Here is a 142,967-nt window from a genome sequence, read left to right as displayed (position 1 = left end):
AGCTCATTGTTCTTAGGGTTTTATACACCGTTAGTGTTCCCAAGCATCGCTTTTGGTACTAAACTGAATCTGAATCACTGAACTTTACAAGATGGACTTTAGCCTGGAAGCGGCTGAATGGAGTTCTCTTAATTCTGTCAGTCTGGGGTTTTAAATGGAAAGAATTAATTTCATCCTTTTTGCCACTTAAGCTTCAAACAGTGACAATTTGGGACATATGGTTCTAAGTGTAAGGCTCCAGGCTGTGCTGTAGAGAGAATTGTATTAAGGTAAATACAAGGGTGAATCATACAAAGCAAGCTAGATCTTGGGGTTCAATAATTGCCTAGGAGAATATTGGATCTTCAAAATCATGACTATAAAGGAAAAGATAATTTGAAGTCTGTGATCTCAAAGCAGAGGAAGCCCAATCATGGTGCCATTCAAAGCATTCATTGTCATTCCTGGTCAGTAAAATCCACAGTGAGAGATTTGCTCTATTAGCAGTAAGTCCATTCCAGTATCTGTAAGTATAGTTTGAAGCATCAGAAAAGGGAAGGAAATAAATGCCACCAATGCCACTCACCACATCAGTCTGCTGGCTGCTCTTTTCATAAAGCAATTTATCTTCTAAAAGGTGCAGTTTTAGGACTAGGAGATCTTAATGTTTAAGACTTCTTTGTAACTCAGTGATACAAACCTCAGCATTTATATAGTGACTGTTAACATATTTGCTAGTTTGCCATCTTTGATTCTCCTGTAAATGGGAGAGCAGCAGTTAAATTTGGGGTTGTCTTAAATACTGCTGCTGTGGCTGTCAGAACACTGAGCAATGAAAAACCAGGGAGGACCTGTAAGAAAAAGAATTGAAATTACCTTTTGAAATCCTGTTTTCGATGTTTCAAAATGGGGTTTCTAACATCATTCTGGGGGGGGGGGGGGGGGGGGGGGGGGAGAAGGTCTGTTTTCCACAAAGCAAGAATAGCCATCATTAAGAATTTTAACTCCAAAATGCAGCGAAAAGAAGTCTTTTTTTCCCCCACAGAGTTAAGTGCTGCATTCTGTGGCTTTGGGATTTAAGGGTACCATAGGATCATGCTGCTCTTTATGGACAGTGAAACTAGACGCTTTTTTAAAGTGGAAGCTGGAACTTTTTGATGATCACAAGACTGGTGGCTGATCCCAAGCTCCAAAATGGAATCATGAGATGTGCAATGCTCTCAAGGCAGACCTCCTTTTTGCTTCCTTTGACAGTGAAGAAGTGTTTGTTCTGCACCCATATGAGAACAATGGCTTTCCAGAATGTAACATAGCTATGTATGATTCATAGTCCATGTTAAAGATCCCAGTTTGTTGTAAGGGGAGAAATGATAAATAACTGAATGAGTCTTCCTTATGGTGACAGTGCTCTAAATTCAAAAGGCAGTATGTGAAACACTCGGGTTGTGCCAACGTTATTCTACATATATCAGTCTTCTCTCACAGTTGTGTGCAGTGTTTTATCTTGACATAATGCCAAGGATGATGCCAAAAACCTTGTGTTAATATGCTGATGTCTAATAAATGTAAGACTTACAGTATTCGTAAGTCAGTCCCTGAGCTTTATGATTTATGGCAACCCAAGAAGAGGTTTAAGTATTACTGGTAATGATTTCCCTGAGCGAAGTGGATATGAATACAAGGTAGTGTTCTTCTGATGGGAGCAGTTTAGAGGAGAGGAAGGAGATACTACTCCTAGTATAGAGAGGTGTGTGTCACTGCAGTCTCTTAATGCCATTTACTTCCCTGATAATGATGCTGCCTGACAAATCAACAGTTATGGGAAGAAACTGGACATAAAGAAGCTCTGAGCAGGGACAATTGTGTCTGCCATCAAGCGGGTCATATTCCAGCCTCTCTTGTGTTGTCTGTATTGAAAATGGTAAATGTATGTCCTTTTGTTTCCTTAAGCAGTTTTTCTCCGTAGCAAAAGCCTCTATACAAAAGAAACTCGCCCGCTTTGTTTTAAATGGAGCTCAGAAGCTGTGTGTTGTAGGATTTCACTGTTTTCTTTCTCAATGCAATTCTTCATTTTGTTCTAACCATCCTCTGAGAAAAGGAGAAATGAGATCTCTCCATCCAGAGTTAAGATGTTATTGTTGCAGTGAGTTTTGAAATGTTTTCCACTGGGGGGGGAGGAAATCCTGGTTTCTGTCAAAAAAGGAAAAGTTATTACTTATTTGCCTTGGATCCAGAAGCTTCCTTCAAAAAAGAGTAAGTTTTAATGAGCAACTCTTTAACACAAAAGTTGATTTAGAGACCTTGTTTCTCAGCAAAAGCAGCTGGGAGAAGGATGAGGCAGCTTGCCTCAATTACGTGATGAGCAAGGTCATAATGAAATATCGAATTCCATTGTTAAAAATAAAGCAGCAGAACAGAAACGGAACCAACTGCAATAGTTTAAGAAGGAAACTTTTGACATATAGAAGAATTTTCACCATTCTTAGAGATGCAAAAATGTGCACACTCTTCCTAGCACAGTTTTGGACAGATGCCTTGTGGTATTAAGAGCAAACAGAGATAGAAATCCATTCCTAGGGGACACCCGAGTCTGCTCAGCAGACACTAGTGCCAGTGTTCATACATGGCTTGCAAAATGTTCTGTAAGGCACAGTTGTAGTGATTGTTTTGATTTGTAGTTTCCTCATTCCCAGAGTTATCGAGTTATGAATAACTTTTCTAAATCTGACTTTTACGTTTAAACCCACTGATATGATTGACTGTAACAGCTTATCCTATCGATCACTGTGGAGGAAGATTGATAGTATAGAAACTGCACTTTGCAAGGGAAACGTGGCCTTCTGAGGTGCAAAATAAATGCTGAGAAACAATGAGGTGGTTTACTCTTTCAAAACTGGGGGATTCTGGGGGCTTTTCAAATATATCTATATTCATATGTTATTATATGTATTCATTATATTCATTTATTAATATATATATTAATATGTCTGCCTAAGTTTGAGTTGCTTGTAGATCTATTTCCAGAGGAGTCCTGCATGTTTTGTGATCCTCTACACAATGAATAGTCTCCAAATAGAAGTAACCCTTCATACTTTCATCTCATTTTGAGTATTGGTATATGATACTTAAACTGACAGTGACTTCTAAGTCTCAAAGACCTCCCAAAGTAAATGAGTGATTAGTTAAAAATCCCCCAAATGGACAACAGCCACTTCCCCACTCCCTCACATCAAATTATTAAGAGCTATTATCTTGGAATCACTGGGGTAGATGGAGCCTGACTTTGAGTCTCTTCTTGGACTGATTTCAGTGGCTTTAAGTGAAAATTTCAAGGTATATTGAGAGGGGAACATAGAAGAATACAGGGAGTGGAGGAGAAGATACAATTCAGCCTGAATACCTATAAATGCCAGTTCAAGTCCAACCACTGTGTTTGAGAACACACAGTTCAGCATGCCAGCCTACAAATAGTTTGTCATTTTGGCTTGTGCCTTGGCTATTCTGTAGCCAGAAGGGGAATACAGAAAACTAGCTACAAAGCAGGAACAACTAGAAAATTAGTTCCATAAGAAATAAGAGAAATCAGAGGCTAAAAAGCTTTCAAACAACTTGAAAACAGAAAGTCAATAGCGGTTGTTGAGTAAATGCTGTAATCACTGCTGACAGAAACAAGGAGCCTTAATGATAAAGAAATACCTTGTTCTTAATGCTTGCAGGCAGTTTCTTTGACTCCACTGATTTTTGCCTTTTCAGCCTAGTCGCTAATCTGGCAGACAGTTATTTAGTTGTTGTTTGGTTTTATGATTTCCAGTTATTCTGTCATTGAGTTCATTTGGTCCCGCTTGTGTAGGTGCGTATACATATGTGTGTGTGTGTGTATGTATAAATTTCACCTGCAAAGAAAAATCACTTGCTGATAGTTCTACACCCAGATTTAATCTGGAAGATGCTTGCATACAAAAACTCTCTGGTTCAGTCTTCAGTGAAGCTGACTCTTAGTAGCAAGAGTCAAAATGATGACCATGTGCTGTTGTACTTTTGATTATTACAGTACAAGCTTAATGCTTTGTTTCACTATCTAGCCAAGTCTATCTTGCTCCTTGAGCGTAGGAGTCACTGCCTTGGGTAGATATTCAAAATGAAGACTTTAGCCACATTACATTGAAATAAAAGTTGGATCCTTTCCAGTTTTTTGGGGGTAAAAAAAAGCTTATGAATCAAATCTGTTTGTGTTCACTCTCCCATTTTCAATGGGCAGCAGTTTGAACCAGTTCTTTGTTTATTGGAAAATATTTGTGTGCTTTCAGAGGCCCCTGAGTCAGAAAGCCGTAAGGAGCAATTGAAACTACAAGCAAATATTTTCCTCTTTCATGCATTTAAGTGCCTAATACATCCCTATAAACATGAGCTTTGCTAAATGAGACAGCATAAACAGGCTTTATTAAGCCCAGACTTAATTTTGCTACACAGCCACATTGAGAACATCTGGCAGTGAGGAGCAGCCTTAAAGAGACTGTGAAAGTTGCTAGTGCTGACTTTGAGGTCATATGCGTATAAATGCACCTCACTATGAACATGAGCTGGGCTGATGGTCTCATGTCCGGCAATAGGGCTGACTGCTGGTTTCAGTGATAGGTGGTTCAGGAGCTGCATGGAGCACACATCACTTCTTTGCCTAAACCAAAGGAAAAACTACAACACGTTGCTGCAAATAGTCCACCTCCTCCTGTCTCCACAGTTGGGGGGCTGAAGAATGGTAGATAGGTTAGTGCCTCTGCCACCCAATTCCTCCACACCTTGAAGGTATCAGTCTGTACCTACGCTCCATGATACTCTGTTATCTACTTCTTGATGCCTCTTCTTTCCCATTCCAGCAACTTAGCAGGTCCAGACTGGGAGCTGATGATGGGAAGTATGTGGAGATGCATGGGAGAATGTGTAGAGGCAAATAGAATTAATCTATCTCTCTTGAGAAAGCTGTATGCTGGCAGTGGGAGCTGGATTCTGATTTTAGTTGCTGTTCTCTGAATGCCAAATAGCTGTCTGGTGTATCTTTTGGTGCTTCAAAGTATAGTTGAACCATGCTGTGGTGTACAGGGACGGGTGATACTAAGGCATGAAGACATCCTTCCCCTTCCACCACTGCTTTTTGTACTCCATCTGGTGCACTCATAGCTGTGTGAGTGTGGATTTTCCCCTTGCTTCATTCAGATTGAGAGCTGTGCCTAGGGTCTTTACAGCCCACGCTCATAAATATGGACCAAGACTGACAAGCAACAAACCTGTTTATGTGGGAGCAGGACCTCGTGAGGTTTTAATTTCTCTTGAAAGAAGACCAAAGAGGCAGACAGAGAACTGCTTTATTTCTTTCAGTGCTGGGATACTCAGTGGGTTGGGACCTAGAATGTATTGAAGCGATAACAGTAAAAGATGGCAGGAAGAAGGACTTTGATGCTGGACAGATACAGTGTGCCCTGAATCTTCTGCTGTGTTTTCTATCTGCTTTTCATTAGTTTATTTTAATTAAATTGTCTTTATCTCGCCATAAAGAAAATGTCCAAGTTGATTAAAACTAGCTGTCACTGCTGAAGCTTTCTGTGTGGAAGGAAAGTTTCCTTTTCTTGCTTCTCAGAAAGGTGTTTCCTACAGCTGAGAGCCAAGGCGTGCTGGATTCAAAAATGCATGCATTTCTACACCCATTTCCAAGCAAAATATTATTAAATCTGTGGAGGTTCTTTACGTCAGTTGGCATTTTTGTCACAATTACAGAATGTACTTTTAGACTGCCTGAAATGTGCACTTCAGAAACAAAACGCAAAAGAAAACCCAAGAAGAACCCAAACCCAAACCCGTGCTCCTTAATATGCAGACATGTAGGGAAAGAGCGTGGTAATGGATCTGGCTTTGCTTGTTGAGTCAGGTCCAAATTCTGATCTCAGTTGTGCTGGCCTCAGCTGAGCTGCTCCAGATTTTCACCAGTCTGACAGAAGCCAAACTGTGTTCTTTTGTCCTTCAGCATTTGACTGTTGGTATTAATAGTTTCGGGCAGGAAGGAGGGGGGATAAGTTAAGTGCAAGGATTTCCTGGAGTCCTGTTCTAATACATAGTTTGAGAATACTTTATATGATGCATACTTTTCAGTCACTGGTTACCTGATGTCACAGGTGAGGGCTTCCAAGGCTTTCTACATAGCCTACATTTGTATAGGTATCACCTTTTCCATGGAAGTGCAAAAGCTGGCTCCAGCATCAGTGTATCTGTATCAGCTGAATCCTATGTAAGCTGTGAAAGCTCTTCCTGAACACCGTCAGTAGCTGCCTTATTATAGACGGTGGATTAACACATCACTGGGCAATGTATGCTTCTGTATATTCAACAGCTCTAATCTTCCTGCCATGTACCACTCTGACTTTGTTTTTGAACAGCTTTGTCTTTAAAATACAGCATTTGTAATAAACCTATCAAATGCAACATATGAGTCTGCAGCACTTAAGACTTTATAAGGCAGAGAATCTATAATGTTCCTTGTGTATGTTGTATACCCCCACCCATACTGTTCATGAAAGCAGTGACTAAGCTGTTAGTCCAGAGGGGATATTATCTCTCTGTTATTTTGCATGGGTACTTACACAGTGGTAGCAGGATAAAATCACTTAAGTCCTTAAGCCTGTGTCTATGCTAAAGCATGTTACAAATGTACTCAGAGAGGGGAACTCAGTCATCTCTACTTTTATATTATTAGCATTGTCCCTGGCATCCTGTTGGACATCTAGCACTGTCCCGAACAATTCCTCAGCGTGACTCAGGGGTTAGCACTGTTTGGCAGCAGTCTGCATAGGTGCAACCAGCCTGTTCCAAAAGTGAGTGAGTTAATAGTATGACTACGGATGGCTCCCATGCCAGTGGTCTTCATTGTTAAAGAACTATGCCATATGAGAAGCAATTCAGGCCTTATTTTTATTTCTTTGGTTTTATACTAGTAAATCAAGAGCAACTCTTGTGAAGTCAGTGGTAATTTTGTATTAAACCAGTGCAGGGTTAAAAAACAAGTGAAACAAACCCAAAAACTGCAACAACTAAAAGAAAATCTAAATCCATGCTCTTTCAGTTTGCCTTTCTCCATAATACTTTGCCAGAACTTTGGCATATTTAAGTCCCTCTTGCAGCATCCTGTGTTGGAGAGTCCTGACACAGCCTTTTAGAGGCAGGTGAGGCTTCAGTGAGGGTGCCCACTACAGATGCGGATACTGCAGATGAGAGCAAAATTGCAAGCCTTTCTAGGCATCAGTGTAGATTCCTAGCTCTATCTAGAATACACTGGAATTCAGCCCATTCTACGTTGACTTTAAGGTATCAGGACAAAGATAAAGCTTGTGTTTCTTTTATATTAGTCATGACTCCATGCCCCTCTTGTGGACATCCTCATTCAGATGTGCTCAAGCTCCATCTGTGGTGCCAGAGGACAGCTACATAGCTTGCGTATTTGCTGCAGACCTGTTATTTACTCTGGCTATTGACATAACCTACGGGGCTGGTCACAAACTGTGATTGCAGTTACACTGGAATAAACCCGGAATGATACTGGTGGAGCAGTTGCTTTTCCTCAGCCGTCCAAGTCAGAAAGGGCCCCTTCATCTGCAGACTAGTACAAAAGTGAAGACAGAAGACAAGGAATTGCTTTCTTCAGTTGAATTCCTGAGGACACTACAGAGCCTCTTAGAGGGAGGTCAGCCAATGGAGAGGGAAATTCATATGCCCATTATAACAAAGCAGAAGGATGGTGTTTTGTGTAAAAAGGTCTCCAAATGAACCTCAGACCTGAGTAGTGTCTCCTTGTCCAGACTGATCTAACTTGTACGGTTCCACAAAGGAATAATCTTGCAGCCCACATTCTGATCCCACACTTGTATTGCTTTGGACACAAAGCTCGATTGCTGCAGATTCCACTGGTACAAATGAAACCAGCGTCAGGCCAGGTGCTTGAGAAGAACACCTGCAGAAGGAATAGACTCTCTCAGCATCCTTTTCTGCCTTTTCTTTCTCCCACATTAACAGCTGCGATAGTATTTACATTCCAGGCTCTTAGAGGAAGATACTCTTCACTCATGGATACACATACAAGTGCATGAAAATCATGCTGATCTTGCCTATCTGAAGAAAACAGGGGCTTATTTTTCTCTTGATGCTGACCTTTCCTTCTTCTTGAGTCTACCATATGAGAGGTCCTCAGAAATAAGCCAAAACCAAAGGAGAATACATATAAATAGTGTAGCACAAACCTCGGACTGCTGGCTGTGTGTTTGTATGGAAAACTCCCTGGTTAAAGTTATTGCTGACTAGGCATGGGATAGTTAAAGGATGTTAATTACGAAACAGTGGAGGCCTCCAGCAAAACTAATGCCTCACAAGGCTTGAGGCTGAACTTAATTAAAGCTGAACTAACAAACAAGATGTAACCCTGTTGTCTAATTGGTTTGAATTTGTTCTCTGTGTCTGCATGTGATTATTTCTGTGTGTTTTAGCACCAGTAGCTGAGACTGTGCAAGTATTTCATTGACCTCAGCTTAAAATATTTCTGCAGCGTCCAGGGTCTCTTCTCACCAGTTCATGATGAAGCAGGTGCATCTATAAGGAGAGAGCATTTCCCCATCACAAAACTGTTATCATCTTACCAGTATTTTCGCTTATGAGGTTACCAGAGGCACCCAGGTGAAATGCCCTGATTTATTTCACAGGCAATGGTGTTTTCCTCATGAGGTAGCATTGCAGGCAGCTCGGATGGTCGTGGAGAACTAATTCCCACAACCTGGAGAGGTGGGGTGTGTTGGATGGGTGAGAACTAAAGCCATCTCCCACATCAGACCTAATTCCCAGCTTGGGGTGGAGAAAGTTCATAGCTTTCATTGCAGCTGGTTTTCATTGCATGCCCGCTGCTGAGGACACGGTTTAGTTGTGTAATAACACGAGGAAGAAACTTCCATCTGAATGACAGGCGTCTGGATGTGAAAGACCCAATCTCTATACTTCTATGGAGTACCCAAGAGCTACCAGTTCTGAATACCCCCTGCGACCTTTTGCCACCAGCTGTGTGTCCAAATGCTGCCTACTCGTAACAGCTTCGTGCTGATGAGAAGGAAAATCATCTAGGAACAGGCTGTGTTAGATTTTATATTAAGGACTGTGCTCTGGTCTCTGGTCTCTTTCTCTGGATATCTCCTGTTATTGAGCTTGCTTGCACTTACAGTAGAGGAGCTAAAGTCCAGAGTAGTTCAGGAAATGCACGCTGGAGCTGGAACTGACCCCAGGGTTTATGGATTTGTTGCTTTGTTTGCCATACTAACTGAATGTTATCCACTGTGATTTCCATGCAACATTTTCGGTAGTCAGTGGACTTTGTGCATATAGAGAAGTCAAGACAAATGTTACCATTGAGGCTTATCTGACCTTTACAGGTAGATCTTCAATGGCAAAGTTTAAGGACCCTGGTAAGATTTGTCTTGTAGCTACTCCCTGTATTCCCACAGGACATCAGACTCCACTCAAGAGCTGCAAAGTTCCCCCATTGCTAGTTGCTTCTATCCTTTGGCATCACCTTCACCAGCTTAGATGGGTTGAGGTGCTTTTATTCTGGGTTTAGTACTTTGGATATTCAGTGTCAACTTAACAGCAGGCAGGGTTTTCCCCCTCTGTTATCTGTAGCTGGTAGCATGTAACTTAGCAGAATTTCCCTCTGTATCATGATGGACTGCAGTGCATGAAGTGACATTTGTAGTTCTGGCTCTCTTATCTCTTGCTGCCTATCTGCTCTGTGAATTTTGAACTTCATCTCTTTTCCTCCTTCTCTGTTTTATCCTTTGCTGGCCTTGTTAATTTAGATTGAAATACCTTAGGGCATGGATGATCTGGGAAAAATCCTGCCTCTGCTGATATGAGTAACAAAACTGTAATTCACCTGATTCTGGAGTCCAGATCTCACCCTGCATGTCCATATAGTGCTTAACAAAATGAAACCTTGGTCTTCGTTGGAGCCTTATGGTACTACCGAATTAATAATAAGAGAAGACAAAAGAAATGTATGGAAAAGCAATTTCCTTTTTGATTTATGTTGTGCTAGATGCCTGTCTGTTTCTGTTGTATTATGGATCTGCCTCACCCTTCTGCTCAGTATTTCCTCTTGAGCCCTTTCCAAAGGCACTGATTTGAGCTTTTGACTGTGCCAGCATAAATGCAGGGATGAGTGAAGTAATTCCCAGGTTATGCCTATCTCGCTGAGTCTGCATCTGTGAGCTGAGCCTTATCTATGGGGTACCAGTTCAGGCTGATGGCAATCATGCTGTTATCCTGTGACATCCATTGCCTGGAGGAATCAGAGCTGCTTCTACAGCATAACACAACTGTACCCATCAGATACTAAGTACTGGACCAAGGGCATACTGTCAAGGCCCTAACTTTGATGGGAACATGACTAGGATAGCTTTACCTTTCTGCTGCTCCCCTTGCCATGCATGCTCAAAATCTTACTGTTCTCATAGTAAGAGAGCTATCATGGGTCTAATTCTCAAGAGTACTTCAGTGTATCCTCAGTCTTTGCTGAGCCTTGGGTTTGATAATCATCACTCCTGTGAGAACCAGAGTTATCCTGATCAACCTCATAGACTAACTGGTGTCAGAAAGAATGTTGGCAGTCTTGGGCAGTGCTACATACACGGTAGATCACAATGACATTAATGGCGATACATTTTTGCAATCGCTAGTGTTGAATTACAGATGTTTTCCTCTTGGGCTCTTTCTGGAAGCCCTGCCTTAGTTGAATTTGCAGCAATACACATACTGGAAAAGACAAGTTCTCTGGGTGCTGGCCCCAGGGTATCGCTGCCTGGCTAGTCTTATAAATAAACAGCACTGTCTCTGGGATTCCTTGGAATGGAAAGTTTGGTGCCCAGGGTATTTCTGCTCTGGCTGAGCTACATTCCTCTAAATGCCCTCTCACTGCACCAGCTGATGTACGATGTTTCTGCCAAACGCGTTTATTCTCCAGAACATCTCCCAGATTCTTTTCTATTGGCTTTCATCTGGAGTTGTTCTTGAGCTACCACCACAGTGACTCGCACAGACAAACACTCGTGGCATTTGTTTCCATAAAGAAAATACATAAAAGGCACTTAGAAGAGACCAAAAGGGCAGAGCTGGCCTAGAGGGTGGAATCCCGTCTATGCCGTTCCTGTTGTTTACTCATCAGTGCCCAGATTAGTAACAGGAGCTCTCAGGCTGTGACTTCAATCTCTGACATGGCTTTTATGAAGCGGTTCTTCTGACTGCTTCACCTGGCATTTCCCTTTCATTCACTGGGGCTTTCGCTACAAATACCTGTTTGCCACATCTGGGTATCTTTCAAATCCCATTTTTAGCATATCACCGTCTTACAAGTAAATATTCCAAGCTGATGTACACGATGTTTCACCCGTAACCCCACCTAAATTTCTCATGTCTGTTCATTAGTCCAGTAATTTCGGTGATGACACTGAAAACATTGTTGCTGGGTGGCTGGGTTTGACATCAGTGAGGTTTCCATGGAGCCATTCCAAACTTTCCCAACGTTAAAACGCTCATGTTTGATAGAATACTGACAGCAGGTGCCCTGTTTTTGCCAGCAGTGGCCTCAGACTGGCTGCCAGCATGCAGTGTTTGCCAGCATGCCACGAATGCTCTGCTGGGCTATTTTAAGCCTATATTCTGTAAAAGAGCTGAGATGCTTTTAAAATACCTATGCGCATCTAATGGAAGCTGCATGTGACTGGAATATGTGAAGCTGTGAGGCATGGTTGGTGTAGTCTTTGGTATAAGTTGCATCCTACTCCTTTTTAGGGCAAAATACAAGTATTTCCACCCTTTTGAGCATGATTTGATGAGCCAGGTGCTCCACCCAGAGCTTTCCCAGATGCTTCAGAGCAAGGTGTAAAGTCCTATTAAATAATTGGATGGTATCATTACTTAGAGATAATTTCCTCTGAATTCCTGGTGGTTAATGCTTGGCTGGCATCCCAGAGCCTGAAGGTAGATAGCTCATATCCTATTCAGTGTCACTGCGAATGTTTTCTGGATGACCATTGAATCTTCCCATCCTCCAGTGTGCTTTATTCTATCTCCTAGTGCTTGTTTTATCTTGTACTGTGTGTTGGGGGGAGTACCTCACCAGTTGGAAGGAGGGGATGTGTTTTGGATAGGCAAAAATAATCTCTGCCAGTGTAGATCTCCTGACTCGTGGTCTTGCTTTGCATCTTACCCATCTGTAACAATGGAATGAAGCTAAAAGTGACCAGATGGGAACTGGCTAGTTCACATATTTGGGGAAAAAGCCACCACTGGGAATATTCATAATATAGAGCTGACTGTAAAAGGCTTCTTTAGATCTTTAATGGGTTTCAGAAAATCACGTTGTCTAAGGGGAAACTATCCCTTTGTATGGGTTGCTGTAGGAAAAACTGGGAAGCAGATACATCTGCTTTCTAGTAAAGATGGGAAGAGTCCTGTAACCTTTTTAGCAATAGCTCATTTCCATAGAAAGGAAAGAACTTAAAATTATGGCAGATTTTTTTCCCTACCAAGATATTTCAGCACAGTGTTGGTCACAATCAGGATATGAAAGGGATCCTCAACGAGAACAGGTGTATAATATGTAATTGTTTTAATACATGTTTCTGAAGCAGGTTTTATCACCTTTTGAACTGATATTTTCCCCATGACACATGGTGCAACTCTTCTCAAACTGTCACCTTTCCTGTCCTCCCTATCTTCTATAATTCACCCACAGCAAGTACGGCTGAAGAGATGTGCCTTTGGTGGTGGAGGAGGGAAAAGAACTCTGAAAGCTGTGTTTAGAATCACAGTTTCCTGGTGAGGTTGGAAGCTCTGAAGTACTTCTAGATGTGAACTTGCATCCGTGAAGCAAACTGGAGAATCCGTTCATTTTGGCCCTGAGAGCCTGGAAAAAAGCAGCGTTTCTGTGTTTTGAGAAGGTTTTATAGGTCAGGCTTTCACTAATGCCATTAAGATTTCTAATCTCATTTCAGCTGAGTGTTTATGCTGCAAAGTGGAGCAATGCCAGAGGGTTGGCCAAGCTGGGGTTAGCGCTGCAGCCTACGGGCATTAACTTCTTCAGTGCCAATGAGGCTTTGAGCACCCTGCTCTAGTGGAAGGTGTCCCTGCCCATGGCAGGGGCTGGAACTGGATGAGCTTTAAGGTCCCTTCCAACCCAAACCAGTCTGGGGTTCTATGAATAGGAGAAATACCACTGTGTGCCTGGCTTAAGCTCACACAGAGCAATGGATGTGCAGAGCTCTGTGGTGCTTCAGAAATGCCAGTGTGCTGCTCCACAGAGAACATTAAATCTAAATCTGGAAAGAAGCATCTTTGTGCTTATTTGTGACTCCTAGCTGGTTGATTTATTTGTTATAGATCATTTTTGTACTATTCTCAGACTGGCTTCTCAGCATTTGAATAAATCTTGTCATATCACTTGTAATATAAGAATATAACTCAGCTTCAGAAGATGGAAAAGTAAACTGCTTATTCCTCTCAACCCAGCCCCATTGGTTGTCCGCAGAGGAGTCTTCTAAAGAAACCGGGCACATGTTTGTTTTCAAGTAGCTCAAATAGTAACAGCACCGTGGGTTATTGTTAGAATTACAATGACAGAGGCTAATTAAAAAGAATGCTATTGCCTTTTAGGAAGAAAAACAAGTTTAATTGGTAACATCCCAGCCGTGTTCTGCCAGCGTCTTCCTCTCATCTTTTCCTAACTGGTTTAGATTAATTGGAACCATAATTCCTCTGTGTAACTTGGCTTTGAAGGTTCTTTTCTGCCAAAGCGCATTATTGTTCTCCGCTTGATGGAACTGTTTACAAGCATCATTTTCAGGATGCTGTTGTGGGAAGGCACCGTACTATTGCTGCTACTTAGTGCTCGTCCCTAGCAAGCAGATAAACCAGGAATGAAGGGGACTGAGGTAAGGCGAAGAAACCCCATTTTGTGTGCATCCTGCAGCCGTTTAGGCTGTTGGGAACAAGCAGTTACATAGTAACTGTGTGCTCTTTGTGCTTGCTTTGGTTAAACCCACTAATCCTCAGTTCAAAGCCAGACGTTGTAACTATGTAGCAAGGTGGATGCAGGCATGTGGTGAGAGTTTGCCTTCGCTTTTTGTCTCCCTGCCATTAGCTGCATGGTTCTGATGCTGCAGAAAGCCAAGTTCCTCTGGTCCATCCTTCCCTCTGTCCTTTATTTCATGAGGATTATTGGAGATGTGGCTCTTTAGCACCTGGACAAACAGAATGGGTTTCTGTAGTGCATGAAAACGTGCTGGTACCTTGTACTATTTATAGGAAATAAAGAGTAGTGGTATTTTGGCATCCCGTATTTGATTTCTAGGGTTAAAAGGGTCTTACCTCTGCTCCAGAAACTGCTGTTTTCTCTCTGTAACCTTTGTTTTATCACTGTGACCTTGTCTTCAGCTTCAGGAGCATATAATCACTTGACTGTGGTTAAAACATGATTCGTACTTAGTCTTAATCTACCACAACAGCATCTTCAGTGCACTTTAAGTAACTTGCTTTCCAGATGTCCAATGCATAGAGGGTATGATTCCTTGACACATTAACAGGGCAGTACTCAAGTGAATCAAGCCTTCCCCTGTGTTGTGGCTGTGATAGTGACCTTCACCTATGCAATTCCCACCACATGACATCCTGAAAATGATGGGATTTAATGTATAACAAGTTTCTGGTAGGTCTGCACTCTGATGGTGGTAATGAGAGAAGCTGCATCAGGTGATGGAGGTGTTGTGCTTACTAAAAGCACTGAGAGCTTTGGCAGTGAGCAACAGTGCTTTGGAGATGTCTGTCAGATGAAACAGTGCCCAGATGAACTTGGCTGCTGTGGGTTGAGGGAGCTCAAAGAGGTCTTTAGGTGATATGGTGCCTCCTGGAGCTACCACAAAGGCCAGAGGATTGCAGCTCTGCATTAGCCTTCACTGAGACTCTGCTGCGTGTTCTCTCCACAGCTGGTTATATTGTGAGGAGGGTCCAGATAGGGCCAAAGGTTGTCATTGTCCCTGTCCTTTTAGCTATGTCATTAACTCTGAAGGGGTTCCTGGTGCTTTTCCTTGCTTTTGAGTGTCCAGTGGGAGCTGGGCTCCAAGCCTCAGATGTTGGTTCTGAAACCTCCTGGATGAAGCGCGTATGTGTGTGTTCTGAGGCATCCAACTTCTTGTTTTGAAGCCTTCCTCGGCAGAGGGAAGGTCTGTGTTTCCAGTAATGAAACCTGTCATAGCTCCAAATGAGTCCCTTGTGTAGCTGACAGATGGGTGCAGAGCAGAGCTTGATTCAGCCTCTGAAAAGTAATAATAAGCCTAATAAATAAATAAAGCCCTCATATTCCCAACCATTGCAAGCTCAAAATGAAGTACTGATTAACCACAAGCCTGCTCATGTATCTGAAACTCTGTCTGACAGCTGCAGCAGAATTGCTTTTCCTAGTAGAATCATTCCTTTGCCTCAGCTTAATTCCCTTACCAATGGAGATTAACTTTCTGTGGACAGTGTATGCATTTCTGTTGGCAGCCTGGGAGATAATGTTAGACCTTTCCTAACCTGAGTTCCCAACTGAACCAAGTCCGTACATCCAAACTCTTCTGAACTTGAGGGGTAGGGGGAAAGCAATCACGTGCAAACACAGACTTTTCTGGCTCATGTATACCACTAAAGATTACTGGGAACAAAACCTTGCCTTCATGTATGGAAATAGTATTTATATTCCATTTTGGGCCTGTTGTGCTGTAGCATAAGTGCCCAGTTTCAGTGGGGCTCCACCAGCTAGGAATTTGGCATGTTTTACCTTAGAGAGTGTTGGGTTTAATTATCTTCTCTATGGCTCCAAGCAGTTGGAGCAGGGCATTAGAAGATCTGGGGCATGTGGGTTCTATTCCCAGCAGCACGGTGGGGAGTGTGCATGTCCAGGCACTACTCAGCACTCACATCTTCTCTGTTGGTAAGCTTTCTCTGTATTACTTCAGTGAGGACCAAGGTGGAGGAGCAGGAAGAGTTATTACCATGTTGACACAGTTGCCTTGCTCTCTTGAGAACACTGTATGGGTGCACAGCTGGAAGGGGTCGTGTGCATGGATGGCACCAAATATGCAGGATAATGGTGTAGCCCATTGCTTGATAATGGAGGAAGTGGCACTGCCACATGGTTTTGTGTCCACGCCTCCAACTTATATCATTCTTGTTCACCTACAGTCATCTAGGACCTTCTCTAAGAGACCTTCTCCCATGTGTTTCAGCACTACTCGGGGCAGCAGAGATTGGGCTGAGAAAGACCTTCTGAGCTCACTGGGGATGTTTTTAGCTTCTCCTCCCCATGCCTCTAAAAGCAGAGAGCCAAAACCAACACTGACTCACTCCAAGCTTGCTCTTCCCCAAAGCACAAGCATGTTCCCCACCCACATCCAGAGATGTATTGCTGCAAAGAGCTGTGAGAAGGGCTGTGGGCTGGATGCTGGGCCCGTTTCTAGTGATTCTTGTGTATGGTTTTGGTAGCTGCCTTTTGCAGGGTTCTTTTCAGCTGCGGCACAATGTTTGTGCCGGTGCTCCATCAGGCATTGCCAAAAGAAGGCATGGAAAGGGAAGGGGTTGTAAAGATTTGGTGTTTAAGCTGATTTGGCTCATTTTTGCCTGGATTGAGGAGAGCTCGGGTGTTATGAGCAAACGTGGTACATTCAAGGCTACGTTACAGCTCCAGAAGGATGTTGCTGTGCCTTGTTGAGTAGAACTGGGCTGTTTGCCGACTCTTTGCCTTCCCATAACTACGGGCTTAGGGGAAAACTGAAAGAAACCTTCATGTCACTGAAAGGAAAAGTTGCAGCCCCAGAACTCTGAATGCTTTACAAACCGGATTATAGGGATACGGTGGAAAAGTTGCATTGTCTCGTTCAGATACATGGCATGGGAATAGATATGGGCTTGAGAAGGGCCAAGGAGAAGGAGCAGCAGCTTGGCTGAGGCTCCTTATCAAGGGATATTTACTGCTGAGCACAACTGTGCTTGTGCCTCTCGTGATGTCTCCAGGGGATGCCCTGAGCTCCCCTAAGGTCCTGCAGCTCCTACCAAGTGGAGTCACTGGGTGTTTTAGTTTGAGTCTGTGTTCAGTGGCACATGATTTATGAGCTGTGCTTTCTGATTTATGATCTGCATGGTTGGCAAAGAAAGCAGGATCAGGCACTTGCCTATTGTGCAAACAGGGATGACACATAATACCCAAAGAAGAACACAGGAAAGATAAAATTACACGGATTGTTGAAATACTCTCCTCAGCTGCGTTGCTCATGCAGATGAGTAAAATCAGAATAAGGGTTGCTGGGGTTTGTGTGCAAGTTATGTTTTTAACTCGGTTTTCCCCCTCCATTTGTGCCTAGTTCAGCCCAGCCAGCAACGCTGGACTCCTCAGTGTAATTTGCAACTCTGAATGTGGGTATTAACATAAAACTGTTCTTTGGGCTTCTCCCAGCTGATGGAATCGGTTTAGATTTTCCTTTCCCAAGCTCCAAATACAATTTGCTTTTCTGTCACACCACAAAACTTGTGCTCCTGACTTACTGGATATTTTATTACCCTCTTAACGTTTTCCTCAATGTGTATTTGAAGAATTGCCTTCCTCATTCAGTACTTGTTAAAACTCAGCAGTGGAGAATCAGCCCTGAAGTACATGAGAGGAACTAAAGCAGGGAGGGGAAGAATTAAAGACTTGGGGCTGTGCTGTCCTGTGACAGCAGCACTGATTCAAAGTGTTGTCACTAAAATCTGTGGTGTCATTGAGAGTAGAATCCAACCTTTCTAATTCCATCCAAGTGATGATGATCAATATCCTCCTGGGCAGAGTTCAATCACGTTAGCTCAGTGTCTTTGCTGTGCAGTGTGGCAATCACTGCTTTTTGTCTAATATTTGGTTTGAATAATAAGTTCCTTTCATTTAATTTCATTTCTAAGTAGGGATTTCTGCTGAAGCAAAGCACTTTTCTTTATAATGCAGCTACCCCGTTGCTGAAGTGCTTTCCTTTAAATACCAGAGTGTGCGTTTATGGGCAAGTGAGGATTAACTTGGAGGTCTTTATTCTGAGGTGAGAGATGCAGAGAGCAGTTAGTGCTCTGGTGTAGTGACACAGCTCAAACTGAAAGTCTTCTTTTCTGTGCACTTTCATATTGTAGCTGGAGGAAGGACAGCAGTTTAGAGTGCCTTATAGGACTGAAGGAAGGGAGACCCGAGGGCATAATACTGGTCTAGAAAGACGTTGAGCCTGGGGGAGTCCCAGAAGAGCTACTACATCCAAAGGTCCAAGGTGCAAACAAGGATCTGAGATATTCAAGCCCAGATTTCCCACCTTACCAGCTCACCTCAAGTTTTAAGGAAGGTTAAATATACCCGAGTATCCCTGAGGCTGTGGGCAGATGTGGCACAACACTTCCTAGGCCATGGATGAGGTTGGAAATCAGTGCCGAAACAGGGTCAGACTGCTCTTGCAATGAGGAAGATATGAGGAACATGTGGAGTTGAGACAGCAGACCTGAGGCTGAGGGCATTCACTGCTGTTCTGCAAGAAGATCACAAAACAACCCTTGTGGGACTCCCCTCAACTCCCCCTGAGTGCCAGGGACCTTTGCTGAGGCCCCCACCTCCACACATGCAAAGTAGAAAGAGTGCAAGCGAAAGCAGTAGAATAGAGCCTGCGCTTAACAGTAAAGGTAAACCCCCCTATGTACTACTTGTTCTCTGTGCTAACATCTGGTGTCACCATGATGCACAGTGTGGCCTGAACCAAACCACAGAAACACACACAAACTGGAAGAAAAAGTCTTTTTAACATGAAAAACTCTGCTGTGTGAAGGATGCTCTGCAATTGCCTACAAAGAAACGGTAGAGAATGTAATTCAGTGACTGCTTACAACGTAGACTGTGTTATATGGCAGTGGACAGAGTAGCAGCAGAAGGGCTGGAGCAGGGCTGGGAAATCAGATGAGTCCTAGACCCTGTTGAGATCTAAAAGCAGCAGGAACTGGCAGTTGCCACCTTGAAAGAGGCGAGTTGCTGAAGGTAATGCATTGCCTCCATGACAGGCTGAAACATCCAGGTCTGGGATGCTGCCTGCCAGCGTGCCTGTGTTGTCTATCGGCATCCTCACCCTCCCAGTCTGGAAAGAAGACTGGATTTGTTCTTGGCGCCCATGGAGGGTCACTGACCTGAGGTTTGAGTCTCTGCTGTGTCATCCCCTGCCATTTGGCTGGTAAAATTCCTTCTGTTAGTGTATTAAGGACATAGTTAAGAAAAGTGTAGTGTAAGTGGATCAAATACTTTAAGACGGCCGCTTCACATTTTCCATTTGCCCTTCTCCTCAGCACAAGAAAGCATTGAACTAAAAAAAACCCCAAAGATGTGAAAATACCCACTTTGCTTAAAGCCCTATATTTTTACCCTAGTTCACTATTTCTTGCTCGGTAGAAGGGAACTGAAGTTTTTTCCCCCCATGTTTAAAAAATCTTAAATCCTAATTTTGGAGCGACTGCTCTAAACCATGTGATTTATGGAACATGAAAGAGAATTAACTCTTTTAGAACCTTTTTCTCTCCCATAGGCTTCCAGCCCTGTGGGGATACCGAGAGCAGTGTGTGCACTGTAGCTAAGGTCTGTGGCGACAGTGCTTTAGACTTGTGCAATTATCTTGCCAGAGGCAAAGGATATTCTGGGAAATCAGCCAGGGGAAACTTACAATAAGCAGGGCAAGTGGTGCAAGCCTAAGAATAGGGTGGGATGCTTGGATGTGGAAACAGTTGGCCTGGGGTTGTGTTCGAACTGCATGGCAGCCTCCGAAAAGGCAACTTGAGTGAAGGCATTTATAAATGGTAGGGCTTTGTATAGACCCATCCTATCAGTATAAAGAAGCTTGAGGGGACAAGGAAAGATAAACGTGTTGCTCCTGGGCCATAGAGACAGCTGGATCAACAGTCAGGTACACACACCATCTCTTTCCAAGTGAAAAGGATCTGGCTTTCTTTGGTACTGCTCACGTGATGGTGAATAGAAAGCCAAAGCACTATAAAGCAAATGAGGACGGAACACACATAGCAAAGCAGCCAGGATGTTCAATTCCCTTATTAGTGTCCCTTTATTTCTGCGCTAGAATAGAATGGAAGGGCAGAAGCTTGGTCCCAGTGTCTTCTCTTCACTGAACTTAAGCTTTATTATGTTCTAATGCATGCACAGGAGATCCAGTTCCAGCATGGATGAGCTGATCTCTGATTCAAGCATGTAAGTGCATCAAGCAGTATGTGAGTGCAACAAGAAAAGGTTAGAAGAGAAATAGGTTTAACTGTTTTAACATATGGGTGTCAGAAGGAGCATGAATCTCTGCTAAGCAGGATGCCAGAAGATATGTTGATTCACATAGAAAACAAGGCACAGACAAAGGAAGTTGTGCAAAGTCCTCTGGTGGAGAAAGCAGCTGAGGGAATAAAATCCAAAGGAATAGAAAAGAGAAGAAAACAGAATCATGGAATCTGTACATTCCAGTCATAACATCCCCAAAAGGAAGTTTGCTATGATAGAAAAAGAAAGGTATTTGGTGAAAGAAGGCCTTATGTGTTTCTCCAAAACCACCAAACGCCTTCAACTCCGGTTCCTACTCATGCCAAGTATGTTGGGGTAACCACATTGTGCTGTTTGAAAGCAAGCTTTCTCATGTACACTGCTGAGGCTGCATGTCTGCTCAAGCCCAGTGCTTGCTGGTTGAGTAGACGCCCTTCTACACAGAGCTCCAGATGGAGCTGGGAATGTTCTGCAGCCCAGAGAATAGTCCCCAGCTCAGGCAAGGCGTTAGTCTACAGGTTGAGTTTGTATACTTAGCACTCCACCCAGTGTGACCTCTAGGCTCTGCATCCGGCTAGTTAAATCCACACAAGTGTACACGTCAAGCCCACCTTCCCGTGCAATGCGTAAGGACTCCTTGTCACACCTTCACCACTTTGCATTCCAGCTTCTCCCTTCCATCATGGCCTGCACTGGAGAAGTACCCATCCGATGGTCACAACTTTACCCTCACCAAAGGCAAATGCCACCAAGAAATGTCAGTGCTAACTCCTGCTTAAGCAGCTCTCTAGGGTGTTGTTGGCAGTATGTTGGGTCTGGCCATGCCTGTATCTGATCAGCTACAGAGTGATCTCTCTGCTGTTGTTCAGCTCCTTTTTACTTGCTGATACTGGTGCCAGCCTCTAGATGCGAAGCTAATGCTCAGAGCTGGGTTTTCAGGGGTTGCAGCCCCCTCTGTGGTTGCTGGTGCTCAGATGCAGTACTGGTGAAAGGGGTCCCTTTCCTTACCTCTGTTCTCTTATCCTTCTTGAGAGCTGTGTTTCTCCCACTCTTCAGTTTGGGGTATGAAATGTATTAGATCTGTGAACCTTAAGGGTTGTGCTATGGTAGGAGTATTTGCCATCCTTTAAAAGTGTTCCTTTTTATTGCTTTACCCTAAATGCTTCTCCAATAGAGGGAGGGCTGTGTCTGCTCACCCATGCTGTGACGTATACAAGTCTTCGGCTATACTGTAGCCTGGAACATAGGTTTCAGCTGGTGAGTAGATTCTTTCCCAATCCACGTCCTTCCAGCCTTGAGTGCAGCTGACATCTAGTGTAGGTTAATGTAGGAAAGGTTTCCTCCTTTTGGTAGCACAGACAGATGCGAGTTAAATGTCTAAGTTAAATAACATTTCTGCTATTTCCTTTGCTTCTGACTCCAGTTCTATGTTTTCATTCTTCAGAGAACAGATCACTCCCTTCAACAGTTGCCTATTATATACAGCACATAGCAGTGTAAGAAGGATGTTTAAGCAGTCAAGATGTTGTGTAGCTGCCCATGCTAATGTTGTGTGTATGCCTTGGACAGGCTGGATTAATTTCTCCCCATTTGTTTTTCATTCTTTTGCATATAGTGGCTGATTGTGCATGTGGAAATGCTTGTGGATGGGTGCAGGGAACTGTTACCTCCTTTTTGTTGCATGTGAAGGTGAAATAGCCTTGAGAATCTGGATGAGGAAGTGAAAACACTAGAACTACATCCTCTACTCATGACAGACAATGTGTTCCTCTTCGTTTTGACCCACATTATGTCTTTGCTAATATGAAGTAGGTCATCAAAATAATAGCAGATGCAACTGGAACACTTCTGAATTCCTCAAATCCTCCTTAGCTGGGCATAGCAGTTATGTTGCTGGTGATAACCACATCATCTGATTTCTCCTGGGAAATAGAAAAGATAATGCTTCTGCTCTTTTTATTTCATCTGTTAGTCAGCTTTGATATGTTGACTACAAAGGGCTCTGCAGGACCTCATGGTAGAAATGAAGTTGTGTTTGGGAGCTCATTGTTCTTAGTGAGCTCTTCAATGTCAGTTCTCTGCTGAGCTCCCCAACCCCCTGAAGGCATTGCTGGGAGATGTTGTCTTAGCACAGGAAAGTGCATAAAAGCTTTGAACCTTATTATGCAAAGACAACAAGTGCAGTGGAAGGACAACTGGTATCTTTCCACCACGTGGTTAATGGTTCCAGGCTTATGCTTCATCTAGGTAGAGTCAACGCAGTCTGGTGGACTTGGAAGAGGCAAGTAGAACATCAAGGAGGATGATCTCTCTGCTCCAGACAAAGGGAGTGCATTGGATTTCAGTTGCTTTCAGGAGGTCTCAACAGCTGGCTCTTGGCATCTGGCCCAGATTTTTCTCTCTGCTGGGGATCTCCTCCTCTTACCCACGTCTCTCTTTTCATTAATGATTTGAATGGGAAGGGATGCAAAGCACTTGGAAAACAACAAAACCTCAAAAGCTGCTCTCACTTTGGAGCTTTCCAGGAGTATTTCCAGTCTTAACTTAAAAATGCTTTAGATTCTTTCTCTCCTTGTTGCACATTTTAATAAGTGTTATCATCCATGCCGAGGAACCTTGCATACAACCTCCCATTTAGGGCTTTTAACCAAGGTTTCTGAAGCAATATGGCTTGGGCATTTCATATCAGGCTTCATCCTCCTTCTAGGACCTCTTGGTTGATTTCAGCTATGCTGGGCAGAGAGGTAGTCATCATTCATTGTCTTTCTACCTGCTTCAGAGAAAAGCAAGTGAGCTATATAAGAAAGACAAAACTTGAGGCACCTCTGAAAAGATGTCAAAGAGGTTACATGAGAAGCTCTTATGAGACATACCAGAGAAACCGTGTGTCATAAAAGATTTTTCAGTGACACCAAGTGAACCACCATCAGGACTGAATGATATGGAAAGCTGTGCATGACTTGTTCTAGAGGTTATGGCAGTGCTTGCCAGACTCCTAAAAACATTTGCTTTCTTGGATAGCCTGATCTTAGATTTGGTTGCATTCTGCACGTGCTACCTTTCTTCACAGATGCTGAATTTTGGGCAATGCAATGGAAGACAGATGGACAACTTAGGCTGACAAGTTAGAGAGTTTTTGTGTTCCGTAAGTGTTGTTCTATTGTGACTTGGATAGATTTCTGTATAAGATGAATAATACTTAGGACATTTTTGTTTTGTCGTTTTATTCAACCTCTAGCTCCTAGTTAATAGATCCTCGGAGAGGTACTTAATAAGCTGGAAAAACCATCAGAATGAAAGAAATGAAGAAGTGGAAAGGTTGCATGCATCCTTGATGTATAATGGAATAATATTTCAATTGCAATACAAATGATTTATTTGCCATGGAGTCATTCTGTACTGATAATAAAAGCACATTTCCTCTTGGAACAGCCCGTTGCTGTTTGCAGATCAAACCCGTTCATTCATGGAGTTGTTCTTCTTGCCCTTCTCTCATGTGTAAGCATCACCAGGTGCCAAATGCAATCAACACAAATCCTGCTCTTGATCACGCTGGTATCAGCCTCGCCCAGAGGAGAACTTGGCTTTTAGACCTTGTGTCCCATTTGAAGGCAAATAATATTGGCTCGTGTTATTTCAAAATCATTGTTTAAAGCCAGCAAATGTTAAATCAGCCAGGCACGTTTTCCTTTTACACTCATTGCTAAATCAGCTGTGGAAAAGGTTTCTGTTTGCAGAACTGCCCTTTTATCCCCCCAATATTATTACGTTTCATGTGTTCTAGTTCATCCCAAGATCATACTATTGTTCTCTTCAAAGTTTCCTACGCCATTAATCTCTCTCTATTGTTTCCATTTGGCCTCAGGATAGGTCAGCTGGAAATTGCATTGCGGGAGAATATCTTGGTCTTGAGAACACAGAAAAAGAGCAAAGAGAGACCCCAAATACCGTCACTTCATTCAGAGTGTACAATCAAGTAAACCCATAAGGGCTGTGTTACTAAATCCTTTATCTCCTCAAGGCTAGCAGAGTACACTGGGCATCAGGCACCACGTTCAATAACAGCTCCTATTCTCTTGTTTAAAACGTGGCTCTTTTCACATCGTATTTCCATGCTGCTCTATTTTTCTCCTTTGTCTTTAACTATCCACCAGGGTCCACTATATTGGATATGACAGTTCAAAATGTGTATTTAAGGCTCGGTGACACACAGCTAACGCAGAGGCCACAAAGGAACAGTTATGGCAATTGAACCGTGTGAGCGGCTGTAGTGTTGCAGATCCATCAGTCTTTCCATCGTGACTCCTCCTTGTTCCCGGAGGATTTACAGGCGCGTTTTTGAGAGGACTCCAGTAACTAAAATAAAGATGTATTTGTCTCTGCAGTAATGTTGCAGCCGCATGTGTGGCTATTTGGAGAAACAAAAAAAAAACCCTGAAGCTCCATCAGACTCTTGCTGTAGTGGCTTTACTGATGGATCCTCAAAGCCTTGTCTTACAGCAGATGACTCTACCTATTTTTATCTGTGTTTACTGTTTCTGACTGACATAGGGGAGAAATTAGTGTTTCAAAGCAAGGCCATGTACTCCTTAGGACAGTAAAGGTTAATTTGGCTACTTTCTGAACAAGTAGGTAATGCAGGTTTTCATAGTTCAGTTTTCTTTCTTTACATCTCCTAAGACCTCTGCTTCATCTAAGGCACAAGGTGGCTATACTCTGGGGCAGAATTTGTATTGGGCAGAGAGGCAGGAGCATGTTGTGAGCTGGAGCAAGGCTAAGGGGTACATGCGATACAGGAGACTGCCTTTATGAAGGCGGCTGAAAAGCACCATGCTGTGCTGGAGTCCATGCCAGCCTCTACCCCCAGAAATCTCGCTTGTCATTAGGGAAGCTATTTGAGCCAAACTTCTTTTGAATGGCCATTAATGGTGTGTTCCTTTCTTCATGGGTTGGTCAGTTCAAGGCGCTGGCCTGGCAGCTGCAGCCCCAGAGACCAGAGGAGCTGTAATTTTTACATAGCTATTTGGATGCTCCATCCAGAAGATGTTTGGCTGAAAGCTGAGTGAGCTGTGCCCACATCCTGAGCTGGCTTCATGATGCATTGCCATGTTACAACAGGACTGAGCCTGTGCTCATAAACCCTGTCTCTCCGCAGGGGCTGTGGCTTGTTAGCAGATAGATTTTGGTTGTCAGGGAATGAAGGGGCCCTATGGAAAGGACATTGGCTGAAGGCAAACGCTTCCACTTTCCTGTTTACTAGGGAGAAGGGACATGGGCTGCTCATGGGGTGCATGAGAGGCTCCCTGTGTAAGGAAGCTGTTAGTGGGGGAAATTCCCTAGATATTGAGTGCCCAAGAAGTGCTGGGTTCCAGCCATCCCCCTGCATACAGGCCTTCAGAGAAAAGGTTCATAGACCACATGATGACAAACTTATTTCTTTTATATCCATGCGAGTTTGATTTGCACATGCATTTTTGCTGTGTCAGCATCATACAGTTTGGTATTATTGAGGGGAAAACCCCTCCAACCTATTTATTGGTGAATTATCCCCCATCTTCCTGTTCACAGCCTTTCATAAAGCTGGCACAATCTGAAGGTTAACTCCAAATGTTACTCCAGGCCTTAAATCAGAAACCCCTTATCTTAGAAGAGGCATAACGGAATACTTAGGCAGACGTTCCACATCTGCTCTGCTCTTCTGCAAACCCTTTCCACTGCCAAGTTTGATTTATGATCAATGCAGAAATCCTCATTTGAATCCTAATCTAGCATTTACCCATGCAGTACTTGCTTGTTTGTAGCTCTTTCTAGGAAGAAAGTCTCATTGAGCCTCCAACAATCTGTCTTTGTTAGCAGAATCATCTGGATTTCAGCTGTTGCTCTGGGGCTTTGTGTTTGGGTTTTTTCCCCTCAAATTATTGGAGACATGGCTATCTCCAGAAAAACAGAACACATTGGCTCTACAGAGAGCCCATTGTACTGCCCCATCAAAGAGAAGCTGCCTCCATGTGAAATGATACATGGCCTGGGGAAAGCACCGGTCTGGTGTACACTGGTGTTTGCAGACTTGATCTTCTGGAAGAGATGCAGTCTGTAAATCAGCTAATGATGAGTTCGGGTCAGCTCATTAACACATTCTGAAGTGAGATAAAGGTATTCTGGAAGGAAAATGTGATTTGATTTGTCACAAACAGCGCAGGTATGCCTTTACTGATGTTTTTGTAGGGGGGTTTTGTTGTTTTATTGTTTTTCTACTGGAATTTTCGCTTTAAGTAGCACACATCTGTGGGTTTATAACAGGTCACTGTGTACTTAGAGCTCAAAGGAAGTCAGGAAAACATAAAACAATAGATAAGATAAGCGGCATTCGGCATTGCTTGTGTACAGTAACTGAGTTAAATAGCTGGGAAGAAGAAACTTCTGATCTTTACTCCTGGTAAAGTTAGTTTGCCTAAATTGAAAAGCAAGAAATGAAACACTAAACTGTTTTATAACCTTGTCGAGGATAGGAAGGGGGTAGTGCAGTGGGTCCAGCTCTTGGTGAGGCCGACCCAGTGATACATCCTCTCAAACCCACCAGAAAAGCCTGTGCTCACACACCCTCTGAGTGCAAACAGGGCAGGCTGGAGGCGGTGTTCATGGTGCAAGGGGGAGATTGTAGCAGAAGAAAGAGTAAAACCTGAGTGATGGCGGGGGGGGGGGTGTCTGTGTCCATGTATTGATCTAAGCACTCTGTACCATTGGGGGAAAGGATTAATGCTTCGGTTGAGGTAGAAGTCTGATTTTGAGACAAATTATTCTTCCCATGTGCCAAAGGGTGAGAGACCGTATGGCTACCACACTTATGGGTCCATAGTGCTCATGTGCTCAAGGATGGTGGACACAGCAGTGCACAGGGCCCTTTCTAACAGCAAGGCACAGAAAGCATGGTGTGTTGTCTAGGAGGGTCACTTGAAGGGTCTGTAATAGGTCTGATGCACCATTTGGTTTCTCTTGAATACAACCTCTGAGAAGCAAATGTTAAGTGTAGAAGAAAGCTCCTATGATGGGCATGGCTGCTGAAGGTTACAGTGAGGTGGCTGACTCAGTGCGGTTGAGTAGGAAAAAAGCAAGAAGCAAGATTTGACTTCATTTAGCAAAAATCTCTTGTCCTGTGAAATATGGTGGACATGGATGGTTCAAAATGGAACAGGAGAGGAACCACTTGAGTGTTTGGAGTTTCCTCATGGAGCTCTGAGCTGCGTGTCTTCTGGTGTGCCACTGCTTTCCCGTGGAATAGGCTTTCTTTTGGGGCCCCTTCAGTTAATTAATGGCATTCAGAACCAAATCTGCAAATAAGCTACAGCCAACAGACTACATCTGTTCAGCCTCTTTTCCTGGAATGTCCCTAAACAAAAGCTAATTCCCTGGAGGGAAATGCCTTAGTGTCCTTTTGCTCGGAAATCATCAGATTTCAGTGCGTTCTGAAAACCCGTAATTGTAATAAAGTGATTCTTTCCAAAAGATACTTGGGTTGTTTTCCACCCTGCTCAATGAGATCCATATTCCATGGCGCTGACTGTAAGTGAATGGTTTGAAGATAAATGCATGTCATGTCATGAATGTGCTTTTACTTTGTCATGGGGAGACATGAGACAATTAAATTCTGAGAGCAAGGAGTTGTTAGTTGATTTTCTTAGGCAAAATAAATGAATTAAATCTGTTAATCCTATGGAAAAAAAATGTAGGTTTAGCCCTCCTTTGGTTATTACTATAGAAGTCTGAGGTAGGAAAGGAAGTTAGGGGCAGAACTTCAGTTTTATTTCCAATTGCAACTTTCTAGAGTCTAAGTTTTGGTTTAACTCATAATTTAGCAGCAATTTGGATTCATTTAATAAGACGTTTAATTTCCTTACAGAGATGTGTGGCTATTTCTTTAAACAGGATGGTATAGTGTGAGCAGGGGTGCATGCATGAATATCTCATTTCTCATCTGTGCATCCCACCCCAGCCTCTGGAACTGGGATGGAGGTTCAGGGCTGTTGCTCGCAATGCTCCTTGTCAGTGTACTGAAAGGCCACTTCACAAGATGCTGTCCCTGTTGTCTGAAAGAGAGAAAATAGAGAGCAGAGGTAGAACCCGTTCAGAGCCAACTAAATATCACTATAAAATATGCTTTGAGTCCCACGCTTCCTGTGGGCACTGGATGGAGAGTGTTGAAAGAGCTGGCTTTGTTCAAGAGTGCTGATATGTGGGAAACATTAGATTAAAGGGGAACAAGAGAACAAAACCACTTGAGAAATGTGTTTGCTGCACAAGGACGAAAAAGTCCCCAAGGCAGGTTATGGGCTTGTTCTCAGTGCTCGTCTAGATGCGATGGGCATCCATATAACTTGCTGAGACAAGTCAACTGACTGGTGGTAGCAGCAGCTGCACTGGGAGCTGGAGGGAGACTGAAAAGCCACATAGCTGCTAGCACATCACATGGCAGAGACTGATGTGCTTATCAGTGGGTAAGGGCTTGGGAGTGAGCTGTGTTCCCCCGCAGGATTCCCTCCCCTATACCTGGCCCGACCCAGTTTCCTTTCTGCTCTGAGCTGTGGCACAGAGGGGAAGAGCAGAGAGGAAGAGGAGACCTTGCCCCTCCTCTCTGAACTCCAGGATATGTAGAACCACGGCTTTGTAGAATCCAAACAGTATTTAAGCCGAACTGCAAGAGACCTTTCTCCTTTACCCACAACGGTTTGCTGTGGGACGTGAGTAATGCAAACCCCTGCATAGACGTGATCAGCAGTGATTCCGAGATGTTAATCCAGAGGTGCAAGGATATAAACTGGAGGCAACTTTAAACAATAACATTAAATCCCCTGTTCCTCTCTGAAAAGTGGAACTTTTATGGTTTTGGCTTTCCTATCCCCCTCTGCCCTCACAGATCCCTCAGGATGAGGACAATTCCCTAGTCTCAGTTCAGTTCGGCTCAAAGTACAAGTCCCAAATGAGGTGGCTTTTTGTTCTGTTTCTTCTAACCTGAACCAGTCATGAATACTCGGAGTGACCACATAATCAGAGGCTCCTTTGTGGTTTCAAAGGATCATCTTCCAGACTTAGCGTGTTTCCAAATCGTCTCCTACTCTTTTGTTCTTGGTGCCGGGCTCCTCTGCCAGCTTTGTCAGCCAGGATGAGATGTGGACAGTGGACTCCAGGCGTTCTTCATCCAGAACTTTCAGATAATTACAAAGTAATAAGTAGATAATTTCCACCATCCTTGGAGATTCAAGTTTTTACAGTTGCTGGCCAGGCTTTTTGACGCAACCAATACAGAGAAGAAAGACAAGTTTCCTCATGCTGAGGAAGGAAAATCTCTCTCAAAACCAGCCTTGAATAAGAACCGTGTCTGACAAGCACTCGGATATAGAACAGTCATGTACAAGCTACATGTTGTTCAGTTTGTAACTCTACAAATCAGGACTCGGAAGAAACTGCTAACAGCTGCCCGGATTTTATTCGGCAGCAAAATTGGAAGATGAGGAGGTAATTTAATGGTAAACTCTTTTCTTAGCAGCTTGAGGGCTCCCTTTTGAATTGGATCCTGGAAATTGTTATTCTGGCCCCAGTAATGCTTAAAGATAGATGAAAATATAAGGAAATAAAAAAGGATGGATTGAATTGAACTCAAAGCTTAGATCCAAGCTCCCTGAATTTGGGGATTGTGTGGGTCTGGATCTAAACTGTGTGTCTTGAATCCATTGGTGATGGAAAAAAAAAAGGAAAAAGCTCCTGACAGCCACTAGTTACAAGTAACAGAGAAATCCCTGTTTGTTAAATGTCTGAGATCTCAGTACACCGAGAAACCATCACTTTACATGAATTTATCCAAGTTATTCAAGCATAGTTTGGGGTATTCTGCACTGACCTTTGAAGCAACACACTTCAATTTACCTGTTAATATGGTGATTCAAGACCTACTTTAATAGTTGGGGGTTTTATTACTTATGCTTTATTCTTGAGTTATGATCTGAAAGTGTTAAATCCATGAAGCAAGTGGAGAGAGCTCCACAGTGGTCCACCAGCATGAGTCCTAGGATAACTGTGATCTTTCCAAGGTCTACAGGTGTGGTAGCAATGGGAATGTGGAAAATAAAAGGAAGCCCATTTTCTTGTGCCCCATCCTCCTTCACATGCTGGGATGGCCTGTGTATATGTATTGCATTCAAAGCGTGCTCTGGCAGAGAATCACACAGGTCAGTTACCTGCTGTGTGAGGAGCCACATTCCCCACTGTGCTGAGTGGGTCTGTCTTCCTCAGACATAACGGATCTCTGTTGTGTCAGGGCAGTTGTATTGTGGGAGATACCATTAGGAAAGCAGTCCGAAAGGAAAGGATACCATTAGGACAGGAGTCACTTCCTCACTGACTCCATTTTTACTTGTGAAGGAAAGATGTGATACAGCTCCACACTCAAAAGCACTCTCAGTTCAGGGGGCTTACCCCAGTGGGCTCACTTGCAGCTTGTATGAGAAGTGACTCTTTTGGACATAATGGATGTTCTGGAGAGTGAAATGAATTGAAGGGGGTGGGTTTTGGCAAGACAGAACGTTTGCATCAGGTTTTTAATTGCTTTCCTTGTGGTTTCCAACCCTTTCTCCATTTCTATTCAGAAGCCTCCTTCAAAATGAAATCATGAATGTTCCACTTGCCACAGCCAGTCTCAGACGTGTGCCATGGCACTGGAGACTGGACCCAGATCTACTGGTAGATAATTAGATGCCAATAAGAAAGTGATATTTACCAACCTTGGCAGCTTCATTTGTATAATTGCTGTTTGGAGCTGCTGACACAGCACAGTTTGGAAAACAATAACCCATGTGTCCTCTTAGCAGGAAGGAGTGCTCCTATTTTTATAGTGCCTCTGAAATGGCCAATTTTAATTTCCTACAAGGCTTAGGAGGGAGACCAGGATAGGAATAACTGAGACTGGGGAAAACTAAAGCCAAGAGGAGATGTCTGAGAGAGCCATAGGTGATGCGTGCAAGGACTTAGCTTGTGAAATTAAGCACAGGTAGATTTACATGAGATGTTTTGAAAAGCATTTTAACCCTGTGATCAATTAGGCAACAACTGAACAATTGCCAAGGAGGTCACGGGGGGCATGTCAGAGAAGCATTTAGGTAGAAAAGAGTAAGAAACACCTAAAAGTTTCATGCTACCTCAAGCAGATGAATGGCATTGTGTAAAACCACTTCTCATGTGCATCCTCTGGTCTGTCTTGTTATGGCTAAGGAGATACTTGCTGCAAGTAAGCAAGTGGAGACCTCATAGCAGCCTTCCAGTATCTGAAGGGGGCCTATAAGGATCCTGGGGAGGGACTCTTCATTAGGGACTGGAGTGACAGGACAAGGGGTAACGGGTTCAAATTTAAACAGGGGAAGTTTAGATTGGATGTAAGGAAGAAGTTCTTTACTGTTAGGTGGTGAGGCATTAGAATGGGTTGCCCAAGGAAGTTGTGAATGCTCCATCCCTGGTGGTGTTGAAGGCCAGGTTGGACAGAGCCTTGGGTGACATGGTATAGTGTGAGGTGTCCCTGCCCATGGCAAGGGGGTTGGAAGTGGATGATCTTAAGGTCCTTTCCAAACCTAACTATTCTGTGATTCTATGATTCTAAGTAAAAGACAATATAAGGAATACAAAAAACAGGACATTATAAGAAGCACCTATAAGCTAGCTGGGGAATACCCTGCCACCTTATCCCATTTAGGGCTCATTCAAAGAAAGGACTAGGATCTGTTTGTCATCACTGACAACGCTGGTAGAAAAGGATGCACAAACTACTTGGCAAGAGTGTGTGCTCTCAATGTTGGGTACCGATGTCCATACAGAAGCTGGCGTGTTGTTATTCTTGAAGTTCATGATCTTAGCTGTAGAAGGTGTCTATCATCCCCAGGGACTCACAGGTTCACGCTTCCCTAAGTGCTCTAAGTGCACAAATAAGCACATTTAGGTCCATCCTGGACATTTTTCAAGCTTTGGGCTGGAATCACTTCTGATGTAAATTGTCAGTGTTCAACAAAGCCAGGAGGATTTACAGCAGCTGCAGATTTGACACTTGTCCCCTGCGACTGCCTTGAGGTTCAGTTCTGAGCTTGATGGATTAAGTGGTTACTCTTGTGCTCTTGGGCCCTTCAGCGAAGAGGTATTTTAATATTCTCCAATTCATCATTTCCCCTGGAGCTAGACGAGAACTCAAAGGCTGACTTCCAGCCAGGAGGCTGACTGAAGATATGGCACTTGGAAGCCAGGAATAAAAAGGAATAACAAGAACAATCAAAACAGACTCCTGGTTAATGTAGAGGATGAATAATTATTAACACTGAAAACTTGTGCATTAAAACATGTTTGCACATGGAACTGTTTTCACCTGCGTGTTTAAGAGCGCACAGCTGTTCACATCCATGAGAAGATGTGGAAACCAGAAGGGCTCCAGTCGACAGTTGCCATATGTAGATGTAAATAACAATGCACAGTGGAAAGCAGAGAAGAATCAGGCCTTTTCAGTTCAAATATCTCCCTGGCTGAGATCATAGGAGTTGCCAGCAAAGGACTCGGTGCCAAATTCAGTAAGCCTCTCTAAGAATGTGATGACTGTACTCTTCAACCACTTGCACTCCTGTAAATCAGCAACATCTGATTTAAAGACAACGAAGTTGCTGCAGTATCAGCTTAGCTGAAATAAGAACATCAGAACGTTTTCAGTTTTCACCAGTATCATTTCTGCAAAGAAAACTCTGAAATAGATGGTGCAGAGGAGGAGGAAACTGTTGCAAACAAGAGAAGAGCTGATTGCAATTTCTTTATTATTATTATTATTATTAATAGCATCTTATCCAGCCTGAATGCAGTTTTAATTCATTGGCCTCAGTCAATCTTCAAGCACATTTTTATTATTAGAATGCAGCTCTGAACTGTCCTGTATGTGATTTTGTGCGTTGGGTTTGAGTCAGCAGTTTACAGTTTGTACAGAAGTAACATTTGCAATACCAAGTCCTAGAGGAATTCGTCAAGACAACAAGGTTATTTCATACGAGCAAAAAAATTACAAACATCTGTCTTTTCCCAAGGGAGACATAGATTATTGCTTACAATGGTGTGGGCTGGAATGTGCCTCTTTCAGCTGCTTGAATCCATGTGCCCTTGCCAAGAAAGTTTTACATTTCCCATTTTTCCTCAGCTGCTGTATCCAGCCTTGGCACTGTGTCCGCTTATTATATTTATTTCTTGGATGTGCTGGTTCCAGCTTTGGCATTTAGTGCATTTCTCTGTTTGTTTCCCTACTCCCCCTGTCTGACATCATTCAAGTGAGATCAGGGTGGGAAAAAACCCCACAGCTTGGAGAGTCTAGTCAGGTATAATAGTAAAAATAAGAGCTGACGTAGTGAGAAAAGTGATAGGCAGTTGGCTAGCCAGGAGCAGATTGTTCTCCAGTTTTGCTGTTGTTTTCAATGAGATCAGGACTGGGCACTTGGCTGCAAGAAGTGGACCTGGGCCATGTGCTTTTGTGTCCAGACTTTCCCAAAACTCAGGAGTGTTTAAATCTGGCCTCCCCTTCGTGAGAATGTGAAGTGTTTGGATGTACATGCGCATGAGTTGATTCGGAATGGGCCATGTAGGCAGAACCCTGGCCTTGACATTCCCAAGCAGAAGTTTGCAGAGGGATTGCAATCGTCTTTGGACTTTGAACAAGGTGCAAAATGGTGCCATCTCCTTGAGTCTTCCTTTTTCCTAGCCATACTTGTCCCATGCAAGGGCTAGAGACAGTGGGGCTCATTGTAGTGTCTTTCCAAAGCTGTAACTATCCAGCTGTTTTAACAAAATTGGTGCTTAATATGTTCTCAGAAAGACAATTCTGCATTTGTGCTCACTTCTTGAACCCTGCTCCTGTATAGCTTGCCTTCAAATTAAAAAGTCAAGACACAAGGCTATTCTGTTAGTTGCTCCAGATTCAGAACAATGTTCTTGAATGCAATAGTAGGTCTTGGCCCTTTATATTCTTGATTTGATTTATTTAAACCACTGTGGAAAACCTGTGGGGTTGGCAAATTTGATTTCCTAATTCCATGATTCATTTTCTTTAGTTTTTTAATAGTGAAAATGAAAAGAAAACAAAGCTGAGAATTGATATATGGTGTATACCACAGCCTCTTTGGACGGGTAACATGAATCCTGTCACACACGTCTCCGATATAAATCACTCTGCACCATGGGGACATTGAGACTCCTAGCATGAATGTACGTGTTGGGAAATTGTTCTGCAAATGTTACATGTACGTGTGCAGTAGCTAATTTGCAAATCTGAAAAACTTGGCTGGTTTATACCCTCTCTGAAGGAACCCAGGGTGCCTGGTCCATGCTGGGAAAGGGGCTGCTTTGCTAAGTGAAGCTTTAATGGGATTGTAGCACAAAATGTCCCAACCTGGTAAACTTCTGATTTAATTTTCAGTTTATTTTTAGCACTCATGAATTAATGAGACATCGTTTTCTCTCTGAGGATGGAGCAGGAGATTCTCTATGGGCAAGAGGGGGCGAGCACTGGCACCGCTTCAGTCCACAGCACAGGGCATAGGGGAGCATGTGTCATCTGCTGAGCATGCAGTATAGAGATCTCACTTCAGTCTCCAGGGACTATTACTGGCCCAGCTCAAAGAAACTGGACTTCCAGCCTGAGTTATAGTGATGAATGACTTAAACTCTAAAGATCTTGCTTTGATCCCTCATACGTTGGTCAAACTGAACGTTTTACCAGTTGTTTCACCTAAGATCTATGTTGAAGTGCCTGCTTCTGTGCAGCTCGAATCTGCCTCTAGCCTGAAGCCTTGAATGTTAAGCTTCATTTTGATGTGACTAATTTTTTTTCCACATAGAATGAGGATTGAATCAGGTAGTTAAGGAAAAAATAGGAGGAGAGTGATTTTTGTGAGGGTCTCCTTGCCCTGAGGTGCCAGTAACTGGTAACCTGTAAATTATGGTGCCTGTGGACCTGCTGAAACTCTGGTTTCTTGTATCTGAGGGAACCACTAAAGCCAAAGGCTGTCTCTCTGATAGACTTTCTGGGATATGAATTTATCCTTATTTGACGTGTAGACAACATGCTATTTGCAAAGAAGGATAGCCTATGTAATAACATGTCCAGGAACAGAGTCCAAATTCAAGGATGCGATGAGTGAATCAGTGGTTAATTAAAGTGCTGCTGAAGTATTTAGATGATATAATGACAGAATAGTTTTGAAATGCTTTTGTTTAGTCATTGTTATCTACTTATTTACCTGGAAAGCAAATACATACCAAACAGCAGAAGCAACATGATTGCCTATACAGTACCTTCATGTTCAGCTAAGACATCTATAGGTTGAATTGTTCAGCACACCCCAGATCTGAGGGAAGTCAGAGAGTTTAAATGAATGTTTTCAGTTTAACCTCTTGTGTGATTGCAGGCAAGGACAAGGAAGCCAAATTGCAATGTGAGTACCAAAGGTGTTATGTGGGTTTCAAATGCAGTCCAAAGCCATATTTTCTGGTTTATGGCTAAGGGAGGGCTACGTTTGTGACCCAGAGGTTTTGAATATTGATAAAATCATCCAGCTAACAAAGCTTTACATGTGGAAAGCCCTCTTGTGTGGTCATAGATGTTCATAAATAGATCAGGGTTTTACTTGGCATGGCGTAAAGTTCAGACCTAACATGTCTGTAAGCTAAACCAGTATGTAATGTGATATTAGGAGGGGGAAAAAAGGGTTTCGAAAGAGATTAGGTTTCCATGAAATTTAAAACACTTCTTCCCATGATTTTAAGTGATTTAGGCACCAGAGGCTTTCAAATACTCTTCAGCACGCTTTAACCATGAGTGATGTGTAGAGACCATAGTGTTTGCATAAGAAACTATTGTGTGGGATTGAAATAGTTCCCATTTCAGATGTGTAGTCAAAGATTTACTCTGTTTGATAATGGACGCTTAATGATATCCAAGCATGAATAACATGCAATTATGCTTCTGCTGGATTATTTGCATCAAGGGGCTATCATAAAATCACAATTGAGTACCTGTCGTCACAAAGAGTAGGGATGAACTGATGTTGTAGTAATGAAAACGCAATAAAGATCTTGGTTTCAGCAGAAATGTGACACATTCTGGCAGGCAGTGTGGTCTGTAGAAGATGGACATGTCATGAGAGGCTGGTGTCCTTTGTCTGAGTAAGAGCTGCCTATCTCTATCAATCTACCCAAATGCCTATGTGTTAAACAAAAGCATATCCATTCCTGCCTGTGACTGTAAGTATGCAGATGGCATTGAGATCATGGTGTTTAAAGCCACCTAAAATGCCCCAGTGGGTACCTGTGCAGGGAACTGGACTTTAAACCAACAGGAAAGGTTGAAGATGAGGGAGAACCATGCTGCTTTTGAGTAAAGTAGGAAGAGGAAAGGAACCCGCACAAGGTTCAAGGTTTCCCGATGTCCTTGCCCGCAGAGGTGATCCCTGGCTCTCTCTGTATAGTCGCTGTTTCTGCATAACCCAGCCCTTGTCTGCACACAGCCACAGTGACTCCAAGCTGCTAATGATGTTTTTCACACCCAGTAAAACGCGGCTGAGCTCCCCTCCGTCCCCCCTCGTGCCGCAGAGCCGGTCTCTCATCCTCCGTGCTCCCCACACCACCTCACCCTGGTTACACAAGTCAGCCAGTGAGCCAAGAGAAACCTCTGAGCTCCCTGGCTGTAACAGCAGCTGGCGGGAGCCAGGTTTTTGCTGTATCATCCCTCCGAGGGATTGGGCAGGCAGGAGAAAGGGCCAGGGTTGGGGCTCACAGGGGCTGCTCAGTTCCCGGAGCTGAGAGGGACGCCCTCTCCCCAAACCCTCCTGTTGGAGAAGGCTGCGTTGGCCGGCACTGCAAGCACAAGGCCATGGGAATGTGGTCCGAGGAGGAGCCTTCATCTGGGACCTCGGTGTGGGCGATCGTGGTATGGGAAAGGGGAGTACTGAGGTTTTTGGACGCGTTTGTGATACCTGTTCATCCATTCGGGACTGGTCTGTTTGGTTTTAGCTGGTTTCTAAGCCCAGGTTTTCCGTCATGCTCCAAGTCTCCCTTAGCAAGTGTTTGTTTGTGTAGTACTTGCTCTAGGCCACTGTCCACCTAGCAAAGCATAATACACAACAGCTAAACAAAGAGAGTAATGTGGGCTAATTAATTCCTGATCCAGGGAAACAGAAGAGAAGTTCCTAAGTAAACTAAGCTTTCCTGAAGCTAAATAACTCTTCCCACCTGCTTTCTTCCCTCTGGCACTCCTCCTTGTGTACAATAAATTGGTCACCCATGAAACATGCAGCTCAATTGAGAACATGATGGGCTCAGGGTTTGGAGGAGCACCAAGAGGTGACCTTCAGGCTGTGCTGAGGATGACTGGATACTATATGAGCATCATCTCTACATGGGAACACTCTATTGACACAGGCCAACTTGGGCACTGTCCACTGGGAGATGGTGCTTTGCTTGTCCTGCTTGCTGAGCTGGGGCATTTGGGTTGGTTTGTTCTCAGAGGTGAGCTTGAGCCCTAGGACTCAGGTCCCTCTGGTCTCTCTAGCCTTCTGCACTCAGTGGATGGAGAGGCTCCTTCAGTGAATAACTCAGACTGTATCAATCACTGTCCTCTATTGACTTTCCCATCAGAGGGGCATATGGAAAGCAGCTTCCTTAGCTACCTCAGTGAATATCTTCCCTCCTTCAGGATCAGTCTTTGTTAACCCCAGGACAGGGGATGCAATCAGTTCTAGAATGTGTTATGTGTCGGATGTCTCTGGCTACCTGTGTCCACACTGTATAAAGAAATGCCTATAATTCTACCCTCTTCTTTCAGCAGCAGCTAGCCCCATAGGGTTATTTTACTGGTGACTGTAAACGAACTTGGTAGAGCTGGGGCCTCCTGGGCAAATCCTGAAGGCTATTCTTCCAGTTTCAAGTCAGTCCCCATAACTGGGATTTTTCTTTCTTGGATTTGCTAATATCACTGTTGCTGGAGGATATTCATTAGCTGAACATAAGATACTGGGGCTGGTCAAGGGACGGCTGGGTGAAGTTATATGGGGTGTTTCATACTGGGGCTCAGAGAAGATGGTTTGTGTTTTAAACCTTGAATTCAGTGGGAGTATCACCTGTCAGCATCTGGCAGTGTAAATTGCCGTGTCAGTTTGTTGGCAGAAACTAGGAATGGGACTAAAAGTGCCCCTGATTCACACCACTCAAAGCTGGTCCTGTGTTTTTTGCATCACAGCATACACAGGCACAGCTCAAAAGTCATTCTGGGAAAGCCAAAAAAAAGGGTTGAAGTTAGGTATTTTCATCCTACTCATGGGAGCTGAAAACTCCAGCTTACTGTAAACAGCCTTGGAAAACATTCTGTGTTTCCAGAGCCCTGAATCCAAACATTTCCATGAAGCAGTTTGAGAGTAACGCACTCCTTTTCATTCGGACACTCTTTGGTAATGTTTGTCCCTAAGAGCGAGGTACAACTATCTCTTTCTCAGAGCAGATTTCGGTCAGAGGTGGGGAAAGGGAAATATGTACTTCCTTAACTACCTGTATGTGAGCTTAGTAGTTTGGGGTATTTTATTTTTCAAGCAGAAACTTGCCTCTTGTTTTTAGAACCATCTTTTATTCCTATGGCAAATGTGCGGTGCTGGTTTGGCTGGAGGGAGCAAAGCAGCGGGTTAAATTTTAGCACATTTAGTAGCACAGAGATCTCTCTTCTGTGAAAGACAGGGCTGTATTATGTAACAGTCCGGCTGCCAAATTCTTCTGCTGGCAGCAGTCAGCCTTCTATGCACCATTGACATCAAAACCCAATGAGGTTTGATCCAGGGAAGGGATTTGAAAGGACGTCTTGTTTTTCTTCAATCTTTACAAACTGAACTTGTTTAGAAAGGGGGAGGAAAGAAAAAAAAAAGATACAGAGTCTTGTTTGATAAATCAGGGAAAATAGTGGTTGGTTTTTTTTTTTTTTTGCTCCAAAGTTTTGGATGTTTATTGGTTTAACAGCTATTGCTCGGAACAAGCCGTTTCTATTTACGGTGTTTATCATATCAGCTAACCTTGTGTGATGGATCATGGGGGCTGGAGGTCAGGCCTAACTGTGCTCTCTCCACAGGAGCTTTCTGACAGCTTACTTTAGTATTCCTGTGTTTAATGTTTATATGTAGTCATGTCAGAGGGCTGGAGCACCTCTCCTATGAACACAGGCTGAGAGAGCTGGGCTGGGTCAGCCTGGAGAAGAGAAGGCTCCTTAAGAGGAGACCTTAGAGCAGCTCCAGTGCCTAAAGGGGGTACAGGAAACCTGGAGAGGGGCTTTGGACATGGGCCTGTAGGGACAGGCCAAGGGGAATGGCTTTAACCTGCCAGAGGGGAGACTGAGATGAGCTCTTAGGCAGAAGCTCTTCCGTGTGAGGGTGCTGAGGCGCTGGCACAGGGTGCCCAGAGAAGCTGTGGCTGCCCCATCCCTGGCAGTGTTCAAGGCCAGGTTGGACACAGGGGCTTGGAGCAAGCTGCCCTAGTGGAAGGTGTCCCTGCCCATGGCAGGGGTTGGAGCTGGAGGAGCTTTAAGGTCCCTTCAATCCAAACCATTCTATGATCTATGATATTGACTAGTCAATAAACATAGGACCAAACAAGTGCCCCACTCCCTATAACGTACATGCTAAATAAATGTGTTAGCAAGTAAGTGGGGACAAGACACACGGGAACATAACACGACAGTACCGAACTCCATGAAGATGGTCACAGTGCTAGAAGCAATATAGTGTGATATTGAGCCAGAGCTAATAAGCTCTTGTTGAAGACCAGGTCTTACTAGTTTGACTGTAAACGTAATGGATATGCTATTGGATGAGAGCAAAGGTTTATCTAGACTGACATCCTCTCTGATAATGACTGGTATGAAAGCTGTAAGGAAGAGACGAGGGAGCAGGGCATGTGTTGAGTGGTCTGTCCCCTGATGCAGCACCAACCGGCAGATTAGCCGTAGCCTGAGTTGCAGATTTAATAGATTATGACTCTGAATGTGTTTAATCCCATTTTGAACTCCTGTGGTCTCCATAGTTTGTGTTGTGTGGAAAACTTTTCCCTCTGTTTTGCTCACTTGGACACAGGCTACTTTCTCCAGGTTGCCGTGTACAGGAACTTGGGATCACACAAGCTCGTGTGGATGTGGAGCAGCGTTAGACATCCCTCTTTCATGTTTGTGTCACAGTGCAAACATAGACAGTATTGGCATACTATGAGAAGGTTTCATTTTATAAGCTTACCTCATGAAGCTTCTTATTGAAATAAATAGCAGAGCTGCTGGCACTAGCAAAATGGAAGCAGGAGTGAACATAAGGGCAGCATATTGAATATTGTATGCAAGTACAGTGCTTGCTTTGGAAACGCATGGCAGAACACATCCATTTACCTCTGCCTCACCCAGGAAGTTCAACATCCTTTTGTCCCTTTGCCAGTGGGGAAGGTGGTATAACTACAGTTTAAATACCCCAAATGACATCATAGAACAAGGCAGTGGCAGAGCTGGGGTTGCAGTCCAAGAGCTACATCTTTCAATTACGTATTTAGTCTCCTGCCTGTGTGTCTATGGAAGAGTGTTTCTGGTTGCAAAGCTGTCAGAAACTCAAATGAAGTTTGACACTTATGCTTGTATTTCTGCTTCCATCTCGACAGCTTTCTTGCATGTTCAACAAGTCTTGTCAAAGCTCTTTAAGAAAAAACTATGGTACCCAGGGTTATCATTAGTTTTTCCTTGTTCAGCTATTGCCAGAGCACTCTGATGATGGCCACGTGTAGGAACAGAAACGTGCTGATGAAGTCCAACTTTAGTGTCTCTGTGTGTTACCAGTGGTACAGGAGTGGAATGTGAATGATAAACAGCACTACCATGTGACAGGCAGCATTTTGCATGCAGGTCTCAACATCTACTTCTCTCCCTGTCTGCCAGGATCCTGGGCAGCTACAGGAAGCTGGCTGTTCACAAGGTAACCTGTTAGAGGAATGAGGTTGTTTTCCCTTCTCTTTTCCTCTGCCCCTAGATTTACTTCCAAAGTCCCAGAATGCTTCAGATCAGTATTGTGCCAACAAACCCATACGTTAGAATGCATTAGAAGTGGCATAGGGGAAAGGTAGTCTGGTATTGCAACATTGGAGATCTCGACTTTTAGGAGGGAGTGATTGAGCTCTAATGTACGGAGATGTTGAGACATACACTCAAAACAAAGACCCTCAAACCTTGGTGTGGTTTGGATGCTTTGAAGTGCACAGGTTCATGTGGCTTTCAGGGAGCTGTAAGTCTCAGCCTCCATGAAGACAATGTACAGTAATGAAATGGTCTTCAGACAGCCCCTCAGAGGAGGGATTCTAATGGTGGGCCCTGGAGCAGTGACTGATGGGACAAGAAACTACTGAGTCCTTGGAAAAGGCAGGATGTGCAATTGGATCCATTTTACTATTACATTATCTACTTTGTGATCCTGATTAAGATAGGGATACATGGAGGAATTAGCAGGTTGCACTTGTATATCCTGAAAATTTTGGGCTTAGCCAGTGCACGCTTATACCAGCTCCTGCATTTGTAGGATGGGGTTGTTTTAACAACACATAGGACTGAAGACCCAACCCAATCAGGAGATCAGATCTTAACGTTTTCTCGTCTCTTGAGAAACTTCACTGGGGACACAGTTCTTAACTCCTCGTTTTCAGGTTGCATTCACAGCAGCAGATCTCAGGGTACAAATGTATGCTAACGCCCATGCCCTGATGGTGGTTTGCTTGGGTTTTGTGTCTGGGTTTAGTACAGTCTCAAGCAATACACAGTTGGATTGGGAGTTTTACAGATAAACATCATGGCATGGAATAATTTTGTTGTTCAGTCTTGTATTACTGAAAGATTGCTTAGAGGATGGACTAGTAAATAGTGTTGCCTAAAGCCTGTTTAGCACCCATTTTGGTGTGACTCTTGATAGTGTAGGAGTTGTATGTAGTGACAACAGAATGAATCACATTCGGTATTTTTTAATGCAGAAAACAAACCCATGCCATTAAAGCTGGAGTGACTTATAATATGATCCTATTCCATCAAGGGCACATTGGGAGAAATAAGGATGTCCTCTTGTTTACAACGCATAGGCCAAAACCAGAAAGCATAGTGTCCAAATTGTTTCTCTCAAACCTGGCATGACACCCTATTTTTGATGCTGCTTGACAGCTCGTCCCTGCTAATTGGTTGTATGAACATATTTATAGTAAAGCAAGAACATTGCTGGCTTTTGCTTGGTAATTAACCCCAAAATGTTGATGTCTGTAAAATCTTTACAAGAGGTTATTTCAATACATGTATTGTGGCTGAACAGAAGGGAGGATATTTGCATAACACCTTGGATGTGCTCAGGCTTTTCTCAAATGCATGTGTTGATGTGGCAACCACGGGCTTGGGAAAGTGAAGGAAAAGCACCAGTCTTGGCAAAGGCCTGAAGACAGCTTTGGCTTCCAATATCTGCAAACTAGCTTTAGACAGTGCCCAACTTTCAAGCCAGCCAGACCTGCTACATAGGCCCCAGTATTTTGTTCTGTCCTTGTCTGGGGAATATGGTCCCAGAAGCCAAGGCAAATATGGGATTTGCTTTTGCTGGGTTATGTTTGGCTGACATTTCCTGAAGGAAAGAACTCAGGAAAATAAAAGAATTTTATTGGGCATCATAATAAGAATAATGGCAGCTCATGAAACAGAGCAGTTGTATTTCACCCCTTCACTTCTGAGAGGCTAAGGGGAGAAAAAGGCAATGTGCTTTGTAGTGGAGAGCAGAGATTTAAGTATCCATCTATCATATAGAGCCATAGAATCCCAGACCGGTTTGGATTGAAGGGACCTTAAAGCTCATCCAATCCCAACCCCTGCCATGGGCAGGGACCCCTTCCACTAGAGCAGCTTGCTCCAAGCCCCTGTGTCCAACCTGGCCTTGAGCACTGCCAGGGATGGGGCAGCCACAGCTTCTCTGGGCACCCTGTGCCAGCGCCTCAGCACCCTCACAGGGAAGAGCTTCTGCCTAAGAGCTCATCTCAGTCTCCCCTCTGGCAGGTTAAAGCCATTCCCCTTGGCCTGTCACTTCATGCCCTTCAACCAGCCACTTTGTAGCAGCTGGCTTCCTCAGGGAACCAAATCCAAGCAGGGTTTCCAGTACCCATGGAATTCAATGGTAGGGCACCATTTGTTTTTTATTCGGGCCTCAGACAAAGCATCTGAAGGGGGTAAATTGTGTGGCACCAAGATTTCATGGCGATTTGCTTATTGTAAATCCTACAGAATGAAAAGAACATAACTGCAGATGGATTCTGTGACATCTGTAAATTCACTTCTTTCAACAGCATGGATACAGTAGAGCAGCTGGAAAGGACCATATGTTCCACCAGCACGACCTGTCTACCTAAATCTAGGATGCAGTACATCTGTCAGCCTACATCTCACCAGTTCAATCCTCAAGATCACTTTAGCAGCTATAATTATCTGTCTGTTCTCCCGGATGTGCTCTGTGTTTGCTTGTGCAGTGCTATCCTTGTACTTAGGTACCACCAGGTTTTACACAAAAGGCTTACCTGAGCTCTTTGTGCTGACTATGTGAGGAACCCTGGGTGAAAAACAAAAGCATCCCAATTATCCAAGCCAAAACTAACACACAGACAAGGAATAAAAAAAAGGGGTCTTGGATAATCAGTGGCTATTTTGAGATATTTATTGCTATAGTGTCTCTGGAAGTGTTTGCACAGAAAAGGGACCAGAAGCTTAAATCCAGTATTAAATGCAGTAAAAGATGGAAACACCTTTGTATGGTGTAGTTGTCCTTGTAGCTATTTAAATTCATTGTTAACAGCTCCCTAAGGGGCAGAAATTAAGTAGTTATGATTTCCTATGAGCTAACTCTGCCCTGGGCACAGTGGCTTTCATGAATCTTACTTTTGTTCTTGCACCCATCTAACATTTATCTACAAGGTCCTCAAAGGTAGGCACTAAAGGGGAAACAAAAGGTAAAATCCCTATGTTTAGCAGATCTAGAAGCAGGCAGGATACTGGAACAGCATTCTGGCAGCGTGTGTCCTGAAAGGAATCACAAATTGATTAGGGAAGCTGGTTTTATATTAGTATTCTGGGGCTCTGCCTTTAGCAATACTACACATTTCTTCTTGGAAGGGTTGCCCTGTTATGATGTTTCAGGTTGGATGCACTGAAATTAAGTCATGCTTTCCTCAGCCATATCTTCTGATTTCAAATGAAATTTTGATGTATTTACAGATGGGAGGGGAAAACCCAAACCCAGCAGCGACAAATTGTTCACTTCATGATACAACAAAGGATCAACTTTTATTGGTTTAGGGGTTCGCTTCCCCCTTGTCACTTGGCTGTGTCTCAGAGTCATAATCAGTACCTTTTAACACCGGAGTGAAGCAGATTTGCTCCATATGTTTCATACTGTATATTGCTACACTATCTGCTCTAGCTGTGCCCATAGCCCAGTGACTCCCATGTCAATGCTGCAAGAGCCAGTAAATTGCAAGCTCTTGGCAATAGAGGCAACTATTCCTCTTGAAAATATTGCATTAATATTCCCTGGCAAAAGAGAACACGTAATGGAGTACAGATGTTGTGAATTAATCTTTGAATAAGCATTCATTTGTTGGCCAAGATCTGGTTGCCCTTTTTTTAATGTAGTATTCTCATAATGAACATAAAAAGATTACAAGATTTGTGAATGTAGTCAGGCCTCTGGAAGCTCTGGCAGCTGGCTCAGCTTTGCCTGCATTTTTTAACCTTAGTAATTAAAAACACTTCTACAAACTCGGAACCCCACCATCACTAAAGGCACTTCCAGAGCAAGATGTGAGATTCAGAACTCCATCACCTCACTTGGCCCCTTCCAGCCAGAGATGCTGAAGAAAAGTATCCTGCTGAGAATTCATTTCAAATATGTGTTTCTTGCACAGGTCATTAGAACTGAACAGGTTGGCTTGTCTACAAACACACGGATTAAAAGTATTGCTACACAGGACACTTAGATTAATCCCTCCTCTTGGGTAAACCCCGCTTCCCATTAAGCTCAACAAAGAGCACACTGCAATGACCTGTGATAAATCTCATCCCCAAACCATTTCCAGACTGATGTACAGGATGGCAGAGAACAGATGCTGGTAATTATATAAAGCTTGGGTTAAAAATACGTGGAATATATTTGAATATTTACAAACTCATCAGCAGAAGATGAGAGGAAGACCCTGTGGCTTTCCGGACAATGGAAGGGTCTTGCACCAGCAGTGCGTTTGCGTCATGACAGAGAATAACTGGGAATAGAGAAATGACAGATAGAGGAGTAGAAAATCCAAAGGGATGATTTTGAACTGGATCCCAGAAACAATGGGGTATAGATAAGATGTTGCAGGCAAGGCTTGTCTCGGATCAAAGACTTACTGGTGAAACTGGGGCTCTGTGGGACCTGGCCTGGATCCCACTGGCACTGCTCTGTGACTCCATCCCATGACACATGGGATCTCACATTCCTGATGCAGTTGAATCCGCAAGGCCACATGTCTGTTCTGATTGGGATGGGGCTACTCCTCACCTTGCCCTTCTGCATGGGCAAGAAGGTGGGAAATTACACACTGCAGCTCAGGGAGTTGGTGTTATGAACAGTTGGGGAGGGTCTATGAGAGAAGGAGAGTTTGCTGTTATCCATGGCCAGCAGCAATCATGGCCTGAAGGAACAGGGATGCAATCCAGGCCTTGGCATTTAAAACAGGAGGTGGTGACAGGAAGATTTGCAGGCAACAGATGAGGAAGGAGAAGGAGAGTTCAGGGACAAGGAAGATGGTGCAGTTGGTTCAGGTGCAAAAAGGAGGTGTCTGGAGACAGGGTGGCAGGCACTGGGCCACACTTGTAAGGGTGCTTCTCAAATGGCTGTGGGGTTTATTGTTTTAATGTTAGCACACGTGGCATGTTGGCATAGTCCAGAGATGCATTTCTAGCTGGAGGCTCTTGGTTACAGAGTAAGATTGCTTTAGGAGGTGGAAAAATATGGGCTATAATATTGGCTAAAGACAAGGAGTGGAGCAAAGATAGCGGGGTTTAGTTTCTGATTCTAAGGCAGGTGTAGAGTTTGTAGCAGTCCTTTAACCTTACATTTCCCTTAATGTAAAATGGAATAATTGCTACCCCTCATCTAAAATATTTTAAGGCTCAATTCGTTAATAAAGTACTTCTGAAGTAAAAGCTGCTGGTCAGAGATAGAACACGCTGACAGAGTGTCCTTGCATCCGAGAGTTCTGACTTTGACTTTTAACTCTACCCCAAAGGACGTCCACGTTCTGGCATCTGAACTCCCATTTTACAGTGTTTGTGCAAGTGCTGTTTGCTGTTTTCCTGGCCAAACTCACATGACAAGGTCAGATGGCTTCTTGTCTCATCCAGAAATGTCAGACTGACAGCACGGACCAGCCGCGGACATCGGGTGCCTTGGTATACAGATTTCCCTGCTTTGTAGCCCAGAGTGCTCATGTATGACACATCTTGGTCTGGATTCAGGGCTGTTCAGCTGACAGGTAGCTGAAAGCATTGAGGAAAAGGGAAACAAAGCAACTCCTTTCAGTGGTGAGGGTAATGATTTACCCGTTCCCTCTGCGAATCTCTTAGGTCTTACGCTTATGCTGCGTGATTGTCAAGGATGCTGTGCTCTCATGTTTCCTTTTGTTTCCAGAGCAGAACCAAGCCATTACTTTGTTTACTAACTCATAGCAAGAAATGACAAGGAGGAGAAATGCAGATGGACACGATGAGGGAAATCTTCAACCTGTTGAAGAGCACTTTTTCTGTTAAAATTAGCATTTTCCGTGTTCACTGGGGTTGTTTTTGTTCTGCAGCATTAGGGGGAGGGAAAAGTAAGGTCAATCCAGTTTAGGTTATGTACTTCGTGTACCTTGCAGTGTTATGCTCACCATGTCAAGGACTCTCCCAGATGATTACCCTCTCCTAGATATGAAAACGGCTTCAAGTACCACCAAGCACTGTCCTCCTGAGCTGGTAACCTCAGTAGATAAAAGCAAACCAAACCAGAAGCAAGCACTTCTGTTCCTGTTATATAAATGGGGGAGAGAGGCCCCAGACTGATGTGACTTGCTTGGGCTTGTGCTGGATGTGTGTGGCAGAGCTGTACTATAACCCAGACCACTGAGACCGAGGGCTTTAACTCAGCCCCTGAGGCCTCAGCAGTGGCTGACAGTTTTAAACCATTACTCAAAGGAGTTGATGAAATTCCAGCTATCAGCATCTATTTCGCTATTAGCAGAGGTGCTGAATGTTTCTCTGGGATTCCTCTCCTCTGTCCACCCCTCTGGGTTTGCTGTGCGCAGTTATGTATCCCTTAAGTTTTCCTTGGAAACTCGGATTCTTTCAGTTCCATGAATGCACGGTTCACAGCGGAGCTGACACATTTCATTAAGCTCAGCACATTGCGTAGAGGCTTGGCAAAGGGTGCCTGGGCTTTATTCAACCCAGACACACCGTGCGAGCAGCTGTCACAGACTGTGTTGTAAAATTAGACTAAAACCATAAAACACAGTTGAGGCAAGGGGAAAAAATTGCCCCTCCCCGGGGACAGCACTTTGAGCTGCGACAAAAGATGCACTGAGCACATCAGACACACACAAAAACTCTGTGCCAAGCTTGGCTGGTTTCGTTCTTCATGCTTGAACATCACACCATGGGTAGGTGCCATTGTACGAAGGGTTCACCTGGTTCTAGTTTTAGCACAAAGTTCTGCTCTTACCTTTGCTGCCCAGAGCACCCGCTGCTTTAGTGGAACGGTGTATCTATCCGTTTAAATGGGCTACAGCATTAAAAACAACCTGTAAAAACACTGTTAGAGAACAGGGTAAGAATGGAGAGTTGTACTGCCCTCTTCCATGAAGGAACTACAGCCTGTTTGCATCCATTAGATATGCCAGAGCCTATGCAAGGTAGACACACACACACTGGTTGTCCCTGTTTTGCAGGGCTCTTTATTCCCCCCTTGGCACAAGGCAGCATGTTGTGGGATTCTTCATCACACAGAAGCGTCTGGGTACGGGTTTTGGGGCTGCCCCTGGCCTCAGAGCTGTTAAGTGGCCCAACAAAGCAGTGCAAAGCTCTGACCTCTCCTCTTGACTCTGCATAAGAAACACAGCTGGGCAGCTATCACAGTGCATTTAGTGCATGGGGTGTTGCATCAGTAGGGAGGGGTCTGCACTGCAGCTGTTCCAGGCACCCCTTTAGGGTACATCAGGCAGGAATCAGCTGGTGCATGAATCTTCTTTTGTGATTAAAAAGCTAAAGAATCATCACAGAGTTGAACTCTAGGATTCTCTACTGCATCTGAGGCACTGAGGGATTGATTTGTGGAGTATCTGTATTTTCTCTTGGTGTCAGATGGAGATCTTGATAGTCTGCAACAGGGCTCCCCATGTTAGTGGGCATGAGGAAACGTGGCCTCAGTGAATTGGCCACAAACAGCAAGTGAGTAACAGAGCTGGGACAAAACTCCTATTTCCTCACTTTCACCATTGCAGTGTAACCACCAGGTGTCATTTTTATTGTCGCTGTTAGGTGATGTTTAAATAGACCATAACTTTGGTAAGGAAATAATTGGAGATGTCAAGGTTCTGATCGATGCCTCCTGTTGATGCTAGCAAAACTAGTTAATCAACAGTGATGAAATGATATCATCATCCAGTAAGTGAAGCATGCAACACAACGACTGGAATCTGTTCAATGCCTGCTGTTTACCTTGATTCATGCCAATTTATAATATGGGTTAAGCTATTTCCATTTCAGCATTATGTTCTCCGTGTGGGAGAAGGCTTGCCTAATGAAATGCTTCCAAGTGAAAAATCCTGTTCTGAGGCTCATTAATCTCTTTCCTCTGTGATAAGGAGGTGCAGTTCTACACTCATGTTGAATCCTGACCCCTCTGGAGAGGCGATGGTAGCAAAAATGTGTGCAATGTGGAAACTAAATACATGTTAGGTTCTTATTTGCTTATGTTTAAGAGCCACTCATAACCTTGGATACAAGAACAGCTCCCTGAGGGTGTTAACAGGCATCTGCAATGACTTTTCCATTCAGTGCTATCAGTTGCATTCATCTCTTAAAATCAGGTCAGTATGTTGAAATGGCAGTAAGAGGAGGCTGCTGAGGGGTGGCAGCACAGCAAGTGAAGTGAATTCATGATAGCAGTGCTTCTGCTCCGGGATGGATGCATGGATGGATGGATGCAAGGATGGATTTGGGCCTGGAAAAGGCCAGGCAGCTTGGTTTCTGTATGTATCCTGCATTTTGTCCTTCCTAAGCATGGCACAGATGTTCTGAGTTTGATTTACAGCAGAGCTTATTAGGCTGATCCTGCATGATGCCCTGTGTGGGAACAGATGTGGCTTTTTGCAATATATAGAGATCCCACTTGCAGCATTATTTGGTTGCTTTTTCTTTTCATTAATGTGCAAAAAAAAAACCAAACCCAATCTACCTCTTATATTGGGAAGCTGTAGGCTGGTACCTGGATCCAAAGGTGAGGAAAACTAAATTATGATCTTGGTGTTTTAACTGCCTTATCCGTAGGGAGGTGGCAATGTTCAGTATCTCACAGGGTTTAACGCAGGGTGGGTTATCTGGCATTTCCCCTTATTTCTACTGTGCTTCTATAAATCCTCAACATATTATTTTTATCTATCTAATAAAGGCAATTTTAATGGCTTTTATAAGAATAGATAGCAGGTACAGCCCTTCTGCAAGTCACAAGGCAAACGGACCCATACACAGAGCCACTGTTCCATGAGAAGCTATGGGATTTCACAGCCTTTTTTCTTTTTCCCCTTCTTTTTCTTCTTTTCCCTCCTTATTCCAGCCGGGATCCGAGGAACAAGGCTGTTTGTCAGCCAGTGGTTTTGTCTCAAGTGGAATGTGACCAGCCTTCCCAATGAAAGGCTTTCAAAAGGGCTGCCTGGGGAATCTTACAGCAAACTCGCCCTCATGCCATAGTAAATGAGCAGCTCTGATATAGGCAGATACTCCAGAGTGAAGGTCTCTCGAGGGAGCAGAGCCAGCTGGAGTGTCCTCTTGACTGAGCAAATCGTAAAGGGAGTCCTTCTTCTGCTGGGAAGAAGTTGTGGGATTGGGATTGCTGCCAGCCTCTGGCAACAGGGATGCGGCCATGGCAGAGGGAAGGTTTTGTCCCCAAACACTATGATATAGCTATGGACTGTCCTCAGGGTAGGGTTATCTTGCCCTGTAAAGGGACTCAGGGAGACATACTTGAAGTGGGAGCAGTCCTAAAATGCTTCAGTGCAATGTGAGCTCAACCAGGCCCTAAATCTGAGGAGGATGCATTTACCTTTATGCTCCTTTTCCTTCTCTCCTTTGCTTGTTCTTTGCTTTCCCAGCATTTTGCAGAGAAGCCCTTTCTTTGCATCTTGATGTCCATTTGCAGCTCTTGTACTTTCCCAGGCAGGTGTTTCTATTGATTCAGATATGATCAAGTGGTTGTTGTCATCCTCAGACCTGCTATTAGGTGGTTTTAAGTGCACAGAACTGCCTGCCAGATGTGTGCAGTATCACATTGCATGTAGATTCAGGCATTTGGTTTGCAGCTTCTGAAGCATATTCCCCAAATAGGTAATAGATGCACTTTTCCTTACAGAAAAAAAGGGAAAAGGCCAGTGCTGCTCTTCCCTTGGGTTTTGATATGCTGAAGTGCCCCTCACCAAGTATACTAGTACCAGGCTGGGCAGGAAGGTTGGTTCTTCAGCAGTGCCATGGTTTAGGCCTTTTTAATGCAAATCCGTGTTTCCGGAATCTCATTTAACAGAAAGAGCTCGTATGAAAGCAGCATCTTCAAGTGCAGGCAGTCTTGAAAACCTGATAACTTGAAGGGTAGTTTAGCTTTGGCAATTGGCCGTTGATTTGTGCTGATTTCTAATGGGGTTTAGAAATGGACTGCTTTCTGAAGTGAGAATTACCATCAGCATTAAAAGGTGCTTAAGATGAGATGCTGCTCTTAGTAAATTCAAAGTTTGAATATAAAGCGTGACAGGTAGCATTTGACTTACCAATTGCTGTCTAGGCAATAATCCCACTGGGGAAAAAACATAGATACAAAAGTATTTGCACAGCTCTGCTGTGGGAATAAGGTATTCCTAGGTATGCAAACACCTCTGTAGCCCCTTAAGGCAAGGACACAAACTAAGGCAGGGCAAAAGCCTCATGGGAAACCATGAGCTACATCCATCATTTCACTTACTCTTCCTGTAACTCATCCACAACCTGGGAACTCTGTGCTTCTCAAAACTGGTGTGAAACTTGATGGATGAGAGTTTATAGACTGATTTGAGTTCTGCTGGTAGTGGGGTGGCACATTCTTAGAGTCAGAACTGAGCCAGACACTGAGTTCATGCATGGACCCTGGGGACCATAGCTTGATTCGGATGCTGTAGGTAAATTTAAATCCATGCCACAGTTGCTACATCTGCAGAGAATGGCTGTTTTCCTTTTAATCTGCTGTTCTTCAATGGGTTTCCAGCCTTTGCTAGCCTGGCTTTGTGAAACGAATTTTCCCCATTTAAAAGCAGCAGTGTTTTATTTTTGTTTTAGCTGTGCTTGGGAATGCAGAGCAATTCAATCGAGAGGAAAATACACCATGAAAAGCTCTGAAAGCCCTGAGGTCAAGGATCTGAAGTTACCCACAATATTAATGACAAACCAGTGGCTGCACCATGGCAACGGGCAGGAGAATATGTGGCGTGGAAACCATAAGTAGTGTGGGGCTTTGAAAGAGCACAACCGGGAGAAAAATGGAAATTACATGATGTTCCCTCTGTTCTGTGCTAGGACAGCCATGTACAGTCTAATCCCTAATGCTGGCAAGCCCAGGACTTCCAAGGGGGCCCCGTAAGAGATGGAGAAAGGAGTTGGAGCTGGAATTAGGCTATTTATTAGAATAAAAGTCCCATTTCAAGGGGGAAAGGTTTGGGTGGGAGCACATTAGATGAAATTACTCAAAAGAAAAATAAGCATGCTGATGTTATGGGATCTCCATGCCTGGATCCTCCTCTGGGATTCCCTGCTGGGTCTAAGTGAGTCACTGAAAAACCAAATATTGGTGGTGGAATTGATTAGAATTATGAACCTGAGCTCCTTTGCCAGAGCTGGGAATTAGTGGCAATAGCTTGGGCTGTTGACTTCAGAGGGTGTTGAGTTTCCTGATTAAGAAGTGAAGGGCTTGCCTCCAAACCCGCCTCTAGATAGAAATAGCTTATTATTATCTACTTTTACTGAAAGGGTTTGTTTCTGTGACCATTTCTGCTGGCTTGTGGAGCATGAGACAAGAAACAGCTGAAGATATGGAGGGCTGAACTGTCCAGCTCTTGCACCACATAGCAGCGTTAGGGAATGAAGCGAGGAGACAAAGCTTTCTTCTGTAGGGCCTGGAGGAAACTGCAGTTCCTGTGCTTGGAAATGTGGGAATTACATCGGGAAAAATAAGCCAAATAATCTCTCTAACTGCAATAGTCCAACTGTCACCTTCATTCCTCCTAGCAGATGAAGCACTGATAGAAGGGCTGCATCTCAAACATGGGATGATGTTTTACTTCGCAGAAACCTGCTTGTGCTGACTGAGCCCTACTCGTACTTATCAGAACATCAGTGATACAGATAGTGACGGGTCATGGTAAACTGGATCACCAATTCTATAGCATTTTCTGTGTATACTTGCAATCAGATGACCTAATTCTCTTTGTGTGAACAGGGAGTGCACTTGAGTAGGGAGAGAGCTGACATCCCCAGCGTAGGAATCTGTTCATTGAATCTAGTTGGCCAGAGGAACTCGATTGCAGCAACTGAATGGGAAGAGAGAAAAGAAGCTTAGAAGGCTTGGAGGGGGGGAAAGAAGGGTAACTTCACTTGGAAAAGGAAATTAGCAACAGAGGATGGCAGCATGACTGTGGAAGAACAGCAATGAGGAAGTGGATAAGGGAAGGAAAACCAGCTGAAATAATGGAAGGCAGCGAACTTGTTGCCCCGAATGCTGCAAAGGATTACTTGGCCCCTAAACTATGCCCATAAGGCCCTTTAAATGGTATGAAAGGCTCAGGAGGCATTGAACTTGGAACAGGAGTGCTGTGCAGCTCCTGGGTGCTCTGGTGAGCAGTTTCCTTTGAAGCACTCTGATCACTTGGGAAAAACTGGGATTAGATAACAGGAGGGAACAGAAAGTTCAGCTGGGACACGAGGCTGGGAAACGCGACTGTGTTTTCCTCATCTGGGTGGCATTTCTTGGGTACCTTTTAATTTCTGGTTCAGTGGCTATGCAGCTGACCTTGAGTGTTTTACCTCTGAACATATGCGAGTTGCATCTTTCCACACCTTCAAATGCTTGTGTGCTGTACCTCCAACCATACAGCAAACAGAAATGAGATGGAACTGGCTAGCTGTTAACACTGTTATTTCCTAAGGGCATTCTGCTTTCCAAACTAATGTTAACTGTACTGATTTCATTTTAAGTGCCTCCTTTGTGTGGATCCTTTTCTCCTCATAATGAGTTAAAACATCTAACATGGTGGTCAATAGATAGAAATGATGATAAAGAAGTTTTGGGCCTTTGCTGCTTCCAAAAGATTTTAACAAATGGGATCTTCTAGAGCTTGTCCCCATGCATAAGAGCTGGTGGCAGAGGTAGGTGGAGAGGAGCAGCTGGGTCTGTTCGTATAAGACTTGGTCTTTGTGCCTTTGAATGTGACCAGTGTGATGGATGTCCTTATCCTTTGGACACCCTTAAGATAGTCTGAAGCTCTTTGAGAGGTATTTGGACATTCCTGCAAAGCTGGGTGTTGTACACGTAGCTGGCTGTGTTGAGGACTAAATGCAATGCTGATGTGATGGAGGGAGGGAGGTAGAAACGGGCACCCCATCTTGTGTGCCCCTCTAGGCAGTTCGTAGCAGGGAAAGTAGGGAGGAGGTTTGTGTAGCATCATTTTCCTCTTATGCTGCTGCTTTCCCCAAGGGCTATTTTGGTGCTCAAACTAGATATTGGAAACTTAGAGCTACTTCTCCCCCCAAAATAGCCCAGATATTGCACTTGGACTGAGGAGCTACCAATCTGCTTCTCTCTGGCTGCTTTCTTGCCTCCCCTCATTAATGCCTTGATGTCTCTCAAGGTGGTTGTGTGGATCTGGAGCCACAGCTGCCTCAGTCAGTGCATGAGGAATTGTACTTCTATGTCACATAACCAGCAGTGGGGACCTGTGGGGCTCCAGACGGATATGGTATGTCTTGTGGGTTTCAGTACGCAAAGGAAGGTTGGCCACTGCTCCTCCAGCTGTTCATAAAGCGATACGTGTCAGTGGTAACCCTGCGTGTAATATCAGAAACAGCAGCCACAGATGGAAAATCACCCAAGCGCAAGTCGTCCTGACATGCTCCATGCTTGACATCAGATTCCTCAGAAAAGATCCTGAGGAATCTGGAAACCGTGGCACATGATGGATTATTTCTGGTTTGGCCTGTCTCTTCCATGCAGCTTATTTCTGTCAGTCTCTGCTCCTCCTGACAGCTGGAGGGTTGTGGCAATGCAGCTTGTCTCTCGCTGCCTTTACTATTCCTGCTCTGCTAACAGGCTGATGTAAGTCCGAATGTGACACATGTGAATGTTGATCATATGTCCTAAGGTGACAGAGTCCTGCAGTACAGTTTGCTCTGTTCTTTCCAGCAAGGATGCAAAAAATAAGTGTGTGTGTTTGCTTGGAAGCCAAAGACGTGCTCAAACTCCTGTTATGTTCCGTCAGAGCTGGTAAGAGATTGTGCACCAAGAAAAACAGCTCATTATGGGTTACAGGGAAGAGGCACATTTAAAGCCCATTGGTATCTTCTGATCCCTGCCACTAAAACCTGCAGAGGCTCCTTCCAGCTTATCCTTCCAGCATATCCTAAGCTCTTTCATCACAGTTCTTCCACTGACTCTGTTGTTGCAGGATTGGATGTTAGCAGTGCCCAGGCAGCATTGGGCAGGATGAATTATGGAGTATATTGCTCTGGATGCCAAGCCAAGGCTCTCAGCGCTGTGCAAGTGTGGGGTGAGACATAGGGAGATGCTCTGTGTAACAGAAGCTTATGGCCCAGACTGTCAAATGTGCAGCAGTATGCTGTTGAGCAGCTATTTTGCATAGTTAATGCTCATGTCAATATTAACTGAACAGTTCTCTTTAATGACTTTGAACCACCTATTTGGGTTTGGGTTGGAAGGGACCTTAAAGCTCATCCAGTTCCAATCCCCTGCCATGGGCAGGGACACCTTCCACTAGAGCAGGTTGTCCAAAGTCCTGTCCAGCCTGGCCTTGCACTCTCATTTTCCTCTGCCTAGTCGTTTATTTCAAGGTGTAGGGCTCAGTGAAGGAGTCAGCTCATCTTTGGACTCATTCTCTACAGGATGGTGCTTTTCTAGTAGACATGCTAGGGAAATAATGGCACCTGTGGGAAGGGTGATTTCACCCCGAGGATTGTTTGAATCCCACTGACACAGGTAGAATGAGCAGAGCAAAGGCTTTGGAGGCTTCTTGCTTTGGGAAAGGATGGGAGCTCAGTGCAAAGACTGCTATTTTCTGGACACCAGCCCCGGATCTATTCTGTTTAGTGAATCTCCATGCACAAGACCTTCTAGGCATGTAAAGGGGGCAAGATGAGCCATGAGCTTGTGCAAGAGCTCCAAACCCCATCCCGTGCTGCTCGTTCACAGCCTTCCCGGTGTTTGCACAAGGGAAGTCTAATGCCATTCCCCTGCCATATTGTTTCCCATGAGGATCTTGGCAAAGAATGCCTGCTGCAAAAAATAACCCGTGGCAAATGCCGCCTGTTTCCATTACTGTATGGGAACGACTGCCTTATGTAAGTGCAGCGTGAAACCACTGCAGCAATCAGATATAGGCACTGCTCTGCTGGGGAACGTCCTGGGAGCATAGCGGACATTCTTGTGGCCGATGAAGAATCAAACCTCATTATTGCTCTGAGGTTTGCCCTCTCTGAGAGTGTTTGTGTGCTGGGCTCTCTCTTTCTGTGTATTAAAGGCGCTGGGTCGAATCCTGATAATTCTGGGTCTATTTTTACCCAGTTGCTACTCAGGCAAACCTTTCATTGACAGGGGCTGGAAAGCTGCCCAAGTAAAGGGCGCTGAGGGAATTGAGAAGCTGGCTGTCACTCAGCTCTATTTTGATTTCTGAGATTCCCTTTCTGGAGGTTTTTCTCTATATCGTATATACTTGCTAACGCAGGCTTAAAGCCGGTGCAAATTTACACTACATTGATTTTATGCAACTGGGATCTTTTCTTGCTCTGTGTTCGGATAGGTGTCCTGTGGGTGTGCTCTTGGTTGGATTTCCCCATGGAAGGGGCAGGGTCTGAGGCAGAGAAGCTGGCTTGCACTGGCTGTTTATTTAGCATGAAGAATACTGATCATCCTTCCTTTCTTCCCCAGCACCGGATGCATTTGGGGGTTGATGACAGGGATTCCAATGAGTCCCCTCCAATCTTGGAGCTTTCCCTGCTTTTTTAACTTCTAACCCACTGCTTCCAAGCTTGTTCTCACTGAACGGCTGCCACTCTATCACATAAAGGTGACAGGTTTTCACTGGAGACCACATGTGAAAGACACCTGAGGAAGACCTGGCTTGTAGAAATCCAGCAGATGAAACAATCCTCTGGCAGTCATAAATGCCTGCTAGGTGGGAACTCAGAGCCGGGGCAGGCAGAAATGAAGATCTATTTCTTTTGCTCATTAGCTTGAGCTTTGATTTTAGACTTGCTTAAAATCATGCACTTGCTCCTCAGGAAGAGTTTAGGTTGAGGTGAAACCAGACAAGTCCATCCTGGACAGATGGTGCCACAAAAAACAGCGGCAGAGAGATGTCGTGAGAGGAAATGGAGGAGTGAGTAGGAAATGAGGATGGAGAAAGGGAATAAGTCTGAGCAGGAAGGATGTGAACCAGTCCTGTGAACAGGGGCCTGGTGGTACATGAAAATCCTGTCAACAAGAAGAAACCTGTTAAGTGCACAGGGGCTTTCTGTTTCCTTCAGTGGCACTAATGAGAGTTGTCAAGCTCCAGCTACTTATGGAACACAATCAAAGGCTTTGTTCTCTTCTTTCTCTCCACATCCTGAGCTCCACTTTCCTGGTGCTACCACTCGAGCAAGTTGGGGTTTGGGAACTTGGGAGCAACCCGTCCAATTCTTTTCTTACCACTCTATGGTCCAGCCTGTGTTTTAACTAAGTAGGTCCTTTTCTAGCTATCCCTGGAGAGTGTGGGTGAGACCAGGCTTTGGGCCACAACTTTGGCAATGAAAAATAAGCTGTGTTCTGGTTAATGAAGTTTTGCCATTACGAAGGCAGTAGAGGGGGAGTTGCTGAGGGACTGAGATTCCCAAAGAGTCTGAATCAGAGAACAGATTCCCAAATTGCACTGTGACACATGGTGGAAACCACAGTCCTTCTTTGCTGGTGTCAGGCCTCTGGATCTCTCCAGAAAAGGGGTCTATCCACATCATGCTCCCATATCTACTAATGGTGGGTACATAGAAGTGACATCCTGCCAGTACAGGCTTCAGAGGAGGTGGTGAATAGGAGAGGAAGTAAACAGCTTGGTGGTTCTCAGTGGTACATGAGGCTCTCCGAGGACAGCGGAAGGGGGACTGCTATACCGAGACATGCCCCTGATGAATATGAATCAGCACTAACTTAATGTTCTATACACCTTCAGTAACTTAGATGTAGTTTGACACTCATTATCTTGCCAGTTTGCCCCAAGAAATATGTTGAATCGATGGCTATTCATTTCAAAGCTCATCAAGTTTAATGTAAGCTTAAAATGCGCACCCTGTTTAAACCTCAGCTTACAGTGATGATGGGAGTAGAACAAGAAACTTCCTTTGTGTTTCTTACCCTCTGATATGACAGGTTATCCCAGCTACAGGGCCCAGACAGCTGATTCGGCTGCAAAATGATAAACTGGGCTTCAAATGCAGCACTGAACTTGTGGGGGAAGCGTGCTGCCTTCCTTGGCATCTATCTACATCTATCATCATCTACATCTATCTACAGAAGCAATAAAATGCAGAAATCCCTTGTATTAAAAGCCTTTTTCATGAGGTTTCATGACTGACTGTTTAGGAAACCAAAAGGACAGAGTAATTTGGATAATTCTGCGTATGAGGCCTCTCCTTTTTCTCAGCTTCATTCATTACTGTACTTACTATGTAATTACAGTTAGGTAAAATACCATTAGCTATTAATTCCCCGTTACTGATGAGGATGGAAATGAGTTACCACTTGTAAGCGTCTTATTTCATGCTGCTTAGTGCCTGAGCCTCCAGAGGAGCATCTCTGAACTAGGTCTGTAGAGTAGAATCTGAACAATCAATATGCAGGAGTTTGGTTCAAACTGACACTCAAGATGAGTAAATTCACTTCATCCAGTGCAGGAAGAAAATCACCAATTGTCTTCAGATAATGGGGTGTACTTGGTAACTTCGCTTAGTGCTGAAGATGTTTTCTCCTAAGATTCGGATTGTCTCATTTGCTGCCCTTTAAAATTCAGTGTTTGAAGCAGATTCCTTCTATAGTCAGCAGAGAGGAAAAGCATTTAACAGGGATCCAACTGAAGTGTTTAAGATGGGTGGTGAATTTCCCCCTGACTCTCTTACCTTCCTCATGTTGAATGGGTTTGACCCAGCCTCTTTCAACTCATCAATATTTATCATAGTTGGTAAATTGTAGAGTAGAAAGGGAACTCTAAAAGCCTGTAGCTTTTGTGTGTAGATGCTTATGCCTTCAAAGAACTCCATCGCTGAAGCATGGTGGCCTAACGCATCACTAACTCTGTATCTGAAATCTCTTCCCAAGCTGGAATCCAGTTTACTGTGTCTTCCTAGATGCCTGTTAGCATTTCAACACAGACAATTAAACAAACGTATCAATGGACAGCAATTAATACACTTAATTCCCAATTAATACACAAAAATTCCCAAAGATTGTTTAAGCGGGCAAAGAAGGAGAAGGGATGCTTACAGTGCATCTGCAGACATAGCTCGATTTTGGCAGTGACAAGATAGTGGCTGTCTGCAGTACTAAAGAGATGTTTTAGGAGGTGCTCTCTTTGTGGAATTGAAGCATTTCCTATTTTCTTTTAAGCTATTTTGCTTCAAAAATGGCAAAGGACTTCTGAAGGGCTCTCCCAGCTCCAGTTAATGAAATAGGTTTGATTATATAGAGATTCGAAAAGTAAGGGGAACTTCAGCAAGATCCTTTTTGCACCTGTACAAGAGTCTCTCTGGTGCTGTTTTTAGCCTTGTGACCTGGTATTTGTTCAGTGAGAGCACCGGTCCCTGGTGTTCCAGATGGGAAGAGAGCTCTTTCAGTGCTCATTCACAGCCAGAGTTCTCTGGGAGGGTGCAAATTCTTCCAAAGCCCATTAAATGATTACCTTCATTGCAGACTGCACACTGCAATACATTTCCCACCTCCAGCCTTAATGTCAGTGTCCATTCAGGCTTATTATTACAGAGCAGATCACAAGATGTAATGCACTGCTGCCATGGGCTCCGCTCACAGATATGGAAAGCTCAGGACCTACATACCTATTATGGCTCTTGTTACTCTGAACCACTTTGCTGCCAGCTCAGAGTTTCCACATGGAGCAGGGCAGGCTCCATTCACCCCAGTGCTTCTCTTTGGTGGCACAGGGAAGTATTAAACACCCGGTGCTCAGCAGTTTGGTGCTCTATTAGCCTGCATGTCCAAACCTGTCTGTCCATCATTTCAAGGACTCTGCTTTTTGCTTAGCGCAGAGATACATAAATAGATCTCGCCTTGAGATATCAAAGCTGGTTTGGGTCCTATTTGTGGCAGAAGTTAACTACTAATGGAGTAAAAACCCATAAATGCAATCTCAGATGTGTCTGCAGGTTTTCTCACTTTGATGTTCAAGAAAGCTTTACCACACTCAGTTGTTAACTGTGATTATCCTGGTATCGTAAGTGAGAAAACACAGACGACCAAACTGCTGCTCCAATGAGCAGCACATGTCAGTGTAGGCTCTGCCTGATCTCTTCCAAGCTGTCTTTTCCAATAGCTGGACCATGCTGCCTCTTCAGTGTGCAGTGGTGCCAGTATCCTTCAGGGTCATATCGAAGCTTTCGGTAAACACTTTAAATAGCTACTTAGCATATAACATGTGCTCCGACTTCTCCTTGTTTCTGAATCAGAAGGGCTTTGAGTCTAATATGAACCACTCACTGCTGATAAAGGGAAGCAGTAGTTCTGCTTGTGGCCAGAGGCACGGAGAGGTTTAGGTAATATTGAGGGTGGAGATTCCTGAAAAGCCGAGGCATGTGATGGCTGCTCTCAGTATACTGGTGTGAGATTCAGGGGCAGCACGTGGACTGTGTACCCACGGGCAGGCTCTTGATCCACTCCTGCAGCCTTGGCACATGCACTTCTTACATTCAGGAACCCAGTGTTTCCATGCACCAAATGAGTGGTGGCATGCCAACCAGAACATGCTGTCTTTTCCCCTTGTCCAGACTGCAAGGGAAGGAACAAGATTTCCTAGAACGATATTGGTCTCGGGTGTTGTAATCTTACATATATATACTTGCATGTAATCGGATTTCTAAGCTACTTGGATGCGTCAAGCCCAGATACTCTGTCAGGATGAGATCTCCAGGTTAGAGTCTGAGCCTGGAGAGTTGTTCCTTATTATGAGGGAGAAGGAACTGGACAAGAAGAGATCAGGGACCAACAGAAGGAGATAGAATCTAGAGGTTACAGACTTTAAACAAGGAAAATGCTTTTACTGCTTGCAGTCTTCTGCTGGTACATCTGCAGCTTTGCATGAGTTAGAACTCCTTGCTTCTCAGCTTCCTTAAATGTACCACAAGGGGAACACAACCCAAGTTGTAGAGGGAGATCTGTGGATGTGTTTTAGCCAAGTACCCCCAAAGTCTTTCACAAATAGAAAGTGAGGTTCAAAACAAGCTCAGCTGGTCCAGGCAGAAGGAAACACACAGAAATAGTGTCCCCTGCTGCTGCAATGTACCCGTGTCTGGGACTGAATGTTACAGCAACTCACGGCAGGGCAGGGAGATCAGCACTGCAAACCTTTGGAGAAGAAACGGTGATGCAAAGCTGAAGCATGCAACTCACCCAGGCTGGGGCTGGGAGATTGTCACAGCTTTATTCCTTCCATCTGCACCCGTGTTTGACAGCCCTCCTCTCACAGTGCCTTGTGCCTTTGCGTTGTGGTTGCAGAAGGCTGACCCCAGGGATGCTGCATTGAGTTGGCACCAGCAGCAGCTACGAGCAAAGCATCTGCCTGCATCCAGCTGTGGTCTGCAGATGTGCATGGCAGCTACTGCATCACCTGGCTGCAGGTATCCAGTGACTTCCCAGCTATGAGAAATACTTAGACAAACCTACTTCAAAGCATGCATCCCCCCAGATGATCTGGTACCGTGTTTCTGTACCAGAAACAAGCAAGTTATCCTTGCTGTTTAGATGGGAATGTGCCCTTGGATTTGGCTTCAAGAGGCAGAAGATACCTATAGTGTCATAGGACAGGGGGTCAAGCGGTACCTATGGCTGCAGCCCACAGCATCAAAAATGTGTTCAAATACTAGTTTTCTTTCTTCAAAATTAAAACAAGACTCAGCAAAACCTTGGAAGTTCCTGTCTCCCATTCCTCCAGACTTTACCTTTCTAAGTCTGGATCTTCTGAGGGCTTGAGCATAGATTAGCCCCTCTCTAAGCAGTCAATGGCTGTGCTATTAGAACCTGGATCCACGAATGGTAAGTGTAATAGCTCATACTCAGTAAAGAACCCAACAGGTCCCTGAGCCCAATACTTTTAGGGTTAATAAGCTCAGAGCACCTCCTATTAAATATAGAAACCAGTTTTCCATCCACAAGCCTGTTATAAATAAATACCTTTTTTTCTCAGGAGAGCCTGGCATAGCCCCAGATGAACCTGATCAGCCTCTGTTGCAGAGCTGTAACAGGCTGCTGCAAACCTACCTAACACATAGAAAGGCTGATGAGCTGCAGAGCAGGGACACACCATTTCCCCCTTGATTCTCTCTTCCTGTAGGTGAGATGCTCTGAGCAGGGCTGCAGAGGCTAAGGATGAACTCAGGGCTGTAGTGCTTGTCCCCTTCTCTTGCCTGTGGAGGAGAACACACTGGTGGGGAAAAGAAATTAGAAGAAATTTGGTGCTTTGCTTGGTGTGTGGGAGAGAAAAGAGAAAAGTCGTGACTGAAACAGAACTGGAGATGCTGAACAAGTTGTTGCTGGTGGTTTTCACTGAGGAGAGGTTGAGATTTGGGCTTGCACAAATAAATGGGAAGGTGAGCAAGAGTTTATGGGTGTGCAGGCCTACAGCTGGGAAGGAGCACGGGAATGTGTTCTAATGGATGGGGAGAAGTAAAAACTCACTATTTGCACTGTCCTGCAGTCTGATGGAGACTGAGTCTGGATGTGTAACCTGCCTTTTTGGGCTTAATAGTAACAGAATCAGGACATTTATGTAACATTTATCTTCTTTTCAATATACTACTTGCAAATAATCTGCTTAAGGAAGCCTGTAAATTGCCCGAGGGTCCTTGAATAGAAAGCACTACTGAGGGAGAAAACATGTCTCTGTTATTCTCATGCTACTAATACATCTTCACAGCTACACAACCGACAAACAGATTCTGCATGTGAAAGGTAACCTGTACCAGCTCTGTGTGTCTGATCTACAGCAATGGTAATATGATGTTTCCCAGGTGACTGAGAGTTGGCTGGGTAAAGAGGGTGTTGTCAGAGATGTATTGGTGTGTGCCTCATGTTCAGACACGGGGTGGAGAGGAGAAAGGCTGAGTTGGGTTGAGCTTGGTGTCTCCCATGGTTTCCAAGAGGCCTAAGTGCTGTGTTTATGGGAGTTTTGTGTTGGGATGTTTGAGGATTAAAGTGCATTCGCATGATAACTATGTGCAGTTTGCATATGGATTGGGCAAGCCTTGTGGCAGGCTACACAAACTACACCTGCCTTGTTAGAAAACGGCTTTGAAAAGATGCTCCTGAAAGTCTATAGCTATAAATATGCTTTAAAAAGCCTCTTTTGGGTAATGAATGTGTCTGTGCTCAGTCTTCCTATAGCATGAAGACTGAGCTTTGAGCCTGTGTTGCCTGCTACCACTTGTAGACTTGGGCCAAGCTTGAGGCCATTTCTCATGGTGATCTCTGGGACACCTGTCAAACAGGAGCTGGACTGAGACCAGCAACTCATTCCAGATGCCACCAAGCAATCCTTAGCTTCTAATGACTCCTAGCCACTATTGCCCTGCATGCAACTATAATTGGTAACTTGGAAGTAAAGGGGTTTCTTCTTCCCTTGGCTAATTCCCTCTGCTATTTAGACCTGCCCAAACCACTTTGACTGTGTTCCTTGTTTTGCTAAACTATAACGTTTGGGCTTCCCAGATCCCTTCTCCAGAAAGATTCAGCTTTTCTGGAAGGACCTCAGACAGGAATGTTTGCTGTTATTTGCAGCAGCAAACAGCTAAGTAATCCAATGTAAAGACTCATAATACACATCAGCAAAAGGCAAGAAGGAAACAGTGGCTTGAGGAAATATCCCAACAAACCAGAAAGGTGCTTCAAAATGCTCATTTGTAAGTCATTTAATAAAATCACTTCAGCACAGCTGTGCCCTAAGGAATAACCGTCTAGATTTAATTCCTCTTAAATAAGAGGCATTTCTCTGTGGGGAAAGGATGCTGCATGAGAGTTTTGTTCCTTTTCCTTGGGGGCAATGATATAGCTTCAAATATAGTCAATAGTGCCCAACATTCTGCAAAACTGAGTGGTTTTGAAAGATGGTTTATTTTAACAGCTACAAAAAAACACGCAGTAAAAGGATTGCCACCTTACTTCAAGATATCATTTAGATACCAACTGAATGGCAGAAATGATGCTCCTGTTACCTACTCCTTCATCCCATGAGAAAGGCTTCCAACTGCTGCCTCTGTCATATCGAAGCACCTAAAAACCCAGAGATGAGAGTTACCAGTCACAAGACCGTGTCCTGGATCAAGATATTCCAGCTGTAACATATTCCTGAATGGTTCTGCAAGTTATCTTGAAGTGTTCACTACAGACTGGGAGCCAGAGAAACACTGAGTACTGCCAGCTTTTACTCATGTTCTGATGTGCACTACAGGGAACTAATTTCAGTGCTTGGCACAAACAGAGTCATCTTGTTCCTTAGCAAAGGTGCAGTTATGCTAAATTAAGCATGCTGAGATGACTAAGAGTAATCATTCATCGTGATATCTTATTGAATTTTCAGGGGTCAGGAAGATGAGTCCATTTTTAATGCTGAAAATGACATTACCTGAATAGAGCCTATTTGGTGTTGCCATCAGTAAAGCTGGGAGATGAAGCCGAATGAATAGCTGCTTCTTGGTAGCTAGGAGAACTCTATTATTATTGTTATTTTCTCTCTCTCTGACTCAGTAGCCTTAGCTGTCAGTGATGGAGAGATGTGGACCCTGCAAGGGCAGCAAAGAATAGGGCTGTTTCAGGAGAGCAGGAGAAAGGCTTGTGCTGTGTGTCACTAAGGGAGCTGAATGTGCTGTTAGTCAAAGTAATGGAAGAGTTTAGATGTGACTCATCAATGAAAATAACTTGGGAATTAGCAGCAGTGAACATTTCTTTAAGAAAAAACTAGGAAAGCCATGAAGTGTTTGGCTGCTTCCTGGGCTCAGGTGGTAGCTGACACCTTGGAGATGAGATGGAACACGAAACAATTCCTGTTTTCAAGCATTCCTTGTTGGGATACCAGATACATCTTTCCAGCAGCACAGGGCTTGGTGAGGAAGGACAGATTCCCTAATGCATGGCTGTTTCCTGTACTATATTGGTTATGATACCTGAGAAAGCCCAGCGATGTAAACATGCCTAGAGGTAGAAAACATGCCCTTGGTCTCATTTGCCATCCTGCTCCGGGACTGCTGTGAAGCATTCCCATTCCATGCTACCAACTTCCATGGGAAGGGGGCTGTTTGTAAGAAAAACAACCATGTATGCAGAGGTCTTGGGTGCACGTCCTTGGAATGAGACGGCTGGATCCCATTCCTGGCTCAGATGGGCATTTTCTGTTGCGTGGCGGCATTGGCACCACGAAATGTCAGGTCTCAAAATGGAAATAGCCCAGCATTGTTTAGGACCGATTCCAGGAAATGCCTTTCGGATAGAAGCACTCTCTCTTGCTGCCCCTTCTCCATGACCGCGTGAGGAGAAGGATCTAAAATAGGTCATTGTTATGCATGGAGAGAACCCTGTTCCCTAAGCTCCTTTGGTTTCCAAGTAAACGAGCTTTGGAGGTAAGTTAGCAAAAGAGGCTGATTCATTAGCAGCAAGGGAAATCTGTGCTTTGGAGGGGTGCCCAGCTGCCCAAAGGGATTTACGTAGTGACATGCTCTTCATGTCTGAACAGAGCAAGCTGAGCGATACACATTTGGGCTTGAACTATATCACAGTCACGTGCTTGCTAGGCTCATGTCTTATCTCATGGGTTTCTCTGGAGAGTATCAGTTGCTCCAGTCCCTCTTAGGGTTTTGAATTTGTAAGGGAAGGAGTCACAATGAGGTATCTCCTAACGTGAGAAAACTCTATCTGTTCTCTTTTCCAAATTAGGTCACCTTGTAAGGCAGTGCTGGATGGGGTTTGTCCCTGCAGCTCGGGAGGCTGTAAATAACATAGGTGTTACAACATGTTCGATGGGATTTCATGGCGCCGTCACTCGTCTGTCTGAATATCATAGCCCAAATTAATAACAAATTAATTCTATCTGCTGAAAAGACCCCAACTGTCACCCTCCTGTCAGGGATGAGATCATTTTGGGCAGTTATTTGCTTACAGGAGGAACGGAGCCAACACATTCTTCTGGCATCATTACCGAGGGCAGGCTTGTGCACAGAGAGGAGTGCTCCCCTTGGTCGAATCATCTGGAGTGCAGGGAGGAGAATTCAGTCTTTTCTGGAGCATCTTCCTCCTCTTTGTTGCTGTATCAAGAGGGTACCCATTAGTGCCAGAGGTGGGATGGGCACCCATCCACAAGATCGGATATTGCAGGCTGCCCTCGCTCAGACCGCTGAGCAGCTGCCGGGTTATGAAGATCTCTGGCCCCTCCTGACCTGAGCCAGATTTGAACCATTGACCTAGAAGTGAAAAGCTTGAAATCCCTGCTCAAGCCACGGGATAAATCGGGCTCCAGAGCTGCGTTTGTCTTTATTCGCGTTCAGTTGCTGCCATCTAATGGCAGATGGGGAGTGGAAAAGCAGCATCTTGTCCTTGGCAGCCTAGTATGTGTGTGTACAAGTAGTTCTCATCAGCCCTTAAGAGTGCTTGGAAAGCACGGTGATTTAGGCTGGCTTTATTCCTCTATGGGGTAGTTTGACAAAGGCCTGTTGTGCTGCAGATCAAGTAAGATCTGCAAAAAGCAGATCTTCATACTGGTTTTGCTCTCCTATGCTGGGTGATTTCCATATAGGAAACCTGGGTGAAAGTCTGTGATTGTAACTTGGCTTAACAACTGCCCCAGGGGTAACTGAGTAGTGGGTGGCTGTGGCAAGGGGAGGTGCTGAGAGAAGGTAGGTAGGTAGGTAGATGGCACTTCTAATCTTTTGGAGTACCACTGGCGCACACAAACATCTGCACCTTCAAGAACTTTGTTACAGAAAGAGAAGGAGGTGGAGACCAGAACAAAATTAACTCACTACTGCAATGGCTTTAAGATAGCAGAGAGGAGACTGAGATGAGCTCTTAGGCAGAAGCTCTTCCCTGTGAGGGTGCTGAGGCACTGGCACAGGGTGCCCAGAGAAGCTGTGGCTGCCCCATCCCTGGCAGTGTTCAAGGCCAGGTTGGACACAGGAGCTTGGAGCAAGCTGCTCTAGTGGAAGGGGTCCCTGCCCGTGGCAGGGGTTGGAATTGGAGGAGCTTTAAGGTCCCTTCCAGCCCAAACCAGTCTGGGGTTCTATGAACTAACTGTAAATTATTTGGTCCAAAAGCTAACAGAATAAAATCCACTTTCCTTCAAAAAAAGACATAAAGGAGAAAAGCCTTTGCCCAACTCTGGGAAGTTCCTGCTGTGTTTTCTGTGATTAAGCCCTCATATTTATAAGCTAGTAAGTATTCATCATACATGATGTTTGCATTGCCTGTTTCTATTTACACACAGATCTCCAAATCATCCTTTCAAGCCCTACTAGCTAACACTGTCTCACAGAGGAGAAAGGTTATAAACTGTATATTTCCTTATGCATCACTGCAGTGCAGCCATTGGGTGCCCAGAGATGTGTCCTGTGATGGGACCACAGTCCAGTGAGCCATGGAGCAGCCTTAGAACAGTCCCAGCACTGACTGCTGGGCCATGCAAGCTCCCATGTCAGACACAGGCTGTCACCAGGGTTGGCTGTAATCATAAATCAGGTTTCAGGTTTGAGGAATGTAGTTCTTAGTCACCAAAGAAATGCTGTTTTATACCAGGAAAATGGGAAGAAAAATGTGGTGCCTCTGGACAGAATACTGGAAAAAGCTGTAAAATTCCCCTGGGCTTGGCTGGAGGAATAGATTGTATGTAAGGAGGAAGTTCTTTACTGTAAGGGTGCTGAGGCACTGGAATGGGTTGCCCAGGGAAGTTGTGAATGCTCCATCCCTGGTGGTGCTCAAGGCCAGGTTGGACAGAGCCTTGGGTGACATGGTTTAGTGTGAGGTGTCCCTGCCCATGGCAGGGGAGTTGAAACTGGATGATCTTAAGGTCCTTTCCAACCCTAACGATTCTACCATTCTATGAATAGCTGCTGGAAAGGAAGTCCAGGAATGAAGCAACATGGATGAGAAGAAGGGAATACCAAACTACTTCTTATTTTCCTACTGGAGGAAACAGTCTTTCAAAGCACTGTGGAGAGCAACAGAATTGAGTGCAGTGAGTCCTCAGACACCCTTGTAACTGCTGCTTTCACCTGCACGTGTGTGAGAGAGCAGAGGAGAGCAGCACACATGGATTCTCAGTGGGGAGTGAGAACATTTTAGCATGAGGCTGCTCAGTGTCAGGCCACAGACAGTTCCCAGACTGCAGGGAGCAGCTGCGTTATCCTATCTAGAGAGTCCCAGCAGCTCCTTTTGCAATCAAGGTCCAGCCACTGCTCCCTTACGTCAAAGCCGGGATCTGCCTTCTGAGAAAGAGCAGCTTTGTGCCTCTGGTGATACCCACTAGTGAGACACCAGTGATTGCGGGATGAAGACAACAGTGATGTCTTCTGCACACAGAAGCAGATCTGTCAAGATGCTGGGAGCCCTTGGTGTAACTGCTGGTTAGATGCAGATTAGATCCTTTGCAGAATGGTGATGCTCCTCAGATGGAACCATTACTGAAATGCCCCTGTCAAGCAAGTGCCCCCAGGAGCCTTTCTGCTTGCTCTGTAGGTGCTTCTCTTTGAAGCTCAGTGGTAAAGTGATAGCAGAACGCATTTAACAGCTCTAAAACTGTCTTGGCAAGAGTGCTATTTTCTTAATCCACATCCCTTGCCCTCTCATTTCCCATAGGCAAACACCATCTTCGGACCTCTCTTGGGGAAGCATCAGTTGCGAAGTGAGGACATAAAATTACACCAAGCGAGCTGAAATTCAAGCCTCACCGTTCCAGCAGTGACATTTAGCGGTTAATGTGCACCCTCCACACGCAGCAGCTGCAGGGTTTTGTTACTGTCACTTACCAAAACCTTTGGTGTGCTCAGCTTTGAGCCAGAGAACTCGCAGGCCCAGAGGCACCACTGTGTCACCAAGAGCCCTTTAGTGTAGCTTGACATCTGAGAGACTTCAGCAGGATAGAGGAGTGCTCTGGTACCGAGGTATGGTTCAATACCCTCAATTCTCCTGGGAATTAAGCTGCATGTGTCAGGACACTTGCATGAGTGCGGTTAGCTCAGTGCTTAATGCGATTTGTGTGCTTAAATATGATGATCAAGTTTCTAACCTGCTGATTCAACACGGGAAGGGGAATACATCAAATCAACACGAGTTTTGCTGCGACTGTGGGTTTTGCAGGGCTTTGCACAGGAAGCTTGACACAAGAGCTCTTGCAAATGCCAAGATAAGCAGAAAAAGAGCCCAAATCAAACACCCCCTAGAAGAAACATCCTTCCTGAGCTCATCATTTCAGCCTCCTGCTCGCTCTGCCCTGCTGAACGTTGCCCCCCTTCCCGATCAACGCGGGCTCTCGGAGCGGCAGCAGCTCCGGGGGTTTGGGCACATCCCCTTTCCGGTACCCGGAGCTTCCTTCCAGGGGCTGTTTCCCAGCAGGAGCCGTCGCCACTGGAGCGCTCCAGCGCCCCACACAAGCCCCCGCTCCCCCTATGGCAGCGGGTGTGCCCGAAGGGGTATTATAGCGGTACCGTGGCGAGCCGTGCGGCGCTGCCGGGCTGCAGAGCGCGGCCGGGGCCGACCCTCCCGCTGCCACTCACGGCACCGCACCGCCTCCTCCGCCGAGCGGCCGGGGGCCGGGCTCGAACCCGCGGCCACCGCGCAGGGCGGGCTCCGAGCCGCGCCGCCGCGCTCCAGATGTGGCGGGCGCTTCCCGCGTTGGCATCGTTCCGGCCGCGGCCCTGCGGGCGCAGCCCCGCGCAGGGCACTGCCACGGGCAGGGCGAGGAGCCGGTAAGCGATGGGGTGGGGATGCATCGGGGGGGCAGGTTTCCTCCTCCCGCAGGGGGGACTTCGTTTTGTCCATCCCTTCTCCCTCCTTTCCCTCTCAGCCGTCACTGGGGCCTCCTAGCAGTTTCCTCTGCTCCCCAGATGTTGGGCAAGAAGAGGATTGGTTGTGCAGGGGTTCAGGGCGCTAGGGGCCCGTCCTGAAATCGAGAGCATCAGGGAACATCTGTCAGTGGTTAACCCGGATGAGCGCTGGCAGGAGGTGATGGGGAAGGATTTGGTGCGCTGCCTGACCCAGCTGGAGGGCAGGCAGGATGAATGACGGTTATATCAAGAAATGAGATGTGATGGGGGGAAAAGGGTGGCTGGTAACAGTTGTGCATGTTTGGTTTTTCCTTATAAGATACTGCGGGGTCGTGGCATCTTCTCTGTAGATAGATGAGTCACGTAGTGCATGCGTGTCAGCTAAGGCACGAGAGGAAAAAGTATCCAGATGAGAAAGAAGATCAAAGAATCATGTTATCAAGCAGTGATGGACAGCTAGCTGTGCTATGGTAGGTGCTACTTACTACACGTGGTACACACCTGTACTGTGCTAGGTATGTCCGTCCTTTGCTGGACTGCAGGATGCCCCATCCCTGGCAGTGTTCAAGACCAGGCTGGACAGGGCTTGGAGCAAGCTGCTCTAGTGGAAGGTGTCCCTGCCTGTGGCAGGGGGTTGGAACTGGATGAACTTCAAGGTGCCTTCCAACCCAAACCAGTCTGTGATTCTGTGCTAGGATGTGACCTGCTTCCATTTCACAGCTATGACTTGAGCCCTAAAACGGGTTGGATGTGCTCCTCAGTTCTCATGATTCCCTGTGCTGGGTCCAGAATTCAGGCTGTGTGCAGTGTCTTCTGCATCCTTCTGGGTGCTCTCACGATGAGGTCCATGATGCACAGCAGCACTCCAGTGTGAACACAAGCTTAGGAGGAGATGCAGTTACAGAAAGGGACTTGATACAATGCAAAGTTGAAGGTAGACTAAGTACCTCTGTCTGGGTCAGCAGAGCATCTAGAGCTTGGGAAGTAGGTGGTAGTTTGCCTGCAGGTTAGTGGAGTGGGCAAAATACCAAAGAGTTTCCTACCTCTGACCCATTTGGTGCCTTTTCTCATTATCTCATTGTGTCTGACTTTGTTTTTCAGAGAAACTCTGTGATTCACAAAAGCCACCATGAAAGGTGAGGAGGTTCGGCAGAGGAGAAAAGAGGGCAGGACTAGGAATGGAGAGCGATCCAGGCACAAAGCAAAGAGCAAGGGTAAACACAGAGAGAGCCGACTTGGCAGCCAGGAGGCAGAGGATGTCTCTCTGCACGCACAGCAGAAGCTGTTGGCCGAGGAGAAAGTGGTCATGTCAAAGGCACGGGAAGAGTCAGCCATCACAATTTGCCTGCAGGTGCTCCTGCCATACCTCCTGGCTGGGCTTGGCATGGTCTTGGCAGGCATGGTTTTGGATTATGTTCAGGTAAGGGAAAGACCGGAGCTACCTAGCATTGGGATAGGTGGGGGACTTCTCTTCAGAGGCAGGGGATTTGCACTGGGGATGGCAATGTAAAGGACATTTTGCAGCACTTCCACGTGCCAACATGTCCTTCAAAGTCAGCTGTTGTGTGCTTTTGTGCAGGAGGCAGCATGTGGTGGTGTTCTGGCCCTTTCTCTTTGGAGATAAAAGACAATAATGGACTAAAGAGCACGTGGATGATCTGAGGCATCTGTGTTGGAAGGTGCATCCCAGTGCAAAGGTCTCACCTTGCTCCTGGGTAGAGGGTGTCTGGGCTGCAGCCCCAAGGGCTGTGGTGGTGCAGCACTTTCCCGCTGTATCACTTCTGGGTGTAGCTCTGGCTGTTCCTGCATCCCCTGCTTCATTGCGCAAGGAGCCACCCAGGCCAGCACTCTTCATGCTTCACACAGCCAGCCCGGCCCTGCTTGTGCACCACATCCTTTTCCAAGGCTTTATAGCAGACGACTCAAATCCTTGAGTCTTCTTCCAGTGCGATTTCTAATCCCGTTACAGTCAGGACCGGACCTTTCCTCCTGTGGTGCAGCAGTACAGAGCTCTAAGGTAGTGGTAGGCACCTAATCTTAGTTTAAAGCTGCAGTTAATTGCCAGGTTATAAATTGCTATCTCACTGCTGTGTGCGTTTTTGATAACTCTTGTTATTTGTCTGGCTAGCTGTTGGGTCAGGCTGCCCTGACCTATCTGATACAGTGGCACTGAGACTACTGTGCTTGCACTGACTGCTTGCACAAATCTGGAGCTGTGTTCTTCTGCTATTAGCCCTGGGCTGATCTCCCTGAGCTAGAAAGGCTTACGGGTGACACAGTATCCTTAACTGACCTTAGCACGTACACAGTACCCAACAGCACGCCTACTCAATCAGAAAACACCAAGGCAAGTCCAGAACCCAGCGACAAACTGCTTTTTGTCTCCTTAGATGCCATTCTGAGCGTCCTGAGCCTTGAGCAGCCACTTTCTTTTTTCAGCCTGTTCAGACCTGCCCATTCCTAAGGATCTCGGGCATTAAATGTGTGTTACCACCTATTGTGAGATATTAAAGCACGAAATAGGTTGCAGATGGGTTTATGATGTTGGAGGAGTGTGGTTTGGGTTTCTTTTTGATTTCTATGAAGGACTGGACCACTAATACAAACAGAATGTGAAGCAAGCATCATACTCCTCTGAAACCACAAAAGTCTGGTTTCTGTTTTACGCAAAGAGCTCACGAACAGCTTTCATGTTAATGCTTAGAGCCTGGGAAACCAACGCATGCAGCATCTCATAGGAAAAGCAGCCCTTTGACAGTTAGCACAGTGACTTTTCAGGCATGATCATGGACTGCTTGTGGACTCAGTGCTGTTAGGAGCTGCCTTTCCTTTCTAAGCTAATCCTGGCCTCTGCTGCTGTTTCTGTGGGACGACAGGAGATGCTGCAAGTCTTTGGGTCCCAGGCACCCTCCATCTTGCTCTCAGTCTCTCCACATGAGCTCTCTTCTCAGCCCTTGCCTAAAGTGGGGAAGAGAAGAGCAAGGTAAGAAACAAACCCACACAAACTGAGCTGTAATGGAGCCACCAGAGTCAGGAGTGACAGTTCTCCAACAACTGGGGCATACGGTCCCTGAACAGCATCGTCCACCCATGGGTCTCGGGTATCAGGAGAGCCCTTTCTGTTGCTAACAGTGCCATGCTGTTAAGAGCATTCCCTCGTATCCCTTTCCCTTCTCTGCAGGGATGATAAGGTCCATCTGAAACTGTGCTCTGTGGCACTTTGTCATCTTCCTGTTCTTTTTCTGTGCTTTGGAATTGGTCAGGGCCCACCAAAGAGCCTGTTTCTGCTTTCTCCAGGGCAATGCAACCTGTTTGCTAGTTTACAAGCATGGGGACACAGCGTTCCTCCCCAGGTTTTGCCACGATGTACCACGCTGTGCAGCCATGAAGTGGTTTGTTTGTTCTTTTCCCCACTAGTTCTGATCTTTATCCCGCTGTTCAGCTGTGTTCTCCTCAAACCTGATGCATCTCTTTGCGGACAAATATGGTCTCTCTCTGTGCCAGGAAAATATGATGCATCTCTATGCTGACAAATACGGTGCGGATCTTTATCAGACGCTCTTTAAACACGCAATAAAATGACCCAGTGTACACACACAGGTCACCTCTACCCATTACCTTCCCTGCATACTGATTCATTGATTGAAGGCTTTTTACGGTGCTTGCTTGGAAACAGAGGGAGCCGAAGCGTGATAAACTCATAAACCCTGCCTAGTACAGGATGTGTTGCTGCTGGCATGTTTCAATGGCATTTGAGTCATTCAGGCTCATTACTGTTTCCTTTATGTTAATGTTTCTGCCTGTCAGGGATCCAGTTGGCAGATAGAGTGGCATACAGGACTAGGGATGCACAGAAAGTGTCCTTTATCTCCTTGAGGCCTCTGTGAGTTTTTAACCAGAATTAGGGCTTCATGCTGCACTTCTTAGTTCCTGGCTGGTGTAAAGAGGTTGGGTCATGTGTGGTTATTACAGGGTTTTCATTAGCCTCCCTCTTCCAGCTATTGTGGGCTTTTTTTCCCAGTTAGATTAGCCAAAATATATTCCTTTGTTAGCTTTCAGCTTGGAGCAGACACACGTCCACACCAGCAAAGCTGGGAGTGGAGAAGGCTGCACCAGCACACCAGCCTAGGAAGCAGCAAAGGACAGATAGAGTCTCCCATTGCCCTATTTACCTGCGAGGCAAATGCATGTTCTATTTTGTCTAACCCTGCCAATGCATTCAGCTCCAAGCTGGGGACCCTGTCACAAGGACAGAGTCCACAGGCCATTAATCTTTAGGTCTCTCTGCAGAGGGTGTCAGGGAAGGGGTTGATTAGTGCAAGAAGTGTAAATAAGACAATGCAGTTTAGACGTTGGATTTGAACTGGTCTGAGAAACCTGTATCTGTTGTGCCCACCGCTGAATACTTGCTTTCACCATTTGCCTTCCCTGGGGCATGGCTGGGTTTGAACCTGTGGTTGGATAGGGAAAAAGCTCAGTTGACAATGTACTAAACCAACCCTATACCCTTCTATCCTAAATGGTGCTTTTAAATCACCTCGGATCCAATTAGTTTGCCCAAATTCATTATTAGAAAGGAGCCCCCACAAAAGACCCCAATTCTTTTCCTTGTGTGTGTGACTTTGAGCTTAAGTCTTCACTGACCAGGACACTTAACTCTTCAGCTGTACGCAGCCATGGTGCTTGACCTTGTGTTGGCTGTTTGACCATGGAAACGCTGGGGTGAGACCCCCTCGCTTAAAGGCAGTACCATGCAGCAGCAGCGTGTTTCCCTTTAGGACAGGAAGGGAGCCCAGTTCACAGCATGCCGTGGAAACATTCACGCTTTCTCTCCGTTGCCTGCTGTGCAGTGAGATTACAGAGCTACCTTAAATAAGCTCCAGCCATGAATCTTATCTTGGCCGTTGCAAACTAGCAGAAAGTTGAAGTGATGACAGCAGATAAGGGTGTTCGCTTTTCAACCTTATTGGTTGGTTCTCTGGCTTATTTTTCCCCCCTCCCCTGAAAGCCAGTCATTCAGAGGTAAGGCTGTCATTCCACTCCCATGGAAACCATGGAAGGGACAACAAGGACCAGGTTCTAGAAGAGCAGATCTTCTCTCGCCACCCGGCTTAGCTGTGTCACTGGCCAGGGCTCCAGACCTGCGTAAGGTTGTCAGCTGCGAGGAACGTGAACTCATGTTGTCTTTGACCTTTCTTCGCCTTGAAGGAGAGCAAAACGGATCCTGGTTGTTAACTCCCCACCTCCTCGGCCTTGGGACAGTGAGAAAAGTTCAGTGTTGCTTCTGGTGGGAGTGAGGGAGCCGGGGCTGGTTTGCAGCAGGCTTACACATTAAACCATCGTAGCAAAGGCGAGCTGCGGGCTGACAAGAAGTGTAACCTGAGCAGAAAGGACACTAGTGCGTTTGAGCACGCTGAGGGATTCTGGCATGACCTGTCTGTCACTCTTTCAGTGCTGTAGCCTGAGCAGGTCTTACTGGTTTTTACCGAGGTGGTGGGAGCTGGATGGGGTGTGGGCTCGTTTCTATTCGTTCACAGACGTCTCCGCAATCTTCTTTTCTCCTTTTTAATTCCCCCCGGATATAAATCAGAGAGATTGGGTCCGTCCCGTTTGCTGTCACCTGGGCTCAACCCAGCTGAATCCATTTTGGAGGATACCCTTGCTGCAGCCCTCTGGACGTGCTCCTCGGAGGACAAGAAGCTAAAGCAATTTGGCATCGTTGCTGTAGTCAGAAGCGAAGAGACCTACCAGGAGGATCTGTGGGATGTCCTGATCTCCCCCCATTTGCCCTGCTGAGCATAGGGTAACAGTATTTGACCATGGTGATCACCCAGTTACAATTGGAACTGTGCTTCCATGGTGAGAAGCTGAGAGGTTTCACCTGCAAGTGGATAAGGTCAGCCAGTGGATTTCTCCCAGAGACTTCGTTCTCCATTGCCTCCCAGGTTTTCATGCCGTTCCTTCTGGCTGGCTTGGGCATGGTAGCTACTGGCATCTTGATGGATATTTTTCAAGTAGGTACATGTGGTTAGACTGCTTTGTAGTGAGAGGGTGGGCTAATTCACTGACCTTGAGTATCTGTATGGGTTTGTTTTGAGTATGTGTGGTCCTATCACCAGTCAGCAGGAGGGCTCTAGACTTTTCCTGTGCTAGAGAGACACTGTCCATCTCCTTTAGATCGGTACATGGGCTCCTTTTAAAGTGGGACAGTGGCTTTCAGACCCTTGTAGCGCTGGACTGGGTGTTCCCTTTACTGTATCTGGCTGAACACTTGGGTGATGACTGCTATGAAGCAACTGGGACCAGACTGCAGCATATTCCCCTGTTGCATGGTATTATTTCTTTCAGAAAATGCTGATAAGGAGATCTGGGTCAGGGCTGTTATTGACTACCTGTCTTACTGAGAGGCAAGTTTATGCTTTTGGTTCTTTGCAAGCAACCTAATGTAATCTTTGGTCTAGAAGGCATTTAGATCCTGTGCTAAGAGGCATGCCAGCAGAAAAACATTGCCATTGCCTCCCAGCTGAGTGCTCCCTGGCCAGATTCTGAGGCGGGTGTAAGTATGGAATATGGAAGTGTACTTGTACACTTCCATTGACTTCCAAGCAGTGCTGCTGGATTTACACTGTTGTGCCCACAACCAGAATCTGTCCCATCAAGTGGCACAAATAGAAATGCAAAATTTGAGCTAGTTTGGGCATCTCATGCCAGCGGATTTACAAATCAAAAGGCTGGCAGAGCTTCCCAAGGATATATTGTGCGCTCTGATCTCACTGGAGTACATTGGCTTCTCTGGCATTAGTACCACAGCAGGAGCTAAATATGGATACTTGAGTGTTTGGAAAGACAATACCTTGCTGTTTTTGTCTTGCACTGGAAGAAACAAAGGAAGCAGAGAAGGTGAATGAAAGGGAATATGAGGACTATAAAGAAGGGTTAACCGGAGTGGCACACGCTGTGTTTGTCGTCTCCACCTTGCGCTGTGTTTAGGCAAAGACCTGTCTTGCAGCATTACAGAGGTTCTCAGACTACCCAAGATGTTGTGCTAACAGTGAGCAGTTATCTCAAAGAAGGATACAGACATAGGACATACGCAAACCTTGGCAGGTGAATAGGGCTTTGTCTAAAAGAAGTCGGATGCGCTTGCCAAGAACTGGGCTCTGTGACTGTATCTGAACTGATGGAAAACACGAGCTGTGTGTAGCTATGTTGCATGTGTCCTTTAAATACCAGAGAGCAGTCTACTTTGTGTATTTCTTCACTAGACTCTTAAAAATGGGGTCATGCACGAAGCACAATCATAGGAAGTGTGTATTTTGGTGACTGTATTTCCAGCTATACTGAAATAGAAACCATCAGTCAGTGAGTTCAGCTCCCAGAGGAGGGAGTTAGTGCATTGAGAGTCCCAACTGGCATAGGAGAGATGTTAGCGAGGGAAGCTGCCATGGTGTCAAACAACCCCATATTTAAAACCAGTCCCATAGCTGGGAATACCCATGGGTATTGGCCTTTAAAGGCTTGAATTATTTTTCTGTGCCTTTTTGCCTTTGAGCTGCCTGCTTTCAGCTTTTCTTTCTGTGAGAGCCAGAAACTCACTGTTCTGCCCAACTAAAACCTGAGACTTAAGTTTGTTTGCTGAGGCTGGGTACCATAAGGCTCATATTGATAATCGTGAGGGTTCATGTGCTGAAACTACAGGTTATTCTAGTCCAGAAGTCTGTGATTTGCCCATTTTCCAGGGGATGGTCTGGCTGAGGAATGCTTTCCTTATTTGCAATCACTGCAAAACATTCTTAGGAGGCTCCATGTCTGCCTTTGGCAGGGAGATATATGGGCAAGCTCAGGATGGCATCTAGAGCTTATGTGTGAGTTTAATGGTGCTGCCCCTGTTTTGTTACATACCAGATATCTTGAAATAACACAGTACAAGGCTGATGTTGTAAAGTGAAGAGCAAAGTGGAAATTGTCTGCGTCCTATCAAACTACCAGGGTTTTAGCAGTTTCTAAGCAGTCCTGCAATGAAACCAAGAATCATTCCTCTTAGTGTGTAAAAACACCCCAACCAAAATCACAAGAGAGATTTGTGTGGCCCAGCTGACTCCAAGGTTCAAACCTTGGTGTCTCCTACTGTGATAAAAGGATGCCCAAAGATATAGCCTTTGCCATTGTCTCTCTGGTTGTGCAGATGATGCAGTTTCTCTGCAGGGCTGGTAGCATGGCATGGGTCTGGATTCCGCTTCTGCTCCAGTGATCCTTGGCCAGCTGGTCCATCCGGATTCCAGGCTGGCTGGCGTTGCTGGAGACCTCGCAGAGCTCTGCCAGTGTTTGGCCCAGTCTTTTACAGTAAGGTGAAGAATCAGATTGAAGCTGGACGATCAGATTTCAACCCAGAGGATTCAGGAGGAAAGCTTCCCTCTCATTCTCCTCTTCCACATAGTCCACATTTGGGACATGGTCCAAATAAAAGTCACAGATAGAAGATATCCCTGCCTTTTGATAAAAGCCCATGGGATGATTAGCATTGAAAAGCATTTTGAATTGCTTGTTTTCTAGTCCAGGATCTTGTGATCTTTATGTTGTTCAGGGCAATGGAAAACCTGTGAGCTTTCTTAGCTGCTGGCATGGATGGATGGATGCACTGGAGAGGTAACAGGACATGGTTGGGACTGTGAGGGCAGTGTAAAGAGGGACAGCAGGGCTAGGCTGCAGCTGGAGAGCCTGTCCCAGTGCATCACAGCCTCTCTTCCTCTGTGGGACCCCATGAGCAGATCCATCTTGCATGGTACCAACTACAGTGGGTTATGGGGTAACTAGGTTTCTTCAGTTTCTTTAGCCCGTTATGGGGACATGAAGTGGGAAAGGTTTTCACTGTCCCTGTGTGGGTTTGCAATGCTGCAGGGAATGTTTCCGTGCCTCCTAGGCCACTTTTCATCTCAAAGGACAGAGATGCAGCCTAGGCTTAACCCAACTGTCATCACTGAGGCAGATGCGCAGCTCTGACCTGCCTCATTCACCTGCTCCTCCAGCTGACAGTGCTGCAAAGGGATGGCACAGGGATCATCTGCTTATCCTGTACTTCTGCAGTCTCTAAGACAGTGGAGTCCTGGCTACTGGGGTATAAATCATTATGAATCTGTCCTTAGGCTCTTGATGAGTCACTGATGAGACTCAAATGGAGGCACTTAACTCAGCTGTTTTTATTAGTACAGTTGTGTGATTCTGTATTAGTCATTCAAAGCTTTTCAGTGTAATTACATGTAAGGCAGAGTCCCCCAGAAACACACCTCATAAGCTGAAACTTCTGTTATGATGGCTTTGAGACCTGCTGAATTCATCTTGAACACAAGGATTGGAGCTGACATTGATACAACCGAGTCCTATTTCCCAAAGGCAACAGATAATACAAGCAGTTGAGTTTTTCTGTTGCTTTTTATTTGTGCATCTTTTTATGTGCAAAATGCAAGGTTTTAAATAGAAATATCTGCACATGTGCCTGTATGAAATGATTTGAAATGATTCTGTGACTATGAAGTCTGGTCTTAATCCTCTCTTTCCCAGGTGTCAAAGATGTATTTGGATCTTTACTCTTAATTAAGGAGGGAGGAGAGGGGGGATCTGGATCTCTAAAGGAGATGCCTGCCCCTAGCTTTTCCCAGGTATTTAAGTGTCTGTTATTTACTCAACACTACCTTCCCTTTAACACTTGAAACCTGCCTGTTTCCAGGTCGCCACTACCAGGAAATGTGCCTTTTTCTATTGATAACCATGTTTTGCCCCGTATCTGCATCTCTGAGGGGTGTCTTGTACCACGCACTTGGGGCTCAGCCCCACTTTCATTCATCCTGACTCTGGAGGAAGCTGTGAGGTTCCCCGCCGCACCATGAACTTCCCACAGCTTTCCATGGCACAGCCAGAGCAAAACAGGGGCCTGTTGCACTCTGCTTGTGTTTCCCAACAGCTGAACGTGTTGACATTTAGACTGCCCAACCCCCTGGATTTTTAAGGTTATAGAATCCCAATGCACGTGGAGAAGGTGGGCAGGGATCTGTCATTCATTTTCCCACCAGGATTTCCAACCATCAGATGATAGTAGCCAGTGACAGAATGAATGAACACCTTGATCCTTCCCGTATCCTGCAGCTAAACTATGGAAGTGTTTGCCCCAGGAGGGCACGGGGGTTGGAGGGGGGAGATTGGAATTGTACCTGAAAGAGAAATCCTTTAAACAGTGGTAAGTGGGCAGAAAACCCCACTGGCTCAGTAGAGAATGATCCGGTCTACTTGTCATACATGTGGATTCTTGCTTTATACACCTGAATTTAACTGCTGGTGGAGATAAGGATAGGTTGGATGTATCTCTGGTCTGGCTATGAGACCTGCTCCTTTCTTCTTGTATTCTGCTCTTAGATGCCGGGCTAGTTGGTTTTACTGTGATTTCACCCTGATGTGAACCTCTCTGGCTACAGTGGGACATGAATGCATAAGGGGTGAATAAATAATGTTCCAAGGCACTATATGGTAGATCAATGAGGGAGGACATGTGTTAATCAACGTTGTTTCTTTAAGGTTTCAGATCATTTCTAGGGCTGCAGCTGGTTCCACAGCTTTGTGCAGCTCGGCTTCAGAGGAGCGATGATAATGAAGATATTTTCCCAGCACTTCAAGCTTATGGGATATCTTAATTCAAAATCCTTTTTCCAGCTGTGCTGGGAGCGTGCTCGGTAACAGGAAGATTTGGAAACTGCGTGTGGAGAAGAGATGGGAGAAATCCCCTTCCCTCCCACTACCCGTCATAGCTGCTTAGTTAGAAGTTTGGTAAGGAAAGACAGACACAATTTCTTGTTGTTAGATGGTTTCCAGATCTTTGTGTTTATGGGTCTGGATAGCAATAGGTGTTCCTGTATCTACTGTCCGTCCAAAGGATGGAGAACATGCTGTATTTCGTGTGGCTTATGGACCCTAATGCCTTTTTGTGGTGTTCTTGGTTGATGCTAAAGGTACATTTTAATGTGGGGCTTTCCAAAATCATCTGCTGCCTTTAGGAAGCAAGCTCCTGCCGTTAGGATGGGGCTTTGCTGTGCAAGAGATCAGAAAGACTATTGCAAGCTAAGAATTCCTTCCTTCACTCCCCAAATGCAGCATCTGCCCCGTGTGCACAGCAGACACTGGTAGAGGAGGTGGTGAGATAGGAACCCGCTCCCCTTTGAAGCAGCAGCACTGGACTGGTCAGCATCACAAACTGAGGTCAATCCCTTCTTTTCTTCCAGCACTGGGCTGTGTTTCAGACAATTACAGAACTTTTTATCCTGGTTCCTGCCTTGCTTGGCCTGAAGGGTAACCTTGAGATGACGCTGGCATCCAGGCTCTCTACTGCTGTGAGTGTTAACAGGGTGATGGTGGTGTGTGTGGTGGGGGGGATTAGCAGGGGACATGGGGGGATGCTGCTTCTCTATAAGCACACTGTGTAGATGAGATGTGCCCATTTCTGCTAGGCAGAAACCTGTGGGGTGTGAGGGTTAAAATAATGTGTGTGCCCTCATTTTGGAAGTGGAACAGAGAATTCCCATCTGTGCTCTGAAGGTGAATTCATCCCTGGGGCCCTGTGACACACGAAAGAGACAAAGCAAGGGCTCCATTACTGTCAGCTCCAGTACTGGATTGCTTCTCTGTGGGTATTGAGCCTTGAGAGACCCAGGGCTTCCCAGCATTCCTGCCTTGGGGGATCAGAACAAGGCTTCTTGGGACCTGCAGTAGCTTTTGCTACCCTGGATTTGATCTCTCTTCTCTTCCATAGCGGTTTTGTTGACTTTGGGGTGTTTGTATTGCATGTCTTGGGAGAAATGGGAGCTTAACAGAGCAATTCAGTGGGAATGGAAGAGGGAAAATGGTTTAATTTGTTCAGTTTTTGGCCTGTGTGGGATGTGGTGGATGTGCCCACTCGTAGCTGGGTGCCCTGCAGTGCCTCTGCACCTCTATGCGAGCCTCTGATGCCCCCAGGACACTGGGCTGGAGCATGATGGAGATGTGTCAAGAAGGACGTGCTGGGAAATGCTGGCCTGCACTCACCTATCTGGCTTTAGCAGCCCCTTTCCCACAGGGATAGGGGGAAACTGCCTTCAGCAGAGACCTGACCACAGGAACAGGTTTTCAGTGTCTCTCTTGGCTCCTAGGCTAACACCGGACAGATGGATGATGCTGATAACAAATGGAAAATGGCCACCTGCAATCTAGCCCTTATCCAGGTGAGTCCTTTCAGGCTCTTTCCTCTTGCTACACTGCAGCCCAACAGCTGGATCCAGAGCTGTTTGGGGCAGGTATCCTCAACGGAGCCAAGCAGAGCCTAGGACCTGACCTCAAAGCTTGCAGTTTAGCTGCAAAACACATCCAGAAAGCCACAGAAATTCACTTTGTGGACAAAGTGAAATGGTGAAAAGCCCTCCTTTTGCAGGGGCAGCTGTGGCACAATCCCTGTTTCACAACAGCCCCTAGATAAAGCCTGTCATTTACTGGCAGTGTTTGGGAATCAGCCTTGAGGGGGGGGGGAAGAGATTGGAGAAGTGTGCCTCTTGCAGCTCTTTCTGTGTGTTAAACCCCAGCAACCAGCCTAGAGGTTACAGGGCTTGCAACACGTGTCTGTGTGCTTTCCCTTATCTCCTTCCACAGCTTTCAGCTTGCTTGGAGTGCTCTGTTGATGGGGAGCCCATTTCTGCTTTGACCAGGGCTATTCCTTTGCTGATGGCCTCAGTGTCCTTTGCTGAAGTGTTATCTGCCCTTCACAGGCATCCAGAGCTTTCCTCCAAACTTTTGTCAGGATTTTAGTTTTCATCTAGTGGAGCCTTGCAGGGATGCTGCTACATACAGAAGCAATCAGCATCTCTGCAAGGCTTTGTCTGCCTTGCCCTGTGGCAACGATGAGCCAGGACTGCCTGGGAGCAGATCACAGAACCCCAGCCTGGTTTGTGTTGGAAGGGCCCTTAAAGCTCATCCAGCTCCAACCCCTGCCATGGGCAGGGACCCCTTCCACTGGAGCAGCTTGCTCCAAGCCCCTGTGTCCAACCTGGCCTTGAACACTGCCAGGGATGGGGCAGCCACAGCTTCTCTGGGCACCCTGTGCCAGCGCCTCAGCACCCTCACAGGGAAGAGCTTCTGCCTAAGAGCTCATCTCAGCCTCCCCTCTGGCAGGTTCAAGCCATTCCTCTTGTCCTGTCCCTGCAGGCCCTTGTAAGATGCAGATGGTTCCTTACCAGCTGTCTTTTGGTCTCCAGCTCCAGGCCACTGTGGTGGGACTTCTGGCTGCTGTTGCTGCTGTGATCCTGGGAGCCATCTCCAAGGGCTCTCTGGATGTGAGCCAGGCTGCTGTGCTGTGTGCCAGCAGTGTCATCACGGCCTTCATAGCTGCACTTTGTCTTGGTGAGTCCTTCTGGTTGCTCAGATCACTCGGGTATTGCTGTCCCCTCTGCCAGGGACGCCTTTGTTCCAGCACAGGGAGGAGGGATGCTGGGATCACTGGTCCTAGGTCCGCTGCTTTCACCCCCTCAGCATCCTGCCTTTGTTTGTCTTCTTATTGGTCTCTCGGCATCCACAGCAGCAATCAGAATATCCCACTTCACCTGACACACAGAGAAATGCCACATACAATGTGTGGGTGCACATACACATGCACACACTTCCTCTGTATGTCTTGGGTGACACGTTAGCCATCTGTCCCTTTGTGGCGAGAGTGAGCTAATGATATGCAGAAAGCAGAGTATTGAGAGTCTTTTAGGCAGCTCCAGAGAGATGGAGATGGGTCATCCATCTTGAGATGGCCTTGGGTCACCCAGTGCCATGCAGAGGACTGTGACCAGCCCTGTGGCTTATCTGATGATCTCTGGGCCATCCATTCCTCTGGCTATTCCCCTTGGAAGCGGACGGGGTGGCTGGTTGGGAGCTGCTGTGTCTCCTGAGGAAGATCAGTTTGTAGGTCTGCCATACGAGGGCAGCATGATACCTTGAATAGAGGGAGCTGGGAGATACGGCTACAGCCAAGTCTGAATGACGGGGACAAGTTAGAGCCAAGTGCATATCCTGAAGCTGGAGTCAAAGGGCGATTGTAGATGCCTTTGATGCAAAACATGGGATGAGGCTGTTGTGAAAAACCAGCAGCTCAGCTTTCATTAAACCCTTCCCTTCGGTCTCCCTGCTTGGTGCGATGCACAGAGGCTTTGCTGCCGCACCAGCCCGGCCTTTCAGCCAGCGTTGGTTGCTTCCCTGATGCATGTGTGCATGATGGGAAGCTGTTGTTTTTATGGCCAAGGAGGGAAGCAGCGTGAACTGTGCTACGGGGAGGCTTCTGGGAAGGCTTCTGTGGATAATACCATGTTGTGTGAGGATGTGCTTCTGTGTGGGACTGTTGTAGCAGGAGGGTGCCTAAGTGGCATTCGTTATGGGAGAGCTGGTGCCCCTGTGCATGCTCAGCTTTGGTGTGCCCGTGAGAAGGCAGCACAGGAGGGTGTGAGCTGGAGGAACCACCACCTATGATTCCATGATTCTGTTTCTCAGGCTGCCTTTGGTGCATCCTGCCAGGCACAAAAAGGACACTGAGGAGTTGTCACGTGTCTCATTTCCAGGCTGCCCTTGCCAGTCACACAGCAGTGGGCAATGGCCAGGAAGGGTTTATTCCAGGTGGCTGGCTGGGGAATTCCCACAGGTTCATCAGGGTTTGGGGTTTGTGCTCCTTAACTTACCTGGGCAAGCAAAGCTTCCCTCCGCTCCAACAGAGCAGTGGAGTTTTCCAGGTGCAGCTCAGGACAGGGAAAAAGAAGTGATGGGACACCTCCATCAGCCCTTGACTCTGGAGCTGCTCAGAGGACAGCGAAAAAGAAGTGATGTGGGACACCTCCATAAGCCCTTGACTCTGGAGCTGCTCAGAGGACAGCGAAAAAGAAGTGATGTGGGACACCTCCATAAGCCCTTGACTCTGGAGCTGCTCATAGCATCAACATCCACCCAATGCAAATTAAAGCAGCCCCAAAGACGTGAGTCTGGGTCTGATGGCTGGGCTCTAAGGCTGAGTCAAGCAACTCTAAGGGAGATCATTGCTCCTTGGTGGTTCAAACTGAGAGAAACTTTGGTCTAATATGGAGAACATCCTTATGCTGTGGAATCCAGAGCAGGGGATGGCACCGGAGGGTTTTGCGTGCTTGCTGTATGCTTATCTATGAGTGTGCTTCGTTTCTGCTCCTGCTTCAAGACAGCAAAGATTAAGCTGCTCAGGAGGGGAGCGTCTCCATTTGGGCTGCCTGCTGGCATCTCCTTTGATCCCTGGAATTTGCTTGCGTGCCCCTGGGCCGCTGAGGCAGAGCCATGCTCTGCAGGTTGGTGAAAGCAGGAGGACGAGTTCTTGGGGATGTTCAGTCTCTTGCTGTGTGGTACTGCTATGGGCAATGTGCTGCTTGCTTTCCCCACACCCTGCATCCTTCTGGGAAGCAGAAGAGCAGCTCTGGGGTGAAACGCAGTGGGATGTGTTCGCTGATGCCTGCTCTGTGTCTTCCCTAGGTCTGTTGATGATTGGTGTGATCATTGGAGCCAGGAAAGCTGGGATCAATCCAGACAATGTTGCCACACCCATTGCAGCAAGCCTTGGAGACTTTATAACCCTTTCCCTGCTGGCGGCATTCAGCAGTGGGCTCTTCAAATACATAGGTACAGTGTTTAGCAGCAGTTTGCAGCTTAAGGGAGGGGTGAATCCATGTGAAATTACCGCAGGGAATTTCTGGGATGTTTCAGGATGGAGGCTGCCACTGGGGTAGAAAAATGTCCACAGATGCTTTTCCAGGCTCTCTTTTAGGAGCAGGTGGGAAGGCAGAGCCTAAGAAACACAACTGGGATGTGTCAAAGAAATGGCCAACATATATCGCATAGCTTTGGAACAGAAGGTTGACCTCTGCTCCTGCATCTCTTGCTAGCCAGGCTGTGCATGGGTAACAGCAGGACCTTCCTCACAACGCAATGTCAGGGGGTTGGCATTTGTCTTCTTGTGTCTTCTCATGTGGAGAGTCATGGATGACATGATGTGATCAAACTGGAGGGAGGAGGCAGTGCTGTGTTGGTTTACGCTCACAGGATGCTGAGTTGTGGCTGTGTGGTTAGCTCTGCTGCTGGTTGGCAAAGACTTAGGTACCCACTGACACCGAAAAGCTCAAAGCATCTTGCAGCTTGGTGGTGTGTGCCTGACTGCTGCTTGTACAGCGCTGAGCTATTCACTGTGAGCCTAACCTAGAACAGAAACAGGAAACTAAGAAGATGCAGCAAACTCAATCCCATTTGAAACCCAAACTGTTGCTTCAGCCTATGAGCAGAAGCAGCCAGGCAGCTGGTCCCTGTGTAACTCCTTCCATATGCCAGCAAGGGAGCAGGGAGAGGCCCATGAGTCTCTTCCATCCTCCTGGAGCTTCAGAGGTGCATTGGAACAGGCTTTTTCCATGATGCCATCACCCCTGTGTCGGTAACGCTGGTTTGTCTTTCAATCACTGTTCCTCTGATAGCATCTCCCAGGGAGCATATGGCAGAACAAGGTGATAACATCTACGGCTGTGATCAGAGAACATTCGTGATGTTTTCAGAGTAGTTTAAATAGCCTCATGGGCTGGAAAATATTCAGCACATAGACACCACGTCATTGGGAGCATGAAGTGAAGCAGGTAGGAGGAAGGCACTCTTGGTGGTGCTTGAATAAATCCAGTTCCCTCCCCAGTGTGCAGTAAGGGACAGGTCATGCTGTGACAAATCTGGGTCCTATGAAAATATGCCCTTCAGAAATCCCAGTGAGTCTGTAAAGTTTGGAATGCTGTGTGTCCAGACGCAGCATCCTATGGAATACCCTTTTTCCCAACGAGGATTTTCAGGTTTTCAAAGGCCAACCCTGGTCCTCCCCAGTCCTGCTTAATGGAAATGCAAACTGTGCCGAAGGGTTTCGGTTTGCTCACGGGCTGTGCATGAGAGAATGTGGCAGAACTGGAATGTGGAGACTGACGTCCATTCATCCTCCCAGGAGTCTTCCTATGGGCTCTGATAAGGTTTGATCCTCCAGTGCTCCGTGTCTGCGTTATTTAGGAAGGAATTAATTGCCCGAAACAAGGTGTGGGGTAGGAGATCGAGTGCAGCAGCTAAGTCTATTATACAACCATCTGTCCTAGTTTAGTCCAGGTGGTAAAGTTGCACTGACACAACAGCAGCTTTTACACCCCAGAAGTGGCCGCGTTTTAGTGTCCCTTAAGCCACAAGTCAAGAGCACACCTCTGTGTAAGAGCCTTTGATTGATGCAAGGTGTCATCACATCAGTGCTATCCCAGCCCAAGGCCCTGGCAGTGTCATGGATGAATGCACGCTCTGGACCCTGCTGCACCTTCCAGCTTACCTGCAAATTCTGTGTTACACCCCACTGCCTCTGGCCCCAGCACAGAGACCAGATGGAGAGCTTGCTGAAAGATGGATTTTTATATCAAAAGGGTTGGCATCATCCCCATTGCTCGCAGGTGTTTCTCGTGCTTCTGGGTCATGTTTGTTTGCTTTTAGTGCTGCACATCTACTTATGAATTCCTTTGTTTCTAAGGGTCACGTCAAGGTTGTGCCCCCACTGAAGAAAAGGCACCTCATGGAAACACAAGCTAGGACAGAAGAAAGCCTGGATCTTAACTGGCTTCTACGTGCAAGAGAGCATTAGTTCCTATAGAGCAGACCAGCTGCTCAGCAATTCTGCTAGCTTGCCACCAAAAGCACCTATTACCCCTCGTTTTAGGTGAAGGTGTGAGGTGTCCATGGTGTGATACAGCTTCCACACTGGAGTTTCCCCCTTGCCCTGCTGTTTGATTTGTACCTTGAAGCCAGGCGTTTTGTAACTTCTTGGCTGGAAATAGAATTGGAGACTTGTAATCTTCAAATACAATTCGCTTTGACTCCTGCTGCTTTTCAAACAACATCCTTCAGCAGTGAGGTTCAGGGCTTCATTATGGATCTCTGTGGTGGAGGGAGGTGGTTTGGGGGGAATATCTTGGTTCATGTGATTTTGATGCTAACATAACTCAGTCTGACTTCCTTCCACACCTTGTGCAGCAGGATTTGGGCAACCTGTGAAGCTTTTAATGGGTATCTGATCCAAGCTGTCTTTCTTACCAGATATTAAATGCCTTTCTCCTCTGATCTGTACTTTCTTCATCGTCATGATCCCTCTCTGGGTTTCTGTCGCCAAGCAAAGTCCTTCCGTTGCCGAAGTCCTGAAATCTGGATGGCTGCCGGTCATTGTTGCTATGATCATTAGCAGGTAACCCGAGGAGCTGCTCCTGAGCTCTGTGCACACAGCAGAGACCCTGTGCTCCTTTAGAAAGCCATCAAAGTGAAACTGGAAGGGGTAGCACAAGGGTATTTGTGAAGTGGGCCTCAGCCATGGACAGCATCCAACAGGCTGTGAGGTAGACAGGGAGTCCCCACATGACTGGAAAAAGCAAGTCATCATTCTCAGTCTCACTCACACATCCATGCACCATGTGGGTGCAAGCCAGGAATTCGAAAAGGGGAGATGGTGACTGTCACAAACAGACTTCCACCTCATTTCTATCCAGCTGTAATGACAGAAGGCTGGTGAATGTGGAGCCAGGTAGTTCATTCCCCTGTGCTACATCTTTCAGACCCAGCTGAGGTCTGGGAGAGAATGTAAAGAAAGTGGTAAGAGCAGGATAGACGTGTAGCAAAACTGGTGGAAGGATGCTAAAGCTTCCCTGGCTACTGTCAGTTTTGCTCAAGGGATGAGCCAAGGTCTTCCTGATCTCAATGTGCCATTAACAAAAGCTGTAAGGCTATTTACTGGTGAAAAGTGAGCTGTAAAGGAGTAAATGGTGACTAGTCCAGCCCTGGCAACAGGAAAGAAGCAATAACTCATCTCAGTGTTCTGTTTTCACAGCGTAGCAATTGCACTGGGATGGGGGATTGATCCATCCTCACTGCCTGTCCTTTTTTGACAGCATTGGTGGGCTTATCTTGGACAAAACTGTAACTGACCCACACTTTGAAGGCATGGCAGTTTTCACACCCGTGATTAATGGTACGTTGGGCAGGGGGGGTTATATGCATGCTTTCATTTATACCTTCCCCTCCTCCCCAAGGCTTCTGTTATCCACTGTTGCCCCAGCACAAAGGTCTGTGTTCAAATCCCTGCTCCCATCACAGTGGAACTGAAGCTGCTCATCCCCATTACATCCCTACTTATTGATATCTCCAAGTGTCTCTGGAGCAAAATAGCAGGCAGGGCTGAAAAATACTGGCAGAGCTGTGGGAAAGGTTAACAGCATCTGATAGTTGTGTCTGAGAGCTACGCTGACACCTTTCATAACATCAAACCTACCAAGGATGTCACAATAAATCCATTTTCCCCATCTCTCTCCACTCAGTAATTTGAGTTATGCAATCATCCCCTATACAGATTGTTGACAAAGACTAACATATCAAGATCATATATGTGTATATATTATAAAGATTTTTATATATGGATTATATATATATACATATATCAGCATCTTTTGTGTGTATATTTATATATTTGAAGCCTCACAGTACTGTTGTACACACACATACCTCTACAAACTGCTGGGGATCCACTGTGTTATTGTCGTGCTGTTGGTACCCCCTTTAGGCACTGGAGCTGCTCTAAGGTCTCCCCTTCAGGAGCCTTCTCTTCCCCAGGCTGCCCCAGCCCAGCTCTCTCAGCCTGGCTCCAGAGCAGAGCTGCTCCAGCCCTCGCAGCATCTCCATGGCATCCTCTGGACTCACTCGGACAGCTCCACATCCCTCTGGTGCTGTTGCCCCAGAGCTGGATCAGGACTGCAGGGGGGGTCTCCCCAGAGCACAGCAGAAGGGGAGAATCCCCTCCCTCGACCTGCTGATGATGATGCAGCCCAGCACATGGGTGCCAAATTTCACATTTAGTGACGGAACATTTCCTTCTTCAAGGAAGGTAAAACAGGAGAAGAAGCCAGCGGGGTCTGGCTGTTATCTTTTCTGTGTCATTTCTGCCCTGCGAATGCTGAGGGTGATGGAGGTTTGCTCCATAGATCATTATCCCTCTATTTTCTGCTAGAAAGCATAGCTGCTTTTTCATGTTTGCTAGAATTAATCAGTCGGGGAGGAATTAATTTCCTTTTAATTACCTAACATATTTGGTCTCTAATTCATTCTCATATGATTCCTTCTCATTTAACAAAGTCTGTTAGCTGCCTTCAGACAGACATATAATCACTCACTGTGATTTTCACTGCTGCTCGCAGTGAACTTGTACGTGAATGCAGACCCACTCCCCTTGGGCTAAGTTTTAGACTGATGTTTCCAGCTGCAGGGAAGGTGCTTTAGAGGTTTACTGCATTTTGTCCTTACAGGTGTTGGAGGGAGCCTGGTTGCCATCCAGGCCAGCCGTATTTCCACATTCCTGCACTTCTGGAGCGAGCCTGGAGTTTTGCCATACAGGATGAAGCAGAATTGGCCCAACCCATGCACCATATTCTTCTCATCAGGTAGACCTTGAACCCTAAGTGTCCATGCCTCGAGGCCTGTCATCACAAATAGCTCCTTTATCAAGCCTGGTTGATGAAGGACTAGGTGGGTTTCAAAGGCAGAACTCCTTTTCCCCCTTACAGGGAAGATTCTCACATTGGAGAGTGAACGTATTTGCAGTTGGAAAATGCTTGCAGTACACTTGCTTGCTGGTGTGCAGAGAAATTGGCCTTTAGGGAGCACTAAGGAAAGCAATTGAAAAAGAATCTCAGATTTGATCTCATAGAAAGTAATTTTAGCCACGGCCAGCCATCGCCTGGACGGGAGGGATGAACAGAGCATAACCTTGCTGAAAACAAGCAGTGCCTCCATCCATCTTCACCAGGGGATAAACCAAAGCATCAGCACAAGTAGATTTGGGTCTGTTGGTTTTCTTGGATTGCAGGCTCCTCTCGATTTTCCCTGCCAGGTTGGAAGTTACTGCTCAAACACACTGAAAACTGGGAAAGTGGGTTACAGCAAGGCAGAGCGGAAGCAGTGGGAGGCAGAGAGCAGCTGGGTGTTGAGAAGTGAGTGGATCAGGATGGTGCACGTCTGTGGCACATAGCTTCAGTGACAGACAAAGCTGCTGGGCTCATACTGCAGGTGCTCCAGATTGCTGTGTGATCGAGAGAAGGCGTTAGCAATGTGGTTGGTGGGAGGGAACAGCCCCAAGTCTATGCATTAAAACAGGCAGCTGCTATCATCGCTGTTTCTGTCTCTGTCCTCTGCAGAAGTGAATTCCAAGTCGGCCCGAGTCCTGTTCTTCCTGGCTATCCCAGGGCACCTCGTGTTCCTCCACACTATTCGTCTGCTGCAAGGAGGCCACGTATCTCTGTCCTTCACCTTTGTGATGTTCTATCTGATGGCTGCTCTGCTGCAGGTAAACCCCAAACGCTCACTCAAAAGGAACCTCTCAGATATGGTGAAAACAAAGCAGTCTCCAGGCTAAACAGGACTCACTGTCAAACTTCCAACAGAAAACCCACATTTCCAACCATTTCAGGTGTGCTTCCATCATGTGTCTTATGTGGGTCCAGTAATACTCCAGGGTCTGGTTTTCTGCATGAGCATGACTGTTCCTTTAGTGTGAGCAAGGGGTCAGACATGAGATGAGGAACAAGTTGTCATCATCCCCTGAGCTGCAGTAAGGGTCCAGAGGCTTACTCAGCAACGAAGTTCCTCTTGCTGTAGGTCGTACTTTGTTTTACCATGGTCACTCTCTAAGTCCCAATCTAAGTCTAGATTGTCCCTGCTCATACAATAAGGGGCAAGTGAGAGGCTTTGAACCTCTCACCAGTAGCAATAACGTGTGTATTTTATATTGTTTTAATGTTTTAGTCACTGCTTTCCCAGTCATTTTGGAAACAGTTTCACACATCACAGTGAAGACCTTGGGGATCTCTCTGGCCAGGGCTGTATGGGTCAAAAGCAAAGGGAAAACCCAGGCCTGAGCAGCTTATCTTCAAAAGTAGAAGTCCTGAGCAGGCAAGGGGCACTTCATCCACTGTGATCTGCCCATTCCCTCTTGCTCTTTGGCCTGCCCTATAAACTTCATCACCTCACTCAGAAACGCATGTGGCTGTTGGGTGAACCCGCAGAGGCTCTGACTTCACTTGCCCTTTTACAGCAGGGATTCATTAGCTTGCAGGGTGAGGTAGGTGCCTCCTCGTTGTGCCTTACGAGCAGCCTCGTGTCTGTGGGTGAATTCCTTGTGCGTGTGAACAACCCGTTTTGCTTGACCTCTGCACAACACACAGCCGCAGTTGTCAAGGCAAATATTTATCCTTCTCTTTATGCATCGAGGTAACTCCTCCACCAGAGCCAAGCGTGAAAATACACAGGATAAGTGACAGGGGAAAGAGCAGAATCCCAGCAACGCCACTGACCCCGAAAGATTCCCATGGAGGAGAATAGGGCTAGCCTGGTTCTGTCTTCCCCTCCATTGTACTTTGTGAAGGAAGACAGAAAGAAGGAGAGGGGGGAAGTTTGGGTCAGCTGGAGGGACCCCAAAGGGAAAGATTAGAGGCCTAGAAAACACAGCCTCAGAGGAGCAATTGAATGGGCTGGGGTTAGCTAGTGTAAAGGAAACAGGCTTGAGAAAAATCTGGTTAACAGCCTTGAAACTCCCAAGTTTCTGTAGGGAGAGACACAATAACATTTTCTCTGTGGTCACCAGGGCTGAAACATGAAATCATGGGTTTTAAATGGGGAAAAAAAGGCAGATTTATGTTAGACCTTGGGGAAAAAAAACAAGAATGGGAAAAAAAGCCTTGGGACTGATTGCTTAGAGTGTGGCATCCCCATCTGTGGGGGTTGTTTAGCATAGGTTAAACAAACGACCGCCAGGAAAGACGTGGGCATATTGGATCCTGTATTGAGGCAGGGGAATGGTCAATATAACACTCCTGAGTTTCCATCCAGCTTTAGTTTCTGCGATTCTGTTATTCACCATCTCTCCTCCTCCCTCTCCCCCTTCCCAGTTTGCAGTTTTCACCTCTAGCAATGCTGCCTCTGGCTTTGGTTCCTGTTGTGCTGTGGTCTCCCACGGAGGGACCACAGATGTGGGGTGCAAACTCTCTCCCTTCCTAATTCAATTAACGAGACAGTCTTTAATCTTTAACCAAAGTATTTTGTTTGCCTCCATCTGTTTATCAGGATTGGGGATGAAATAGGAATTTAAAGAAATCACAACAGAGATTTAAAAACTGTTGAGATGAAAAATAAGTAATGGGTTTCTTTTTCTAAGTCAATGCTGCTTGGGATAACTTTGATGTAAAATCTGCCTCAAACTCCAGTTGTCCACTGAGACTTGTAGGAAAAGCAAAGTAGACACAATCTGAATTTCTAATGGAAAAAAAGGATGAAAGGAAAAAAATCTGGCTAAAAACTCACCCTTTGGGGCTGCATATTCACAGCAGCCCTGTTTCTGGTGTTGTGAATGGAAGCACTCCCATTCATGGTGTGGGAAGTGTGAACTGTACCTTTAGGAGATGCTTTTGGTGTGGGCACACTCCTGTTTTGGGTCATGTGATGCTGGTGAGCGGTTCAGGTGTGGTCCCTGTGCTTGTGGCCGCTGTGGCACTATGAGTGATGCCAGGCAACGCAGTGCCCAAGGCTTTGAGCCAATTACCCCATCCCAGTGCGGCTCCGTCCCAAAGAGAAACAGCAGTTGTCCAGGGAAGGTGTTAACTCTCAGTGAGCCCCGTTAGCTCTGGTACCTTGGCCATGGCCACCTCATTTTGTCTGTGAGCTGAGGGAGGCTGGCTGTTACCTTGCTGCCTGTCTTGCTTCTCCTTAGGTGGGAATCCTGCTCTACGTGGCTGAAGTCATTGTGCGCCTGATGTGGAGGAAGGCGCTGGATCCGGATAACTTCTCCATCCCCTACCTCACTGCCCTGGGGGATTTCCTGGGCACGGGACTCCTGGCTGTCTGTTTCCACCTGGTTCGGCTTGTCCACGGCTTGTAGATGAACCAAGGGCACTGAGAGACCAGTTTGGGGCCCCCCTGTCACCCCATCTCTCCTCCCCATTGTGCCTTACAGCTGGGCTCACCCCCCCCTAAGGAAGCAGCACCCACAGACTTGTGCCCAAGCCCACTGCCCACGTGTCCACCCACCAGACAATAAAGACCGTTGGACCATGTGTAATGAAGGAGCTTTGTGGTTGGTTTCAGTCCTAGCACGGACACAGCCCCTGAGGCTGCTCCAAAGCCTGCCAAGGGCACTGCATCTGATCCTGCAAGCGGATGTCGCAGCCTCTCCATCGGACTGACTTTCCACCAAGGGAAATACTGTATTCACCCTCCTTTCCTCTCCTGTCACATCCCTGGAGGAGGAGAGGAACCAGGTCTTGAAACTCGTCTCATCTCCATCACGCGGATCCTGAGGATCTGATGCAGTGTGCTCCTTGCTGGCTCAGGTCCAGCGGGATATTGCCTACCTCCTGTTGTCTGACTGACGAGCTGGATCGAGTGCATTTTGGGGATAGGAGGGTTTTTTTTTACGGTGTATGAATTGTCCAGTAGTTTAAAATGGACACACGTGAATAAAGTGGTTAAAAAAAAGGGTAATGCTGTGGATTTGGGGGTTGGTTTTCCTTGCCATGGCTCTGCCTGTTCCTAGTTCAAACTTGACAGGTAGAGCTTCCTGCTTGCTTGTTTCTTTCTCGTCCATTCAGGCTTGGACCACACGATTTTAACAGGGCTTCAGGAAAATCAGTGTTTCCTAACAAAAAGCAGCTTTCTGCAACTCACATCTTTCAGGTCGGAATTAAGGTCGGATGAGGCTTGGATATTCAGTATTCACTGGAATTGAAGAAGCAGTGGAGTCCTTCAGATGCCTAAGACTGAGGAGTTGAGGTTGTGGACCAACTGCCACTAGATCTCAACTTCTATAATCATCTACTTTGTATGTGTTGGAGGAGGGAAATGGGGAGGTCAGATCCCCATCCTGCTGCCTTGTCCAAGGACCAGCTCCTGAACAGGTATATTCGAGCTGTGTTGGGTACCTCCTGGCCTTGGGTGGTTCTCTGCTGCTTGAGCTGCTGCAATCTCCCAGAGCTGCTGCAAAGCCAAGTCCCCTGCATGGGATCAGTATGTGGCTGAAGGTCCCCAACTGCAAAAGGCTGCCAGGTGTGGGGGAAAGCACTGCCTGGAACAACATAAGGTAAGCCCCTCTTCCTTGTTTTGTTACAAAGGATGAATTACCCCACACGCCAGCTCCATGGTGGGGGAGATGTCAGCATTCAAGGCACATGTTCTCCCCATCTCAAGCTTCAGGGCTTTATCTCTGGCTGCAGCCCGTTGCTGTCAGCTCTGCTCTGACACTCACGTGTGATAATGACAGCAGCAACTGAGGGGGGGCCTGCAGGGAAAGCAAAGCTTTCTGATTGCCAGTCCCAGTTTGAGGGGGCTGCACGAGGAGATAGGTACATCTATATTACAAGAACTTGAGCTTAGGGTTTTATTTTGTAAACCTTTATTAGCTCTTTGGCACTGGCCTCAGCAGTTCTGTCAAATAACTCCTGCCCCAACATGGTCTTTTCTCCTCCTTGCTGCATGTCCCCACTGCCTTGGAGACTTCTCTGGACTATGATGCTTTTGCTGCTGGCATCGATCAGGTAAAGCTGGTCCTAAGGTGAGGATGCTGAGGACATCCCGGCCCTCTGCAGGGACCCAGGTATGTGAAATGGTTTCTTTTAATAGCATAGATTTGTGCTATTAAATCCTCCCAAAGCCTCAGACTGGATTCTGTGGCTGGTGCAGACTACAAGCGACCCAGCCACCCTCCTCCAGCACCAATTCCTGATGTCCAGAACACGGGTGCTCCTCTGCCATGTGATTGCAACAAAGCCCTGGCACCGGTGCACCCCTTCACCAGGGCAGAGCTTGGTTTGTTCTGGCTGTCACTGTTGACATAGGACATGGATGGGAACACGTAATAGATGCCATCTGTGTCCTACTTGTGGGACCCAGCTGGACTAGGGTGACCTGTGCTGCACCCTGCCCATGCTGGGCTTGGGGTTCCCCCATTGCAGGAGGTGTTGGGGCTACGAGCTGATGTGGGGAGATCACCAAGGGCCTGGCAAGATGTGCTGTTCTCCCGGGTACCCCTTGGTGAGCAGCCAAGCATCGGCCTCAGGCACTTAGTGCAGGGAGCACGCTTAAGACTGAAAATTGCTTCCAGCCTCCAAAGAAAAGATGTAAGCAAAGGAAATGGTTTCAATAAAAAGGGAATTTTATCCCTTTGCTGTTTCTAAGGGCAGTGAAAGGGTAATTATTTGGCTGTTCAGCCTGTTGACTCTTTCCTCCTTCCTTTCCCCGTGCAAATGAGAAAGAGTGTTTGCTAACAAAGGTTATACATAACCCTGGAGCATGCTGGGATCAGCATTCCTGTAACTCCATCGGGACCTGCTCCTCTGAGGAAGCACCCCCATCCCTCCCAGTGATTGTAAGCACTGCTCCTGCCCCTGATACCAAGCACAGCCAGGCAAGAAGCCACTGCATTGTCCAGGCATCATCCCCTTTCCTTCCTCTGAAAAGCAGAGATTTGATGCTTAAATGCCTGCAGGATCCTCAGCTGGGGGTTGGAATTAGATGATCTTTAAGGTCTTTTCGAACCCAAGCCATTCTGTGGTTCAGAACACCACAGGAGTCCCTACCTGGTTTTATTGTGCCCTGTGGTGTTGTATTGGAGTGCTTTCCTGCCTTTTCCTTTACAAAACTCACAGGGCAGCAGAGCCCAGGCTGGGTATGGATGTTTCGCAGTGATTTCTGTCTTTCACCTAACACAGCAAGGAAGCCACTGTAGGTGGTGGGTATTGCTCCTGTGCTGCTGTGTCTGTGTCACTGCTGTGCCCAGCTCCTCACTGGGCTGTTGCCACCCCACTACCATCACCAGCACCCCCCTTTGAGCTGACAGGGCTTTGTGTTTAATCCTCACAGCTCCCAAATAGGCAACATCCTTAAAAAGGAAGAGATGGGAGAAAGCTCCTTTTCTTGCTGCTCTTCAGTCCCCGGCTGCTGCCCTTCCTGTGTGGGCTCAGCACTTGCCCTGGGCTGAGAAACCCATCAAAGGCTATGGGATCCCAGTCAAAGGTTTACCTTGTTTTAATCTCTAGGGGGAATAAAGGTAGATGTGGAGTGTGAGCAGCAGAATGAGACTGGCTGGTTTTGTACAGAGCAGAAATAGAAAGAAAAGTGCTTTGTGCAGCTCATTCAGGCTGCAGGAGGAGGCAGGGAAACAATGGAGATGTATTTGTATCTATGTATCTGTCTATATATCTATATATCTATTTATCTATATCTATCTCCCTCCCTCCCTTGTTTTGGCTTCCCACTGGATCAGCAGAGCAGTTTAGGCTCACTCCTGAGATCAACCACTACTTGTCCTCCAATGAACTAAATCTCAGGTTCATGTCAGCGGATGGGACTGAGGAAGGGCATTGGAGTTTGGGGGGGGGGGGGGGGGGGGGAAATGGGTGCCTGCCTTGCATCCCTTTCGGGCTGGTGTGTTTGGGTGCATCGGGGATAGAGGGGCTCCCTGTTCCTGGGTACAGAAGGGTTTCTCTTTGCAAAGAAGGAGCTGTCAGTAGCCATAGAGAGAGATGGGAGCAGCTACCAGAGTAGCTGTTTTCAGGGCTACTCAAAGCATTCCTCTTTCTCCCCATCAGCTTCCACTCACTGCCTCCATCCTAATGCAGTATTTTTCCAGAAACCACTCTGTGTGAGATGCAGCATCCTTCCCAAGGACAAGTGAAATGCCAGCCAGCAAACACAAGCAAGCCTGAAAAGCCTCCTCCAAGCGAGACACCGCTTCCAAGACATACTTGAAAGCACTTACATACTTTTTTCCCTTCAATGGAAGTCTATTTAATCCTCCAGCTGGTAAACAACCCAATCTGCAGTGCACAGCAAGTGCTGGAAGGAAAGCTCCCTATTGCTGAAGCTCAGTTTGGTTCCATTGGAAGGAGAAACTCAACAGCTTCCAACAGCTCCATAGCAGGATGGAACAGGCAAGGTGGGGAAGGTCCTTGCTCTTTTATGTTGGGGGGATATGTAGTAAATATGATGTTGTACACACAGGCATATGTACACATACATAAACAAAATGGCTAGTAAATATTATAAATCCTAAGCAAATATATAATTACCCAATATATAATTATTCTTGTAATACATACTATACACATATTAAATATAATGTATTCTCACCTATAAACATTTCAATTATTTGCAATCATTCTATTATATATTAGAATTGTTATTTACATTATATGTATGTGCACATATGGACATAGAATCAGAGAATCATGGAAGGTTTGTGTTGGAAGGGACCTTAAAGCTCATCCCGTTCCAACCCCTGCCATGGGCAGGGACACCTTCCACTAAAGCAGCTTGCTTCAAGCCCCTGTGTCCAACCTGGTCTTAAACACTGGTTGGAACTGGGTGAGCTTTAAGGTCCCTTCCAACCCAGCATCATGATTCTGTGATCCTGGAGGTGCATTTATACCCTTCATCCCTGGACCACAGCATTCCTCCTGGAAACTCCCTGCTCCCAGTGGGATGCTGTGCAGGGCCAAGGGGGTGATGTCCTGCTCCTTGTGTTCCATGTTCTTGCTGCACATCAGGCACTGTCACATTCCCAGCCCCAAATAGAGCAGAAAACCAATGCCAATTACACTCCAGAGGCTGCCTAGGTTACCTTGATGATTCCTCCTCCAGCAAAGAAAAGGGATGCAGTGAAACAGCTGAAAAAGCCACAAACAACTTAGGAGGCCCTCAGAGAAACGGTTCCCTGCAGCCGAAGTGGGACAGGAAATGAAAATGCTTGCAGTTGGGGTCAGCAGTCACACGGTGTCCTCCTAACTCCGTTTTGCTCCAGCCCTGCAGCGTTTTTAGGTGCTTGGTGCTGGTCTCCGGCGGGGGGAAGCGTTTTCAGACCCGGACTGAAGGTGATTGCTTCACAAAGCGAGCATTTTCTGTTTGCATGGGCAGGTTTTGCATTGGAAAGCAGTGTTTAGTCAGGGGGAAAGCCAAGGGTGTGACCTAAATGGGTTGGATTGTGGCTGGTGGCTGGGGGTGTTTTAGAAAAGCCTAGAGGTGGGTATTTCTGAAGGTCCTACATGACCCAAAATGCCTGTTACAGATCAAATCTCAGCAGGGCATTGCCCTCAGCACTCCACGGCTGAGGCTGGAGGGCTGCATTCACTCCATACATGTGGTTTTGCTGCTGTCCGGGGCAATGAGTCAGGTCTGGTGGGGATGCTGGGAGACAGGCAATCAAACAGCACTTCATAACTGGGACCTTCTTCAAATCACCACCCAGTGCAGCAAGGTTAGAAACCAGCTGCCTCAAAGACAAAGCCCAGAGCATTCCCTTCCTTCCCTTCCAGGCTAAAGAGCCCAAATGGGCTCCTAGCCAGCCAGATACTGCCTGAAGAGCCACAGACAGCCCAAAGGGGAGAGCATCCATCTGTCCTTGCCCCTCACTGAGCCACCAGCTTTTAAGAGCAGGGAACAGTACTTAGGAAAAAGGAAAAGAATCCAAAACTCCAGCTCTTTGTGACTCTGAATCTGACCCGGAATGATGGATGATTCATGTCCAAAAGCGATGAAAAGAGCTTGTGGTGACTTGAACAATGATTTTTCCAAGCAGTGCTAAGGGGGAATGGGAGACTCCTGAGAAAGCAAGAGGAACACACCAAGCCCGAGCGCTGGAGATGAAATCTGTTGCATCACATAATCTGTGCTTTGAGTTCCAGCTAGATGGGGAGATATGAAGACAGCACAAGAAAGGCCATTTCCATGAGTTCTCCACTCCAGATTGGGAAAATCCAAGTCCAACTGAGCACCAGCAATTTTATTTACTTTTCCATTGCTTTGCTAAACCCACTCTCCTAATGGAGCGACCAAGGAGGGAGTGTCGGTACATAGATGCCAATTGGAGACATGGAGGAAACAGGGTACGATACAACAGCCAAAAGTCATTAGCTGAAAACATTGGGTTTTAGAAGAGCCTGAGAGCACTGGGGCTTTATAAACCCTCCCATTGTATTGCTCTAATAAGTCAAGTATTCACAGCCCAGCCAGCAGACACACTCCGCAGCATCTATTACCAGCGTGTTTATTTACAGAGGCAGCCACTGAGCCGAAGCCAAGCGGCAAAGCAGAAAGCCTGAAACGCGGGGTTAGAACAGAGCTCCTTGGCCTGCTTTTAATTTAAGATCCTAAGGCTGGTTTTGTCATTTTCTTTTGTGTTTCTCCCCTCCTCCCCATTCCTTCCTCAAGGAATGGATTGTCCAAAGCCGGCCTGGCAAAGGGGTGTTTTCCTCTAGGTGTCCCTGTCCCCATTTGTATTCTCATACAAAGACACACGTGTGTGCATGCATACAGATGCGCTCTCTTCTGGCCTTCCCACTCCAGCATCACCTTTCCATTACCACAGCAATCTCCCACATCCCAGCACAGTGCTTCCCAAAGCACTTTGTAACTCACTTTCATGAGCCTCCTCACTTCCTAATATCCCCTGTTCCACCAACCCCAGTGCAATGTGGTCACCAAGCGCCATGCAGGAGGCCGTGGCTACACATGGGGACAGGCAATGAGCTGCATAGCCATGGGAGGACACTGTGGGTGACATGATTTCACTGAGCAGACACACTGCACACGTATTGTACATACAGCTCTGCAAAACACTCATCACCTGCTCTTAAAAACCAGGAAGATTACTGGATTTGAACAGAAATCCAGACTCATACACACACAGAGGCAATGAGTGCCCTGCTGCTGTTGCTGAGACAGCACCATGTCTCTATCAGCACATACCTGCTGCAAACCTGCTCCTCTCTCTGCTTGGAGCATTTTGCATCCCATGTGGAAGGAAAGGAACAAAAAAAGCCCTCCAGGCTTTGTCGGTGAGAAATGTGTGGTCACCGTAACACAGCACCACCTTTCCTGGTGGGAAGCTGGGGGGGGATAGAGGAGAATAAGGCCAAAAAGAAAAGATGGGAGCAATTTTAAATGAGAGGAACAACTTACATTAAATTATTGCTTTATTTCAGGAGCTATGCAAGTCTCTGACACAGTCGACCCTGCCCCTCCCCGAGATGCCATGTCCACCCCAAACAGCTCAGTGAGGAGGGGAAAGACCTCAAGGGATCCTGCCCGAAAAAAGGAGCCTTCCCAAGACTTGGAGCTACAGAGGAGTCTCTTAGTTAAAAGAAAGTCCCCATCCAAGGCAAGCCCTCCCACCCAGCAATGTCCGGTCCCACCACCATCCCCTGGAGATGAAGGGTGGAGGGAAAGGGAAGGAAAAGCTCCAGCCCCAGTGTTTTGAGAGATGTCTTCCCTCCAATCCATGCATGAACACGGCATCAGGATGTGGAGACCATCAGGATCAGGAGACCATAATGGAGAGGGCATAGGGAGGAAGTCAACCAAGAGATCAGCACAGAGTGGGAGGAGAGGAACTGTGGCAAGATGAGAGTTACCCAGCTCTCCCTCACCTCTCCCCCCAGTCCCTGCCTCATCGGATGCGGAGGTAGGAGGGGATGGAGTAGTTGAAAAGCAAATAGTCCATTTTGTATAAATTAAAGAGTCTCCTTTGGTAGAAAGGGCTAATGTCCTGGAAGAACTGGGCCGTCATGTCATCCGTCGTCCTGGTGGTCTTGGATGAAGACGGGAACTTGATGCTCGTGTCGGCCCCAGCCAGCTGGAGGATGTAGTTGGCATCTTCGGCCAAGGTCTCATACTTGCCCACCACATCGTAGTGAACGATGCACGGGTGGCAGAGCGAGTGCACCCGCTCCCAGTGCTCATTGAAGGGCTCCTCCCGCTGCGTCCGTGGGTCCAGCAGGTAATAGACGAACTCCTCGAAGCGCACGTCATCGCCGCGCTCCAGCGCCGCGTCGCTGGGCTCCTGCCGGTGCCGCCGGATGATCTTGGTGCCGTAGCGCTTGTGGAAGGCCGTGTTGTAGCTGCGGGTGAACTTGTTGCGATACGCCGAGACCAGGCGCTCGAAGGGCTCCCGCACAAAGAGGAACTTGAGGTAGCTGCGCAGGCGGTGGTTGATCTCAGGGACGCTGTACTCGGAGAGGGTGCGCAGGTTGGACGAGACATGCGCCTCGTTGGCAGGGATTTCCAGCGGGTCCCGGTACTTGCCTTGCCCCGTCAGGACCATCATCACCCGCTTCCAGTTCGTGCAGGCCACTTTGGGCACGTAGCAGTAGAGGAGCCCGTGTGTGTCGTCCACCACCAAGTGCCGCAGGTCATCCGGGCGCAGGAGACGACGCTTGCGGGTGTAGCGGTTGCAGATGTTGCTCAACAGCTCCCGTCTCTGCTGGTGAACTGCCTGCAGCGACGACTGCTCAAACTAGGGGGGAAAGAAAGAGACAGTCACCAGCTTGGCCATGGCAAGGGGGTTGGAACTAGATGAACATAAGGTCCCTTCGAACCCAAACTAGTCTATGATTCTATGCTGATCGCGCTCTACACCCAAGACTTGGCCCATGACTGTCCCCCTTCCATCCCCTTTCCTGGGTTTGGCAGTCACCCATGTGGGATTTTGGGGGATGGTGTTGACTTGGAACACAGCTTGATCTGGTGCACTGCTGGGGACAAAAGAAAGAATAAAATGTGATGAGGAGACAAGTTAAAGGGGGTGAGGGAAGAATGGGTAGTGCAGAGAGTCAATAAAGGGAATACTTGTTACAGCATCCCCCACATACTGGGCTAACAGCGGGAGGTAAGGTGGGGTGGCAGGGCGCAATGGAGGTGCTGCTGAAGATGATGGTGGGGCCCTTCCTGAGTGGCTCAGGTTTCTTCCATATGGGCCAGTCCAATGCCTCAGCGCTGGTCGCGGTCTCCTTTGTGCACAGGGATGAGGAGTCCACATACGGTCCTTTTTCTTTACCCCATCTGGCCTTTACATTAAGGCCTGGCAGCGCCTGCATTAACTTCCCCCCTCCAGATATCAGGATGTGACCTTTCCTGTCATGGTTGTCATCAAAACTCCCAAAACATCATTAAAACATCTGGGGAAATAACTATTTCCAGGAACTCTGAGGGGGAAGGTCCCCTCCTCCTCCTCCTGCCAACTCCTTCCCCGTTTTGCTCACGAGGGGTGGAAGGTTTCACATTTAGCCTTGAGATCTCCACTGGAAACCTCCAACAGCCTCAACCACAACCACAACCAGCTTCACCACCCATTTCCTACCCCGGGAGCCGCTTTGACCCCATGGAGATGTTGCTCTAATGCAATGCAATGATCCCCATGTGGCAACATGACAACAGCTCCTCCTGCAAGGGATGGATTGTTGGATTATGGACTTCATTCCCACAAAAGAAATAACCTTGTCCAGGTCACTTTAGTCACCACTTTCTCCAGGAACCTCACAGGCAGTAACCTGAGTCAGGGGCAGGAGAAAGCCTCCCATCCCTGCTCCTTCCAAAAGGGAGATGATAAGGGAAAATGTTCAGGTGGAGGAAATGCAGGTTAATAGACAATAACTGCTATCAAGACACGACTTTGACACTGTTGGCTACTTGGATATGAAGAAGAAACAACACATAACAGCATATGCCTGAAGAGGCATACTCATGGTACACCTCCCTGCAACACAGCCAATCCTTCCCATCGAAACATCTTTTATTTGCTCATTTCAGACAAGAACCAATGGTCCATCACCTTTCATAACTGGAACTGCCTTTTGCAAGTGTTAAAAAAATGAGGCATTCTAATAATGTGATTTTTTTTTTTCCTTAATTCCATAATTCAAAACTGTTGGATCAGAGACAGACAGACACTGTCTGCAGGCATGGCAACAAAGAAATGTGACTACTTCTCAACAGCCACCCACAGGAGTAAGTGCAAGTCTTGCAGTTCTTTCAGAGCAAAATTGCTCCCTTCATTTCCATCTCTTTAAAAGCCAGAGAAATCAACTATCACTTTTAAGGAAGTAACACCAGGACATTCCAGTAGCATTAGGGGTTGTCAGCATCGCAGCCAAGTTCACGCTTGCCCTTCCTCCCAAAGAAAATGTTAATTTGGTTGCTTATAGACATAAAAGCATCAACCTAGACAGTAACACAAAGCATCATGTATGGAAAGGAGGCCAAGCAGTGACTGTGCTTTGTCCTGCAGCATAATCCTTGCATGGGCAGAGACCACTAAGGGAACACTTCCCTGCACAGACTGTGCCTGGCTGCCCCTTCTTCAGCAACTGTGGCTGGCACAGGTCAAGGTGATAGAGAGGGCTGAGACAGCCCAGGATTATAAACCCCTCATGGCTGGGTCCAGCTTTATATATGTTTGTACACATATATAGCACTCAACCTAGTAGCTACCCATTATTAGCTCAGAAATGCAGTAATGATGCTCTTGCCCTGCCACGGTGGCCCAGAGCTGGCTTTGAAACTCTCAGATGCTGAAACCTCCCAGGTTTGCCCAGCTCAGCCCACCAGTAATGAAAGCGTCTGCCCAAGAGCCAAGTTCTTTATCAACAATTACTCCAAAGCAGTGTGATCTTTCCCCATGGACATGGCCAGAGGTCCAGCCATGGGGACCATAGGGTAGTCAGAGGCAGCGCAGTGCCCCATACACTGGAGGGGTGGAAGAAAGCATCAGCTCCCAGCACTTCACTCCCTCTTCACCCATCATCTCCCTTACCTGGTCACTCTCATAGAGGGCCTGGAGTGGGCTGCGACCAGCTTTACCCTGCCAGGTTGATCCCATAACCCCATCTTCTGCTGGAAAAGGAGAGAGAAAAATCAGATCTTTTAGTTCATTGGCCACCACCAGACAGAAGCTCATTTGTTCTACAAGCCCCAAATGGCATCTTTTGAACCTAAATAACTACAAGGAAAAATCCAAATCCCATCTTCATGTGTTGTATTTTGCTTTAAGGGAAAACTGCTCCAAAAGCACAAAGTCACCAGGGTCTAAGCTAAACATCCTTCATTTCTGGAGCTGTAATTAGGGGGAAATGATGGCCTGACCTCAACAGATTTCATCAGCAGTGCCCGTACGCTTGTGTGCTTGTGGGAAATGACACTTCCTGCAGCACTGCACTCATCGAGATGTGACTCAACACGAAGGTTCGGGTTCTTCCTCAATCCCCTGTATCAGTTACCCCACAGGAGGGTGAAACAGCATCTGTGCTAACGAAAGATAAGCGCAAGACCCAACGTACGCAAGATACTCGTCCCAGAGGTGCCCTGTTTCACGCTTCCAGGCTGAGCCCTCTGCAAATGACAGGGAATGAGATGGACCTTGAAAACTCAGTTCACTGCAGCTCCAGTCTGCAAGCAGAGAGCACTGAACCCGAGTCCCATTCCTTGTTGGGGCTGATAAACTCCTGTTTAGTTTAAGAGCGTGACCCCGCTGTCTGCAAGACCTGCAGCACAGCAGACGCTTCTCCTATATTTAGTAAAGCAAAGTGGAGGCATTTGGTTTATAGATTAACACGTGCATCACGCAGAACCCTTCTTAAGAAGGACATAATAAACCCTGGCTGGTTCACACTGACCTGAAGCTGCTAGAAATGCAAATTGCTCTTGCCGGTGCGGCACTGGGATGCAGGGAAATGCCATCCCAGGAAAGGCTTCAGCGTCTGGTGCAGAGTCAGGTCATGGACAAGGGTATAGGACATGGACAGGTCGATAGGACAAGGGGAAATGGGTTTAAACTTAAACAGGGGAAGTTCAGGTTAGATAAAAGGCAGAAGCTCTTCCCTATGAGGGTGGTGAGGCGCTAGCATAGGGTGCTCAGAGAAGCTGTGGCTGTGTTCAAGGCCAGGTTGGACACAGGGGCTTGGAGCAAGCTGCTCTAGTGGAAGGTGTCCCTGCCCGTGGCAGGGGCTGGAACTGGATGAGCTTCAAGGTCCCTTCCAACACAAACCATTCTATGGCAGGGATGGAGCGGGCTGGCTTGGCTGGAGGCTCCTTAGGATGAACAAAAAGCACATCTACTGTTAAGGAACGGAGCGAGCAGAGGTTGGGCAGGTCAGATCCATGCTCTGATTGCTCTGGGCTGCACCTTTCAGTGCTCCTGAGGCAGAAGAACAAGCCTGGCTGAAGCCTGCTGCACTCCACATGCCTCCTGCCAACAGCCCCAGCAGAAACGCTGTAAGATGGATCTCCTCCAGCCTTTCTCCAGCGCAAGAGCTGGCAGGGAATAAGACACCTTCTCCAGATAGCAGCAACCCCCTTGGGATCCCTTTGTGCTCACACTGTTACAGGTTTCCAGGAGGAAAAAGGGGAAGAGAAAGCAAATAAGGCAAAAACCACACCACCAGGATGCTCCTGTGTGGCTGGAGGAGCCGGAGCTGGCAGGGGAGGACACCAATGCTCCATACTCACTGCATCTGTCATCCAAAGCGATGACACCATCCCTGCCGCAGGCGTGCGCCAAACCCTTCTGGCCCAAAAGCAGGTTTTCATAGGCTCCAACTGCAGGGAAACCTCCCCCCTCCTCAGAAACTGTCTGCTCACGCTGTACCCAGCATCCCAAGGAGAAAACCAGGTGCAAGGATGAGCTTTGGAGACAGTGTTAAACGCTGTGGCACAGACGGATGCAGCAGACGCATCCGTGAGCAGCATGTGGAGGGCAGCAGCCGATGCGTGCGCCCCTGGGACCAAAGTATCCATCCTCTGCAGGGGTCAGATACCTATGGATACCTACAGCCAGGGATGTGTGCTTGAATGGAGACTGGAGATAGGCTGCCTGTGCACAGAGCATCCCCAAAGCAGCTGATGGTGCAGATGGGCAATGGCACCTACACATCCCTCTTCTTCCACTCATTCATTCTGAAAGCAAGTCACTCACCCCATTCCCCCTGCCACTAGCTTAACCACCCCTGGGATGCTCCTGGGACTCCAAGAAGGTTGGGAAGGCCAAGGAATACTGAAGGACATGGCAGTGTTGAGGAGGGAGTTATCATCTGGGTAAATTAATGGTTGGTGCTGTGTTTTGGCACCACTGCCCTGAGTACAGCAGGATCTCCCATCACGGGGGAGCTGCCAAGATATTTGCATCCTGGCTTTCCTCCGGACTTTACAGCTTGTTGCTGAGGTTCCCAGATTCCACCACATGCAGTGGTAATCCACGGAAATTGAGCATTGCCACAATTATATCCGAAAGCAAAGATATCGCTTAGCCAAGATATATCGAGTTTCCGAGGAGGAGAAAACATCAGCCCTTAGCAATTGCTGGATCACCACTCGGATCACGAGTACTAAGACGGTGTCTGTCCATGACCCAAATCCAAAATGTTTTGAAAAAGGAAATATCCCCTTTGTCCTTTGTGTCCTCGAAGGATGAGGTAAGGAAATAAGGATGGTGCAGAGCAAGTGACCAAAAACCCCCATGCTAAGGCAGCGACATTGATGAGCTCAGGCCCATTTTAGAGCCTCCTGTGCTACAAGTGCTTCCAGCCTTTCCGTCAGAGCTTAACAAGGTAACGTGCTCCCTCCCTCCTTTCCCCCTATAGCACAGACCTGCCCCATCAATCCCAAAGCCATTCTGCAGTGGGGTGACACCGACACCGCAGGAGGAGCTGTGTTTCAGCGACTCACCAGCTCTCTTTGGAAAAGGCTAAAGTGAACCTTTTAGTGTACTGGCTGATTGCAAAGACAGCCAGACGTGTGAGGTGAGGGAAAGCCTGGATCATGCCCATTCCAGCCTTCTGGAAGCACCAGAGAAAGGATTTTCTGGTTTGGCTGCAGAGACTCTTTGTTACGGAGGGAGGTTCTCTGCAACCACGACAGCAAATCCAGTGCCTGAAGTGAAGAGCTTGGCTTGGAGACAGGGCTCAGGCAGCAACAAGCCTGCCAGGCTGACATCAGCATTACCACGGCTTTGGAAAACAGTGTGGAGGAAAGAAAACAAGGAGACGTGGGTGCAAGTGGACAGGGGGATAAAATCAACACGGCCTTGGTAAAGCGCAGCTCATACCCGTGGCAACCTCATCTGTGAGCAAAATAAGCCATTCCCATAGATCAAGCTCATGTGGTAGATGCTCACCCAGATATAATGGATGGGATACAGCAGACCGCAGGAAATAGGTACTTCAGGCAGAGGAGATGAGGTTTAAAAGGCGAACTCTAAGGGATGCAAGCAACTGGAAAGCAGACGGTGTTCACATGGGAAATGCTGGGCAGAAGGCAGACTTCCAGTAAACCATCTCCAATGTTTTACTTTGGAGTAATGAGCTGATATAGAAATAGAACTGACGATGGCCAAAGCAGTGAGAAAGGCAGCCATGGCAGGGAGAGACAGACACCAAACAGGGAAACTCAAGCTTTTTCCTGGACCAGGGGAGTGGAAATTCAATAGTTTAATGTCACAATGTTGGAATTCAGCAGTTTCTGCTACTTTGCTGCTGGAGGTGGCAGGAGGTCCCAGATGCATCAGTTCTGTGCTATCAGCTGCCAGTCATATAAAAGGGCAAATGAAGACCTGAAACATATCAGGTATTTGCCATGGAAGCAAAAAGACGTCAATACCACTACCCATAGCACCTGGTACCCCTCACCTGCAGCACTGACAGCTCTGCTCTCCTGGGACCAAGGCAGACCCAGAGCTGATGACAAGGGCTGTGGGGCAATCAGACGATCCCAGGACTTGCTCCCCATAGATGTGTGTGCTGAGCCAGGATGTCCCTTGGGAACAGGCCAGCAGAGAGGGATGGGAAGTGTTTCACATGCAGAACATCTTCATGCCCTGACTCAAGTGCCAACTCGGAAGAGGTTTGGAAACCCCAGCTCTGTGGGAGTCTGGCTGAGATGCAGCAGGAGGAATCCCAATTCCTTTGGGGCTGGAGGATGGAGCTTTCAGGCATTTTCCAGGCTGGACCCTGCAGCCATAAGGAGTCAAATGTTCCACGTGTGGTCTCCAATATGAAACACTGGAGAGGGTTAAAACCTGGAGATTCAGTGGTCTCCAGCCAAGAGAATTGAAGGGATGGCACCCATGCAAATGCACCCAGGGGCCCCAAGCAGCTCATCCTGACCCTGCTACTGTCTCACAGCCCCAGCTTCACTTCCTGTTGTGTCTGCACAAAACCTAAAAAAGAACAGCAAATTGTGGTGCCTGCTCACCCAAAATGATCCGGCTGAGTGATAATGACAGCCTGCAACTCCCTGCGGGTGACTGGGACTCCTGCCTGCTTGGGCTGCAGGAAGACTCAGCTCCCATTGCAGCCCCACTGGAAAAAGGATGCTCTATCTCAGACCAAAAACCCCCTCTGAACTTGGGGGAGTGGGATGTGAAACCATCACATTTGTGATGGCTTCACATTTGTGATGGGGTTGTGATGGATTCACATTTGTGATGGCTTCATGTTTGTGATGGATTCTGGACCTGAACGTAGGAAAAGGTATCAGTGACATGAATTGGCTGCCTGGCACACATGGCATGCAGCAGGAAGAAGAGAAAGAAGAGTTGCCAGTGAGAAACAAATAAGAACAGTATGACTGTTCTCTACCAAAAGGGGAAGCAACAGCCAAAGCTCTATAGTGTAAAGAGATCAGTCACTGAAAGAGCCAGAAATGAGGGCCTGAATCTCTGTGGACACAGCAATGAGCTGTTCCAGACAGCACTGACACCTCCCCAGCACCTGCAATGGCAATGAGCAAGTGCTTCAGTCATAGCAGCGATGCCTCACTCATCCCTGACTGCAGAAACGCAGCCTCATGGAAACAGGCTCCTCGCTGTTAAAATAACTGCACCCAAGAGACACGGAGAGGATCCTGCCATCTCATTTAAAAGAGTTACTCAAAGCCAAGCCCTTGCTGCAGCCACTGGCTGCTGAATTGGTCCAAATCTCAATTTTAACATCCAAGAAGGAAAAGAAAGCCCTGCTTGGAAGGCTCAGAGCTATTGGGTTGAGCAGTGCTGGTCCCAAGGAAGTGGTTTCATTCTAGGAAGCTCTGGCTTTTCTGCTTTGGCTTGTACTGGTGAACACATTTGTTCACTTCCACATAAGCACGAGGGCTGGTTGTTGGGTTGGTTTATCTTAAAGATAACTACTTTGCAAAACAAGGACCCAAACACCACAATCCCACAGCAAACTCCAGGCCCTCTGACTTACCACTGCTGAAGGTAGTGACCTCTCTTTGATGGAGATGCTCAAATCAATGACCACTTGCTACCCTGCATGCTGCATTCAGCTGTGAAACAGCATGGTAATTCTGTCATTCACACCCCCCTCAGAGCTAAGGGAGCACATCTGGGAGTTAAAACCATCACCCATCCCTATTTTTACTTTTACTGCAAGGTTTTGAGTTGGGAATGCAAACTTCTGGCTTCAGCAAAGAGGCAATCCGATCGACTTGGAATCCTGCGACTGCTCATTTGTACTGCATCTAAAAAGCCAGGGATATAGGAAATATGAAATGCTAGAAAAGGAATCCAACAGCCACATGCTTGATTTGCTTAAATGCACCCTTCAGCTTTGTGAATTCAGACACAACCAACTCCTGGGGCAGGTCTGCAGCAGGCACATCCCTGTCCCCTGCAAAGCCGTCAAGTGATTTAATGGCATCCCTCAATGTCACCAGCTGAGCACAACCCCAGGCATCAACATAGGACCTGGAAGCTCAACTGCCCCTCTGAAACCACTGAATAAGTTCTTCTCTCACCAGCACTGCATCCTAACCTTCAGCTCAGAAACTGCCTCCAGGTAGCTTGGGTTTGAGCCATACAACTCCATTTTCAAGCACAGCCACCACATGGATGTCACCATTGTTCTTCATCTCCATCTCCAGCCAAGAGCCACCTCTCACAAGGAGCATCACAGCAGCTTGGCAACTGTCACTGGTGTCACACACCCCAGGAACACAGACAACCCAAATACACCTGTTCTCACAGGGATGGGGGTAAAACACACACCCGAGTCTGAAGCTCAACTGCTTGTCTATCAAAGGGTTTCATGAAGAGTATTTCATTGCTTTTACCATTACCATTTTAACCACTGCTTTTAGCATTACCACTGCTATGCGTTTGCAAAAGGCACTTTTTCCCCAGTGGTACCACAGGACACGGGCTGTAAAACACATGCCTGTGCTTGCTTTGGGACCTTTGGCTCCTTGTTTAGAGGTCTTGCTGAATGAGACAAGTACAGCATCATGCCCAGAGACAGGAGCGCTCCCCTTCGGGAGAATGCTCCAATTGATGGTTCATGTAGTCCTGACTTAACACTGTTTAATCCAGCAGATATTAAGCCAACCAACTGACTTGAACTTGGCTGGATCAGACAGAACCAAGTCCCAGCAGCACAGGGATGCTTGAAAGCTTAGCTCAGGCTTTTTTCCACCACTACATATCACCTACCCCCCCCCCCCCCCCCCCCCCCCCAGCCCTTCTGAAACAGCCAAACCAAGTAACTCACCCACCATCACCCCCCCTTCCACCTTCCGGCACTTAGAAACTGCAGAGGGATAAACAGGGATGTGTTGCAAAGAGGCTACCCACAAAGCTAAGGGAAAAGCCACAGATAAAAGCAGCCTGGAGGCAAACCTGAGCGGGGCAAGACAGGACGTGCCTATGAGGAGGTTTATACAGAGAACAGCCCGGGTACAACAGGCTTTTCACCCATCAGCTCGGATGGGTGACCCCACACACGCTTCCATATGGGAGATGGTGGTTTTGCAGCACCATACGCACCAGGGTCACCTAAAAGTGATGTTTTAGCTGCTGTGCCAAAGTACTATTTCAGGGTGAGAAGAGGGAGAAGAAGAAGAGGGATGAAGGCTGCACAATGGTCCACTCCTGCCAATTGGGGAGCCCTACCAGCCACTATCTCACAGACCTTCCTCCCCTTTCCCCCAGAGGACCCTTTTGGCTTTCTGGGAATCTACTTAAAGCCAACTCCAAGCAGCCACAGACGGCTCTTGAAAGGTGATGGGACACCCCATCCCCAGCTGTCATTGTCAGCCCATGTTTCTGCTGATGAAGAACCCCCAGTACCTCCTTTCCAGCCATGTTCCTAATAAGAGGTATCACAGGCAATGACCTAAGGTGGCACTTCTCACTCCTGAGGAAGCCCTGCTGTACAAACCTCTCAGATAAGAGGGAAAGGAGCATTTTCCAACCTCCTTCCACTAAATGCACATGCTCCATAGATACTATCCCCTGGGCAAACCCTCCTACAGCATTTCCAGCCCCAAACCACACAGTTGCTACACACACAGAGATTGGGCAGCCACCTCCCTGCAGCTTCTCCAGAGTCCCAGGGCTGTGTGGTACCACTGCATGGTAACAGCAGCCAGGCTCCCTGGCACTAAGGACCGTCTCCCTCCAGCCAAGAACCACACCATGAAGAGGGGACAATGAGTCACTGTTTTACATGGGCTAATTCGACTGACCATGTCTCCTTTAATGGGAAAAACCATTCCCTCTTCTCAGGATGTGCACTGCTGGAAGGCAGCGGTCCATGGGCAAGAGCTGGGCAAAGGAGCGTGATGCCTTCAGGAAATGCTAATGCAGGGTGTGGATGAATGTCCTAAGCTATTCTCTATGGAAAGTGATGGATGGGATGAGTACACGTCCTGCTCTCATTCCAGCCAGACAGGGAACGGCTGAGCCTGCCAGAGGTTGTGGGGAATGTCTGGGTTGGAAATGCATGGCCTTGGGAACTGAAGTAGGACCAAACATCCAAGTACACCTGTCTTTATCTGTGCACGAGATGCTCGATGTCTGTGAGATCCCTGATGTCTGCACAGTCATCTGCTGTCTGGGACCCTGTGCCATGGCTCACAGGATGGCAGTGCCTCTGGCATGCTGCACTGAGGGATGGAGCTCTCTCTGCCTGATACTGGGACACTTACACCATCCACAAAGTGCAAATCACTCACAGCCCAGGGCCCTCAAGCACAGAAGTCTGAGGGCAAACAGGTATGGGCACCCCAGGAGCCTTGAGCGTATTAAACCATAGAATCCCAGATTGGTTTGTGTTGGAAGGGACCTTAATGCCCATCCAGCTCCAACCCCTGCCACGGGCAGGGACCCTTTCCACTAGAGCAGCTTGCTCCAAGCCCCTGTGTCCAACCTGGCCTTGAGCACTGCCAGGGATGGGGCAGCCACAGCTTCTCTGGGCACCCTGTGCCAGCGCCTCAGCACCCTCACGGGTAAGAGCTTCTGCCTAAGGTCTATGCTTCACTCCTCAGGGTTTGCTGTGCCTTTGGCACACACCATGGCTGGAAACAGGACACGAGGTGAAGCCAACCACTGCCACATCACAGCCTGCGTGTCCCATTCAGCACCACGGGGGATGTGAGATGGGAGCGGGGCAGCGGTCCAGCATTCGGAGCTATTTTGGTTTCTCTCCAAACCACTAAAAAAAGAGGGATCTCTGCTGAACGCTCTCCAAAGAACCATAGCAAGCACTGCCGACAACGTCACCTCCATGCTCCGCTTCTATTAATCCTCTTACAGATCCATCAGGAAGCAGAGGGCACAGCGCTGGCCTTTCACCATCCGAGGTGTGCAAGCTAGTGTGACCCTGAGCGCATCCCCACCTACAACGTCACATCAATATCCCTACAATGGACACATACCACCAGGCTGCAGGGACACTTACGTGTCAGAAGGGACAATGGGATCCTGTGTGTGCTTTGCTCCTCGTGCCTGGATGCCAAACCCAGCCCACAGAGTATCTGCAGCGCAAGCTCAGCGTTCTGCAGTGAACACTGGGTTAGCAGTGATGGGTCTGCAGCCAGCTCCATCCTCCATATGCTGCACAAACTGCTCCAACAGCAGCCACAGAGGCGCTGGGAGGTCTGGGGGGTGTTATCAGTATTGTTTTAAAGCTGCCACAAAAAGAACATGAAACTCCTGACATGAGCTGGGGTCTGCACATCCTGCACTAGTTCAGATTCCTGCTGCGTGTCTCACACACTGGGAAGGAAAATAACCATTATCCTAACTATTTTTGCTCCTCTTTCCCCCCTCCCTCTAACAGGAGACAGCTCCAGCCTCTAACAACTGCCTGGAATAGACTCCTGAACCTCACATCCCTGCTCTATCCAGGCTGCAGCCTCCTGTTCAGGGAGCGCAGGCTGTAGGGACTGGCAGTGGCTGGTTCCAGAAGCAACTGTGATTCAGAGATCTGTCTGCTGGATGTGCTTCAAAACCATTTGAGCATCACTCCTGATGAATCAGGAGGTTCTGCCAATGCCATTAGGAAGACACTAAAATTACATACGGAAGCTCCTTGTTTTCTCTAAAGCCTCCTGAAAGCTCTTTCCTCTTTTGACTCCTGCTTTCTCACACGGCCATTGTTTCTGAAGGCAATTTTTCCTCACTTCTCACTAATGGCACCTCTTGGACCACCACAGCATCACCAACCATACCCAGGGACGTACCCAGAGACATCTCGGGCTCTTGTTTTCCAAGGAAGGCTTTTCAATCCCAATTTAGACAACTTGAGTCAAGGATCAGCCAAGGAAACTGCTAATCAAGTGATGGAAAAGGCTGACAGCTATGGGGTTAGCTCACAATAAATCATGCAGAAAGGGACAGAAAGAATCCAGCTGCTTCAAGAGACCTGCCAAAGGCATCATCTGTGGGGAACGGAGCCAACAGCAGTTGGTCTGGACACTCCATCCAGTGCTTCTTCCTACACTCTCCTGTCTCCTCAATGGCAGGAGGCTCTGCTCACCTAGTACCAGCCTGAGCCAGATGTCAGGATGGTTTAATAGAAGGATCACAAGCATCTGAGGTGGGGGGGATATACTTTGCTGGGGCAGCGTGCCCAGTTCTCTGCTGTCACAAGCACTGTGATTAAGATCTTTATAGGAAACAGAATTCCCAGTATCCAGCAGGAATACAGCCCTCTGCGAGCAAATAAAGTGTCTGTGCCCAAGTACCCTGCAACTTCATGCCTTCAAATGGTTAATTCCTCCTACAAGCCACGCCAGAAGCTTTCCAAGAGTAATTTCTCCTCCCCATTATGCCTGTCGCTCTCCTGGCCCCAGCTGGCTGCTAGCATATATAATGCAAGCCTGACCTGCCAGCATTTCCATTCCTTGTCAATAAACTCCTCCTTTCCCGTCTGCTGCTCAGCAGGAATTGCAGCAGAAGGGCTTGTGCTGGCAGTGCCAAAGCAGAGATTCCAGCTGGGATGCACAGGGGACGATTTTCAACTGGCGATGCTGGACCACAGACCCAGCATCTCCCTGCACACTGCGGTGCTGTCTGTACCTCTGCAGCTCCGATCACCAGGACAGGCTCAGGCAAGCCACTGCTGCAGAAAGCTCTTGGGCTCAGACAGCAGCATGGATCTACCAAGCCAAGAGACCACCTGCACCAGCCTCATACCTTCTGCTCAGCTGAGGCCATGTGCTGGGGGACCAGGACTTGCTCAGGACCTGCCTGCAATCAGGTCTGCTTCAGCAGATCCCCTCAGCGCACAGCTTACTGCACACACACAGGAAAAAAGGAGTCTACCATCACATGGCTCCAGGACACGATTGCTTAATCTGCTTCAAGCCATCTTGTCAGCTCTGTAATTGATGGAAGCCTCAACGAACAGATCGAGGAAGAAATGCACACTCAGCAAACCCTTCCCAAGGCAGCGCCCGGCACGGCACACACTGGCTCTGCTCCATGGCTCTCACCATGCTCTGGGCAGCTGGGGGGCTGTGAGCTGCCTTTCTAAACGACAGCAGGTTGTTAACCTGGGAGACACTGCCACAAGATACACGCCAAGAGGCTTTACAGTGCACTGAAGAGCTGCATGAGCTTGTAAAGAGGGCCAGAAGCTAATTACATCTTCCTAGAGACTAGGGAGAACCATCTCCAGCACGTAACCTCTCAGCACACAGCCTACTCCTGCTGCATTTAATAGTGGGAGGCCACCAAAGAGCCCTGTCTCCCAAACCAGCACATTTAGCGTGATACAAGCATCTCCAGGGTCACTGCAGCACTGGGACACAATGGATCCAGCATCACTGGTAGCAGCTTGCCTGAGTGGTTGTTGGGTTTGCCTCCCTGTTGTCTGTGAAGCCTTGAGAATGGCTGAGAGCAGCAGATGCTCTGAAGACATCTCTGTTTTACAGGGAAAGAGCAAAGGACACCTCAGGAAGAAGGGAACTGGGGGTCCTGCACCTACATGCACCAGTAGCTCTTCATGGGCACATGAAGCAGAACTCCCCCAGCATTGTCTGAGGCTCACAATGCCTGCGCCTGCTGATTCTATTAAGCTAAAGGAAATCAATCCCTCCAATACTGCCAGAAGAAACTTGGAAGAGCCCCAGCAGTTAGTGTGCTACCCTGCACCATTGCCAGACAGAGCAGCCCGGCGCTGCAGACGTGTGCAGGACTCAACTCGCCACCTGCTCGCACCATGAAGGAACATGACCATGCAGAGATGCTCCCTACAGCCAGGGGAGGGAGCAGTGCCCGTAGGGCATCACAGTAGGAATGGGGATGGGGAATTGCTGACCTCCAACTGATCTGTGCTTACTTCCCAGGTCCTGCATTGAAGAGAGCCCTCGGAACAGGGGAGCCAGCCCTAGAGGCACCCACACACAGCAGATCCACACAAACATCACCTTTGAACCTCATGTCAACATCACCCATCTTCATGCAAGGTCAGTGAAGCAATATCTGGCCGGAGAGCAGGCTTGGATCAGGTTTCCTAGTGGTGAGCCTGCAAATCCACAGGGAGAGCAGCATTCCAGGGCAGACCACTCAAACCCACTGTCTGATCTCTGGAAGGGCCGGGAGAGCAGCCAGGAGATGGAGGGCTATTAATCAAGTAGCATTTACAAAGAAGAATAAACTCTGAGCACTGTTGTGACAATAGGCCAGCACTCATGGCCTCAGCATCCCTCTGTCCCACAGGTGACAAGGGACCCACATGCCATACCATGCCCTATGCACTGCTGTGAAGGTCCAGAACATTCCATGGCACACCTCCACGCTCATGTACCATGAGTAGAGAGACCCATCTGATGTGCCCAGGCTAAAGCCTTGCTGACCTGCCACTGGAGCCATTGCAGGGATGGTGCCACCTTAGAATCACAGAACAATTAGGGTTGGAAAGGACCTTAAGATCATCTGGCTCCAACCCCACTGCCATGGTTAGGGACACCTCATGCTAGACCAGGTTGCTATGACACATCATCATGAGGGCTTGGTGACTGTGATCAGGCAGAGCAGCATCACTGGCAACACTGACTGCATTTGTCTCTCATTGCTCCAGGGCATCAGGGAGCATCACTCATAGGGTAGAGGCAAAGCAGAGGCTGGGATTGGCTGATGCCTGAGGAACCCAGCTCTAGGTCAGGAAGGACCAGAGACTGCACAGACAGCAGAAGTAGGCAGACACCGAATCCACACGCACTCACACACTCAAAACCAGGCTCCCAACCATTTCTACTACCAAACGGTGATTTTCATCTCAGCACAGAGCTGCTGAAGGATGTGGGTTATGTGGCCAGGCTTTCCTGCACGGGTGCATGGTGATGAGCCATCTCAATGCGGATGTCGCTGCCGAACCCAAGAGCTGCTGCAGTGCTAACCAGCGAGGAGAAACTCTGCTTCCTTTTCCCAGGGAACACCAGCTCCCAGCTCTTCCCAGCCAAGTTCCCATCAGCCTATCTGCCCATAAATTAACAACTGTTTATCTAATCAAAGCTTATCCAAACATTAAATGCTCAGGGGGAAGCAGGAGCAGGCAAGTCAGGCTGCAGGAATTCCCAACTCCTTGGCTCAAGGCTGGGCACCTCTGTACCCTGAAGCTAAACCTGCTCGGTGCCATCCCCGCAAGCTAAAAGGCATGGATTTGAGCAAGCTGAACGGATTTTGAATTCCTTCTCCAAGGCAAGGACCTGCTCCATCGAAATTCAGGCAGATCTTGGCCTCTGAGCCTTCAAAAGGTTATAAGGGAGGGGTATTCAAAAGGATATTCATCCCAGCCAGGGGGAATGCAAAGGGACTGGGAAAAATGAAACCTGCTCATTTCTATGCTGGGGGAGAGCTTTGCTTCCCTCACAGCAATCTGCCCACCAGCACAAGATGTGCCCTCATCGACTGGTCCTGCCAGGCTGGGTGGGCAGCAGGATCAAGGTGGATCTCCGATGGCATGGCTGGGGTCCTGATCCCAGCCCATCACCAACTTAGAATCAGTTAGGGTTGGAAAGGACCTTAAGATCACCCAGTTCCAACCCCCTGCCATGGGCAGGGACACCTCACACTAAACCATGGCACCCAAGGCTCTGTCCAACCCGGCCTTCAACACTGCCAGGGATGGAGCATTCACAGCTTCCCTGGGCAGCCCATTCCAGTGCCTCACCACCCTTACATAAAGAACTTCTTCCTTATATCCAATCTAAACTTCCCCTGTTTAAGTTTTAACCCGTTACCCCTTGTCCTGTCACTCCAGTCCCTAATGAAGAGTCCCTCCCCACCATCCCTATAGGCCCCCTTCAGATACTGGAAGGCTGCTATAAGGTCTCCACGCAGCCTTCTCTTCTCCAGGCTGAACAGCCCCAACTTCCTCAGCCTGTCTTCATACAGGAGGTGCTCCAGTCCCTGATCATCCTCGTGGCCCTTCTCTGGACTTGTTCCAACAGTTCCATGCCTTTTTTATGTTGAGGACACCAGAACTGCACACAATACTCCAGGTGAGGTCTCACAAGAGCAGAGTAGAGGGGCAGGATCACCTCCTTCGACCTGCTGGTCACGCTCCTTTTGATGCAGCCCAGGATGCGGTTGGCTTTTGGGCTGCGAGTGCACACTTCTCACACTGAAAGTCCATTCTTCAGGCAGGACAAGTCACAGCCTGAGGCTGACCCCGAGATGTATTTGCTGCCTGAGGGCACTGTGTGAGCAGGGGCACTGTGGTCTGTTTGCTTTTTGCAATCCCTGCGCTGTCTGCAGGGCTCAGACTCACAGCACGCTGCAGGGCACTGCTGTGCTCTGCCAGATTCAGCCCAGCAAGAGGGGAGCAAGAATCTGGGGGCTGTTAAATGAGGGGTGACAGCTGTAGATATTAATCACTGCATCTGGCTACCAGGTCTCCTTGGCTTGCTGGCTCCATGCAGCGCTGGGTTAATGACTCCCGCACAGGACCCAAGTCACACAGAGCCACTCCTCACACCAAGTCCCTGGGCTGCCCTTCCCTTCCCTGTTCCCATGTCCTCTGTGTGCCCCCTCAGAGCATCACGCTCTCGTTCCAACACAATAAATGAAGCATCGCCTTTGCTCCCTGGCTCATTAAAGCTATAAGAGAAACAAAATCAAACCACATGTTCCAGCGCTACCTCCTACGCTGGGTGATCTCCTACGGAGGGCATGCAGAAAGAGGAGTTTATCTGAGCAGCGGCCACCCAGCTCCTGGGATACAGAGCAACTCTTTCATCCCACCTTTGCCCACGTAGGGCTTTGATTCAGACTGAGATTTTGGCTTCCCAGTGGAAGTCACAGGCGATTGGGAAATGGAGAACAGAGCGAGTCCAGGCTGCAAAGGACACATTTGGGGGCTGAACCCAATTTATCAGACCTCTACAATTGATTTTACTGGATCATTTACTGGAATTACATGGGGTGCAAACAGAGCAGAAACTGGGCCAGCCAGAATAAATCATGAGAACCAGCTCTGAAGCAAGGCATCTGGAGAGGAGCATCACGGAAGAGGGACATCTGTATAGGGCAGCAGCATGTGTAGGGTGCATTTAGCAATACCTCCCACCGCCCACCCCTGATGGAAGGATTTTACTGCCAAAGGGACAGCTGTATTTGAAGAAGGGAAAAACTAACAGATCCATGTGAAACAGTGGGGAAATAGCAGAGGGCTTATAGTTGAATATAGACTTGTCCCAAAGCTGCAGAGACAGTGTCCCTGCTTACATCAGTGCAAGCTCCACATATACATGTATGGGAGAGAGCAGACTGGTCTGGACCACAGAGGGTGGGAATTCTGTGTTCAACTCTCCATGGACACCAGCCCCTCCATCTATGAATGATTTTACTGGGGGGGGGAATATCCTCAGATATTAAGGTAGCTCCATTTTCCCTGCTGTCAGCATCAGTGCAAGCAGGACCTAGGCATGGCGATGCTCATCCCGGCGATGCTCATCCCAGCACTACTCGGTGAGATGCTCCCTCCCTCTCAGACCACTAACATTCTTTAACTGCCTTTAACAAGGGAAGTTTTGGGCCTTTGCCCAACTGTTCCTCAAAGCCTTAATGTGAAACACCTCCCCTTTGGCCCCACAGAGGTATTTGAGGAGTTAAGCTCTTCTTTGGGTACTCAGCTCCAAGGGAGAGTAATGAGAGTTAAGCACCTAATGCCTTTGTAGTTTCTTGGCTCCTGATAGGAGCCCTGGGTAGGACAGCTGTGTTTGTACTGGGATTAAGATGGAGGCTTTCACGCTCTCCATTCAGATGCTTGCGGGATGCAAGGACCAAGAAAGAAACTCCAGCATGTAATAAACCCAGGAGTGCCCTGGCCACTGTGTGAGCACTCATCTCCCTGACTGATGAGCACCACAAGGTGCTTTCTGCACCTACACAGGCAAAGGACTTCTGCTCCCAGAAGATGCTTTTGTGGAGTCCCTTTTGCAGGATAAAAAGGGGTTTGGGGAATGGGGACAAAGCAGAAAGTGCAGGTGGAATGTGCTGCCAGAGAGAAACAGCCAGAGGGATGCTGGAGGGATGCGAAGGCTGGATCCACCTGGAAGAGCCACTGAAATGTTAATCCTCTTCTGCAGGCGCAGATTTAACTCTGGGTGTGCCAAGTGCCCTCCTTCCCCGTCCCAGCTCTCTCCCATGGATCAGAGATCATCAGAAGCTGTATGAAGCCAAGAAGGACTAGAGAAAGCATTCCTCATCCAAAGCCTGGCTCTCAGGAGCAGATGGGCTTCATTACTACCCTGCCCTCAGCACTGGAACGGGCAGGTTCTTTTACCACAGCAGGTCACAGCTACAGCATTTCATGTCTTCTTCAAACACAGCTTTCTAGCTCGCTTTACACAATGCCTTAGCTGACAAACATCCAGGTCCTTTGAGCACTGGCTCCTCCTGCATCCCAGGCATCCCAGCGCCATGACGGGGAACCTGAGCTGGGCAAAAGTGCCCCATTACAAAAGCAAACACACCAAAGAAGAAAAACCAAAACCATCTCAGAGCACATCTTGGATTCCACATCCCTACCCCTCTTGCAGCACTGACCAGGGTGAAGGCAGCGTTATCTGGATGGGTGAGGACATGCATCAGCCAGCTGCAAATACAACCTGGTCTCAGAAAGCCCTGACTGGGTGAACCACGCTCATGTCCCAAGGCAGCACCTGAATTTCAGCCTCAAAATACCTTTAAACAATGAGAAGGAGCTGAGGTCTAAAACAGGCTCTTTCCTGTCTGGGAAAAAAAATCCCCACTTTGTAAAGGTCTGCTAACATCTAAGCGTCAGTATCTCTGTTCAGGCAATGTATAGGTGCATTTGTAGGGTGAAAGACCTCAATCAAATCACTTATAAACTCTACAATCTGTAATTATTTGCCCTCCCAAAGGGACAAATCTTTAGGCACAAGGATGGAGCTAATCCAGAGTTCACAAGAGCAGTCACAGACTATGGATGCATAGCTTAGAAAACCTGAAAGGCCACATTTGCAACCGTCAGAAGCAAGAGCTTCTCCAGGACCTGCTTGTGCTGGGCGATGCCGGGCTAGGGAACAGGAAACCATCCCAAAGAGTGGTGGCAATGGGTATCTTCTACATCCATCTTGGCGCATCAAAAGGCTGCTAACCACACCAAAACGATGAGGCATGGTTTCCTGCCTGTGATATGTGCCATGTGCTGCTAAAGAGATGTAAGAAGCAACAGCTGGATGGGGCAGTTGGACAGACCTGGAGCAGAAATAAAGCAGCATGTTGAGATGGAGGGGTTTTCCTTCTTTCATCCTGGAGAAGGTGATTCAGTGCTGGAACAAGCTGGAAACAAGAGGAAGTAGAGCATGCCCCATCACACAGACTGTAAGCCTGGAGTGAGATAGCTGAAGGCCAACAGGACAGATGGGTTATCAACCTGAAGTGAGCAGAGGACCCCATGGATGGGGGAGAGTAAGGACTATAGCCCATGTCTGCTCCCTGGTACAGCCAGCAGCAAGGAAAGCCAACATAAAACAGCCAGGGATATGAAGGCTGCACCCTCAAGCACACGAACCCACAAGTTGGGCTTGATCTTAAAAGCCTTTTCCAACCTAGTTGAGTCAATGATTCTATGTGATGCTATCCCTCAGGAGCACCCACCTCTCCTGCGGTTGGCAAACCCACTTCAGCCTCTGGGAGAGGGACAACGGGGGATTCTGCTACTGACTCCAATACAAGCACATCCAGCACCAACATAACCAACTTGGTGGCATTTAGCTATTTCAGCACACGCTGGAGTGTGGGTGTTCCTAAGGCAGAACAAGAAACCCTTATTTCAGCACAGCCACGGAGCTCAGCGCAAACCGCTCCGGCACACGACTGCCCCGATGGAGCTACAAGGGGGAAATGCAAACGGAGCAGTTTTCGTCCCATTTTCCTGCTCCTTGTCTTTGTCAGCAAGGCTTAATTCAGCACGTTGTATGTAACAGACTGCGGGTGGCCAAGTCAACGTGCTGAAGCCTGCTAAGAGATGACAGTTCCAGGGGGAAACTCACAGCACTGCTGCTTCTCCTAGCATTTTTCTTCATTACTGTACAGAAAGCAAGTGACACTGCACAACCAGAACGCCAAAGAACCCCCAGGCAACCACCCCTTTAAAGATGACATTTTTTGTCTGCAAGCCGTTTACCTATTACTGTGACTTCTGACTTCGAAACTTCAAGTAACTGGTCTCAGTTTTGTTTTCCTTTGGGGTAAAAAGAAAAGCAGCATTTTTCGCTTGCTTCTTTTCTGTTTATGGCAGTGAGCTTTCCTCTGTTAGTGGGAGTTTTACACAGGACTGAAGAGGAAAGGGAAAACTAAAGTGGAAAATAATAAGGGAAAGAAACAGCACAAAAATGAAGGCTGGAGCAAGGGAGACAACTAACTGTGGCTAGAAAATAACCGGGTTTTAAAGGGCATGAGCATCACTTGATTTCACCTCTAATGTGCTCCCCACCCTCGCAAATGGGCTGCCACTGCAGACAAACACCACCTGAGGGTCCTACCCCAGGCCTGTGACCAACTACAGCACCTTTAGCAATCACACTGCCCCAGGTTAAGAGATCTGCAGTTCATTAAGGGTGCTGCATCTCCTAGAGCCGCGTCTGGTGTTTCTCAAGGGGTCGTTCCAGCCCCTAAACCCCTGATGAGATGCCATCACCATCACCTGCTTTCTCTGACCTGATGGGAACTGCATGAAACAGTGCTGAGATCACCCAAAGGATTAAAGTCAGCTCAGCACAGAAAGTTCTGCTGACTCAGACACGCAGAAGTCTCTATTTGAAAAGCAGAGTCCTGAAAAGAGCCACATTTTCCAGTCAAATATTAGAAAGCAGACCTAAGGTAAAACACAACTATCTCCCCATTAGGAGCCCTGGAATCAGAGCCGACTCAGTGCTGCGCTTTATAGAGTCCCAATACTAAAGTAAGACGCATGTATCATTACTTTAAAACAGAGTTACTACAAAATACAGCACTGACCGTGCTCTGCTGGGATTACTGAATTCATTTGACAGACTTCACATGCTCTCCTACAAATACCAAATGCTTGCCCAAACCTAACTGCTTTTCAATTTTATTCAGCCAACAAGTTAAGGCTACGTCTATTTTTAGGAAAGGAAACACATTTAAGTGATGGAGCAGCCCGTATAAAAGGAAAATCACTTTTCATTTAGCTCCCCCCGATAAAATCTAACATTTCAGGCAAATCAGCCATCTGACTTTTAAGGTGGAACTTTAAAGGCCCCATTGATGGATTGCTGCTATAAGCACAAAACGTTAGTACATTGTTAAAACTACAGGCATTACCCAGTAACATCTCTTAGGGGAAGAGGAGCCAATTTCCCCCAGAGAGCAGAAAGCAGGCAGGGAAATAACCGCTAGTACAGAACTGTTTATACTGTAGCTCAGAATCGTTTCCCAATGTGGAAGATGTTTCTAAGAGCACACAGTAAAGTCCCTTGAGCAAATCAGCAGGATTCCCCAGGAGTTTTAGTGGCCGCGGCTGTGAAACGGGCACTCATGGCACAGAACAGCTCTTCCCTACCCTATCCCGGCACAGCCTCGGGAGCATTCGTGCCCCGCTCACACCGGACGGGACGGGCACCGCAATGAAGTTTGCTTGAACAACGCAACACGAATCGCTGCAGACGGTGCCGGCCCCGCACCGCCAGCAAACACAGCAGCGAGGCTCCCAGCCCCGAAGCGAGCCGAGCTCACCGGCGAGCCCGAACTCCAGCTCCCCCGTGGGTCGCTCCCGCCGGACCTCACCGGCTCGCCCCGACCCCGCGGTGACGGCCGGAGCCGGCTCAGCCCTACCCGCCGTCCCGCACCCCTCTCCGCGGCGGACCCACCTGGGTGGAAGCTGCTCTGGAAGTACAAGACGCCCAGCAGGAAGGAGCCGAGCCCGGCGGCCAGCGCCATCCGCGGAGCCCGGCTCCGCCGCATCCCGCGGCCGCGCAGCGCCCCGCGGACAGGGCCCGCCAGCCCCGCGCCGCGCTCCGCCCCGCCGCGGCAGGAAGTGAGCGCGCCGCGGATCAGCCGCGGGAACGGGAACTTCGCCCCATGCAGGACAGGGATGGGGATGGGGAGCGGGACCGGCGGCGTTTCCCTGCCCGGTGCCGGGCCCGCGCTTCCCACCGAACGGCCGTGGTAGGGTTAGAACGGGAGAAGAGAGAGTTACGGATGTGCTGGCGAGCGCGGGAGCTTCCTGGGGACTTCTCTCAGCGTTTCGCAAGCATCGCAAAGTTTCGTGGGCTTAAAATAACACCAACAGACCTCCTCTTTGTGTTCTGGGCTGCCCCCACCGGCACTGCAGTCTTTAACCGAAAGCAAAAACCCTTCTGCCTACTTCTGACTCAAGCAATAAAGTTATATTGACGGTTAATTATACAACGTTACAAGAAGAATAATTTTCTACCAATCTACCCACGTTTTTGGGAAGCAGGAGCACAGAGCGCTCTCACCACGTCCTCTAACCTCCAGGCTCTGTAATTGCAGGGAAAACAAGCTCTCAGCCTTCTGTTGCCCCAGTTTTGAAATAGCAGCAATGCTGTTGACCCACCTGTGTAGAATACACTCAAGATGTACTCAAAGGCCACTTGGCACATTAGGAAGCCAGGATGGGAGCTGGGATCCCACTGACACCAATCAGTTGCTGCTTCTCTCTTCATCCCTGGAACACTTAGCTTTTAGAAAGAGAGAACAACTCGAGGAGCCTCTAGGAATGACAGACTCCAGATGTGTGGCCATGGTGGGCTTCATTCTGCCCTTGTTTAAGGCAGAGTAAACCAGGAAGAGGAATTCATTGCAGTGAAGGAAGCTGGAACAAAATAAGAACCTGAGCAGTGTCTTGAACTCTAAGTTGAGCTGTGAGCATGAAATTAAAGAGCTCTTTAACATCACGGAGTGGTTTGGGTTGGAAGGGGCCTTAAAGCTTGCCTAGTTCAAACCCCCATCCGCAGGCAGGGACGCTTGCCACTAGACCAGAGGAAAAGTCGTCCCTGTTGGATGGCCTAGAGAGGGGCAATGTAAATGAGACCACCACTGAGACCTTGATACAGCTCCTTGCAAGGGCACAGTAGTGTCTGCAGTAACCAGTTAAAAGATAACGTCAGCTCCTGAGCCCTGCAACTGTCTGATACCCACAGGGAGGGACTGTAACCTCTGCCACAGACAGTGCTGCTGTCTGGGAATGGCTCTGCATGTGCAGGTTGCTCTCTACTGCAAGTAATGCAGCAATTCTGCCCCCCTTGGCAAGTGTGCCAAGAGCTGGGATCTGCCTTACATGGAGAGATGGGCTGAGAGACCCCAGGGACAAGGGGCTGAGTCTGGGTGGGGAGGAGGGACTGGTGTGTGCAACTACCTTTTGGTATCTCCTTACAGGCATTACCCTTAATGGGACCCACTATAAAGTGAGACCTCCCTTTATGTTTGTTTCTGAAGAGGATTCCAGCAACCTTAAAGGGGAATAAAGACTGAAGGGTTTTGTCAGCAGCATTAGAAGAGATCAGAGCTGTTCTCATTGTGTCCGCTACAGCAAAAGGGACATCTGGTGCTGCTGTCCTTTAACCTCAAGGGAACAGAGCGAGGTTCAGAGACGAGGCATATCCAGTCTGTGCAGTGGGAACCCAGGACATCCCTTTAGCCCAGCTTCCCTGGGTTCAGCTGAAGAAATACAAGCAGTGGAAGTGACCAAACTTCACCCGTAGTCAGACATCCCTTTAAAGAAAACAGAGTAAAACATCCCAGCTGGAAGTCAGACACTGACCTGTTGAGTCCTGCTGACTGCTGTCTGTATTTCATACCTGCAGGGCAGGGCTGGGGCCATCTGGGATCACATCAGATATGCAAGGCTGGTCTTCCAGCCATCCAAGGTGAACTGCTGTTCAGATCCATGGGGGTGGAAGGGGTAGCGCACCATGGAGATTTCATGGGATTCCTGTGTGGGCTCAGCTGCAAATACACATTTTTTAGAAGGACAAACACATTCTCAAGGGGGAAGAGGTACATTATGCTAAGAGCTGTGTGATGGCAATGGCACCAGCTGCCCAGAGGTCAGACCTTTGCTATTGCCTGTTTCTATGTGTCTGAGAGCCCTCCTGGTCCCACATGCTGATGTTTTATACCATCCCTCTTCCCCTGCAGCCCCACCATAAAGAAAGAGCAACCCCAGCCCATAAAGCAGACAACAGTGGCTGGTGCTTACAGAGAAGATAGCATAGGTGAGAACAGGTTTAAACTTAAGCTTTCAGAGTCCCAAACTGTTATCCCAAGCCTAATTCTAAGGGAATCATAAGATTCAGTGTGCATTGGAGAAGCCACTCTCTCCCTCCCCAGGCACCCACTGGAAGGGCCATCCTGCTCCCTGTCTGCACAGTTCCTGAACCCTGGGGTTCAGACTGTGTCTGGAGCTATTTATGACTGTAAAGGCAATATTAATAACCAAAAGTAATGGTCAAAAGGTATTAATGACAAAGCAGGGAGGAAAATTGTTACTATCAAGGCCTGGAACTGCTTCTGATTTGTAGCCGAAGAGGGGGTGCTTTTTGCCTGTGGAAAGATGCTGTGCCTTTGATGCAGCTCGCGCCTGATTCCCTCCCTGCTCATTAGTGGTGCTCCTTACTGTCTTCTCAGCAGGTTTCTCCCAAATGCCTTCAGTTTCCCAGGACCTTGGTGCCACTGAGTGAGATTAACCCCAAGCTTTGGTCTGATGACCACACTGAATGGAAATTAAACAGCAGGTCGTTTCAGCTGGAAATGGGAATCTTTTGTACTCCCCCACAAGTCCCGGTTTTCCAGCTACTATGGAAAGGAGCCTTTAGAGGGGATATCTTCATTTTGCACCCAGTGATTTAATTCTGGAGCCTGAATGCCACAGGAATTGGTTTACCCTGGACTCATACTGGTGAGACCTCCATCTGCGGGTGGCCAGGCACCAGTGCATGATGCCTTTGCTGCCAAAGCCCCCAGTGTCACCAAGCTAGCAAGGGCTCCAGCAGACATGTAGGGAGTTACATTGATGGAGCACAGGCTTTCTTCAGGGACCAGCAGCTGCAAACATACGCACAGAGGTCACGGAATGGTTTGGGTTGGAAGGGACCTTAAAGCTCATCCAGTTCCAATCCCCTGCCATGGGCAGGGACACCTTCCACTAGAGCAGCTTGCTGGGCCTGCAAGACAAGCAGAGTGCCTGGGTCTATCCCATTTTTGGCTTAACCAGGAAAGGTCAGTTCTGCTCGTAGCACCAAGCTGGATTACTTGCTCTCTCAAGCAGTGCATTGATTTTCCACTCTCTCCTGTAGTCCTTTAAACCTGCAGAATGTGGGTTTTCAAACATTATTTCACCAAAACACTAGCGTTTATGCCCGCTTTGCACTGAGAGACAACAGCCATAGTTCAAAGCAGCAGAGAATCACGCTGGGGTGGACTTTTCATCATTAAGTGCTGGAGTAAGCATTTGCAGGCTCAGTATATAAGAGAAACAGATTGGACAAAGGGTTAGAATTCACTTTAAATACCTCTGGAAAATTAAAAGTACTCAAAAGAAGACACTTGATGGATCTTTTAAATCTATGGCTGCATTTTGCCACTTGTTCATAAAAAGGAGCGCTGATGGCTTGAGAAATCTCCTTGGTCTCAGGGGGACAGGGTAGGGAATAAGCAGCTGATCCTAAGGCCACTGCACACCCTTGGGAATCCCACTGATTTGGTGGGTTTGACAGTGCGTGTTGCCTGAAGTTAAGCAGGCTCACACAGCTTGTCAGTAAGAAAGTACTAAGGGTTAGAAGAGTGCAAATAGCATCTGGTCCTGAGTAGTTAATACTGTAACCTGGCGAATTCCATAGCTTGCTGACCATTCTGTCCCATAACAAAACCCTAATCCCTTCTCAAAGATCCTTTTGCAATTGCCTCCTGATCGCTTGGGAAATGTCCCTGATACCCAGAAACCAAAAACTGGGCTCTTGCTCCTTGTGAAACGCTCGCCTCTGTCAGAACGGATTTCAAGAGCTCGGTCCTTTAACTTCCTTGCTGCCACAATTGGAAAAGAAGGGAAAAGCAGCAGCTGTTTCCTTTTAAAAGCATCAGTGGTGCTGGGAGCAAACCAAATCACAGGCTCCGTGGGTTACCCTCTGCCCGCAAGACTTGCATCTACTGGAATGCTGTTGGTATGATGGAAACTCCCATCAAGCTCTTTATTCAGTGGTGGCAGCTAGGGACCGTGTCTGCCTTTTGGACCAGACATTTATGTTCCATTAGTTTATATACAGCTACCAGCTGGGAGCTTGTTCGCTGCTGGTGTCTGATTTAGGGGCTCACATGAAGAAGGGATGTGATTTACAGATGCAAACTGGGAAGCCGATTGCTCTTGGTCTTAGCATTGCGTTGGGAACTGCAGTTCCTTCTGACCACAAGAGCAGCAAACCTGTGGAGCCTCCCACTAGGAACACAAGCCTCAGTCCTGTGGTCCCTGTTTGCTTCATGCTGTGCTATTTCTTGCACAGGCACAGCAGAAACCCACAGCCTTTCTCCTTGCTGCCCAAAACCACTGGTTGCAACTGGTCATCTCTATCTGCCCAGCCTGTACAGCTGCGTGCAGGGTTATACAGAGAGAAGGTGATGCTGTAACGTGGCTGAGATGGGAGCCAGCTGATGGCCTTTTTGCTCAAGGGAACCCTGTAAAGTCCTGGAGCAAGCTACTGCTGCGATACTGCCCATCATGTGTCAGTGCACAGCCAATGGCTCAATACACAACAACTCCTTGCACTGCAAGGAAACGCAGTTCAGAGGGAGGAGATGGAGAGGTCATTTTTCTACTGTGTCACATAGATCTCCTGTGAGCAAGGCTTTGCACAGAGCAGGGACTTGTACCCTCGGTGCGCTTCTTTACACTGATTATGGTGGCTGGGAAAGAGGAGTCTGAGCATTTCAAGCACAAATAGGTCTTGCAAGAAAAACACTTGCTTCAAATTCCCCTCTGGAGGTGGAAATTTCTCCCTCTCATTGTGGCTGCTCCATCCCTGGCAGTGTTCAAGGCCAGGTTGGAGCAACCAGGTCTAGGAGGCCATCGGGAGTTCTCTCCCTGTTTCAGGGCAATTGGAGCCCTCTGCTCTTTAATCCACTTGGCTGAAGCTGGTGATAACTAAGGGGGAGGCAATGTTTGCCCATGCAAACACGGCGCCTTTGCTGATGTATTTGCAAGCCCAGAATTGTTAGTTTGAAGCCTGTAATGACAAGGCCAGATCTTTGGCTGCTACAAGCAGCCAAATACAGTCAGAGGCTGTATTCATTTTTATCCCAGCCAAGGGACCACGTCCAGGAAGTCTATACATACATTAGATAGAAAGCAATTTAACAGCATGCTTTGATATAGTTACAAGAGGTATAAACCAGATTATTCTAAGCTGGGCTTTATTTGCTCAGGAGCGTGTGACTCAATAGCACAGACAAGCTGGTACCTGAGGAGGAGAGCAAGCAGCAAAGACTGCTCAGAAATGTCTGTGGAAAGTCCTTTTTCTCCTGGAATTCAGGCTATTTACAATGACTTGTTCATGCTAAGAACCCCCAGGACCAAATGATGTGGTCTTGTGACCCTCTATATCCAAGCAGCCAAGGTATAGCATGAGAGAGACCTCCACTTAAATACCTCGACTTCAAAGTCCCCTTTCTTAGCATAGCAGCAATGAACACAAGGTTGAGATGTGGGGTGGTTCATTCTGCATAGGTCTGAGCAAAGGCAAACTGGTCCCTGCCTGTGAAGTGGGGGTTGTACTGTGGTCAGAAGTGCTCGTGGCCAAGTGAAGCAGCTTCTCAGGCTGACAGTGCATTGTGTGCTGGAGAGAGCTCCCTTCCCTGCAGCAGTCACATTGCTGCTATTACGCGCACATCCGTCTGATGTGGCTCCAAATACAAAGGGAAGGGCAGAAAAACACTGTAAATAACAACATAAAATTGCCATCAGCGGTCAGAGCAGTGCTGGAAAAGTCTCCTTGATCACACAATGAACATGCTGAGAAACTTCCCTTTCTCCTTAAAACCTTGCGTTTTAGGCACGGACAGAGGTCCCGTGTGTTCTTGTCCCTCTCGCATCAGGAAGCTTTTCCCCTCAGCACCCCATACCCTGACAGCATGACCAGACCATCCAGGAATACTGATGCTGATGAAACTGCCTATGGTGAAGCAGCCTGGCCCTGGAGGAAGAGGAGAAGGGAAGAAGAGAACAGTCCAGAATGATGTTTGCAAAGAAAACCATCTGACTTCACTCCTTCCCTCACTGACCACGTTCAGAGGAGCCCTTAGATTCCTAAATCCCTTTAATACTGCTGAAACATTCCCTCATGTCTAAACCCAGAGTTTCTTGTTTACTAAAGGGGAGACGATTAAAATAATCATCACCTAAATAGCATTTGTGAGGCTGGACCCTGCATGTACTACCACAGAGAAAGAACTAATTGCATGTGCCTAGACATGACAGGGCTGGTCAAACCCAATCCAAACAGCTCCGATTTCATGGCAACCCTGGCTGAAAAAGCATATAAATATTCTTTGTGCAGGAGTTGTCCATGCCATCATGTTTTCCCTATTCTGGGAAGCCTGAGATGCTATTTTTATTGAGACTAAAAATAATAAAGGCTTTTCTGCAATCCTCTGGGTGACCTAATTGAATTATGTCTGCATTAGTGAACTGCAGCGCTGTTAGAATCAGACAGCCACCTACCCATAAGATCTAGGAGGTGTATCTAGGAGGCATGGTGTCTGGAGCTTGTATTACTACCACAATTAGTCCAGGAGAGAGTAGCCCTGGAGACTGGAGCCTAAAGAGCTTAGATCAAAGGTTTGCTCATACTTAACCTCTTCTCGCAGATGTTAACCATGGGGTGATGATTCATGAGTTTCTGCATCAGAAACTTCAGCCTTTGAGTCCCAGCCTCAGTTTTCAAGCGCTTTCAGTTGCAGCCTGGTGAGAACATGCCTGTTGCCCTGCCATGGGTGACTCTTGAGGAGGTACCAGCATGCCCTATAAGGTGAACCCCGTTTAACCTGGGTTAGGGATGCTCTGCGCTGCTCAGGGCATGGCTGAACTTCCTCTCAGAGCACTTGGCTTGCAATGTTCGCACTGCTGCAAACGCTAAAGACCAGTCCGACTGCTACCACATCTATACATTGACAGCAGCTCAATCCTGTGCGTTCTAAGCAGTTGCTGGTTGCAAGGAGATGAGCTCTACGCTTCCCAGTGCAGCTAAAATAACCCACAGAAACACCCATGAGCGTGACCTTCTCTGAAGTTTGCTGTCAGTAAAGGGGGGGCAAGAGAAAAAGGCAATTCTTTTCTACAGATGTTCTCAGCAATACCGTGATTTGAGCAGAGCCAGAGGGAACTCAAATGTCTCTCTCAGCTGAGGAAGAAAGCACGGTCCTATACGCCTTCCCAAAGCCTTCTTTCCAGCTAACAGTGCAGCCAGTGTCACTGAATGGAATATTAGGAAAAGAAATGGAAGCAAAGAGCAGGTTTGTTTTTTCTCTTTGGCTGTTATTTCTGTGGTTAAAGCAGCAATAGCAGGTTACAGCAGCAAGTGAATACACTACTGTGCAGAGGTTCAGTTCAGTGAACTGGGCAGCCTTAAATGGGTTTTCAAACCTCTGAAATGGATTTAAACAAAACATGACTATCTCTTTCAGTGGGGGCATGTTCAGAAAGCACCAGCTGGACCCGGTACAGGATAGCTCAGACGTATGTTGTAGTGTTTAAAACCTGAAGCAATGGGAGCTGCACTGAGGCTTGCTCTGTTTTAACTTCCATTTGGCATCCTGGAGCTATTGGAGCGGAGGAGCTTGAACAAAGTGCTTCAGTCAGGCTCTCTGTGGCTGCTGCCCTGAAATGCCCTTGCCCAGCCATTCAGCGCTGCAGTGCCCAAGTCCTTAAGTCTTCCCAGACATGAGATGAGGGAGTGAAGCCACCCCCAGACTCATGGTTTTATCAAAGCAAGACTAGGAATACTGAATAACTGATGAGGAAGTGAAAAATTGCTGCTTAAATTGCAGGGGTGGCAGAGAAGGGACATGCTCTGATGGGAACATAAATCAGCGCATTACTGCAACATAGCATCATACAACGGTTTGGGTTGGGAGGGACCTTAAAGCTCATCCAGTCCCAACCCCTGCCACCGGCAGGGACCCCTTCCACTAGAGCAGCTTGCTCCAAGCCCCTGTGTCCAACCTGGCCTTGAGCACTGCCAGGGATGGGGCAGCCACAGCTTCTCTGGGCACCCTGTGCCAGCGCCTCAGCACCTTCATAGGGAAGCGTTTGGACATGGTCCTTACCTAAGTTTGTATAGTGTGTATAGGATGAGGCTCCTGGTAAGATCCAGTGGCTGCTGCTGTGCATGAGCCTTGTGCTGAGGGTGGATCAAATCCCTCTGGGATGAAAGCATCAAGCTCATGACCATATGGAAAAGCTTCATGCTGCTCAGCAAAGCAGCTGTAACCAAGCAGTAAGATAATCAGGGTGAGGGAACCATGATTATACATTATCTAGAAATAGGGCTGGCCCAGAATATAGACTCTGGCTCCATGTAAGGAAAAGATTAAGAATTGGGGAAAAAATGTAATAAAGCTGTGTTATCCTGACAGTTAATTCTCATCCACGTTGCAATGCAGTATATATGGCTTTACTTGCCTTTTTTCCCCCCAGTTCTCTCCCCATCTCATGGCAGGGGCGAGGTTAGAAAGTGGCTGTGTGGTGCCAGGTTAAACCATAACAACTGTCCTCTCCTGTTCTGCTCTCTTAGCTGTATTTGCTCTGGTAGGTGGTTTGTAGCCAGCCAACCTATTCCTGCAGAGCCCAACAGAGATTCGTGATGCTAAACCAGCCAAGCATGCAGTCAAGGCTGATGCTGGCTTGTCAGGACCTCAGGATTTCCAAAGCTTGCCAAAGTGGGCATGAGTCCATGGATCTCGTGAGCCACTGTTTGACTCCACAGGAATTCAGAGCTATGTGGTTGCTGCAGCTTTAGCTGAAGAAGGGATATGCTTTAGTAGTTAACATTTTCCAGTGAAGTCTCCATTGGATTGTGCAGAAGCCAAGATATGCAGCCTCCTCAGCTGAAGTCGCTGAAGCGTATTCTGCAATCAGTCAGGACAAGTGCACAGTAGAGAGAAGAGAAACCTAATCCTGAATCCAAGTGCCTGTGGATATTGTGTATGAGACTCAGAGACTTGAAAAATTATTATAAGTAATATTATAAGTAATAATAAGTAATATTACATTCTATATATAACATACTATATTATATATAGCATCATAGAATAGTTTGGGTTGGAAAGGACCTTAAGATCATCCAGTTCCAAGCCCCCTGCCATGGGCAGGGACACCTCACACTAAACCATGGCACCCAAGGCTCTGTCCAACCTGGCCTTGAACACCGCCAGGATGGAGCATTCACAACTTCCCTGGGCAACCCATTCCAGTGCCTCACCACCCTTACAGTAAAGAACTTCTTCCTTATATCCAATCTAAACTTCCCCTGTTTAAGTTTTAACCCATTACCCCTTGTCCTATCACTACAGTCCCTAATGAAGAGTCCCTCCCCAGCATCCCTACAGCCCCCCTTCAGATACTGAAAGGCTGCTGTTATATTATTACATATATATTACTATATTATATGTAATTATAAGTAATATTATAAGTAATATTCTATATAATATATAGAATCATAGATCTATGATTCTGATTCTATATATTATATATAATAATATATAATATAAAATATATAATGTATATATTATATATTATATTACATATAAAAATATATAATATTACTTACATAGTGTATAAGTAAAAACTTAAAAATTACTATAAGACTATAAAGGAAATGGTATCAGTCAACAGCAACATGAAGCCCTTCTTCTGTTTCCTTAATGTGTTAAATAATGCCTGAATAAAGTAGGAACAGGGAAGAGCCAAGTGAAATATTCCAGTGCACAGACACACATGGCAGTGCTCAAAGTATCAGCTTTTCGTGCACAGAGAAGTAATGCTATTCCTGCATGGCTTCAGCCAACAGAACTTTCCATCCACTCCAGCTTTTGAGACAATTAATCTCATGGAAACCAGAGTGGGAAATCCTGCTGGGGAACCAAATGCTTTAAAAACAGTGCTTTGGAGAAAGATCCAACAGCAGTGAAAGCAAAGGCACCTGACTTTCTGGGCTGCCTGCAGAAAGCCCCCTTCAGTTGCAGTGGCAGATGTGAATAACTCTGTTCTCTACCGAGCCTTTCCTGCCAAATTTAAATCACATGAAGTGCAAAATAGGGGGTAGAAGAAGTGCAAATAGGGGATAAGTGCAAAGTAAGGATCTTTCCTTAACTAGGTTCAGAAATCTGGTTTTCTCCTTGTCCAAAAAGCCCTTTCAGCCCCCTGCCCTCAGGAATATTGGCTGCAAAATCAGTGATCAATCTGAAGAAACCCCCTTAGCATGAGCATTTCCCAGGAGGTCAATGTCCAAGCCCTCTGCAGATGCAGAAGGAAGGTGCTATTTGTGACAGTACAGGACTTGGTACCAAAGCAGCATCTGAACTGTCCCCATTCCCAGACCCATACACATACCTGGGCATGTGAGAATGAGGCTCTGAGGCAAAAGGAACCTGGCATCCAGGGAACATACAGAGAAAGTGGAAAAGGCAATGTCCATCTCCCAGTTTTGGTGGCTGCTTCCAGAGGGGTTGTAACAACAGGGAAATGTTCAAAGTGTGATCCTCCAGTCTCATACAACCAACTGAGATCAGCCCATTTGCTGACTTTAGGGAGGGCAAAAAGGTACACCCAACCATGAGAGATGCTCTCCTGTCACTGTCCCCCGAGTTCAGGGGCCATGAACAGGTTTACAAGGATTCAGCCTTGCCACACAGAGGGGAAGGAGAGATGAGACCCCAGGTAGATTTGGTGAAGAGAGGGAGAGAAGAGACAGCAGTGAACTACTTGTCCTGGATGGTAGGAGAGGACAGGAGCAGGGAAAGCAGGTTATCCAGGAGACAGACTGCAACAGGAGGCAATGAAATGGGCTGTGATTTACCATTTGTTTCCTACAGGCTCTCAGGACGGCCCTGTCTGACACCAGAAAACACATCCAAGACATGACAAGCTTCAAGTCCAACACATCTGGGTGTTAGAATTTCTTCTACAAAAGGGAGAAATACCCCCAGCATAACCCAGTAAGCAGCAAGAACAGTGTTCGACAGGACATCACCTTAATCTTGGCCAAAGAAGAGCTGAAACAGCTTTGCTGATATTTAAAGCTAATTGATTAGCACGAAGCAGACATTCTCCGGTTGGGAAGTTTCAACCCAAAGAGCTGCAATTTGGCAAAGCAATAAGCATCTGAAATGAATTATTGCTGCTGGAAGTGCTGGTCTCTTTTAACAATAGGTGGTGTACCTGCATCACGGAGCAGATGCACGCAATCTGGGATGGTGATGGCAAAGACAGAAGTGAAGGCTGGCACTGTTAACCACCAACACCGAAAGCATTGGAAGGAAGTCAGGGAAAGCAGCCCTTTCCTTGGAGTCAAGAGGTGGTCATTTCACCCTCTCTTACACTGGTGGTTGAATTAAAGCTTCAAAGCCAAAAAGCCCAGCCGTCTCGGTTGTTTCTAATCCATGCAGTGAACTGAGCCCATGAATTCTGAGACTCGCGCACATAGGCAGCATCACTTTGCAAGCCTTTCTGGAAAGCCTGATAAAGATGAAATGAGCAGCAGTTTTATTACCCATCCCAACACAGAGGCCAGGAGTGGAAACATCGGGGGACATGGCTGGGTGGGTGGAGAGGTCCTGTGGTTTCTCTGTGTTAGACACTTGAAGATGCAGGCGCTGGTATAGTTTGTATAAAGATGCAGACAGAGCTGTGCAGGGTACTGAGGTTTGAGAAGGAGATGATGGAAAACAGTGGTGCACAGAAGGAGCACCCAGTGAGTGCACTGGGTTGACAGTTGTGTAAAGAGATTAGTACAATGACAGCATCCTGGGGGTTGAATTTAATCCTTCAACCAGATTCTAGAGTGATTTGTCACTATTGCCTGAGCAAGACAAGGGAGTTGTCAAAGTAACTTCAAACAGGAAGAGCAGTGAAGACTCACTGGGATGGATGTTTGTAGGGCAATACCCTTTGGGATCAGATTTGCATTCAGGCACATCAAAGGATGGGCAAAAGGGAGTCTTGCCAAGCATCTCATCGAAGTGACAGCCATCCCCCAAAGCCACTGGTCCCAGGTTACCACATGGAGAGAGTTCTGTGTAAAACCAAAAGGGAAGCAGTTGTGGATGCAGAGCCCTGCTCACACATCCAGCAGAACTTCCACAGCCAGCGCAGGCAGGAGGAAACCCCACTGGCCCAGGGGTGTCAGCAGCTTCCCCACACACTTCTGCTTGGGGAAGTGGGTACCCAATGCTTCATGGCAAGCTCACAAGGGTTTTAGTGATGCCATTATAAACATACTTGATTTAGAAGAGGCTGTGCTGCTGGACAAGTTAATGCCATGGGGAACACAACGCATTTATGGCTGCTTATAGGAAAAAGAACACAGCTAAGCATACAGTGAATCCTGAAAGCTTTGTAGGAGCCCCATAAGCGCTTTTGTGTGCTGATGAGGTGAGAACATGGAGCTCTGTGCCCTACCAGTAGCCACAGGTTCCTTTCCATTTAACTCTTTAACCAATTACACGTTCACTGCCACTTTAAACCCTCTGCTGCACATTGGGCTCTTGTGACATTTCCAATCCACGCTACCCTCTTCCAGACATGAAAACTCCACAACAGCCAAGCATGGACGAAGCAGGCAGCGAGCAGAGCCATCACAGGGAAAGCAGGAGAAAAATGTTTCTCCTGGAGGCATGTTCTCGCTAATCCTTGCATCAGGGTGAAGTGACTTGGCTTTGATGGAAGAATGAGTCCCTGGCAGAGCAAAACAGAGGATTGAGGTAACCTGATTCCTATCGGTTTACTCCGAAATGTTAATCTGTGCTCTCCCCTAATCCCATTCACTGTGGGACATCCAGGTTTATTACAAACCAGTCTCCCTTTCCTACCTGCCCTGGAAGGGGCAGCAGAGACAGTGCTCAGTGCTGGAGGTCAGTGCCTGAGGATGAGCAGAGAGCACCTTTTTGAGGGTGCTGCTGTTGGCAGGGGACCCCTGCCTGCCCTGCATCCCATTAGGGCAACGTCATTAACATGCTAGGGCAAACTGTTTCAAACACACTGTGTCTGTGTTGTGACAAAGCATCCGTCCAAAGTGAAACCCTTTCACTTTCACACTCATCAAAAGCAGCCTGCTCTTGGCTTGTACCAAACACCCATCCCATATGAACATCACAGACCTGGAGGGGTGTTCTGGCTGTTTGCTGACCTGCAAAAGAGCTCGGTGTGGGTGAGGAGTCCTCCTGCAGCACAGGGCATGGGTCAATGGGATGTGCCCTTCGGTGCCATTCCAGGACGTCCTTGAGACAGCAGCTTCTGCTCTGTAAAGGAAAGAGTTGCAGAGAAGTCAGGCATGTGGCTGAGCGTGCACGGGTACGGGGGCATGGAGGGTAACGCGTCTCTAAGGGGAAGGAAAGCATTCAGCCTGCTGCTAAATTCTCTCTATTTGCAGATCTGTGTTATTTACTGGGGGTCTCGCACAGTTCAGGAGCACACAGAAGAGTTCATTTGGTTTCCTGTGCAGTGCCACGCTGCGTATGAAGTGTTGCATATGCAGGCAGGATTAAAAGGTTTCACTGCATTGGAAAGGTGAGTTATATTCGATGATATTCAAAGGGGGCATAAAACAGAGGGATGGGAGGAAAATAATTTCCCCTAGGTTGAAAGGAGAGGGAAGTTAATGATCTCTCATGGTTAACTCACAGCCTTTTATGCTTTCTGGGTGTTAATGTGAAATCAGCTAGGCTCCTGCCAATTTATCTCCGGCAAGATACTTCTAACTACTAATCCAAGGGTCTTTGTTCTGTTCAGGTTCTTTTACTTGCACATCTCTGAGTGTAAGTTCACTTGAAGTTCACTTCCAGAGTAAAGGGCAAACCTGCTGCTTTGCTTCAGCTTGCCTCAGGAAACCCCTATCTTATCAATGCAGCAGAACACGGGCATAGGTACGTAGCCTGGGGCTTTACCCTTTCTGCAGGTTCTCCCTCCTGTGCACCTGTAATTCAATCCAGAGAAGCTCTCACAGTGGTGCTGTTCTGTGCTGTAGCACACAGCCTGGCCCGCTGGGGTATGCATGTGGGCATTAGAAATGGAAAGGTGCAGAGAGCATGGTCTAGTGGGAGGTGTCCCTGCCCGTGGCAGGGGTTGGAACTGGATGAGCTCTAAGGTCCATTCCAACCTAAACCATTCCATGAGTCTATGAAAATGAGGCATTCTCCTTAAGGACCATTCACAGAGATACACTGGGCTTTCTCCCCATGCTGGGAACACTCTAAGCCCCAAACCTGCGCTTCCCAAGGGTACCCACTGCAGCAGGAGGCCAAGTCCAGTGTGGATCAAGCTCAGGCTGTTAAATCAGGGCATTTCCATCCAAACCTACTCAGGACACTGTGGAACAGCAGAGGGAATAATGCCATTTCTAGCACAAAGACAACCTTTATCTGCAGAGAGGTTTTGCTGCTCTTTAAAGAGCAGCCAAGAGCAGCGTGTGCTCTCCGGTCCCCCCCCAGCCAGCCCCGAGCAGCAGGAGATGCCACACTAAGCTGCCAAATCTGCTCGCATCCACTGAGGCACCACCACAAACCACCCCCAAAACACCCCCCGCGTGCGCCTGTCATCTCGTCTAAACTCACCCTCGAATCTCATGGGCAATGTAAGGCTCCCCCTCTCACCCCTCCAAAACACAGTGCACACAAACCCCCTCTTCATCGCATTCAAAGGAAGGAATAGATCTGAAAGCCCTGATACAGAAGAGCACACTTCCCTCTTTGTGCATGGGGAGCATCAACTGGAAAGAAGCCAAGCAATTACTGAGCCCTAGAAGGAGAAAACCAGCAAAGTAGTTATGGTGAAGAATTACAAACCAAGGCTGAAAGAGATTTCCATTAAAAATACATAGATAAAACCAAAGAAGAGCATCACAGCTACAGCAAAGCACCCAGAGAGAGTGTTCATCCCCCAGCAGTGCCATGGATGGCTATAACGAATTCCCGTTCATGTCCTACACAACGCATGCCTGCCCATCAATCACAGCAAGCGCAGAGGAGCCATGTCCAAGGATGTGTGGCTGAAGTCAGTCAGAAGGAAGTTGTCAGCAGAGGGCCATTTCCCTCGAAGTCATTAATCCTGATGACAAAACCAGGGTGGATGGACTGGCCTGGCTCTTGCACAGCACTTCCCATAGGTTTTTGACCCAACTGAACACTTACACAGCCTAAATAGTTCTAGTTTTATCCCCCAGTGCTTTCTCAGACCTTAGGAAGTGTGCACTGGCCTTGTTTTGTCATCTCCCAATGAGGAGAAAGGGATGGCTCCTTTGCAGAGACCAGCTTGGTGCCCACATCCTCCAGTTCAGCCTGAGCACTGCTCATGAGCAACCCGTGGTTTTCCCAAGCAGATCCATTACTCAAGCTGACCTTACACCTTCTGCTGGCATTTTGGTTTTGGGCTGTTTTCTCCCCTCTGGACTCATTACAAGGAGTTCAGTGACCGAGCAGGCTATTGCACAGCCTTCAGGCTGTGATTGACCATGTAAGATCACGAGATGTATTTGTTACAACCCCTATAAGCAGGGGAAAGGCATGGCTTTGAAGTAGGGGAGGTTGTTGTGTTTTCTCTTGAGAACATCGAGTCTCCTGGAACGGACAGGCTTTGCCCAGGGCATTGTTCCTAGAAAAAGAATTGGTTTAGCTTTAACCTCCAACTGGCCCCTGAGCACTGATGGGCTGTGCATGCAGATGGATATGAATTCCTCTGGCTAAGTTTCTAGCTGGCCACATGCAACCCAGATTCAGGCCAGAAGCTGCTGGGCTGTGTGAGCATGGTGCTGAGCCTGGTGGGGTGGGTTGGATCCCCCATGCACAAACCAGGGGTGGGATGTGGCTCCCTCCTCTCCATCCGAGGCTTTCTCGGTGTGGAAGGCTGCCAACATCTGGACGGGGCACATCTGCTCAGCACAACCGGTATGCTAACAGCCCATCTGGCTCAATCGGATGCTGCCAAGAGGGTCGTGCCTGCCTGTGAGCTCAGCAGGATGAACTTTTATACCTTTTTTCTTCTTTTAACTTAAATGCGGATCTCTTTACCATTTTCATAGAACGGGTTTGGGCTGGAAGGGACCTTAAAGCTCATCCAGCCCCAACCCCTGCCACGGGCAGGGACCCCTTCCACTAGAGCAGCTTGCTCCAAGCCCCTGTGTCCAACCTGGCCTTGAACACTGCCAGGGATGGGGCAGCCACAGCTTCTCTGGGCACCCTGTGCCAGCGCCTCAGCACCCTCACAGGGAAGAGCTTCTGCCTAAGAGCTCATCTCAGTCTCCCCTCTGGCAGGTTAAAGCCATTCCCCTTGGCCTGTCCCTACAGGCCCTTGTCCAAAGCCCCTCTCCAGGTTTCCTGCAGCCCCTTTATGCACTGGAACTGCTCTAAGGTCTCCCCTTAAGGAGCCTTCTCTTCTCCAGGCTGAACCAGCCCAGCTCTCTCAGCCTGGCTCCAGAACAGAGCTGCTCCATGGTCAATCAGCACCCGCAAGTCCTTCTCCTCAGGGCCGCATTTTACTCACAAACACTTGGTTATGCAGTGAGCTGTGGTTTCCAGGGAATTACTCGCAACACCATCCATTCCGTGGAAACACCAAGAAAATACATCACCAGAACTTGCAGGGTCACTTGCAGCATCAGCCACACGATCCCAGCTCACCCATTTGTCCCCATGCCTCGATGCCAGGAATCTAACAAAGCAGCTGAGAAACTGCAAATGCTGTGTGTGAAGCAGGGTTCCATTAAAGTAAATATATACCAGCACATTGCTTGCATTGATTTGTAATTCTCACCAGTGCTTGTTTTCATAAAGTAATTGCAGGTGCTTCTTCTTGTTGCTTGCAAAGAGAGCAGGCAAAAATCTCTGTCTTGCTTAACCGCCTCTGCATCAAAGACCTCATGAGCAGTTTGGACACTTTAAAAGGATCAGCAATTATCTGTGGTGCTGGCTTTGCATTTGCTTTCCTTGCCTATTCATGCCAACGGTATTTTAGCATGCAGATAACACGAGGAAGCGAAGACTGGCAGCGGGGGATGCAGCTGAAGTGAAGCAGATGTCTTTTAAATTCAGAACACATCCAGCACAGGAACACCGAGTGATGGGACACAAACGGGATGTGAAACCGGGAAAAACAGCTTTTCTCCTTAAAACTGAACACTGCAGAAAGAACAAAGAGCTGAAGGGCTGCAAAACAAACTCCCTTTTACAAACCCCAGTGCATTGCCGAGTAGCCCAGGTAAGGAATTCCAGTGAATTGAGTTTCACGTCAAGCATATCCCTTTAATGATTACTCTCTGGCACAGCATGTAGGACACCTCCAGGCCAAAACACAAGTGATGTTGAGAGTACATCCTGAAGCTATTCCTTCCCTTTAGGCATGAGGGTTTTCTGATTGTTATATAAACATCTTTGCATCTGTTTTATAGAGCTTCATCCCATTAGCGATTATACCATTAACACTGAGTCAGAGAATGTTCTGCTGATGCTTTAAAACATGCACCTTAAGGTCAGAACCTACTAAACTTCACCGAGCAAGCAGGCCTGATGCAAAACAGCCTTATCCCGTGGGATTGCTCTAATGAGCAAGGGTTTGCAGCATGTGATCTTGGCTTGTGAACTGTACAGAGCCTCTTGGTTTTAATTGCAAGGCACTGGGCACATCCAGGCAAGCGGAAAACATGAGGATAAAAGAGCAGCTCTAGAGAACCAGCAGATAATTATGG

General features: G+C 47.1%; 2 protein-coding genes across 9 annotated transcripts; one reads left to right on the top strand and one right to left on the bottom strand.

Annotated features, from left to right (window-relative positions):
• Positions 1 to 69,133: 69,133 nt before the first annotated feature.
• Positions 69,134 to 94,813, top strand: SLC41A3 (solute carrier family 41 member 3). 7 transcript variants are annotated; one of them, XM_061456107.1, is made up of 11 exons: positions 69,134 to 69,446; positions 71,430 to 71,748; positions 81,596 to 81,703; positions 82,499 to 82,570; positions 83,594 to 83,738; positions 85,866 to 86,012; positions 88,485 to 88,629; positions 89,327 to 89,406; positions 90,734 to 90,868; positions 91,622 to 91,770; positions 94,189 to 94,813. In XM_061456107.1, exons 2-11 carry the CDS (start codon positions 71,458 to 71,460, stop codon positions 94,354 to 94,356), a joined length of 1,440 nt encoding a protein of 479 aa, XP_061312091.1. In that variant the 5' UTR covers positions 69,134 to 69,446; positions 71,430 to 71,457; the 3' UTR covers positions 94,357 to 94,813. The 7 variants fall into 7 exon arrangements, with proteins under 7 accessions (XP_061312091.1, XP_061312097.1, XP_061312090.1 ...); XM_061456106.1 differs by lacking the exon at positions 69,134 to 69,446 and adding an exon at positions 70,095 to 70,250; XM_061456112.1 differs by lacking the exon at positions 69,134 to 69,446 and adding an exon at positions 70,097 to 70,250 and having other exon boundaries at positions 71,430 to 71,464.
• A 6,609-nt stretch (positions 94,814 to 101,422) lies between these two features.
• Positions 101,423 to 125,013, bottom strand: CHST13 (carbohydrate sulfotransferase 13). Of its 2 annotated transcripts, none has more exons than XM_061456070.1 (3): positions 124,875 to 125,013; positions 105,055 to 105,134; positions 101,423 to 102,759 (listed from the first exon to the last, which is right to left on the bottom strand). In XM_061456070.1, the coding sequence occupies exons 1-3, from the start codon at positions 124,966 to 124,968 to the stop codon at positions 101,914 to 101,916; spliced, it is 1,020 nt and encodes a 339-aa protein (XP_061312054.1). In that variant the 5' UTR covers positions 124,969 to 125,013; the 3' UTR covers positions 101,423 to 101,913. The 2 variants fall into 2 exon arrangements, with proteins under 2 accessions (XP_061312054.1, XP_061312056.1); XM_061456072.1 differs by having other exon boundaries at positions 105,055 to 105,131.
• Positions 125,014 to 142,967: the final 17,954 nt, after the last annotated feature.

Source organism: Pezoporus flaviventris, unplaced genomic scaffold, assembly GCF_033815535.1.
Source record: "Pezoporus flaviventris isolate CSIRO_AGI_PZ_B2104156 unplaced genomic scaffold, CSIRO_AGI_Pfla_v1 ptg000021l, whole genome shotgun sequence".
In the NCBI taxonomy this organism is placed as follows: Eukaryota; Metazoa; Chordata; class Aves; order Psittaciformes; family Psittacidae; genus Pezoporus; species Pezoporus flaviventris.
This window is presented reverse-complemented; position numbering and strand designations above follow the sequence as displayed.

Bases quoted from the DNA above. Each gene is read 5' to 3' on its own strand.
- SLC41A3 (XM_061456107.1), top strand. From the start codon at position 71,458: ATGAAAGGTGAGGAGGTTCGGCAGAGGAGAAAAGAGGGCAGGACTAGG. The intron at 81,704-82,498 runs GTGAGTGTTAAC...CTTGGCTCCTAG, and splicing joins CATCCAGGCTCTCTACTGCT to GCTAACACCGGACAGATGGA. The intron at 91,771-94,188 runs GTAAACCCCAAA...GCTTCTCCTTAG, and splicing joins TGATGGCTGCTCTGCTGCAG to GTGGGAATCCTGCTCTACGT.
- CHST13 (XM_061456070.1), bottom strand. From the start codon at position 124,968: ATGCGGCGGAGCCGGGCTCCGCGGATGGCGCTGGCCGCCGGGCTCGGC. The intron at 105,135-124,874 runs GTGGGTCCGCCG...CTCCTTTTCCAG, and splicing joins CCAGAGCAGCTTCCACCCAG to CAGAAGATGGGGTTATGGGA. The intron at 102,760-105,054 runs GTAAGGGAGATG...TTTCCCCCCTAG, and splicing joins CCCTCTATGAGAGTGACCAG to TTTGAGCAGTCGTCGCTGCA.